The 106,728-nt window shown below is 39.4% G+C and overlaps 2 protein-coding genes across 2 annotated transcripts; both read left to right on the top strand.

Moving 5' to 3' along the window:
• Positions 1-5,979: 5,979 nt before the first annotated feature.
• On the top strand, positions 5,980-83,521 carry LOC137098535 (collagen alpha-1(XI) chain-like). The gene is made up of 68 exons (XM_067474846.1): positions 5,980-6,614; positions 12,567-12,731; positions 15,686-15,899; positions 17,145-17,307; positions 26,394-26,522; positions 29,601-29,690; positions 29,879-29,977; positions 32,477-32,782; positions 33,901-33,966; positions 34,938-34,979; positions 35,373-35,435; positions 37,611-37,685; positions 37,846-37,929; positions 38,790-38,846; positions 39,263-39,316; positions 39,423-39,476; positions 39,732-39,785; positions 39,904-39,957; positions 40,654-40,707; positions 40,804-40,848; positions 41,597-41,650; positions 41,754-41,798; positions 42,889-42,942; positions 44,235-44,279; positions 44,512-44,565; positions 44,662-44,706; positions 45,240-45,293; positions 45,381-45,425; positions 46,345-46,398; positions 46,491-46,598; positions 47,549-47,602; positions 50,107-50,160; positions 51,429-51,473; positions 51,744-51,797; positions 52,348-52,392; positions 52,762-52,815; positions 52,957-53,010; positions 53,669-53,722; positions 53,917-54,024; positions 54,913-55,002; positions 58,442-58,495; positions 61,291-61,398; positions 61,511-61,618; positions 62,523-62,576; positions 62,934-62,987; positions 65,894-66,001; positions 69,201-69,254; positions 69,885-69,938; positions 70,087-70,140; positions 71,234-71,287; positions 72,449-72,556; positions 72,750-72,803; positions 73,145-73,198; positions 73,374-73,427; positions 76,096-76,149; positions 77,361-77,468; positions 77,663-77,716; positions 77,874-77,927; positions 78,518-78,625; positions 79,051-79,104; positions 79,190-79,225; positions 79,313-79,366; positions 79,540-79,801; positions 80,303-80,415; positions 80,629-80,697; positions 81,064-81,297; positions 81,874-82,058; positions 82,151-83,521. The coding sequence occupies exons 1-67, from the start codon at positions 6,500-6,502 to the stop codon at positions 82,018-82,020; spliced, it is 5,472 nt and encodes a 1,823-aa protein (XP_067330947.1). The 5' UTR covers positions 5,980-6,499; the 3' UTR covers positions 82,021-82,058; positions 82,151-83,521.
• Positions 83,522-90,092: 6,571 nt separating this feature from the next.
• Positions 90,093-100,858, top strand: LOC137098836 (noelin-3-like). The gene is made up of 6 exons (XM_067475491.1): positions 90,093-90,726; positions 93,657-93,800; positions 94,877-95,032; positions 95,295-95,514; positions 96,338-96,444; positions 97,987-100,858. Exons 1-6 carry the CDS (start codon positions 90,658-90,660, stop codon positions 98,662-98,664), a joined length of 1,374 nt encoding a protein of 457 aa, XP_067331592.1. The 5' UTR covers positions 90,093-90,657; the 3' UTR covers positions 98,665-100,858.
• The last annotated feature ends 5,870 nt before the right edge of the window (positions 100,859-106,728 follow it).

Genomic DNA, 106,728 nt, shown 5'->3' on the forward strand with positions numbered 1-106,728 from the left:
CCTGATAAAACACACCTCCTGGACAAAGAATTACCTACTGTATGGCCAATATTTAAGTTACAACCCACCCAAACAGCCTCATAATCCAACTGGAGTCATTTCTTTGGCTGTAGAAGTCACACAGTCTCATGATTGTTTCAATGACTATTAGCTCTCAGATTCAGAAAGGACCCTTCCACATTTGAAGTGGGAACTTTTTTGATCCATTTTTCAATCTTTTTCCAGTGAGAGACTTTTGTGTTTTAAATTCTGTGTTTCTATTGAAATACGTAAACTAAACACACCTGTTGGAGCGGGCTCAGTGCCAGGAGCAGGAATGCTGAGCCAGAGGAAGCCAAACCCCACAGAGCTGCAGCAGACACAGACCACACATTAAGATGGCAGGGCACCCGAACCAGCTCCAGACCAGGCGGCAAGAGTTCAGCATAGGTGCAAGAGACAAGTCAGCTGGAAATTGGAGGTAAGCTCATGGCCTTGGCCTACTTTTAAGATTGACAATACATGCAGCATCCTTTGGATAAACAATCACCCTTTGGGTTATAGTGGTGACAGTGAAAAGACAAATATTCACTCTGCTTTTAGTTCTCGTCAAGTCTCGTGTAGGCCTTTTACCTTTTGATTGGTTCCCGCCAACGCCTGAGATTAGAACCTAGGTCTTTAACTTGCTAGATGTTCAACCAACTTCCCCAGTTCATTACTAAATATAGCTGCTGTGCTGTCTGTGTTTGAGTGTTAGTCTACAGTGGATTTACTGGAGCTGTTTGACTGAACATGGCTTACGAAGTTGAAGAGAACTATAATTTTGCAAGTCAGGAAAAAGCAAAGCAATGTCCCTAAAAGGACAAAGCACGATTTTTGTTTTTTTAATATTGAATTCAAATGGATTTAATTAATTAATGAAACAGAGAGGAACACTTAAAGTGTCTGAGCTGCATTCACACTTAGTGATTTAACAGATTGTGTGATTTACTGTTCATCTATTCAAACTCCTCAGTCTCATTCCAAGATCCCGTCCCTCTTCAAAGGTTTGATCCTCGTCTACACATATGAGAATGTTCTCATTCAAAACAATTGCTATTGTGTAAATGTCAGAGGGAAACTGAATTCTCCAAATAAAAGTTTTGTTTTTTTTATGCAGAGCCTCAAAGATGATGCAGAGATTGATGCTTGACCACTACAAACAAAAATAATGAATAACATTCATGGCTTGTGAAAACAGCAACTCCCATAGTGCTTAAAATCCAATAAAGTTCATGAGTTCAAATATATTCAGTGCACACACCACGTGTCTTCATTTGCCAAGATCTCAGCTTTGTCTTGACCGGAATTTCTCTCTTGTCTCTTATGCCCTTCTGCTGAGATCATACAAAGAAAAAGCAGTGTGTGCATTAAAACCTCTTCCTTTATAAGTGATACCAAATAGATACCATCCATTCAACTTTGTTTTGGTTGCTTTCAAATCCAAAATTCATTCACTATGATAATGTTTGGTTTGATATATGCTTGTGCAACTACTACCATTAATTATTGTAGATTTTGGGGGGCAGCCATATTCTTATTATGCCCTCTTATTATGTTTCATTAATTTGCTCTCAGAGCTTAAGACCCATTAAGAGAATGTAAACTGGGCTTTTTTCACATCCTCACATTTTTTGATAATGACACCAGGATATGACTAAGTGTTTCCCAGTGTAGCACAGTTTGTCATCAACCACAACCAGTGTCAGCCAGTCCCCCTCCACTATCACTTTTTACCGCTGATGGCTGGAGACAGGGCTCAGGGAGACTTCTGCTCATGAAATATGAGATGCTCGGGGCATGTTTAGAATATCACAGACCTCTCCACTTAAGTCACCATAACACACTCTGCTCACTGCTTGGAGGTTAGACATTCATCACACAAATGTGACAAGAAAGATGAACATAGGATGACCTGTCATCATCTGTGTCACTCCGCTGTTACACCTGGAGCACTGTGTTATCCGATATCTCCAAATTTGTAACTATACAGACCTATAACTCCACTGATGTGCACGTTTTTCATGCAGCTTTGTTCTCATCATTCACGCCCCATTTCCAGAGTCAAGTTGGGATGTTTTTTAAAAAGAAAAAAAGAGAATGCAATGATTTGCAAATCATTGCAAACATATTCCTGATTGTAGACAGTACAAAAACAACATATTAAATGTTGAAAATGGAGAAAATTGATTGTCCTTTAAAAATATTTGCTAATTTTTGATTTTGATGCCAGCAGCACATGTCCAGCAATATGGTGCAGGTGCAACAGAAGAAAATCCTGGAAGAGTTGTTATGCTAAAAAACACATGGTGGAACATATCAGAACATTAATTAGTTGCATGAAATTTAGAGATTTCATCAACAAGGATATGTAATAACATTAAAATATTCAGACAATCTGGAGAAATCTGTGTATGCAAGAGACCAGGCCAAAAGCCAGTGCTGAATTGTCATAATCATTGAGCCCTCAGGGGCCACTGCATTAAAAACAGACACAGTTCTGTGCTGAAAACTGCACAGGCTCAGGAACATTTCTGAAGACCAGTGTCAGCAAACATAGTTTGTCCCTGCATCCACAACTGTCAGTTAAAACTTGGTTAAAGTTAAAACCGTATTTAAAGAAGATCCAGAAACACCAACACCTTCTCTGAGCCTGAGCTCATTTTAAATGGACCGAAGGAAAGAGGAATACTGTCCTGTGGTGTGACGAGTCAAAATGTGGAATTCTCTTTGGAGGACTGTGTCTTCCCTGGTAAAGGGTAGAGGCACCACCTGACTTTTAGTCAGTGCACAGTCCAAAAGGCAGCATCTGGGGGGGTGTGGGGTTGCATTAATGCACCTGGCATGTGTAACTTGTACATCTGTGAAAGCACCAATTACACCATGCTGCAATTCAGACCATGTATTTCTTCTGAAAGGTTCTGCTTATTACATCCTGCACGTTCATCAACAACATGACTCCATAACAAAAGAGTCTGGAAACTAAACTTGCCTCCCTGCAGTCCACACCTCTCACCCATTAAACACATTTGGTGCCCAATCAGGTGAAAAATACTACAAAGGAGGTCTACAAAGGAGCAGATCAGCCATGGATTTATTAAGAAAGCTGGACATGGAGCTGCATCTCAAACCTGGAAGCCAGAAATATTTCTCCTCAATACATCTGTGATGCTGACATGCTAAACTAATGCAGACGTTGAAAATATAACACCTGCTAAAAACTAACATCTCCATGTTAGAATTCTAATCAATAGTCAATCAAGAGTCAATATAGCGTTGAGTAGTTGACTTATGCAGTAGACATACATGTCGAGATCTGTCTGTGACTGTAAGCACATACATTAACACAAGAGGTGGATGTGTAGAAAAAAATACCTCTATAGTTAATTTTACTAATGTATGTCTTCTCATTGAATTCATTTGTTTAATTGGTGGTATAATTGACACAGTGGTACGTACCATTATTGCTGTCCCCTTCAGTGCTGTGTCAGCTGGTGACTCCTCGGAGCACTATGTGGCTTTGCAATGTAAAACACATTGACAATTTAAAAGTGAAAGCACACCTTCCCAAGTCCTAAGGTTGTCCCACTAAACGAGACTGTCTGGGTACGACATGCACCTATAATAAGCATGCCCAGACAAATATACATTCCACTCACTGTGTAGTGTCTAACATGCAGCCCTAACCACCCCCAGAAACCACACACCGTCTTTTAGCTGGATAATTCATTGTAATGAGGAACTTTTGACTTTGGGTTTCAATTATGATCTAACAGAGGCCATCTGAGTTCAGATAAGAGATATTTGTTCTTATTACAGGTATCATTGAATGAAATATCATTTAAACAGGACCTGGCTTCAAGGCCCTCAGGTCCTCCAGATGAGGTAACTTCCACCACACACTCACTCAGAATTTCATGTTAAGAAACCAAAAAGAGGTCCACAAAAATTAAAAGGTATCATATTGTGTGTCAAATTTAGATGTTTTACCTTGTCACTTTAGTGTCTCGTTTTAAGCGTCACAAGTTGAAGTAAATGTAAAAGCACGTATACAAATGCTCCGAGAGAGCTTGCAGTAAAGCTCCTGACCTCAAGCATGTCTGATTTCGCAGAGAAGTGTGTCAGTCTACTGTTCTTGGAAAGCTGTAAGAAGAACATTTAGTCAGAAACCTAAAAGCTCTCAGATTAAAGACTGACTCCAGTAGAAAAATAAAGCCGATTCAAGCCAATTCAAGACATTTTTGTTTTTATAGCTGCTCTGGGCTGAACTGTGCATGAAGTAGCAACTTATTATAGAATAATTATATAATGTAATCTGGGTACAGTACACATTGGCAGTAAATGCATCAGTTGTAATCATATGCTTCCAAATACTAAGGGGGCAGGTCAAGCCTTCTATAAGGAGCTGAACATCTGCTGTTGCATCTTAGTCGGCTGAGTCCTTTTTGAAAAAGAAACTGAAGACTTTAGTTTTGCTTGTTGAAATTTCCTCTCTGCCAGCGCAGGAGGGCCTGTCAAATGAAACCAAACATTTCAGCCACAGTCCTGTGAAGCAACATGAACAAGCGGTTCTGACATTTTCTGCCAAACAACTTGAAACAAAAAGCAAAAAAAACAAAAACAAAACCCTACCAACTGCCAGGGAGCCAATATCCACACCCAGGCAGTTTTTATGAAAGTTCTTCTACTACTGAGCGAGGATAAAGGTCATCAAATCGAATCATAGATAAATGATGGGACAATACAAAGTTGCAACTATGGTCATTTGCAAGTGACCTTTCTGCAGCACCAAAACCATGCCAAAAACTGTCATTACATTACTAAAATAACCTGACATCTGACAGATGGGTTGCCACAAAATCTCATCCAGATATTCAAGGTTTCTATCTGCTGGATTTTTACCTGCCTTGAGCCTTTGTGACACGACTTTTAGTTTGATCTCCACTTTACCTAATCACAGCCTCCCAGAGTCACCGTCAAGACCGTGTAGTTAGGTAATCGTGGCTTTGAAAAAGAAATAACACCCTTCCCTTATCTCACAAGCAGCCAGCAAAGTGCCAATGAGCAAGAGCTGCACAGTGGCCGACAGTAAAACAGTGGTCTTAAAAAAAAGCTGTAATCAGATGCAAATGTGTTTAAATACACAAATGCTCTGCTCGTTTTTCTGAGTAAATGTTTCAAAATTGCATGGTCCTAATAAATCAGACCACTAATCATGCACACCCTGGAGTCCGAAAGAGCTAATCAAAGCCATACGTGCACACAGACACGAAATTTCGCCTTATTAAAAAAAAAAAAAAGTTGAGGCACAAAGCCATTAATCTGTAATTTGCCTGCATAATTACAATCAAAGTGTACACTATCCATATTGTTTAATCAGCCGTATTTGCACAATAATGTGCTAAATCTTTACCTCAGCACAGTGAATACTAGCTAAGCCTTTGGTTCTCATTTCTACCTTCTGACAGAACACGTAAACCCAAACAGATAAATGTCCGAAATGTGGTTTAGATTTGTGTAACAATGATGGCTGCCATTGCACTAAATCCCTCTTAAATCCCTCTTTCACTGGTACACAAGGAAAACCAAATCAAGGGGAGGACTCTATCGCTTCCACCTGTGCTCCTATTCTTTGTTCCAGTCATCTTTAACCATTAGTTATTTTCAGGCTTCGGGAATCCTTTCCAAACAAAATCTAAAGGCTCCTTGAGGGAACTCCTGCAGTCTGGAAAACATTTTATTTAAGCCACAGAGGCTTTCCATTGGCCCATCTAGGGGCTATTCAGGCTCTTTTTTCACATTCTTGAGCTTTCAGAAAATGTCTCAAGCTCCAACCCACCACCTAATTTACATCAAATGTGTTGCACTCCTTAGGAGCCTTTCCTCCTGGATCTCCACTCCATGCCCTGTATCTGATTGGGAGTGTTGAGAAGCTATTTTAACCTATTATTTTATTTCCATCCAAGCCTGTGTCCTTAAAGGACAGTCTTGAGGGATGCTTCTAGGATTGTCGGTTTCTAGTGTCTGTCTGGGATACTGCACTGTGTCCTGTAATTAGGTTGCACTGGGATGTAGTGATGCTCCGCTTGATGCTGTTCAGACCTTCCGAAGGAAAAGGGGGCGGGCCCGAGACAACTTTCCCGACTGGTGATTTGATGAACGGAGGATTTTCCAGTGTCAGTATCTGCCTTCGGTTCAGGTTCAGTGTTGCGGCGTTTGTCCAGCCTCCTGACGGTGCTTAACTCTCAGGGAACGGAGCGGTTTGCGCTTTTTTTTTTCATGGAAGCGCTTCACCAACAGTCTGAGAGCCGGGCTTAAGGGGGAGCAGATCAGAAGGGCCCAGTCTGGCTATGAGAGGCATCTTTATACTTTGACACATGGCGCTGTAGTATAAGCACTTCTTTTTGTGGATTGTGGAAGGGACCGAATATTTACATTTTTTTTTAAGCGCCCGTTCTCTGCACAGCTGAGGGCGCTCACCATGGAGACGCAAAGGTGGACCACCAGGTGTAAAACGAAAAGGTGGCTATGGGATTCAACGCTAACTGCACTGGTCACGTTTATTTTAATTCTCCAAGCTGCCAATGTCAGAGCAGGTAAGAAGCTGCATGTTGCTGTACACCTATAAGTCACCGTGTCGCGCGGACAGCACCCAGGTGGCACCCACCCTCCTGCTGTCAGCTTTTATTCCAATTAATGCCAATCAAGGGGACTTTACCTCAGTTTGTGCACATTTCAGTAGGTAATTAGATGTTATCCGATACAACAGTTCTTTTTTAATATATGCGAGACAATTATGTTTGAAAATTGTCCTTTTTAAAAGTTTATTAACTGACACCAAGTCGAGCCGACGTCGTATGAAAATACCATCCAAGTTTGGTAAATGATTCATGTGTCAACACTGTTTGTCCGAACCGTGGGTCATGCTGCTGTCTCTTGGTGTTCACTGAGTATCCAAATAGGCAAAGTCTGCTTTTTCAGGTGTGGTCAGAAAGGAGGGCAAAGATGGGGCTGACTGCTGATCCTTACACAGAAATACGCAAAAGTAAAAGCTTATGATGAATTACTTGAGCAGTGATGTGAGCAATGATGGGCATCCATTTGCAGTCAAAGTACTGGTGAATTTTACGCTCTAAGATAATCACCGAGTAAAAATCCACTTGTCGCTTTCCCTTGGCACTACTATTGGAAACCGTTAAGGTTTTACGCACAGCTTGTACGCACGACGTTTGGTAATAGTTCACTGAGAATACATCAAGAGTTCCAAAACATAAGTGGAGTAATTGTGAAAGCATTCAGAATTTTTTTAAATTTATTATATTTTTTGAAGCTGTGGAGTTTACAGTAGCAAAAAAGATTTTGGTATGAATTTTCCAACTTTATATAATACACATGGGCACAAGAATGGAATTTCAGGAGTGAAATTCATATTTTGGCCCCAAAGATCACCATCTTTCCACATTATCCAGTCTCCTGCAAAGTCCAAAAAGGGGCGTTGATGGAAAAAAGGGAGAAAAAAATCTGGATTATTTTCTCTGCTTTAAAAACTCGTGTGTCACAAGAATAATTTCTTTTACATTCTGTTTCTTTGTGAAGTGTTGGACATCTGTGCTGCAGTGTGGTATTAACCAGGATAAATCTGTGACTGTTAAAGCAATGTGTTTATTGGATGACATTTTCTAATTTGTGTTTTTTACATCAGTTATTATGTAACATTTTGTACATGTGCCCTCTTGTAACAGAGCCAAATAATTGCCAGAATAGTAGTAATTCATACTTTATATGGCTTTATGACAATGTTAATCAGATACTAATACTTGATGTACTGTACTCCATTCTGTCTAGACTTCATTGTTTAATGTATAGTGGATTACTAAAAGAAACAATTTAGGAGTAATTGAAAAGTGGTCCCCCAGAATGAAAAGATCATGAAAGCAAATACCAGTGGCATGGCTTGCCCGTTTGCCATCTTTTTTCACTCTGGCTGATATTTAAAGTAACCATAATTGCATGATGTGCTAGCAAACATTTACAGGCTTTCCAGTGTATTTTAATTGCTGCCTGTGCTGCCAGTCCCAGAGAGATGGCAGTGACACAGAAATGACTGACAAGACATCCCAAGATGCTGCTGCACAACCACAGAGCCACAGAGACATTAAGTTCAAATCTTGCAGATTTAAAAGTTAATCCCAAGTCTAAACTTAAACTTAAGACTGTGTGGCTCTGATGAGATGGGAGGTGCTGGAAATTGTGCCTATACAGCTGAAAATGGTATTTTACTGTCTCAGCGTCTGCTGGTAAAATTGCTTTAACAGTTTTAACAGAGGTTTCTCCTGTCACTGCACGTCAATGCCTCAGGGGAACTCGCACTTCGTTTTTACCATAGTGACTTTTTTAACATGGCAGATAGTATTTCATGAGTCCTAGACAGCATTTGAGGAGATGTGCCATTAAAAATCAGAGACTGACAAATTACACCTTAGACAAGACTGGAGAGTCTGAAACTGTCTCTGAACCTTTAGCAGGGCGGTCTTCTCTCTTGTGGTTTTCATCCTTATGATTAGAATATGGTTTATTTCTTGTCAAGAATGGTTGGATGGGAGGATTTTTTTAGCATGTATTGAGGGTATACTGTAACATGTTGGCTCGTTGGCTCAAACCCCTGTGAGACTGAAAGGCTTTTATAAAGCAATGCCTACTCATTTGGGGTCTTTAATGGTTTTGGGATAATGCCTGTTTTTCAGGGCTTCTGTGAAATGATGGCTGTGGAAGGAGAGGGGGTGATGAGTTGGTGTGTGTGTGTGTGTGTGTGTGTGTGTGTGTGTTGGGGGGGGGGTTGTTCCTGGCCAATCCACCACATCTGGAATACATGAGGCCTTGAGGTATGCAGTAATGCAGAGAGGCATTCTGAAACTCACAAAGAGACCCTTAGTCCAAACTTTCTCTTTTTTTTTAAGAATCAGTAGCTCTGTACTTGGGACAATATTCAGAAGTGCCAGAGTATTTTCTTTTTTATGAGGCATTTGATCTAAAGTTTAAAACTGTGTTGGTGTTTGGTGCCACACATTTTATTTTATTCTTTCTGTTTTCTAGTCTGTAGTCAGTCTGCTGCTCTTGTCCCTGTGTCAAAGTGTGTTTTACTCCTTTCCCTCAGTTGATACAAGTTTCAGTGTGGAAATCAAAGGGAAAGAGTTTATGCTTTGTGTGATTTCCCAGCAGTGCTGCTTGCTTGGTGCTTGTACTCTAAACAACTTAAATTCATGAACTGTGGTATCAAACAATCTGGACCCATATCGGCATAAATGACTCAAGTTCTTTCCACCACCTAAAGTGCAGATCTTTACGACAGATCAGATGAGCTACAACTCAATATGATCCACGAACGTCTGCATAAATCAAGGCAGTTTGATTCATCACTCAAGCCGTTATTTTTCCAGTCACAGGAGAAGTAACTACAAGGATGGGGTCTTTTCAGTTTAGTCTCATCTATGTTTTAGTTAGGGGGGGGGCATAAGGAGTGGTGCCAGTGCCATAATGGGTTCAGCATGTGGGCTTGTAGCCCAGCCCCTTAGACCCCCTCCTAGTTACTAAAAGTGATCAGGAACCACACAACCAGCACTTCCTGCCTTCATGTGCCACATAATTTACAAAACTGGAATATTTAGATAGGTGTATATTTTTATTTTAATAGAGAGGAGAGGAGGCATTGCAGAAACGTAAGAAAGAAAAGTACAGACAAGTGTCATGACTCAACTTGCTTCCCAGTTCATACAGGTTTAATGGAGTATTAAAAGGCTGATGAGATTTCCCACGGTGCGGTATTAAAGAAAAGCTTCTGTCTGATCCATTTTAAACAATGTTCCCACAGTGTTTTCTTGTCAGTATCAAACGCATGAATCGAGACCCTTTTTTTTTTTAAGGGAAGTAAGATTTCGCATTAAGCCCGTTATCTGCCATTCCTTTATGTCCTCATTGTCCCTGTGGGATTTAAAGCTGACCATTTAGACATTGTTTATCATTGGTGGTTCTTTGAAGAGGACACATCCTGCCTCTAGACTCATTGAAAAGACAAATGAGTAATGTGATGTCAGGGCACTGTTTTCTTCTTTGTTGCTGTGGCCTTGTAACAAGTAGCTTTTACTACTCTTGGTTGCAGTAAATTGGATCTCTGTTAGCTTAAATTTTTTTGCCTTTGAGTCGGGGAGAATAATTTTCTCGCCAGTTTGACTAAACTTCTCACCGGGCCACTACATGTTGCTGCACTGATGTGCAGAGATGCTACTCTATTTGGTAAAAGTCACCAAATTACATAGCAACATATGTTACAATAGCTACAGTCTGAAAGGGTGGGAAGCATTGGATTTGAGTAAATAGCAGCATATTATTTGCAATCAAAACACCAAGTAAATTTGGAGATATGAAGTAATTAATCACAGTCTTGATTGTTTATGTAAATCAATACAAGCTTACATGTGTTTTGAAACAGAACATGATACATTTTCCCCTCTCACTTCACTACAGTAATGGGTTTTGTTGCAACACCCTCACTTAGTCTAAGTAGCCGCAATCTGTGTATTCTGACACTGCCTGATCTCGGCCAGTAATAAAAATTTCCCATGCATGCTGACCTCTGTTGACCACAACATTCAAACCTCCAAGTGGTATTAATGTTTAGGCTTATCTGTGTCTACTGGGTGATTTTAGCTTAGTGCAGCTACTGTATATATCAGCCTGTTTGTTGACTGATAAGTAACAAGAAAATTTTGTACAGAACATCCTTTTATATATTTTGTATATAAAGAAATAGCTGATGTATTGGCAGAAAATAAGATAAAGGGTAGTATGGTTGCGCGTGTGCATTTTATAATGAATCGATTCATTCAGCAAATCCAGAAGCAAATTGTTCAAATATTAACTTCTTTCTTTTCCCCCTTGTTCTGTTCTGTCCACCACAACAGCGTAATGACCTTGGATTAATGGCCTGCTCCTGCTGCAAATGTAGCCTCAGGCACATTTTCAGAAAATCATAAGTGTTCTTGTAGTGAAAGTCAACACTCCTGCTTATACACCAGTCTTAAAACATACCCTGTTAGGCCTCTTATATTTCCCATAATCGCTGTAAGTGATGATGAGTGTTAGGAATTAGTCGAGGGTTTATGAGCAAAACTGTTGCAATACAGAACTGGCGATATATGCTGAGAGTAAAGACTAAAAGTCTCAGGAATAAAGGCAAATTCAGACAATTGCAGGAGAAAGAAAAAAATGCTAAAACTGTGTTTATGACCGCTGTGAGCAGTTGCTTCGACCTTGAGTTCCAGGTCCATTGATAAAAAAGATTTCTGCAGTGCTAAGACGCTGGTAAAGCTGCCCCCCTCTGTGTTCTTGTTAATCCAAATACCCACAGCAGGAATTTTTTTCATCCCATATATGCTTTGGCTTTCAACTCTTGGGGTAATGGTAGAGGTGAGGAGGGGGCCTATTAGTTTGCTGAATGGGTCCTAACATTTTAACTGTATCTCTGCCAAGGCAGCTTATATAGGAATAACTTGTTGAACAGGCAGATTTGGCCAACAGTCCCCGAACAGGCAAAGGGTCTAATGGGTGTAAATGTTGACTTATCATCAAAATGCCAGGTGCTATTAGATTTTCTGTTAACTGCTGAAATATGACCAAGTTTTTTTGAGTATGTGCACCCACGATACACTGTAATAAAAACTTTTAATTCTGTAATGTTTATTTTGCCTTAATTTACAGTGTGTTCTTAATTTGAATGTTGGTATTTAACTTAAATTGGATTTTGTAACATAATATTCAGCGGTGATGACCACTCAGCTTGTGTTTACTTAGTGGCTGGGATTTATAAGCTGATGTCTGATGTCTAATTTTTGATTGCAACCTCATAAACTTAAGTCATTAATCATTAAATGTACAAAAACAAAACCTCTAAAATGTGCTATTTCAAAGGACATTCTTTTTAAGGGTTCACATTATTTCAAGTACAGTATGTTTCGAAACAACGATCAGGTCCCCATATATGAACATTGGTTCTTTCAGTAAGTACCTAGTACTAAAAGGTAACTTAAGTATATTATATCGAGGGGATATCTAAGTCTTTTTAGTATAAAATGAACTGACTTTCCATCAACACTGTTTTCCTGTGGAGTAAGAGGGAATTTGAAATTCAAACCTGGGCATGTTAGGAAATATCCCTTTAATGTGACTAATTTAAAATGTTGATGCCTTTTGTTTTTGTTCAGATTAACATTCCAGTACATTTTTGCACAAATGGCGCTCTGTGGAATTTGGCCCCCATCACTCAGAAGCATCTTTTTGAGGGACCTCCTAAAGGCCTGTACTGAGAGGAGGAATGTTTTAAGACACACACACTTGAAAAATGTGAACCCATACCTTAGGAGTCTTTTAGTGCACCATCTAAATACACTGTGCATTTTGGGAAATGCTTGTTTCAACTTCGTGAGTAGTAAACGTATTGTAATTTTACTGCTCAATAGTACCTAAGGGTAACTTTATCGATTCTCTCTCCTTAGCTGAACCAGTGGATGTACTGAAGGTACTAGACTTCAAGAGCTCTCCTGAGGGGGTAAAGAAAACAGCAGGCTTCTGCACAGTTCGGAGAGGATCCAAACCCGATGTAGCTTACCGAGTAGGAAAACGAGCTCAGATCAGTGCTCCAACCAAACAACTGTTCCCAGGTAACTGCACTCCTCACTTCCCACAGATTAACATCACTGAAGCTGAATAGTGTCGTTCATGTAAGTAATCGCCAGCTCATTAGGGTTTTACTTCAAAACTATGGAAACGATTTTTAAATAATACATCAAAAATAGTTTTGACTTGGGCAAACAAATTAAATTGGTCTGAAGATAATGCCGAGAATCCATGGTCATGCAGCAAGAAGAGCAAAACAAATATATTTATCTTCACAATTCAGTTCTGGAAATAAGCCATGTATATTACTAAGACAAGACAATTGACATTTAACTGAGTTAAATCAAAAGGCATCAGGACAAAACGGTCGAACTCCTACTTTACTCAACACAAGTAAATCTAGGTGTTAAGTCGAAGTTGCAAAGCTGTGTGCAACACTTTCTTGAGAATTACTTTCCCTCTACCTCAGTTACCACACTCCATTAAAGAATAGCATGAGTGTCTGTAGTTTACATTGATTCATGGCAAGTCAAGTAGGGGTGGAAATAGATGAGATAGACCAAAGTGGTGGGAACCTAAATTACATCTCTTTTTTTTTTTTTTGCTCTAATGAACCATTTCATGGCAAAAAGAAAGACCCCTTTAAGAAATTCTGACTAGTCAGTGAAATAGAAAAATAATATGTAATGAATAACTTTAATAACACCCATCAGTACAAACACCTGCTGTTTGATATGTAGTGCAGACTTTCAGTAATGACATATGAAGTGAAGTTTCAGTGGACATGAAGTGTCATGTAAACGTATGACCTAAGTAGGAAAAGTAGACCCAGAATTTTGTTTGTTTTTGAATTGATATATAGCCACGAATCAATAAGAGGAAGGTTTCTTTTGCTGTTTTGTGTGACTGGTGTTGTCAGTGAAGTGTCTTTCCACGACTTTGATTGCTGGCAGCTTTGAGTATGATGTAGCCGGCTGATGTAGGGAAACCTAGCAGGGTTTCCATATTGAATGCACGTTGATTGAGTCTGACGCTGATGTCCGGCAATTGGTGAGAAATGAAGCCATAATTACGTTATTGAGAATGATTTCACTTTTGGAAAAGCAATGGGAATGTGACTGTCAAACCATTTGGTTTGCTATTTCGTTAAAGTCATTGGTGCTCATCCACAAATCCAAAGATTAGATAATAAACTGCCAAGGACAGGACCAGGACGTGGGTGTGGAAATTAGCTTTTTTATCAATTTTCAGTTTTGCCAGTGACTCATGCCCAGCTACAACGGGAAACATGCTGCATAAATAAAATGCATAGTAATATATAATAATTCACGTCAATTGAAAGTGTTTTAATCATTTATTAATGTGGCAAAGTATAGAAAATGCCCCCAGTTGCCTACACAATCAAAACTGACTGTATTGGGACGTGTTGTAAAATAGGTTGTCGTGGGCTGTGAAGTATGTGTTTGGAGTTCAGAGAACAAGAGTTTTGAGTATTAGAAAGTGAGTCTCTGTGATTTTTGGCTTGAAATGCCAGCACACCTTATCCTTTCAGTAATGGAAATATGGAATGTCTGCTTCAGGAGTGGAGGCACCAAGAATAGCTGCACTTTTATTTAGTCAGAATTAGTTATTCTTTTCACCAACACCAAGCTATTATGGTGTTAAAAATATGACCTTTTGTTTGAGTTGTTGTATTTACAGCCCTTATAAAATTAATGAGGCTACATCACCACTGTTGACTCTTTTCAGGGCGTGCCAAGCTCCAGCTCAGCTTCCTTAAAAAACACACTGCTCCAAGTCCAGTTGTCTAGACATTTGGGTTTAATGTGAAGAGAGAAGGTTAAAGAGCCTATAAACTTGCCGTTATTCAATTTAGTTGTTACAGTACAATTGCCCTTGTAATGACATCAATTGGAGATTGATGCGTAAACGACGGGGCATGAAAACCGAGTGCTTTGCATTAGATTTGGCTGCTATAAATTTCAAAAATCACAGATTTTCAACTTGCACTTTTATGATTATACATAGTTTGCAGAGTACATGCTGGCCTATATGAATGTTATTATCCCCTGTATTAAAACATTTCTACTACTAACTGAAAGCTCCACTGGATGACATCATCTGGAGGAGTTTTTCAGTTCAGTTCAGTTCAAGTTCAGTAGGAGTAGATCAACAAAGCCTACAACCTCTGTACTATACACAGTGACATGACATTATTAAAACAAAGCAGCTAAAAGCAGAGAGATATTTTAATAGATGAAAGACCAATGGAAGTTTATGATTTACCTGTACTAGAAGGACCTGAGAATCAAATTGAAAATTTCAGTTTAATTTAAGTCCCCTACGTCCACATTAGAATGTGCCTTCATATCAGTGTAGTACATAATGTATGTAAGAAAGCAAAAGGGATGTTTTACTTAGGAAATACATTTGGCAGAAACGAGTGATAGCACTGCCATGTCCGTACGCCGAATACATCACTATCACCAGTGGCCAATTAGCTAAGGACAAACAGTTAAGTTGGTTCTTTCCAGCTGTAACCAAACCTGTTTTCTGCTCTAAAATACTAAGTATGGATGTTCTATTTTAAAATATATTCAAAACTGTAGCGTGCAAACTACAAATGAGGTTGTGTCTTGCACAAAGATAACTGGCCGTTGGCGTTAGCTTTATCTTTATTGAGCAGTATTGAATAGATCTTTATCATCTAACTTTCGGAAAAAAAAACATTTAGATTTGTTTTTTCAAAAGGTCAAACCATTTAATTACGTTAAAAGGGGAAAGTGGGCAAAAAACCTTATTGTAAAAATCTTTGGAAAAAAATCTTGTGACTTTACATCACCACAGGACAAATTAAATTTAATTACAAAACACTGTGGGTATATTTGTTATTGTGTGAAATTAAAGTGGAACAATAAAGCGAAATCTTTTGTTTTAAAAAGGTTTTTTTTTTTACTAAAATACCAACTTGCGTGTCTGGGGCTTGTTCCACCTTCAGGGGGAGTTTTCCCAGAAGATTTCTCCATCATGTTTACCATCAAGCCCAAGGCTGGCCTCCAGTCCTTTCTGCTGTCCCTGTACAACCAACAAGGCATCCAGCAGCTTGGTGTGGAGGTGGGCCGTGCCCCCGTCTTCCTGTATGAGGACCAACATGGCAAGCCTACCCCTGAGAGATACCCCTTGTTCCGCTCCATCAACCTGGCTGATGGCAAGTAAGTGACTTACTGGTTCACCAGAGGACTTGAACACATTGGAGCTCAGATGTGGGTGGTAGATTTTTTTTGTGTGTGTGTCTGTGTGTGTGTGTTTGCTTTTCGGTTTCCCATTGTTCAATGGCATTAACTCAAGGATTTTTGATGATGAAATTCTAAACTTTGTTGTGAAGCTTGTTTTATAGCTGCACACTTTGAGGCTCATCTTGCACACTTTATCAAGATTTATTAGTTATAGTTTATGCTAAACAAAACCAATACTGCTTAGCGTATTTTCTCAAGCACTCATAACATTCTTTTGGCATGGAAAACTGACACACAACTCTGAGGATTTATTATCATCATATGTTTGTTCAGTCATTAGTACCATATGGAACAAGTCAGACAGGAATGGCAAATAAATTGCTTGCAGCAAATTGATGACAGTCTTCTCTTTTTTAGATTATTTACAGGCTGGTCTATACTGATATGCTGTAATGGGCAGGGTCTTCATAAATTGCATAGCTGGCCAGTGGGGCTCGTACAAATGATTGTCAAAAGTTGCCATCGATCATTTGCACAAATGCTAACAGAGATGCCTTGAAATTATTCCATGTGTGGCTGTTTTTCTGTAACTAATCATATCAGGGGAAAAAAACCTGTGTAAATATACAGTACAATCATTACAGGTCAACACATGTAGCTTGCAGGATGGTAAAGAGCTGTCTCCTTATGGAAATCTAAATAAATCTCACTACATAGTCAAAGGTGTGGAAGCTGTAGACATTTAAGGAACAGTTCGGCAGTTTGAAAACTTTTATTAACTTCCTTTCTTAACAATAGTTGGATAGACAGAACAATATCAGTGTACAAATCTAAATGTATGTTTGCTAAAGTTAGAGCTACAGTCATCCACGGGTTATTTTAGCAAAGCACCCAAAATATCACATATTAACATGTGTTATTCAAACAAATAGAATAATATGAAAATTATGGTTTTGTGGTTTTAACATTTGCAAAGAACAACCACCTGTCCGTCCAGCAAGACAGATGATTGTCTTGTTCGATTGTCTATTCTATAATTTTTGTGCAGAGATTGAGTTATTCTTTTTCTCCACTTCAAATATTTAACATTACAGTTAGCTACTGGAGGTCAATTAAATGCTGTTTGTAGAGTCTGGCAATTTTTTGGGGAAATTCAGAAAGTACGAGAGCGTTCAGACTGAATATTTACCCCCTACTGTATTTTGTCATTGCGTTGCACAGATGGCATCGTGTGGCCATTAGTGTGGAGAAGAAGAGCGTCACCATGATAGTGGACTGTAAGAAGAAGGTGACAAGGCCACTCGGCAGAAGTGACCAGGCCGTCATCAACACAGAGGGAATTACTGTCTTTGGCACTAGAATCCTGGATGAGGAAGTGTTTGAGGTCAGTTGAACGCTGTTCTATACTGTACATGATAAGAATTTGAAATAATGATGTTTGCTTTAATTTTTATGTTATAATTATTAGCTACATTATCACACAAACATGCAGACATTATCAACATATAGGATAATGATCGTTATCTTAAGTAGTTTTTAACTATGATAATTGTGGTATACAGTGCTTTTTATCGATGACACTGAAATCTGTCATACGTACAGCAAACTCTTCTTGTCTCCTTCATTTACACACCAACATTAATCATAAACATTATGCAGAGATTCACCCTTAGAATGAAGCCATGGAGATTTGAAATCCCACCTACTGTATGTGCCCAGAAATGTTTTCATTAATGTGAAGTACAAAAAGCATATTGTCACTAGGTCTTTCAGTGAATCTTATTCACCCGTGTGAAACGGGATAATTTTGTTGCCTAATACTTTTAATTCTTTAAGTCCTGATGGTACCTTGAGCATAGAGGAAATGGTGACAGGTCTGCACTAACAGTAAATAGTGCTTTTCTACTGAGCCACAGTCGCCCCTATTATTGGCTACATCAACAATACTGGCTTTGTGTACCTGGCAAGAGCCATGGGCAAGGTCTGTGGAAAGGCTACATGCACAGTGCGATGTTCAAAGTGCTGTTTCTCTCAACACTGGTTGGATTCATCTCTGGTCTAATGGGCTGCAGTTGTTCATATTGGATACAGTGACTTTTTTTTTAATGCATGAATTTTGCAATTTTTTTATTTTTTTTTTGTCATATAATTCCTTTCAGGACTCGAAATCAGAATCAGCGTATTATCACTGAGGTGGTGATTTTGAGATAAAAGTCGAAACTATCATGTTTAGCACAGGTCCTGTAGCTTTGAGTGGAAAATGTGAGCTGAATGCTCAGAAGACAATAGACCCTCTTTGATGTCTCCACGTGGAATTCTTGCTAAGTAAAACAGCCTCCACTGTGTTTGCCTTCAGGTCAGCTATGACTCTCTCCTCTCAACAGGAGCCACTTAAAAATGAGTTTCGCTCATTTTAATGATAGGTGTTTGGCAAGCAAATGGCATAGCCCGGTAAGGAGGTCAACGTATAGACAAGTAGAGGCCCTGACAGAACAGAACAGTCTCTGTGATTTACAGCAGTATTTTTGGTACATTTGACATTTACTTTTGGTAAAGTACAATGAACACACCATTACCAGCAGTAAAGAATCTAAAAGTGCAACCACAGTTATTTTAATTAAGTGGAAAGCATAAAAGTAGCCTACCTGTTTGAAAAAGACTCCTCTATCTTCAGTACTTTTGTTAGTGCTCTTTGTTTGAACACACATTAGGCTAAATGGTGTACAATTACAGAGCAATTTGTGTGGTTCTCAAACATGGAGAAGAGCATGTGATTCCTTTACTCCTAAGGGTTTGAGCTTTCTGCACGTTGCAAGGTGGTTTTAATCGCTGTATCATGCAAAGGGATTTCTGTGGTGGCCCGGTCAGAAATGCAGCCTTAGTTAAAGCTTCACTTATTTCCACTTCAGGATTATTAACCTTTGGCGAGTGCAAAGTGGCTACTTGTGGGCAAACTGCACTGCTATAGTAAAGAAAAATCTCACTGGCCACAAGGGTGTTAATTATTGAATATTTCATTTCAAATAAAAGCAGATTTGCAAAGATGCTATAAGCCATGTGTTTAGTTTTGGGTTTGTATGTGGAATTATACAAGACACTGGCATCCACCTTACGGCTGTTTTTATGTACAATCAGTATACCTCTGCATCTATGGAAAATCTTTGGGATAGGTTTTGGCTGTATTGTGCTGATAAACATAATAGACTCTATTGTACAAATTTTAAACATATGTGCATCAGTTTATGAAATTAGCTCTTCCAAGGACTTGTTTATGTGTATTAGAAAGAAAAGGTTAATTAATATATTTACCAAAATCTTTAAATCTCATTCATTGTTATCTCATTTCCTTTAGTATGCAAATCTAGGCCTAAAAAATCCCCCCTTTACTAATGCCTGCTGTACATAATAGTCTTTCCTAGATTTATACCTTCTCCTTTATCACAATCATCAATAACATAAAATGTTTTCCAAGTAAAATTACCCTCCTTGGAGCTGAAACATAAACCTAACATTCTAAATTAAAATACCAGAAACAAAACTACAGACATTTCCTGTAGTTAATTTTCTACTGAGTTGTCTGCAGATTTGTGAATTTAATGAAAACAAAAATCTGCCTGGGGTTTTAACAAATAAGGAAGTTGTGGCTGTTTAGTATTGCTAACAGCTTCACAGCTTTGTAGCATTTTTCTGGTTTAATTACTTAGGTTGGTTGTGAGCTTTCCCTCGAAAATAAAATAGCTTTGAGCTGTGAGCACATGGCTACCTTACTGCAGTAGATTGCATAAGCAGGTGTCAAAGCTGGAAAGCATACAGAAGAGTGAAGGCTTGGGGAAAATATGATCAATGTGTGCTTAGGCTTGGCTCGGATTGCACAGCTGTTTAAGAGATATGCTCACTGACCGGGTCTCCAAATGCCTTTTTCCTCCCCTTTTCCTCCTTTTTTCTTCTTTTAAATAAAAGTCAGAAGATATTCGAAGTGAAATCATTTCCCTGTCTCATTTTTATGTAAATGCAGTCTTTAGACTTCAAAGAATTGGGTGGGATACTTTGTTTGTGCCATATGTCAGTGTGTGTGTGTTTACATGTTCATTGTTATGTATGTGCATGCATGCAAAGAAAGTGTGCGTGCATTTGTGTGTGTGTGGGTGTGTGTGTGTGTGTGTGCTTGTGTGAGGAGGAGACAGAGAAAGAGGCGAAGAAAGTTTGTTTATGTGTCTGTCATTACTGCAGAGTACATCATTCCAAAATGCTGTCCCTCAAGCAGGACTGTCTTTGGCAGTAGACTGACTAGGTTCTGATGGTTCTCTAAAGTGAATCATTGTTTATGGTTGAGTTGGCAGGAATAGAAACTGACTGTTTCTCATCTGCCTCGGTCACTTTTCACCCTCCAGTACCCGTCACACAATGTTTTGGTTAAGGTTGTGTAATAGGAATATAGTCATTAATTCATATTTGTGTGAGTGTGGCTGTTGCTGAGAAGGCTGTCCGCCACAGCAATTGATATTTCAACTTGAATTTACATGGACTGGCCGATGACGATGTTACTTCTTAGTATGATGGTACAATATTAAATTCAAGCTGTACCTGACCTGCTTGTCTGTTGTGCTGCAACCCGTACTAACTAGTCCCAGCAGAGCCAACAAGTAATGGACCCAAGGTGCTCCTTGAAAGCTTTTGCTGATGGAAAAGAGCAGTGTGGGGAAAAATTAGATGGAAAGAGAGCGAAGTGATGAAAGGGCGGACAGACAAGCAAGCAGATGGTCCAAGGAGTTTAACACTTTTGTGAGCTACTGGCAGGCCAAATGTTTTAATATTTAAAGGGTGCAAGACACTTGTATGCCCCTAGTGCTTGAAAAGAAACTGTATCCCTGCGCTGACCACAAAGGCTGTGTTTGATAGAATGCTGGGAGAAATCTGGAGAGTGTTATACATTTTTCCTCTTCTCTGCTCCTTAGTTAATTGTTGTCCTTGTACAGTTTTGAAATTCCATCTGTCTATTTGTTCTTTCAACATGTGCTTCCCCTACCAGACTTTGGAAAAGCAGGCTCTGTAGATGACAATTGGGTCAAGTTTGTGCAGAGTTGAATGGAAGAGTTAAAGAAAATACAGTAACTGGCTACAAAAGATATTACACGTTGCACAGGATATATTTTACAATAATTAAAAGAAAATCTGCAAGAGTAAATATTATTTTGAGCAGCCCCAGTCTGAATGACCTCTCAGCTGGAGACATCTGGCTGATGGTGACCTGGGAGGTTCAGCATCACTGGCAGGTCATAATGGCATTATTAAAGGTGTTATTTGATCTTTTTCTTCAGTAGTTGTAGGTGCAATTAAGGTCTGTAAATGGCCCTAAGTGACATTGTTTCCAGAAAGGAAAGGTGCAAATCTACACGTGAGTACAACAAATGACTAAAATGCTCCTTTCAGTCCCTGTTAATTTAATCATTAAGCCAAAAAAAACATTTGTATGGATCCTTTCCTTTCCTCTTGAATAGCACAATCCCTAACTGATCACAGAAACTTAGAATATTTGATTGTGTGCATGTGTGCATTTGTTTTCACTGTGTCAACCTACAGATGTTTTAGGCGAATTTCCAAATGTGCATTCCAGGTGAAACAATATCCTCCAGTTGTTCCTGGAAGCAAAGTGACCACCTGGCCACAGACAATAACCATTCTGTCATCAAACTACATACTTACATTCATGTTGTTCCATAGGCATCAGTAAAAGCTTTATATCGTTTGTACGATAAGTACAAACATTCATTGATTTATCTGCCAGTTAATTGTTTTATTAATGGTTTTGACTAAAACAAAATTCAAAATAAAACCCGAAGGTGAGGTCTTCTAGTATTTTGTTTTGTCTAATAAACAATAAAAGATAGATATTGGTTTCTAACAATAAAAAACAAAGAAAACAGCAAATCCTTAATTTTCAGTAGCTACAACTTAAGAGTGGCTCTGGAGGGATACCAACCTTCAACACTTTTTGATGATTTTGATGAAGTTTCTAAATCAAGCATGGTCTTAATTTGGTAGACGCAAACATAGACTACATCTTTGTTTATGTCTATAAATTATTCCAACAAATACAGAACGGGAAAACCCCTATGCCTCTTGTCATCTCTGATCTGCCTCCAGCAGGAGTTATCTGCATCTAATCAAAGTTGTGTCTTAAATGTTTTGTGTGTTTGCGGTGCTGTTTGTGGCTTAGTTAATGTGCGTTCAGAATCCGATGTCAGCCGCTTGTTCCATCACTATTCCCCCCCATACCTGTGATATTTTGACATTCTGATGACATCCAAATGCCAAGGATGGATTTCATGTTTTAGGTGATCATCCATCTGCTGGTTATTTTCCTTAAGTGACTTCTGTTCCCAACGGATGCGGTTGTGAGTTGGAAAGAAAACTCTTGACAACAGACATCAAGGTCACCTAGTGCAGGAAGAATCCAGTGGTGTCTGTCTGCTGTTTTCGATTTCCTAGCTTCAAATCAGATGTGAGAGGAGTATGCCTGAGGAAAAATCAGAGGTGTGTTTATTTCAAATAATCCTGTGTTTAGTCTCTGTTCTTAAGAAAAATGTCCGATGTAGCTCTTTGCCTAAACTTGAATTGGTTTGCCTACAGGTGAGGTTTAGATGGGAGGATAATTTTAGCCTACTTTGCCTTCTTTACCAAAGTCTCATCCTTTTTACTTTGTCCTGCTTTTTTCCATTGAAAGGTTTTTAAGAAGGTTAGAATGTTTAGGCGCGGCGTATTTATACGCACACGCACACTCACACACACATACACACACACACACACACGCACACATACATTGTATATAGGCTCAATAAAAAGTCGATTGCAGTGTAGCTGAGACAGCTGATTTATTCCATGGTGTCTCTGCCAGCTCCGAGCAGACCTGGAATATCGCTGTAGATCATTCCTGGAATTCTGGGGAGAAAGTTCAGCAGATGCCAGAGAAATGTGTAATACAATCCAGACAATAACATCAACAAAAGCACCAAGATGCAGTTAAGGACACTGACGGCAAATGGTGAAAGGAGTATTGGAGTTCCTGAATCACTGACTCTGTGTGTGTGTGTGTGTGTGTGTGTGTGTGTGTGTGTGTGTGTGGTCTGTTCACATGACGTCTTTGGACTCCCCTGCATATTTTCTTGTTAAAGTAAGAGCGTTGTTGCTCTGTAGGCTTTATTTTCTTACTGAATACACACACAAACATAACTAAAACATGAATGATTGAAAAAGAATGAGAATGTACTGTCTGTGTGCACAGGAAGACACAGAGAAGAGGAAGCAGACAGAGTTCTTGCCAAAGGCAGTATGCCTTTGTTTTTTTAAACTGTCCTCTTCATTTCTGGCTCTGACGCTGGATCAATTTGTTCTGAATTACAAAAAGGACGTGCAGAGTGCAGGTCTGCAACGCAGCCATTTAAAAAATCTTCTGTTTGTCATTGTAGTTTCTGTTGACATCCCCAGGGTGTTGGGTTTTTCCTGAGTGTTGGGTCAACAGACCGAACCCTGCTCAACATTTGTTTAATGATGCATTCATATCTGGAAGCTTCCCAGCACACCTGCAATCTGAACTATTTGGCCACATTTGGGCATTAATGGCCATTCAGGGGTTGAAAGCAGCCTAAATTTATGCTGCAGATTAAGGATTAAACTGGCAACTTTTTAATCATGTTTAAATTTGAGCCACTCCGTTTAACTCTTAATTTAATTAGGTGGATATATAGAGAAGGTACGTGGTTGGTGGCCAATGACCTCACAACAGAGGCGAACCTACAGTAACTACAGCTGTACCTGTATAGCTGAACGTTTACCTTCATGTCCCTCTGTAGACCCTATTGTCCACGTTGTCGTTTTCTTTTGTTCTATTACACATGTAAATTTTTAACAAGGGGCCTCAGTGGTAGAGCATTGAGTTGGGATGCCGAAGGCCGCAGGTTCGAATCCCACCCCACCCCACCAGGTGTGGCCCCGCCCATCCACCAAGGGCCTGGATAAAAGTGGGAGGCATGCGGCAGGAAGAGCATTCGGCGTACAAACTCATGCCAAATCAACGTGCCGAATATGTTCCGCTCTGGAATGTTTTGGCCCAAGAGCACGGAAGATTTTTCCACTCAGGGGGTTGTCTTTCTCCAGAACGTCCAGTCCATCTCAACCAGTCATTAGATATGCTGTCCTCTATTTACTCAGTTGTCAGGTCTTTGTCACTTCCAGACTATCAGACTAGAAATCTGTGATAGTTGGTGGAAAGAGTCTTTATGTGTTTAATGTCTGGTCTTTGCTAGTCTTCAGGTATGTCCCCAGCCTTAAGCAAAAGTCTTGTGCAAACTGTGTCAGTGAAGGTTCTCACTCACCCAGGTTTGGTTATCCAAAGATTGAATTATGAAAACTGATTGAAAACTGGAACTCTTGTTTACAGACATTTTACTATTCAACCCAGCCGCTTTTTCAGTCTGAGGGAAAATAGGCTAGTTGAACCAGTTATAGCCTGTAGAGTAGACCTTGTTTCTCACCTGACCTGAATAGGCTTATTAAGTGGATAAGGTGAGAACAGGACAGAGTCATCAAGATGTAATGAGTGTGATCTTATCCGGCCTGAAAAAGGCCTGAACTTGATTTACGGGGCGATGTAGCTACAAACTGAGCTTACCAGCTCAGTTGGTACCAGAGGTTTGATCCCAGCTATATGTCGAAGTGTCACATACACTGAACAAGACACTGAACGTCCAGAACATAACAGCCCATTTCCACCCCCAGCTGTGCAGTGCCCGTCCAAGGACAATGATCCGCTGTGGTGACCCTGAACTCAGGGGATAAGCCAAATGGACAAAAAACAAACAAAAAAAAAAAACAAATCCGGTAAAATACAGGACTTTCTTACCAGTAATAACCTCTAGAGAGACTGGGGTTCTTCTATGCATGTGTTTTCTTAATGGCACCTGTTGTAACTGCCATTAATGGCACACCAGGCAACAACAGTATGTGAACTTAAGCTTAACAACTAACCATATGTTGGTTGATATGTAAAATAGATTTATATTTTGTGGATGTTGTTTGGGTTGTAGAGATTTGCAGGTGACATCTGATGGGATTACAGCGCTGTGAATATCCCTGTGTTCCAGAAGTCTTAGCTTGTACAGATGTTGCTTCCTCTAATTGAATGCATTCTGCATGTATGTGCCATCCAGATCATGGCCTTCTTCAATTTTGACCATTTCTTAGGCCCTTTGACTACTTGCTGCAGTTGAACTCTGGAAAAGGTCGGCTGAGGTGTCATATGGTTGATGGGTATAGATAACATTCCCCACATCAGTGGCATAGCCGCTTCTAGTTTTGAATTCCTTCTGAAGCGACGATGGAAAAAGGCCTTTGGCTGATGTTCAGGGCTGAACGTGGAGATCTAATTTCCTTTTCCAAAGGCTCATGAAAAACAGACATTGGTTATTTACCCGCAGTGTAAGAGAAATTGGCATCCCTAATGGCTGCATGAGGGGACTATACAATAGCTCTTTTTTTAAAGCCTTGGTTTATTGCATTAAACTATTGTAATTGTAATTGTCAAGAGACTACTGCCTCTGGTATTCTACAACATCTGCCTTGTTGTTTTATTGTCACATCTCATTATCACCATATTGGTGCGAAGCTAGGGCAATCAGACGAGGTGGAATAGCTTAATTCTTCACGGACGGTAACATTTGGTTTCTATTTGTCATCATGAAATGGTTGGTGAGTGGTGTCTTAAGAAAGGCTTTTTGTTTGATAGGGAGGTGGAGTTATTTTAGGTGACAAGGCTCAGATCATAAAAGTCACATTGGTAGACAATTTTAGGGGATGGACAGTTGGAGCACTTTCAAGGGTTTGACCGATGGAGACGTCTGTTAGTTAAAAGTATTAAACTGTGTTTGGTTTAAAGTTCAAAAGCAAAAACCTGCATACAATTCCAACTATGGAGCAGTTCCAACCATATCTAACCAAAAAGCTCAAAATTGTATTGTACACGCTCCAACATTTGGCTTTGTACAGACCTGACAATATATCCTAAAATGAAATTAAATATAAATTTTTTAATGAATCTGGCAACTACAGCCTGGCGTTTTGTTCCCTAATGAAACTGTGAAGTGGACTGTTTCACTGTGATTCATACCTTGGACTAGCGTCTTCTCAAGAGCAACAGTGGCTGATGCTCTTGGGTATTAGACACATTTGCCAAACCAAACTGGAAAAACCTCTCAGAAACTAATTGAAATTAAACTGATGGCCATAGCATACACTTGCATTGTAAATTTTCCAGCAGACTTTTTATGTTGAGGAGCATGGAGAATAAAAGAAAACTCTGACACTGGGATTTACTCCGAAACATTTTTAGTTTCCATATGTATAGTCTGTGAAATTTGTTAACATCGCTTCTGCTGACATGCTGCTTTGGTTTTCCTTTTTCTTCTGTTGTTCCAGGGCGACGTCCAGCAGCTGCTGATAGTGGCAGACCCCAGGGCAGCCTATGACTACTGTGAACACTACAGCCCCGACTGTGAAACCCCAAACCACCACAACACCCCCCAGGCTCAGGAACCTGAGGGAGAGGTCAGTATGTGGATGGGGAATAAGGCAGGCCGGGTGGGATGGATTTAGGAGTAGACATCAGGAGGGAAGAATGGGGGGAGTAGAGTTGAGTAGAGCAAGGAAAAGAGGGGAGGAAGCAGGGTGGGAGAGTTTGTGCTATCAGAAATTTGGTCAGACCTTTCTTCAGACCTTGGTGTTGTCAGCAAAAAAAATTTTAAATGTAGTAGATCCGAATCCGAGATGAGTGACTTAAAGTTACGCTGAATTTTTAATTCTTGTCTTTTGTTGACCAAGAAAATAACTAATAACTAGGAGGTACACACGTCTACACATGCACATATATTAATAGATAATTTTATAACAGATAATATTTATTCCAGGGTTAAGCCAGTGTACTTTCATGCTACCAGAAATGCCTAAAATTGTAGACTGTATTCTGCAATTCTAATCTGTCACTTTCTCTAATCTGTGTTTTACTTTGGGAAACAAGATGACATTTAATTTATAGTGTTGAGTTTGAGCTCATCTACTGAAATTTACATTTTATTTTCATTGGCCACCACTTCAGCTACTTTAGAAAATCTCTTAATTGAAATACAGCACTTTGTGTCAGGGCATTTTTTTTTTTTTTTTTTTTGTCATCTTTATTCTTTGTTATTTTGCTAGTTCAAGCCTTTCTGTCATCTGACATTTTCCTTCAGTATTTCACTAAATTACTGATGATCTCACACTGGAAACTTTTCCTTTTTCCCTGCCATGGAGTCTAAGCCCACTTTAGAGTGGCTCTGTGATTTATATCACTAACGAGTTCTGCAGGCTCTGCCCTGACTCTCAGAGAAATTTAAGCTTTTCCTTCCCCAGCTTGACTCCTAGTACCTGGAAAAGAAGAGTTTAGAATACTGGTTCAAGAAAAAATCCAGAGCCAGTTCTTTTTGTTGGTTTTTTTTTTTTTTAATATTGGCTGTAAAGTTGGTACCATGTCCTGGAAAATGTTGCTTCATCATCAAGTAACTCTTCAGCGCCAAGACAAGGAGCTTGTCGATTCTAAATATACAACCAGGAGCAGTTTGGATTCAAGAACATTGTAAATCTATTCATTGTCAGTTTTTGTACAGTAATAGCAAGAATGTTTTTCCTACATTCCAACTCAGTATTTGAACTGAAAAATGTTTCCTCCAAGGGACTAATCACTGAATCACTGAAGTTCACATCTCGCCAGATAATTTTTTAATACAAAATAAGAATTTATGTAATTCTGAAGTCACACTTCGACAATTACTGTAATGAAAAGATGCTCCTGGACCTGAGTGGAGTGGACTGCATCTGCAGTGGTGGGCCACATGTCTGCAGCTGGGTTAAAGCAGGAAGAGGGAGTGATGCAAGAGGACAAAAGGGAGAGCTTTTTTTTTTCTTTTTTTTTTTTTTTACTACCACACTTCAGTATTTACGCCTTTCATCCAAAACTGTGGTGAAGGGCTTCAGCGTAGCCAAGCACTTCAATGCCATAAATCTTTATAAATCCTTCCTTCATGCTCTATCTTTCTCTATATTTCTCTCTGTCCTTCTCCATTTTCCCTTTCAGCCAGTGTGATTGGTCTGGCCAAGGCTTCTCTCATGAGTGACCTCTCTTTCTCTCTCTCTGGGCCACTGAGCGCAGGCCAGGCAGTCAACATTGCAGAAGGCCATGGATCTTGTATTATTTTATGAGCTTAGCAATTGTCTAGGGGCTAATATCTATCTCTGTGCTGATAGAGCATTATATATCGAGGGCTGGTCTGTTAACTCAATCGAACACAACACTGTTTTGACTGTGTTAAGAGCTTTTTAACAAAGGACTAAAATAGCGGATTGGCAAAATTACATATTATGTGGGTTATGCTCAGTGTGCCAGTAGTTTGACATTTTGGCAAATATACTTATTTGCTACATGAATTAGAAGAAGGGGTAGACTCAAGTCTGAATGGTTGGTATGAAGCTGGAAGCAGGAAATGATTTGCGCAGTTTAACATAAAACAAACTGCAAAAGGAATGACTACAGAACAAAAAACTTTCTTCTGGGCATCGCAAACTCCACAAATCGACTGTTTTGATTACCAGAATTTAATTAAGCTGGTCAAGTTTCACTATGGAAATTCTAGACGAGAAGGTAGGATTACTTTATTTTATCCTCGTTGACGTGGGTGGGAAACAGGGATCTGTGACTGGATGAGATCGCTAGTGCACATCTGGATAATTTTAAAGACTGAAATATGGAAGAATCAAGCTTTTTTCACTGTATGCACCTCTGAGCAACTTTGATAGGGGGGGGATACATTATGTTTCCATCCGGTATCAAGTTCTCATACTACATCTATGAACTGAGCCAGTTCAGTGTCTCTAATTGTTGCCATACAGAACTAATGTTTCCTCTTTGGCGGGTCTGGTCGAAAGAATGATTCAGATGCAAATAAACAGCAACATAATGCACAAACAGACCATATTAAAATTGAGTGGAATGCTTTGAAGATCCCAAAAATGTACTGTTTTAAAAATTTTAAGGCCATCCCAAGTTGTGTTTTCTGTTTTTATGACCATCTATTTTTTAACAGTGTGTTTACCTCCTGCCACTGTATTTACTATGTTCTCCATAACATAAACACGCAGTAAGTCAGGACCACTTGAGTTTTCTGGTTTAAGGTGTCTATAAATAAAATCCTAGGGGCCATTGTTGCCATAAAGAACTGAGCGGTAACAAATGGCATCACATTAACCATCTTACATAAAGCTGGAAGTTCAAAAATCTTTATTGCTGTTTGCTTGGTTACAGACATTAACCTCTCAGTTGGGTCATAAGGAGCTTGGGGGGGTTGGGCGGAAGGAAATAATGGACTGTGGATTTCAGTCATATGCTAAAAGTTCAGTTTAATATGGATGTCATCATTTAACCATGTTATTTTTAAGATAGCATGATGGGATTCAATATTTTATACAGTGTATGGATAATGATCTGCTCTTACCTCCCAAGTAAATGATGCATGGCATGTCTCTGGGACATTGCGCTGACTTATTTACGTGACTACACTGAATAATCGATTGCTCCCATTCCCTTTTTCCCTACAGTACCCTAACTATGATTATGGGGAGTTCTATGAGTATGGTGAAGGAGAGGTAACCACTGAAGCTCCCCCAACCGAACAAGCCAAGACAGAGGTAGCGCTTGTCTATGCCATGAATAACACATACTGTACAACATGCAGCTTTCCTGCTGCTATCATTTTGCTGCAGTTTTACAGTCTTAGTGTTTTTCTGTCTGTTTATCCTTCTCTTGTTTTATAGCTTCAGATATCTCAGATAAATAATGCTTTGTATCGCTGCTTTGCTGTGTGTGCGGATTTCAGACAAATGTGGGTGAAGACTACTACACAAATGAATACGACTACGCCACAGCGGATAAAACTCAGCCTGAGACCCCCACTGAGACCACAGGACAGGGCCAGGTAAGTTTAGAAACACGTATGATTTCACAAGGATTAAGAGTTATGTTTCTGTCACCAGGACACGATATGAAGTCAGTAGAGAGACATGTAAAGTCTATAAGATTTTTTTTTTTCTGGTCTCTCTTATGCCAAATATGAAATTTCCAAATGTTAGACGATGGAAACTTTTCACTGTGCTGTATTTATTTACACAACACAGTCAGCAAGAAGAGATTTGGAAAAGTTCTGATTATCCTCATAACTGTTTGGAAAAATCTGAAAATCGATGGCGCTGAAACATTCTTGACACTACATTCAATTTTCTAGGAAAAAAACTGATAACAATGAGGGTAATGAATTTTAAAAACGGTGGAGAAAAAAACTACCCATCATTTACTTGACAATTTCTGTAATTATTGGTTTACTGGCAGAAAATCAAATTCCGATAAAACTACAGGGCATCGTGAACAACAAAACATGTTTTTATGATCATCCTTAAACGCTGAATGAGGCCTCACTCAAATCAGACAGCTTACTCTACTCCTAGATTTCCGCGAGAAGCCGCCTCCATCAAATAGAATCTGGATAAAGCAGAAAAACAATGTCATTTAATGAACCATAACCAATGGAAAGTCAGTAGACGGAATCATCCCTTATGTTTCTGTCATTTCTTGAATTTGGCATATCCTGTCTTAGTTTGTGCTAAACCATCACATACAAAACAGCATAATGAGGAACATTTGAGGGTAACGTGAAACAATACAGCTGTGTGCTCTGCAGCCAAATGTCTAGCGATTGCATTGTTATATACCTTGAGGTGGATAACAGAGTTTCACTCATCGTGACCCTTAAGTTAATTCAAAATGACAGAGCAGAGAGCTAACCACAGAAACTAAATTGATTGCTGTCAGCGTTTGAACACTTGCCTGATTACTTAAGGCCGCAATGCTCTGAACAGCGAGTGTACCAGGGTCATGCCTCTCAATGACCTAACGCACTATACAAAATGCTGTTGGCACTGTTATTAGAGGTGCGGGTCCTTCAGTTGTATAGCAGATAAGCTCATGATATTATGATAAACATAAGATCCCAACACTCACAAGTAGGTAGCGGTAACTCCATGGGTTCAGATTAAGCAAAGGGCAAACACATTTCTGCAGCAAAGCAGACTTCAGTTCCCACAGCGTCTACTCCTGGGCTTCAGTATCTTACACAAAGCATAAATGGCAATGCAAGCAGAGAAGTAAAACTGACACAGCCTACAACAAACACAGCAAGTAGCCCAATAAAACCTGTTCTACTACTGTTGCTAGTTAAATAATATAATAAGATAAATCTCTGCACTGGAGTTTACCAACAATCACATGGAAGTCTCACTTAGGCTGTGATATTAGCCTAATTCACACCATTTCAGTCTGTTTGCCATCATCCATAGATTATTCTAATCCAAATTCAAATGTAATAAATGTTACAGCCTAAGACATTGTACAGATGTGCTTCATGATTTTATTTTATTTAATTTTTTTGTTGTTGTTGTATTGTTTTAAGGTTACACACTATTACAAAAGAAAATGCAGACTTTCTACCCCGAATTATTTTGAACATGTAGTTATTTAGGACAGATTCTCATTCATGATACTTTATATTTGAAAATGGACTTCACGTGGTTCTTTCAGGGATTCTTTAAACATTTTGTTGTTTAAAGTATTGGCAACAAGTCTCACCTGGAGTCAGCTATAAACACTCTCAGAGGTGCAATACACCAACAAAGCATTAGTAAAAACCCTATTTTGGAGGTGATTGGCCATTATGCCGAAATACACCAGTATTTTGTAAGAAGAATAAGTGTTATTGACCAGAACATTTATTTTGGTGTGAGTTGTATCGGTCTCAAATATAAGTTCAATAGACATTAGACAAGCTGAAGAGGCAATTTTCCTCATTTCTCCCTCAAGACACAATCAGTATTTGATGTCTAATGATACATTTGCGTTTAACCCTGAGTGACACATTTCAAACGAGTTGAGCGCAGTCTGATTTACAAGGCAGTGCTTCTAATTCAAAGCACAGTTGTTCCTGTTTTCTTCTGTGCCTCAAATTCTGTGGGAACACAGATTCTCAGATTGTGCTCCTTTGTAGATTCTAGCTCTTAAATAGTATTTTATTATATTTTAAATGTGGAAACATTAGTTGTTTTGGACAATGTGACTTTAATGCGAATATTAAAGCCTGCTTACAAAACTTACAGTATATGTATATTAAGATAATGCATGTTAACTTTTCAACGCCATCTCAAATTAGACACATGGATGGTTCATTGGAATGACACCTAGTTGGTGTCCAATAATTTTAGTTTTTGTAAAGTGCTAAATGCTGACTGTCAACATAAGGTTAATACATGTGATACATGTAAAACACTGATGTAGTTCATATGACCTTATTGCACTAACCACACTTCCATATTCACTTCTCATCTTAATAACCCCTGTCCTCTTTTTGTGATGCTTTGATTGATGTCAGAACTATGACGAGGAAATAGTGGATGATTACATCACCGGTGTGGAAGAGGTCGGTGCGGATCCCACTATTGCTGTGGAAACTGGTACCCCAGTGGACCCCCAGGAGAAGGTGGACCATGGCACTGATGCTTATGAGTTTAAGGAGTACGACCTTAAGGAATATGACAACAAAGAGTTTGTAGAGAAGCCATATGACTATGGTGACTATGGCGATTACAGCACCACTGACTCCAAGCCTACATCTGCTACATATGAGGAAGAGTTTGGTCCCGGGGTTCCAGCAGAGACAGACATCAGAGAGAGCAGTGTAAGTGCTGGAGTGGTTAGGAGGGATGGGGGATGCGGATGTGTGGGTGGGGGTAGTGGTCAGGAATCTGGAAAGATGGAAGATGTTGGTGGCATTTCTCGTATGTTGTTTGTAATGGTATCGGGTTATAGCCTGGACCATTCTGCATACACCAGCAAACACACTGTAAACACATCTGGTCAATCTAGGTCTCTTAGAGATAAACAGATGTTGACCCAGCTGTTAGCACAGACATGCCCCCAATAACCTCTTGACCTCAGTGACCTACTATTTATCACAGCAAGCTTTTGTCTGTCACCAGTGGTCTGTTTGGATTACTTGATGACGCACTAAGTCAGCAATTTTTTATTTTTTATTTTTGGTCAGGATTATCTACATCAATATCTAAAAGAAGGCAGAAATATCTGCTGAGCAAGTGGTTGTTGTGGCTTGTTTCCAGCCCCTTTCTTTACACAGGTTCCAGATTCTCAGAGGCAGGAAGTGACACAGTCCCTGTCTGGATGCTGGCTTGAGATCTGTCTGCTTTGGGTTAATTTGAAATCCTGTATTAGTGCTCTTCACTCAGCAATCTCTAAACACTAAAGCCCTGCTTCGTGACTTCCTCAAAAAAACTTAATCTTCAGCCTGAACTGTACAATCGGTTTTTTGGATGGTCTGCTCTAGGTGGTTTTGAATTCTTCTCAAGTGAAGTCATTGTATGGATAGTGTCAGGTAACGACCTCTGCATTTGCACACAGTTGGGGTGTATTTTTTTGGCAGTCCCTGGTTTTTAGGAAGCTTAATAAATAGGAGTCAGACCAAAGTCTAAATTATAGCTTCTAGCAAAATGATTCTTGAGGTTTATTTTTCCAGCAGGCAGGAAACAGCTTCTTTTTGACTTGCAAACTGTCTCGTTCTAAGCATGCCTGACACTAGTCAGCATTTCTTTTTTTTTTTTTAGCTTTCCTTCAGTTTTGTTGGGAGTTTCAGATAACCTCTATAAAACAGAAGACAGCCGGCTTATCAGGCAGGGTATCTGCTCTACATCCATGTCCAGTTTTTGGCTCTCGAATCACCAGGTGCTCTGCCTTTATCTGCCGGTTATCGTGAAGCTCACCTGATTTGTCTTTTGCGTGCAGGTCAGTGGAGGCCAAAGTTACCTGGGAGAAAAGGGAGAGAAGGGTGAACCCGCTGTCATTGAGCCAGTAAGTGAAGTAACATTATTAAGTTATCGCTAGTAATCATGCATTTTTCAAAAATATACCAAAATCTAATGTTACTGGTATCACTTATCCCATGTGGGACACTGTTTGTTTTCTAGCTTACTATCATTAGCTGTGCCGCTTTGCAGGTATATAAAAACAAGCTTGCAGCTAGCTGTGTAAAGTTAGTTCTCTACTTGGCCAGAAATCTATCTCTCTTTAGTCTTTTGTTTGGCTTGTTTTTTTTTTGTTTTTTTTTTATTCAGACAATATTTTGAAATGAATGATGACTGGCTTTCATACGACCTTTCAGAAGACTTTCCAACAGTTGCACACAATGATTTATAAGTCTATAAAGGTTCTGAATCAGATTTTCTGCATATTTTCTGAAAAAGATGGTTTTCTTTTTCTCTGTTGGGGAGATGTATTTTTCATTTCTCTTTTACATCATATTTGCGTATTTTTCATTGATTTCGCTGTCGCATAAATTGAACTTTTGATTAATTTTACTGAAGCTCTTACACACACACACACACACACACACACACACACACACACACACACACACACACACACAGCCTCTTTCTTCCTGGTGAGACTTTCATTTTTTGGTTTAACAGACACAGACAAAACAACAATCTACACAAAATACCAACAACAACATAGGTTATTCAGACATCCATCTTATACTATTTACCACTACAGGCTAAATATGGACTGAAATAGCAACTGCAGTTAACATCTCTCCTCCCATAACATCTGTACCATCACAGACTCCAGTCCACACACACATTATAGAACAACGCATCAGATAGTTAGAGCATTAACATATTGAGCCTGTAGCTATAAGTGAACTCCTTAACCTCAAACATAAAGTGCCCGCTAACCCTCATTTCTCCCCCCGGTTCTCCGTTGCCTGTGGATTTACAGACTGTCCTATAATGCTACTGCATCCACTTTTTTCCCTTTTTCAGGGGATGCTTATAGAAGGACCCCAAGGAGCCCCCGGCCAAGCAGTGAGTATCACGTTCTCCCACACTCCTGTCTGCTTTCCACAGATGGAGAACAGCTAAAGAGGGAAAAAATGTCTTTATGGAAAGCGCGTCAGCCCTCATCGCCAATGAAGCTTGAGTCTGGAGAGACGGTCAAAATGTGCATGAATGTGTGTACGTCTGTGTCTTTGTGTGTGAGTGAGTGCAAGACAGAGAAAAAAAAAAGGGGGGGGGGGGGGGGGGGCTGGGGGATATTTTATTTTGAGGCTTATTCTTTTTTTAATTTGTGTGTTTTTCTCTGTCTTTGTTGGCTCGTGCATGTGAAGTACTGGATTGACTGACTGTGGTGGGATTGCTGGTTAGCAACAGCCTGGGATATAATATGCTAAGTGCATGTGTGCCTGTGTGTGGTTTCAGGGTCTTCCTGGTACCCCAGGATTGCAAGGTCCCCCTGGTACCCCAGGAGATCCTGGTGAGAGGGTAAGTGATGGCTGGCCTCATTTGAGAGCTGATTACAGATGTTTCTGAGAGGCTCTGTCAATTCTCTGCTTAGCATAAAAAAAACAAATCTTCACCAATTAAGATTCCAGATGAGTTGTTTACCCAAAGTTTAAGGTCTTAATTAATACAAAATATTTTGGAATACTAACTTTAATCCTAGCCATTAATCTTAATTATGGCCTTGAGTATATACAGTATACTGACTCAATCCTGCTTGTGTTATCCTGCTGTCTTCATCTTTATTGGGAGACTGTGAAGTCTCAATGCCATGGAATGAATAATAGAATTGGATGCAGCTTGCTACTGCTGCAGTAGGGGGGATTAGTGAGAAGTGGTGCAGGGAAATGACATTCTCATAAACTGTCAATATACCAACAAAGAAGTGCTGAGAAACAGCTGGGTTGGTTAGCTGGAGGACGGAGTTTGCTGTAAAATTTCTAGAAGCCTAAACGTTCTCTGTCTTTTTCCCAGCACTGTGGAGCTCTGCTCATTTATTTGATTGATGGGTAGACACACTATAATGCTTGTCCCCTCCCCAAAACTGAATCTCCACTTTTCTCTCCAGATGTGACAAATGCCCCCCGCCCCCCTCTTGTCTTCACCCTTTTTAGACCATCTATTCATCTGGAGTTTAACCATTTATTTGCCATCAAACACTCATACCCAAACACGCCTCTTCCATAATGACCAGCGGTCCTCACCAGTACAAAAGGCTTATTGTTCCACAGGACCAGTGTGATCAAGAAATATTTTGTTGGTGCAGAACTCTCTCTCCCTCCCTCCATTTCCTCCCTTGAGAAATAGACTTGCTGTGGAATGACAGGGGGATTAAAAGCGACTTGTTTCTGTAGTCTTGTGGCTTTCCGGTACGCAGTGTCCGCCTAGACTACCCCGTTTGATCACCTCATTTCCCTCATGATCACCATCTCCCTCCTTTCCACTCAAACATCACTTTCCCAGCCATGCAGGATAGTCAGTAACACTAGATGTCGCTATGCTTACTTTAACAGCAAAGGATAAAGTATTTACCACGTCTGGGAAAAGACAGATGGGAACGCATGGCATCAATTTGAGCCAGTGGTCTGCGATTGTGGCACACGACAAGACTGATAAATAGATCCTAGTTTTTTTTTTTTTTTGGGAAACACAGGGCACTAGTTCTATTTAAATGCTTTTTTATTTATTCAATCCGTATGTGTTTATCTTGTTGTACTGTCATTATGTATCCACTCTATCTATAGCTCTAAGAAAACCAGTAGGTAAATACATTTACCTTGGATAGACCATGGTAACCAATGCTAATGACTAAACCCCATTAGCCATAGCTACCAGGTTTGCTGTCATTATAAAGTTATGAAAGTTTAGCTGAGCTGAGATTTGACTTTTAGGATTTACCTAACTACACACAGCAAAAGGAATCGTTTAAATATATGTAAGAGTTGAATCGCTACATTATGTTACCCATTTGTGGTTAGAATCTAAGAATAGCCAAACATCCTTTTCATTAAACTGTTGTGTTTTGTGGGATCTGTTGAGCATCATAGCCTTACAGCACCACAGCTGCATAGTAGATTTTTACTGCTGCTGCAAAGTCTGTAGGCAATATCCCCATGCCAGCCTAATGAAAACCCCTGCATATATCTTTGGTCATGTTTGAATTCACTGTCCTATTCTTTTTCAGTAGGATTAGCCAGATATCTGTCTGGAGTAGGCAACAACAGTGAGTGCTGTGGCAAAACACATCAAAATCAGGTTTATAGACTAAGAAGGGCTTTGTTGTGTATAGATTATCTTTCAGTCTCTGTGCTACTACTCTGGTTGGTGTTTTTTTATGTTAGGTCTCATCATTTTTATCTTGTTGTCAATTTACAGAGCTTTCCAGGGGATTATATGGTTGCTTAATAAACACATCCAAATAAGTGTTAATACTGTAGCAACTGGTTGAACACAACAACGGTATAACTAATGATTGGAACTCAATATTTGAAGGATGTGTTTGTTACAAAAAAAATGTACAACTCCTTTGGATTAGCATCATTGAAGTTACTAGGGATTTTATACACTTCATTTTTTCCAGCTGCATTACACTTCCACATTGAAATATGTTTGTTCTTAGAGAAGTTTCAACTCTTTCTCTCCCCTCTTAATGTCAAGGGTCCCCCAGGGCGTCCTGGAATTCCTGGTTCAGACGGTGTTCCTGGGCCTCCAGGTACCATTCTGATGCTCCCAGTAAGTTTGCCGCTTCACACATTCCCAGTGGGCTGTCACACCCTTCTTTTCAGGCACTAGCCTGTGAACTCTCTTCATAATTGTACCTCATGGGTACAGCTTTACAGGTCTAAGAGAGCCAAGTCATTTTGTTCCTGCTCTTGTGATTTGCTGTTGACAGTTCCGTGCTGGTGGTGAGGCACACAAGGGACCCGTTGTTACAGCCCAGGAAGCACAGGCTCAGGCCATCCTATCTCAAGCTAGGGTGAGTATCAGTGGTAAATATGACCCCAAGGCACCTTAGTCAATTTAGAGGACAATTTGGAGGACTATCTTCAGCTGTTATTTGTCTTTACCTGAATACACCTAAGGTGGAATACTGTGGTCAAAAATTTAATATGTACAGATTTCTATGTGAAAATAAATAAAATAAATGCACTAAAGTAATAAATGAATAGTTCAAATTCCAGAATATGGACCTATGTTTGGACCTGTGTTGTTTCGGAGATATTTGCAGTTTTTAGGTGTTCTTTTATAAATGTCACCAAAAGGCACGCACATTAACTGATATGTGTGATTTGTGAAATGTTCTGAAATTTGTCTCTGAATTGGCAAATTTTAGTCTTTCAGTAATCAGTCTGCAAGTAAATTCCGGACAACGTTTTTGGCAGCACCACTTCTGTGGTCAGCCATAAACAGGAATAAAGCCCAGAGTGGTAAACTGTGAACAAAGTAAAGTTTGCACGCTGTCAGGTTCCATTCTATGCAGTGGCTAAACTGCAGGCTTTTTACGGGTGTTTTCTTGAATATTTGCTGCCTTATGTTTGGTGCAAAGTCCAGTAAGATTAATGATTATGGAGTCAATTTTACAAATTCCAGCAAGGGGACCAGGCAATTACAATTGATGGTCAAGATCAAAACCTAACAATAAAGCCATCTAATTGTGTAATTTTAAGATTGTATTGTGCAAACAGACCCATAAATATGTAATATACAATAGGCTAATTCCATGACATACAGGATGACCTATTGTTTCTGAAGCATCACTGGAGTAGACAGGTACTCATACAGGAGTGTCAACACTGCTGACCTGTGAGTAATGGGTTGTTTCTATCTGGCCCTCAGCTGGCTATGAGAGGTTCTCCAGGACCAGTAGGCCTGGCAGGAAGAGCTGGTCCTGTGGTGAGTAGGCTTTTACACCCATCTTTACACAAGCACTAACGCATCCTTGATTAGCTCTCCACTCATTTAATTTAAAGTTAATGAAAAACGCCTTAGATCAGATCTATCTCCAGAAGGATTCCTCTCCAAGCATTTGTGTTTCTTTTCCTAATGCACACATCTATAGATATACACTATAAAGTACTGTACACGCATACGCCATGTTTTAATAATATCTGAATTCTTGGCGTTATTCTCCATGATGTTAAAACCATGGCGTTATGCATGTTTGGATCAGCAATAAGCTCTACTTCAGCCTAAATTCAGATTTTCAAACCAAAATAGGTGGTTTCAATAGAAACATATTCATTCACTAAATGTGTGTGGCTGTGTTGTATTAGGTTATATATTGAGTTGGACTTCTTTTTTTTGGACAGGGAAGTCCTGGAGCACCTGGACTTAAAGGTGACACTGGTGATTCTGGACCACAGGTTGGAGGAGTATCTTTATTTTTTCTTTAAACATAAAGAATCTGAATCATCACAAGTACTTGTAGATCTTTTTTGCAATTGCTGTTTCTTTTTTCATTCTCTTTAGGGACCCAGAGGTCTTCAGGGTGCGACTGGGCCTCCAGGAAAAGCAGGAAAGAGGGTAAAAATCCATTTTATAACTTGTTACATTTATTGATTTATCTCCAAAGCAAGAGAAATAACTTTGAACTCCCAAATTTCTAATATTTGAGGCTAACAGAGTCTAAGGATGCAGCTACAATGCCCTAAGGAAAACTACCGTCTAGCTTGAAACGTTGCCTTCTTTCCCATGTCTATTCTTCACAACCTTTCAAGGAATTTGTTTTTTCTAATGCGATTTTCATGTAGCCTCACATGATATTTGCATGTCCGTCAGGGTCGTAACGGAGCTGATGGTGCTCGAGGAATGCCAGGAGAAGCAGGAGCTAAGGTAAAACAAAAACAAGAGAGAGTCAGCTGCACTTGAAAAGTTGCTTTACGGTGTTTAAACAAGTGACACCTTCTACACTGTCTAATGGAGCTAACCGCTTGTTACCATCTCATTTTAGGGAGACCGAGGGTTTGATGGCCTTCCTGGTCTTCCTGGAGAGAAGGGACATAGAGTAAGTATAACGAGAGAGTTGTGGAAGGTCAAAAGGCAAACATCATCTCTAAAAATATTTAAAAAAAACTCTCTTATTTCAAGTAGCAAATCCTTATCGATCCCAATCTTTACAGTAGCATCAGAGGCAATTAGTAATTCAAAGGCCACTCAACCCAACTCCTGTACATGCCAGTGTCGCAAAATATTAATTCTTTATCAGTGGATGTCATAATTGTGTTGACCCAGTTATGAGAGGTGGGGCAGACGCTGGAACCACTTTAACCAGGGCTGGAGGCAAGTAAGGAGGGCTGAGTTGGGTGTTTGTGGAAATCGGGCCTGCATGGACAGCTGAAAGACAGAGGACAGAAATCACAGAGGGGTATTTCTAGACATGCTTTCCTGCTTTATCCTATACTGAGTAATTACAGGGCCACCAGAGGTAGACCAGTGCTTATAGAGCACTTAAAATAGTGGAAAGCCTATAGGTCTGTGCCAGCTGTGGTCACCATGCCCCTGTAGATTAAAGGCATTTTTGTTGCCCATATTTGTTGATGTTTTTTTTTTGGCATAGGGCACTTTTTAAACTAAAAATTAGGAGCTTCTTTTTCACTGTAGCTTGAAGGTAGCAACCTTGTGTTCTTAAGTGCGCCGTCGTTTGACCCTGCCACTCCCACTCTTTGTTAATGCTCCTTTTTCCGTGAACTTTTCTCTCCAGGGAGAACAAGGTCCCACGGGTCCCCCAGGTCCTCCAGGAGAGGATGGGCCAAGAGTAAGTAGTCCCTCAGCCACCAGAGAAAACATACCATGTTCTCAGCACTCTTTGCACTTCCTCCACATTCCTTAATCAACTGCTATTTTGTCAAAGGGTGAAGATGGCCAGGTTGGACAGAGAGGTGTAGCTGGAGAGAGTGTAAGTACATTTATTGCCATCTGAAGTCAGATTGTTTAAACTACAGTTTTAGTGCATGATATAAAGATAAGAAAATGATGAAAATAACATTTTAGTCATTTCCTTTGCTACCACAAGCCCCATCCCTTCATTCCTTCCCCCCACATTCATTTGGGCAATTATTTAAACACAGAGCCTCGCCCTCCACTCTTCTTGCAACTTTAACAGCAGTCCTGTCTGCATGGACCATTGCGTTTGTAATCTCGACCGTGCCAAGTCAGAATGGCTCTGAATAATACATCAGAAAATAGTACTGGCAAATATGTTGTTCTATCATTACCCGTGAGAAACTGCCACATTCTGGCTAGCTCAGTTCAAATGGACCATAGATTTGCATGCATTCGCTCGATGTCATACCCCAAACAGCAGTGTAAAAGTAATAGTTGCGCAGCATTTCATCACACGTTGTCTTAAGATAAAGGGATGCAGGAAGTGCCATGGATTTTAACTACACTACTTTGGATTTTGAGATAATAAACTACTTTCTTCTATATTGGATAAGATGAATTTGTAGTTTCCACATGTGACCACATGAGGTCAGAATTTCACATAGTTTTAAATCTAACATTTGTATTGCCACCATATTTCTGAATACAGCAGACTGTGTCAGTCAAATGAACAGAAATTACTTTATGTATAGGTACAATATTATTAAATGATTTTGTATTGAATTGAATTTTGAATTTTGAACTGTCTCATCTCTATACAGGGTCCTAGAGGTTTGCTTGGTCCCAGAGGGTCTTCAGGTCCTCCAGGACAGCCTGTAAGTACATCTCCTACAATATGCCAGTTAATTCTTATCCATTGTCCTATTTGTGTTAAAGCTAAGTGAAATGACATTCACTTGGCAATTTTGATCACTGTAGGGTCTTTCTGGACTTGATGGACAAGCTGGTCCCAAAGGAAATATGGTGAGAATTTATATTTTTATTTTCTTAATCCAAGCCAGGTACAGTATATCTGCTGAACTGAATAGGTCATTATGAAGAGGTATTTAGTGGAGGGTGAAACAGAAAAGCCTGTAAGTTCAAAGCGCCATCATGCATTCAGCTTAGTGTAGGGTCTCGGTGGGACATTTGACTGAGGGTAACAGATAATTGGTTAAGACGGTTAGACAAGCCCACGCGTTGTCTGTGGCCACTGAGTCAGTGAGCCGATGAAAACAGAGAGCTGTTGAAAGGACACATGACAATAGAAATTTGCTGTTGTTCTTAGTAATTTCTCCAAAGCCTGTATTGATTCCAGCATATTCTTAAAAATCAAAGCAAAAGACTTGAAAGAATGAACTCTGGAGCTTAAAAAAGGCTTTGGAGTCTCTTATTCTACTCACACATCCTTTAACACATGAATGTTTTTCTGCTTTCCTATATAAGTGAGAACCTCAAATGTTTTACAGACTTTATTCATATCCTTAATTTAAGTTCAGTTTGGAATTTAGTGCTCATACCCTGTTGACAATCACAATAAGGCAACTAGCCTTTACAAAATCCTGCATTTGTATAAAAGTTGAAGCAGATCGTTTAGAAAGGACCCTTTCTGTTTTTGCATACAGTGTGTTTGGCTTGTGGCAAACACCAAGTCTCAGCAGGGTTTCTGAATGCTCTACAATTTCCATTTAGTCTAACTGGCCCTATTCCATGACCAGGTGGCAATGTAACCCCGTAGCATTAGCTGTATTTCATCGCCAACTTCGATTCTCACCAACTAAAACATTTTATGTCTGCCTTTTAACAAAACCTAACTCAGGCCAGAAAACACACCACTGCCCTATGAGCCAGTACATTATATTTCTCCCCACCACTTAAAAACACATGAAACTCACAAAACAAGTTGCACCAGGACTTTGTAGGTTTTCCCAAAACTAAATTTGTTCATTTGGATTTACATGTTTTTTTTTTGGAAGCATTGTTTGTTATAGGTCATCATGACATATAGACTGTTAAAAGGGAATTAGATAGGGAATAATAATTGCATCCTCTGCTTTCTCTTTTTTCGATGCAGGGTCCACAAGGAGAGCCAGGGCCTCCTGGGCAACAGGGTATGCCTGGTCCACATGTAAGTTTTTTTTCTTTCCTCTCCTTTTTTTCTGTCTCCATGTATATTTTTTAAAATCTGTCCGATCGCTATGTCTGTTTCACTGGGTCTCCCACTGTCTCTAGTGTCTCTCCGTTTTTCATCGCTCTTCCTCTTTTACCTCCCTGCCTCAAATCTGTCCTTTTCATTCTGTAAATTATTGTCATATCCATTGTGCAGTGCAGAGTACTATGAACTCAGATGATCACTCACTCTCCTGTTTTTTTTTTTTAATCAAATGTTTGCAGACATTTTTCTTTTGCTCTCTGTTCTCTCAGTCTTTCATTCTTTAAATCTCTGCCACTCTGCAAGTGGACCAATTTTAACAAAAGTCACATCCAAATAGAGCAAATACTTTACAGGTTTTCACTAACATTGTTTCTCTACTGCAACGAAGAACAATCTCGCTGAGACGAAACCTTGTACTGTTATGATAGCTTTTAACTTAATTGCATTGTCCGTTTGGCGGCACAATAAAATATTCCATTTGAAGTCCTCTTTAATACAAAACAGTCCTCCCAGTGTCTTGGCCATGGGTAATAAAGCATTGCCAGGTAGGATGTTCAGCCCTGCCGATGCTCACAGCCTCGACATGATGGTGTCATTGCCCTGGAAAGTATTAACAGAAACCTGTCCTGATGGTGTACAGGTTGAATAAATAACTTGTTCATTTTAGCTGCACCTGGCTGCGGACTGACTGATGCCTTCCAATAAGGACAGTGGCCCATAGGAAAAATAACACAACTAGCATATTTTAAGTGTTAATAACCGTTTTTATTCTTGATGAGGTGAATTCTCAATATAATATACTGTGCAGGATGTGAGTGTAAAATATAACAGCTCTAACTTTGTACAGTTGAATGTAGAGACCTGAACACATCTCAGTTGGAAACATGACTTAGCCAACCATCAATGAGCGTTGTTGGACTTGTTAGTGAAAAGATCAAACCACCAGTAACACTTACAGATGATAAATAACAACTTTATCTTTAGGGTTTTATGACTAGCACCTTCCAGCCTGTAGCCTTCATCAGGGTCTGTTGTTGAAGTTGTAGAAGGAAGAAGGTGAATACATTTCAAAATAATAAAGCATACCCTGGAAATTAAATATAGACTTTCTCAAACTGACAAATGAGAGAGGTACTCTGACCAAATAGTTGCTGTTCTCCTCCAAATGTAGCACTTTTTCAGCACATTTTCAATATTATGCAAATCGTAAGTGACGAAATATGAATTACTGTTCTAATAGCACATCTACTTCCACTGTCTTTCAGGGTCTAATTGGTCCTCAAGGTCCAATCGGGCCTCCTGGTGAAAAAGTAAGTAAAGTGGGAAGCCAGGTCGCCACACCCATTAAGTCCTTCCACTGTCACTATGCTACCTTGAAAAGTGAATGTTTCAGTCAGAGGTGATTCCGCAGAGTCCGCTGTCTGCACAGCACGGACAGCTAAAAACACCTGCACAATATGCATTATACTACATGAGTGCTAAGCACTGACTTCCTAAAGCAGGCAGGTTTTAAGTTGTTTTGTGGAACTGTCTATCTTGTAGGGACCTGCAGGTAAACAAGGCTTGGCTGGCCTTTCTGGTGCCGATGGCCCTCCTGTAAGTAACCCACCTGACTACTCTATCTCTTTATATGATTCAGATAAAATACCAACAACATGACAAGATGCTCACCTGTCTCTTTAACTGCTGCAGGGTCACCCAGGGAAAGAAGGACCTCCCGGCGAAAAAGGGGGAGCTGTAAGTATCACTGTAATATCTGTTTAGCTGTCCATTTTCATTTAACAGGAACTGTTCCTATTCTGAAAAGTTTATTAAATGTGTCACAGATCGTGTTGAGTCAGGCAATTACATTTTCCATTTGCAGTGTGTCAAAGTCTAATAAAACCATAATCTAGGTAATGTCAGAGGTGTGTGTGTGTGTGTTTGTGTTTGGTTCAGAATTGTAGCGAAATCCTTTTTTTTGTCTTAGCTGTTATATCAATTGTGTAAAATGTATTAGATGATTAGACCATTGTGCTGTGAAAGGAAGCACTGGAACTAGTATTTGATATTTACTACTGGTACAGTTTTCAAAGTTCACAGAGTTTGACTTTTTCTCATATCTTTTTAAAGTTGTCACTTAAGTAAATTCACTGGAAATATATTACAAATTAATTAAAAACTCTTCAGTTAATATTTTCTGAAGCTACAAATGCACATTTTAGTAAAAGGCTGATGCAAATAAGAGAGGTACTCAGTGCTTGACGTGACCTTTCCCCTCAATCTTTCAGGGTCCTCCTGGTCCTATGGGATCCATCGGCTACCCTGGGCCGCGTGGTGTCAAAGTAAACACACTCTCAGTCATACAGCACAACAATAGTATGATAAATTATTATGTACCCTGAATTTTCATCTTGACGCTATCTTTGCAGGGTGCCGAGGGCATCAGAGGCCTTAAAGGTGGCAAAGGAGAAAAGGTAAACACCTCCCCAGTTTCTATTTATTTTTTTTTAATTCTTCTGTATGGTTGACAGATGTCATTCCTCTAAAAATGGCCCCATCTGTGTTGTAATTTCTTCTCAAATGAGGCTTCATTTGAATCCAGCAAGTGGAAAAACTCTTAAAGGCCCATCAGTCTGGCAGTTAAGTCCTCATGCCACTGAGCCGTAATGGAGTGTGGAATATTAAACTGGAATGAGACTGTTTGTAGGGCAGTTTCAGTAGAGACTGATCTGTTGCCATTGTTTTCTTGGATTACTTTGGTTGAGTGTAGCCCGTGGCTACATCAATGCCACTGTGTCATTTTTCCGGTCTATTGTCCAGAAATCAAAGCTCTTCAAAGATAAATTTACCATAAACATGTTGCCAAAACTATTACTTTAATACCTTTATATTCCATAAAATCTTTGAAACAGGAATGTTTCAAAGGGCACATTTATCACGTTTTACTGTATTGTGATGTATTAACTTAGTGTATTTATGCATAGAAACATGTCAGAAAATTTTAATGTTGCAAATATATGTAGCAACACAGCTCTTTCATGGAACAATATGTTAACCTGTATTCTGAATGCAAACCACCAGATGTCAGTAGAACAATGCTGAGATAACTTCAGTACAGCGCGTGTGAATGATTCAATCGAGTGGCCACTAGGTGTCAGTATTATTCTGTCCTAAGGAACCTGATTATTTCTGCCAACGTTACCGTCAACACTACTGCCATGATGAACTTTTTAAACTGTCTCTGCTTTATTTATTTATTTTTTTCACTTTAAAAGCCAAACAGGTTTGTATTCAGTATGTTTTAACATACTGAAATATACTAGTTTTGTCACTGATTTTCTAGATGTAACACTGAGCTCTAAACAATAATACTTTAATCTCTTTCATCTTCAGGGAGAAGATGGATTTCCCGGCTTCAAAGGAGACATGGGTCTCAAGGGTGACAAGGTGAATCGGCATCTCTAAAACCTGCCAAAAATGCAAAAAATTCAGCAAAGGCTAGAAAATGAAACTACTTTGGACCATTTTCTTACATCCAGGGTGAGGTCGGGGTACAAGGAGCCAGAGGAGAAGATGGTCCAGAGGGCCCCAAGGGCAAGTCGGGACCCACTGGCGAAGCCGGTCCCATTGGATCAGCTGGAGAAAAGGTCAATAGTTAATACTTGTAATAGATTTGGAAAATTCCTTATTTCTTTAATTGTCTATTGCATATTATTTGCCTGCTGGAAAAGTCTATGTTAAAACGTACATATAGAAATAAACACTATTAGATGAATAGTGGAAAATATGAGGGCTGCTTTAGTGCTGTGTGGTGAGACTGAAAACAGAACAGAGTTAAGTTTGTTTCTTACCGTCAAAGCAATTTAAGAGCAGATTTATTAAATGAGGTGAAGTGGAAAGACAGAAGTCGGGTGACAACTGTTGACTATACTTATCATTGTGGCTGATCATTGTGAAGCTTAGACATTTTTCCACCTCCCTTTAGTTCTGCAACAGTCCTACTTTAATTGGCTTACATTACCAGCATATCTCCATGGAGCTAGTGCTGCAGTTATTAAACTCTAGCCATTTGTAGGGTAAAAAAAGAACATCTATACAGTTCACATTGAAAAAATAAGGAGAAACGTGGTGTCTCACACGGTAATAGAGTTGTTTGGGGCTAAACTTACATCATAAAATCACAGTAATGACCCAAACTGATTGAAATGAATGCAACATTACAGTAGAGGTAGTGCTGGAATCAGAAGTACTGGGTTTTTACTCAAATCAGTGTAAAAATATATGACTTAACTGCAGTTTAAAAGCGCACAGGGTAGTTGCATAAGATTCCTTGTCATTCTTAATGACCGTGCATCATTTATAATGGACCAATGTGAATTCCTATTTGGGTAAAAAAACAGCAAAGCTTCTGCATGGATGATGTCATGTTCAGGAACATGGTATTTAAAAAATAAAATAAAATAAAATCTCACTCAAAGTTTATGGCTCTGAGTTTATTGCTTCTGTAACCTTTACTGCAGACTCCAGCAGTGTCTCTGGTGACAACAATGGAAATTCAACATACAGCTTTGTTTTGTTTCTCTTTGCCTCTTTGTAGGGAAAACTTGGAGTTCCTGGTTTGCCTGGGTATCCAGGAAGACAAGGCCCCAAGGTATGTGATGAGAGTAATAATGTACTCAACTAAGAAATGTGGAGAAAGTCTTGTCATGAGTGCCCCAAATCTAGTGGGAGGTCAGAGATCGGGCCCAGCCTGTACGCAGGGGTCCAGCCTCTCAAGGGCAGTTCAGCAGAGATATTTGCCAACATAGTTATGTGAAGTTGAAGGACAATTGCCTACACTACATTGCCATTTTGTGTTAAGCTATTATGATATGTTTGTACTTGTGCTTTCTGTGTACCTGACCTGTACTGTACCTTTATGACATTTGGTTACTGTATATCCATATTATTTTATTCCTTATAGAATTTAACTGATTAACAAACGTAAATCCAAATTTGCTTTCGCATGCCTTTCTAAAACCTGATGATTTGCTGACTAACCCTTCCTCACACAAACACAAACTCAAGCAGACACTTACTGTACTCCCGCCATGACTCTTATACGAAGCATAAGTGGCATGGTCACCTGCCGGGGTCATCAACTGTCCTCCCTCCTTAAACTCTTCCAGGAATTATCTAAGAGTCTGTCATTCCTTGCACTGTAACGCTGACCATCTTGCCACATTGCCATTATCAAGATGTGCTGCTGCAGCTGGTTCCTCAATGCTGCTGTCAGCACTGAAAGCTTGGCACTGATATGATGGGTCAGATACACAGACTCTCACTACATCCAGATAGGCAAGTGTCCTGCTCTGTCTGTTAATGTCGGCAAGCTCTCAGCGGAGCAGGGCACACAATGAAGAACAGACCTAGACAAATACCACATAGAGGGTGAGAGATATTGTTTCACTTCGGTTAATTACTTTATAGTTCAAATTATTTCGCAGGTGTAATAAATATGTAGATATAATATGTAAGCTTGCAAAAAAAGGTAGATCTATCAAAAACACAGAGGATACAGTATATCTTTGTTTGTATCCATAAATAATTTTAAACAAAAGCTGCCTATGAAGGTTCCCATGAGGAACAGACTATATTCTTCAGAACCGATGCTTTTGGAGAGACAATAAAGACCTTCCGATGACCTTTGGAATGATAAAAACAGTGCTACAGTTTCTTCTACTGTATATAACTGGCATTTGAAGAGTTCTCTTCTGAGATAAAAGGGTTTCCAGCATTAATAAAATAATTCACTCTGTGTTAAAACAAACTGTGAAGTTGTCCGTGGCAACTTTTTAAACATATGTTAGGACCAATTTGGGGCTGTTTTTTTTTTTAAGATGTGAAGTGTTGTTTGCTCTGTTATATACAAGCAAACGGAAGCCAGTGTTTCCAAAGTTTCATCAGCATTAGAAAATGTCACATTGTCCTCATGAGTAAGTTCAGGGTCAGAGTCCTGGCTCGTTGGCAGCCTTTATCCCCCCCCCCCTCATCAGCCTGTGCTTGAAACCCTCCACTGGCTCTGTTTTTGGCTGCTGCACGCCATCACTCTCTATTAACAGCTTTCCCACAACATTAATTCTGGATGCCATTTGCTGTAGCTTCAGTGGCCTGTCTTATCTCTGTGGTGCAAATCAGGCTTGTCCAGTATAAGCTCTTATTTCAGTTTACCATGACTATACCTCTGTGAAAAAAACAAAAACAAATTAAGTAGCATATATCTCCATTCCTGCTGTTTACCATGCAATATCTTGAAATTCTGCCCATGCCACCATGTTGAGGTGCCCTTGTTTATACCGCACAGTATTGTGCCTTGTATACATATGCATGTGAGCCTAGAATGATTTAGCTCAAAACACCTATATGTGCACATATCCTTGCTGTGCCCCTGAGACAAACTAAGATTCAAGTAGACTGCAGGTTGATTACAGTTGGGTGCAAAAGTTTGCATGCCTGTATTTTGAAATAGCAAAAAAGCCATTTGCACCCAACTGTATATAGAGTAGTTTTATTCTACCTGTTATTTTATATAGCGAGAATGTTTTTGTGGGCTACTTAGTGCGCCTCTATTCATCCGGCAACTATTGCCTTCCTGGTATTTGTTTGACTGGCACCATCACCACTATCAGAGGGCACAGCCTGCAAAAGCCCAATAGCTAAATTGCTGATGGGTATCAAAGGGAATCTGCCGTTTCCCCTTCCTTTGTCTTTATTTGCTCCCTCTGCCTTTTTTATCTTCCTAGTTTGCATCCTAACTGTGCTAACAACCTAACAGCACCTGTGTCTTTTGTGCGTGACAGTGCGTGTCTCTAGATGGCAAAGAGGAGACTTTCTCTTGGGGTTCAAGTGAACCAAGTCAGCAATGTTGTCATTTACCTATGGAGGCATATAAGTAGCAAATTATGTAATGATAACGATCTGTCAGCTAGTATTGTGATACTAATTTTAGCGCTTTAGAGCTTATTTGTTAATTTGCCTTTTTCTGTAAAGTGGCAAGGAATTCTGCTACCTTTGTGAAATTGTTACTGGACAGACACTGTGGTAGATATGTTATTTTAGACACTCCCCGACTCCCTGATGTATTTTGCCTGTCAAACACTCTTTTCTCTCTTACAGGGCTCCAGTGGCTTCCCTGGATTCCCCGGGGCAAATGGCGAGAAGGGAGCTAGGGTGAGCTACAAAATTCATTACTCTCTCTCCTATTATGTGCACATTACATGTGCACTCACTAAGTGAGAACTTTCCTTCTTAGTAAAACACGGCATTTTAAGATGCACAAAATGTGAGACATCTTACAAAATCTAAAATATTGCTGCTTAAATTCCAGTTGAGGACTCAAAGACAAAATACAAGTTCAATACAATGCAGTATCTAAAATGTGCTTTAAAACATTTTTTCTTCAGCACAAAGTAAAATGTGCACAGTGTGATTTCAGGAATCAGAAATTGGCTTTTATCAATACTTAAAATGTCAGGTTGGATATAGAATGTGTATGTACCTGCTTGTTATCTGTATAGAAACTGCACCACAGTAACTGTACTGGCAGTAATTTGTGATTATTAAACACTTTTGGAAGGTCGTTCTTCTGTACATAGTTTTGAAGCCTGGCTGCAGGGATTTGTTCCCACTCTGCCACAATAGCATCAGGGAGGTCAGGTACTTATATAAAGCAAAAGGGCCCATTGTTCCAGTTACTCCCAAATGCTTTGGGTGGAGCTGAGGTCAGGTACCTGCAGTCACGTTCTGCCACAATAAAAGTGGGAAAACACATTTTCTGCCTCACTTTGTCATTTTGAAGGGGCCTTCCCCAAACTGCCACAACGTTGATACAGTATTGTGCAAAATAAATATTGTATGTTGTAGCATTAGGAGTTCTAATAATGGGAACAAAGGTGCCAAGTCCAAACCAAGGCAAGAAAACCCAGGACGAGTAACACAAAATAGTGAGCGAACAGGGGTGTACGCATAGTTTTTGGCCTTCTAGTCCAGTCAAAATTTAGCACTTGAGGTAGGACTGACGACAACAGTGTGAAGGTGACGGTAGATTGTGTCAAGTTGAAAGGGGTTATGGGTGAAGCGATAAGAGAGAGGGGCTATTATTGACAAGACAGACTCATCTCTGCTCCCCGGCAGACATTGTGAGGCAGATGCCCCTGGCCCCAGCATGCTAGAACTGACAGGTAGTTCAAGCTGTCAAGTGCCTGTGGGTAACCACTTACCTCGGCAGTTTGATTATTTATTTTCGTCCAGTGATGCTTTGATGATTCTATTTTGTACTTGACTCAAAGCCCCTTAGACTTTGTCCAATGTTTGTGTCTATTAGTTATATAAAAGAATAGCTTTGACTCAAACTTCTGAAAAGACATAAAAAATACTTAGATTGGCTGATGGTGCAAGGAATTATTTGTTATATTAAAACTTTTGTTTTTCTGTCTCAGGGAATTGCAGGCAAAGCTGGCCCTAGAGGGCAACGTGGACCAACGGTAGGCAATTCAAGTATCTGCCGACATAGCCCGTGCAATTCACGTACATTTTTTATTGTGTTTAAATGAAAATTTCATCTCTTGTATAGTTGTTTATGGGCTTTATTATCTAGTCTTTTGAAAACACTTTACCCTGAGTGGGGAATTGTAGAGAGACCTGCCCCATCTCAGTTACTTTCTGTTTTGGTTTTTTGTTGCTTTGTATATTTCCTAATAGAAAACATTGAGAATAGTTTCCCTACAGTTACTGTATTTCTGCTGTGTACTTAGGGACCTCGTGGCGGGCGTGGAGCAAGAGGACCAACGGGGAAACCAGGTGCAAAGGTAAAAATAAAGACTATATTTGACTTGTAGCACACAGTATTTACCGTGGGGCCAATGATAATGAACATGTCTACAACATCATATAGACAGTAAAATAAATATTTAATTGGATGTCACAAGTTCTTATTGAATGAGTGAATTTGGTTATCGCTTTGCAGTCGCATGGATCAGAAATTATTTCACTAGCAGGAAACATAGAGGATATTTTTATGGTAGTTATTGAAAATTAAGAGTAATAAAGTGCGGTGCGGCTCACGGAACTGATTTTTTAGTTTTTTGGGTTTTGGGTAATATACATATGGAATATAGGGTATGCAAGTAAAATAAAGCCAATAATCTGTCATCCAGGAATAACAAATGTCCAATCATGTTATTAAATTTCCCTGTTGAAGACGATTGCTGACTGCCAAATGTTGCAGAAAATGTTGTGCTCACACACTTCCTGTATAACCTCAGTGTGAGTGTTTTGCATAAATTGTATTGACAACTCAAACTTAGAAAGTTTTGACGAATCTGACTACATTTCTCTGTGCCTTTTCTTTCTCTTCAGGGCACCTCGGGCAATGATGGACCTCCTGGCCCACCAGGAGAGAGGGTTAGCAAAAAATTTTTCATTAGTGCCTGCTGAAATCTTTTTTTTGTTTTTTTTTGCAGAATAAGAGCAAAAGTACATCACCATATTCAAATCTTAACTCAAACTCATTACAGCTATTTGTCACAACAAAGAAGGAATGTGGATAAATCCTCTGTTATGTTCATCAGCTAAATAATTCCAAGATAATTAATCTGTGTAGCTGAAATGCTAGATGCCTAAAAGGAGTGAGTGGTAACAATTATTTCTCAGTTGCATTAGTAGGAAAGCTAGAGTTGCCAAATGAAATCTAAATTTGATCCATTTAGAAGTTAAAGTCGGGTTGTGTTTGTCATCCATTTTTCTCTCCCTTCGATTTAATTTTCATTAAAGGGACCACAAGGACCACAGGGACCTGTCGGTTTCCCGGGACCCAAAGGACCCAATGTAAGTAGCTGCTGTCAAACTGTCACTAAGTTTGCACCGTCCACAACAAGTCCTTGTTAACACATTTCTTATAAGCTTTTCAAATATTAATGTTCGCTACAATCTGGTGTGTTGATTTTTATGAACTTCTCCCACCCCCAGGGTCCACCAGGAAAAGATGGGCTGCCCGGTCATCCGGGACAGAGGGGAGAGACGGTGAGTGGGTGGTTTCATCCATAATTACATTGTCTTGTGCCATTTGACCCTGAATGTCACGCATCAGCTTCCTCTCAGTCTTTTGCCCCCTTGGATAGGTTATACAGAAAAGAAAGCATGGCAGAGGAGAACTGAAACCGCATACAAAATGTGTTTTTTATGTGAAAGTCAAGCAAAAGCAGCAGAAACTGGAATATCAGCACAACACTACAACGGAGCTAATAAAATGCAGCGACACAACATGGTTACAGATTTAAACTATTACAGACTATAATGAGACCACTGGTCTTAGATGGGGTCATGGCTGTAAACACAGACACATTAGTGTTAATTTTTTTAAATGTCCAACACAATTATCACATATACTTGTTTTAGTGACATCAGAATGAATATGGTGGAGCTTAGCTGTACAGACCAGTTTGTTGCAGAAACCCACCCAAACAATACCTTATTTTGTCTATTTATATCTAAACAAGATATTAGGCTTATTGAAGGGTGAGAATGCAATGCTGTACAAATAGGTTGAAAAAGAATACGTAGTTCGTACTGTTTTCTTTACGGCCCAAACCCATTACAAACTGTAAAGTACTAAGATGATAGCACAAACCTACACAACTCTACCTCAATGCAGTTATAAATATCTGTTTTCCTCTTTCAGGGCTTCCAAGGAAAGACAGGACCTCCGGGACCGGGAGGGGTGGTTGGACCACAGGTAGATGTAAAACACACTTCAATTCTTTGGTTAGGTTATGCCATTTTTATGTTGTTTTGTGTTATAATGTACTGAAATATAAGTATGTGGCTGTAACAACAGGTGTGTTTTGCAAAACAATACAATAATATGTGTCAGAAATGAGGAATCCTGAACATCTTATGCACTTAAGATGTTTCTGATGTCCTTGAAAGGGACCAACTGGAGAGACGGGACCAAGCGGGGAACGAGGACATCCAGGCTCTCCTGGTCCCCCTGGTGAGCAAGGTCTACCTGGAGCTGCTGGAAAAGAGGGTGGGAAGGTAAATGAGTTTGTTTTTTGAATGCCACATTAAAATTTTCCCAGTTACACAAATATTGACATATAATATGTAAGTGTATTTGTGTATCACGTTTCCCCCATGCCTGTATGTTGGAGGATCTCGGAGGAATGTGTATGTACTGCCTTTGTTTTCCATTTCTGGCTTCTTTCCTACAATATTAAAATAATTATTTAAGGTTTTCTCTTTATCCCTGCACTTGAACTACCCATTGCATTTTAATTCAAAAGATTTATTGTAATATTATTCATGGGGAAAACAAAATACAATAAAGAAAAATAATAACTACTTAGAGCTGCACACACTTGTATTGTAAGCTTCAACAGCATATTATCATCTGACGTTCTATAAGATTCTTGAAAGATGTAGAACAGTGTGCTTGTGCTTATTAAATTATGACCTTTCTCTATTATTTAAATACAAACTAACATCCAAATAAGAACTTGTTTTTAAAACCACTTTTTGAGCTCTTTGATATATATTTTTTTTTTTAATGAATTGACCAGGATGTCTTAGTTTTAGAAATGGATCATAACAGTGCTGGGCATTTGTTAAGTACAGTGGTACAACATCTAAAAACATTAATGTGTCCTGTTTTTATTAACTGCTATATTCTTGCATTCTTGTATTTAAAATTGCTTTCATGATTGATTGTTAAAACTTGAAATTAAATTGAGTTCTTAATCACTTGCTCTTATTGCAACATAATTGGATATAATTTATTATTTTATCTAGAGGAACATGCACTTACTTTCTCTCACATATTCAGCTTACATCATTGCTTTCACCTAACGCAAATGTGTGTGTAATAATCACCTGCCAGTATATCAAATGTCAATTAAGCAGATATTATTCCATCTCCTTCTGTAGGGTGATCCAGGCCCACATGGTCCCAGTGGCAAGCCAGGGCCTCAGGGTTTGAGGGGCTTCCAGGGAGCAAGAGGTCTTCCAGGAGCCATGGTAATACACAGGCCACCCAGACATTAATAAGCTAATGCGAGCACACTCACATGCGCACATAGAAGTGTTTGATACCACATCCTGAGCACACACCCGGTTGAATTTAGCTCCAAGCCCCAATTACCACGCAAGCAACCTGCTGTTAAACCAAATGTCAGGCTTGGCAGTAGACCTAGCTAAAAGGCACAGACCTGGCTTCCATACTTTAGATGTAATGAGGAATGAGCAAGATCCAGTATCGACATGTTTTATCATCATGTACCTCAGGATTGTTGAGTCGTGTTTTAAATGTGGCTTTGGCAAAGCCTTTTACAAGGTAAATGTCTCCGTGATCAGCTGCATGTAACTTAGCATTAAAGCTGCACTAGTTTCACATCCTTTTTGGTAGAGAAATTCCTGTCCCTCTGATTCTAATTTACATTCACAACTTCGTGAGTACATCACATGCACCCGAGCCTGCTGAGTAACCCGACCTGAATCTCAAAAGGAGTGGGTGTGGGTGAGAAAAAGTACAAGGTGGCTGTCTGAGGCTGACTGAGGTTCGGCTTGAGGAACTGAGGGTAAAGCTCATTTCAAGGCTGACCGTTAAGAGAGCACAAGACAGCACTGGCCAGACTTATTACCACCATTATGTTTGTCCAATGTGTGCAGAGGAATAGCTTTCTCTTCATAACAGCAGCACACCAAAATACACACACACACACACACACACACTGCACAAGCAGCAAGCCTCCCACTCTCTCTTAAAGTGCTCCCATCCAGTCGCACAGAGACACAAACTTACACGAGCCTGTACACTTGGCGCATGAGCAAAAACTTCAAAGTTCATCTGGTTGTGTTCAATAATAAAGTGCAGGTAATCACATGCACTATGCAAGAAGTCGCCCACAAGTAGTTTGTTTGTTTTCTGTTCTAGATAGGAGAAGATTTGCGTGCGCACATACACACACACACACACACACACACACACACACACAGACACACTTGTCAGTCCACTCTCTCAATCTTGAGGAAAGGCACTGTAGCTATACTGTGTATGAGCCAATAAATAACGTTTTGTGTGTCCAACAAAGAAAGATCTTTCCAGCTTTCTAATGCACCATGGTAAATGTGGAACTTAGGGTGGGGAGGTGGAGAGGCTGCTTGGCAGCTCCTTCACCCCCTGGCTCCTTCAGAGCCCCTAAATTAGTTATTATAATGAAAGTCTTTACTGCCACTGGTGGACTTTGTTTTCCATATGCAGCCACAGCCTTCTGGTGATATGATTCAGCAACCCCAGCATTGCTAGTCGGGGGCCTGGATCTTGAGGAGGTGAAGGGTCTGGAAACAAATGGAATATACCTGAACATGTGCCCCACACTGTTAATTTTGTCATCCTTTCTCATTTTCATTTTCTCTGATGCTCATTTAATGGCTCCTTAATAATATAAATATGCCTACGGATAAAGCTACATAATAATTTATTAAGTAATAGCCACTTTTTCTCAGTTAAACTTCAGCCAAGTAAATATTTTGGAATCATGCCTTTTGATTATTTATGTGCAGTGCCATTAAATTATTATTATTATTTGTGCATCCCTTTACCAAATGTGGTGATTTTAGGAAGATGATTATCGGCATCTTAATCGATAATGAAAAACAGTCATTAGTTGCAGCCTACCTCAGTTATCTAATGATGTAGAAACATCAAGGTAGATCAGGTTTTGAATGGAATTTCATTTGTTTGGTCCAGAGTGCTCACAGCACTAAAAGATTACACATAATTCACAGACTGTAAATCATTTTCAAAACATTTTTGGTTTTAAATGTGTGCATTGTGTGCACCCCGATCAAAAAACACGGTGTGGGAGAAAAAGTGTCCCAGACTTGCAGTTGTACTGTGTTATTCAACCCCCCATTGTAAATTAGATGTACTGGTAAAATGTACAAACCTTCAGCTGTTTGCAATGAACAAAAAAAACAAAAAACAAGAGCAATTAAATAGCTTCACACAACATATGTTAAGTGTTTCTCTCAGAAGTCAACACTAAATGCAACTTTTAATGACGACTGCAGTCTTAAAATTATTCAACCCCTTTAATAAACAAGCACAGATTTGCAAATATGATTTTATTTTTTTCTCAACAACACCTGATGCAACCTATCAGGGGCGCTAGGTGTGCTCGAGATAGAACACATCAAATACCTGAACTCACTAGGGGTTTGTTTGGTTTCATGTTTGATTGCATGTTGGGAATAACTCAAACAAATTATTTTTAAAAGTTACAAACACGAAAAATATCCCTAGAGACACTGTTAGAAGCATAGTTTGTATATTGAAAGTTAAAAGAACCGTAGCTACACTACCTGGACGTAATTCATGGTATTGTAGCTCATTCTTAAGTTAAAGTTGGAGGTTAGTTTGACTAACTCACCTGTTACATCAGGTGGACTAATACTAGAAATTCTATATTTGTTTAGGAGATATACATAACACATGGGATACTATTAAACTAAGTTAAGTCACCTGACTTGAATCTTATACAATATTTCTGGTGAGATTTGAACAAAGCTGTTGCAGCAAGAATATTAGTGAACTCGAGGCTATTGCCCCTGAGGAATGGGCGAAGATGTCTTGGGAGAACTGCCATAGCTGGTGTCTGGCTATGCATCATGTTTGCAGCAGGTCATAACAGCCAAAGTGTGCTCTACAAAGTGCTGAAGACACTTGTCATGAAGTCTATGAATAATTTTGAATAATTTTGAGACTGCAGGAGTCATTAAAAGTTGCATTTTGTGTTGAATTTGAATGGACCACTTGCAACATTAGTTGTTCTGAGCAATTTAAATTGCTCTTGTTTGATTTTTTTTTTCATTGGAGACAACTGAAAGTTGACAGCTGAAAATGGGCGTTAAATTTTTTTGGAGTACAGTTATATATTGCAAACCCTAGGCAGTAAATTGAAAAAGCTTTATGTTAGTCTGTGTATCACTAGAAGAAAGAAAATATGTTTTGGGGATTTTGTATGAACTGACGCTTTAGTGATCTGCTGCCTTATTAGGTATATAATCAAAGAACGCTTTCATGTGCACAAACTACGAAAAGTTATGCTGTTATGCTGTATGCTGTACGTTTTCGAAAAACTAATTTAAATGAGTAGAAATAACTTTGATAAATGTTATTTAACGAAAACAGCATCATTAATATAAAAGAGAACTTCCTTAAACCACTAACATATTTTCCCCCTTTTAGGACAACACATAGCTAATTATATATCTCTTTCTTGATGCAAACCCTCCATGTACACATGCTCAAATACAAGTATACATATACCACAAACACACACCCACAGTAACATTTAACAGCCGATTTAACAACTGTGATTACAGTTCTTTGAATGGCATTGAGAACTGGCTTGCAGTGAGCGAGATCTAACTCTCTCCTGTCCTCTGCTTTCAGGGTCCAGCTGGCTTAAAGGGAGGAGAAGGGCCTCAGGGTCCCCCTGGCCCCGTCGTAAGTAGCCCGTTACTATGGTTACCTCACCTCTCCTACCACAGCGATTGCACAGAAAAGTGACTTGCGCTTTGGGAGAATAGGGTTGTACACGCTGTGCACAGTTCCAATCTCCAGTGATTCAGCAGCACATGCTACGTACACTGCAGTGTAGAAGGTGGTAGAGTAGGGCAGAGCAGTGTGATTGAAATCAGTACCACCGTGGTTAAGAACTATGTTTGATAAAAAGATGCATTCCAAGGTTACATGTTATTTTTGATGTAGTTTTCCCTAGTTGGTCACTTTACTATATATTGATTTAAAAACATTTAAGTCCATTTTTATCCGATGAACAGCAATCAGTTTGGGTCTTATGTCATAATGTCTACAGCCTTGTGGGACACACAGTATTCACATCAGTGATCATACAATCAGTCTTTTTTTTCTTTTTTTCTTTTTAACTTAATCACCTCTCATGCAGATGTTTTTTATTTCACTCATATATTGCTCAGCACAGAAGATACACATTTCTATTGTACAAAGATTAATTAAAGTTTATAATAAGAGGCTTATGAATCTGTGTTCCACTGTTTGATTACAAGTAATATGCTGCTTGATTTATGGTGTTTTTAAAACTGCTAATAGATATTCTTAGATATAAAATTAAAGGGCACCCAACAAAACACTTTGAAGCATGGCCTAATCATTGCTTAATTGCCTATTTCAAAAACTAGTTTCATCCCTGTAACTTGATTGGTCTATGATGTTTTCCATTCACATTTAGTTACTATAGCAACTAGCACAGATTGTTAAAGTTTGTATCTCGATTTTTATATGACCACTGCTTGTAAAGAGGCTTTTCATTGCTTTGATAATCACATGTTAGGATGTTTTTCTCATAATTATAGCTGCTTGTGTCAAGTTTTCTGCATCACTGATTTACCTGTATCACACTAACCGATATCCTTTTTTCTAAACTACATCTGCATTCACATACGGCTACTACTGTGTTGAGTCTTAGTTGTCCTCACATATTTTAGCACCCTGAAAGGGACAGGAGTGGCAGGGTAATCCATAAATAAGTGGCTCCCTTTATTTCCTGCCTTTGTCTCTGAGACCCTCACTTAGTGATATATGCATTCAAAAGCCTTGGGAGCTCTGGCGGTGAATCTGCACAGAAAGACTGACAGGCAGCTTTGAACCATCTGACATTTTGTTCAAGCGTTAAACGCGGGCTCCCGATAATTGCCCCTGCTCACCAGCGACAGAGCAACACCAGATTAGATGACAGCGGATATGCCGAGCACGGATGAAAAGATGATGAAAGCGAGAAGAGGGGCGTTCTCTGAATGAGTGAAACCATTTCCACTGCGAAATGAGATAGTTTTCTTAAATTGGCTTGAAAGGGAGCCATTGGCTGAAAACATGTGATAGACTGTTTTGGTAGTGTTTGAAAAACTCCTTGAAAAAGAGGCCGGTGTGCAGTGCCCACGCACACAAGAGATCTGATATTTTCCCCCATCGATTTCCTGCCAGAGGTTGAGCTGGTGTTGTGCTGTGGGAAAGTCTGTAAGTGCCGCGTGTGTTACTATTCCATAGTCTTTTTACAGGATTCTCTGTAGAGACAAATCAAGGAAGAACAGCACAGAAACCAAAAAATAATTGAAAAGATGCATGTGACAAGTCAAGTCACACTCTTTGGATGTTATTCAGCATGTTTCGGTTTGCGGTTTTGATTTCAAGCCAGAGAATCACACGTGTGTGTGAGAAAGACATGTAAAATGAGAGAAAGAGAAAAAGGAAGAAAGAATCCGAAGTTCCATGCATTAAAAAGATGGGTGTGTGGGTGTGGGTGTGTGTTCTGGCGGCCAGATTGGCAGGCTGGGAATGACAGTTTGGAGGTGTGTGTGTGTGTGTGTGTGTGTGTGTGTGTGTGTGTGTGTGTGTGTGTGTCTGAGATCGTCAGTGTCTGTCATGAAATGGGCAAGGCGTATGAGTGCCAGGTGGCAGCTCACATCGGCAGCTGTGTGTGTGTGTCTCTGTGTTTGTGTGCGTGTGTTATTGTGAATCAGGGTGAAGCTTTGACTTGGTACACATGCACATGTTTTCTTTGAAAGCAGCCAGAGACCTTCCCTAGGTAGGAAGATGCCACACTGACCTTCTAATCAAAGATACAGTCAGCTCATGTGACGTGGACCACCTCCACTGTGATAAGGACCCCATGAGCATAGTGAAAAGCAGGGTAATAAGATACGCTGATGTGGGAAAGAATGTTGGGACCTTGCATAAGGCCTTGGCAGCTGAATCCTCTTAGTTAGATAAGATGTTGCTCATCAGCACAACTCTCATCCTAGTGAAGCTTTGATGCTGACAGCAGGGTCAATGTAATTATTATTTTTAGTTTATTGTATTGTTTATTGTTACAGTTTTTTATAGTTCTCAACTAAAGGAAATTAATCGTTTAAAAGATTTTTGTGTTTTGTAAAAGAAAGGTGTTATTTCTGACCCTCCTGTGAGTAATGCCATTAAGTTAAGGGAAACATTTTGGGTTGAAATTTTTATTTATTTTTTTTTATCTGGGTTTTGTTCTGTCAGAACTCAAAAACAAAACAAAAGCTGCCATAGTCAGCAGAAAGGGTGTTCATCGAAGGTTTTTTTAATTAAAGCTGTCTTTCTAATAAAGTCCGACTTCATTGTGAAGTTAGACCAAGTGCACTTTCCGTTTCTTTCATCTTCTCCATAACTCTCCCCCAGGAAATTGACTTACCTTATTACCTAACCCAATGACTGATGGGGCCTTTGTTCTTTGGTGACAGGGTTCTCCAGGAGAGAGAGGTGCCGCTGGCCCTGGAGGCCCCATTGGTCTGACAGGACGCAATGGCCCCCAAGGACCACCTGGCCCTGCTGGAGAAAAGGGAGCTCCTGTGAGTATTTCTGTCTCACTTTCTCTCAGTGAAAAACTTCAACTTCAACTTGAGGGAACTGATGCCTTCCTGCCATGGTATTGCAAAACCTCCTAATGATTGTTGTTTTTAGGGAGAGAAAGGTCCCATGGGCCCTGCTGGTCGTGATGGCATTCAAGGTCCTGTTGGTCTTCCTGGTCCGGCTGGTCCTCAGGGTCCCCCTGGAGAAGATGGTGACAAGGTGGGGTAAATTCCTGCATACCTACATACATACTAAAACACTAGGAATCTTTAATTACAGATTTACTGGGGAGAATAGACATTTTTTAAAATAAAGGTACATACTATTTTTTGGTTATGGGTAAAAAACAGATGTTTTCCCTCAACATCTGTAACCATCATCTTCTTTCTAATAACATAGACACATAACTAAAAGGCGTTCTGTGGTACAAAAAGTACACATTTTATAATCAAAGCTTGTCTGTATCTGGCAGTGTCTTCAAAGTGAGCTTTGCTGTTACTTTGTTTCTCTGGTATTTTTCTACTTCTTTTATAATTATAATTCCACTAGGATTTGTTAGTTAGAATATTAAACTATCTATCATATCTTGTTATAATATACATAGAAATATAGAAAAGTCAAATGTCTTTTTTGATTACTCAATAAATCCTCAAGCTTGCTATAACAACATTATAACTGTTGCAGTACATGTTCCTTTAAACACACCCTGGAAACATTGGAACATGTCTGAACACAAACAGACACATGGTAACCTTACATAGCTGTTTATCTTTTAGAAAAAAAAAATACAAATCGCAAACTTGCAGTTGATACACTAAACTAAAGATCTCCATCTTTACATTTGTACCATCACACCTTTCCGAATCCCAGTCACGTCTTCTATCACACTGCTTTGTCAATCATAGTGCCAATGGGGTTAGACAGGGAGCCAATCAATTAATTGCAAACACTCGCCCAGGATCTTTGTGGGCCAATCAAATTAGAATCTCTTGAGAAATATTTACTGCTTACTTGTGGTAAAGGTGACACTTTAAGATATTGGACTTTGAATAAACATGTGAGGCAAGAGCCTTTTAAGATGGAGAGGAGAGATGTAATCTCTGCTGTCTATATTGCACCACAGGGAGAAGTTGGTGGACCTGGACAGAAGGGAAGCAAAGGAGACAAGGGTGAACTTGTGAGTCTTTGTTTTCTCTCTTTATTACTTTTTTTTTTTATGTAGGGCAATGAGTTTTGAAGGTTGGGCCATGCTAGGTGAGCAGAGAACACTAGTCACAGCAGCTACTGTGAATTCTCACTATGCATCATAGGTTGTCTTGCCCTTTTATAATTAATTAACTCAAGTCCTGCTGTTTTCTAAATGTTTATTTCATTTCAAAAAAGTTTTTTTTCATTTATTTATTTTATTGACTGCTGTTATCATTAAATGCAACACTTAAAAAAAAAACTCAGAGAAATGACATCACTTGAAGTAACTTGTGAACTCGTATGAATAGAAGCAGCGAGTTGATCTCATTGTTTGTTGTGTTTTCAGGGTCCACCAGGCCCAAGTGGCCTTCAGGGTGTTGTTGGAGCTCCAGGTCCAGCTGTGAGTATCACTTCCTCTATCCATCTAATGCTAACTTTCGCCCCTGAAATTCAATCATGGAGTCTTAGTTCACATGCATTAAAGGATGTCATATTCAGCCATGAAAAATATAATACATAAGAGTAACACAAACCATTTGGTAGCCCATGCACACAAATATTGACTCCAAATGTCATGGTCTCTTTCTGAAACTTCCTGTCCTTCTGCGAGAAAAGAAACTACCCCTATTAGCACCTGGTTACTACGAGGAGGTCTGGGTCCGAACAATTTGATGCCGAATGAAGTCTGAAATATTTACTTCATTTTAAGGCCTCATTAAGGCAGTGGAGGGTATGATTTAAAACAGGAACTGGAACTTTGGACTGAAATTGAAAAAGTGGATTTTGAATATTCCATAATATAATGAAGCAAAAGAATCACATCTGGCTAAGCAGAACTAGACCTGGTTAACCATCACTTACTAGTTATGTTGTATTAAGAACAATGGAGTCAGTTTTTGGCTCTTCTCCTTCTGGCTGATAGTGTTGTAATCAGTTGAATAAGCTGTTCAAATTTTTAGATTCAAAAGCTGGAAACTTGGCTTTTATTGGTGCATAGTTGGAGAGCCCCATCATGAATAAATAATATTTAATTCAAATGAAATTTAGCTTTGATCTTGCCAGATCAGACATATGCAGCGCAAGCGGGGATATTGCTTTTTACTGTCACCTCTAGTGTCCAAAAAGCTTTGGCTGCAGGCCCCATTAGTGTAAAAATCTCAATCCTTTTATCATTCTAATGTTACACAAATGTTATTTTAATCACAACTTATCCTTGAGGCAATGTATTGATGTCAGGGCATCATACTTTTTACCAACTTGTTCTTCGCTAGAGTGTTTTAGCACATGCCACCTTTGTATTTGCTTTCTGATGCCAACACAGCACCAGCAATGCCAACATAAATTGCTTTCTGATGCCAAAATAACATTAAACTTGTGACCTTCCATTTACAAAGCATTCTGAAAACTACAATTGTGCCCCAACTTAAACCCCAACCATCATTTCCATTTATTACCCCATATGCAACCAGAGCTAACTGAAAATACGTACCTTGTAGGCTACAGAGCATCTTCCTTTTATCCATCTCATTAACAGGAATAGTCATATTTCTTACAATGGCTGCTGGCCTGAGGGCAAGTAACGGCTCATTGTTGTAAATTATCAGGCCCTAACAACCATTCTAGCAAAAAATCCAGCATCTGCAGGGCTCTGTGGGGGATTGAATAGACCTGGTGAGACTGATTGCCTTGGGCAGGTAGGGCACCCAAGCTGAATAACAAATTATTAAACAGTTGTTTGTCCTGGTGAGTCAGTCTGCTCATGTGTATTCATATCTTTATACCTGAATCCGGACTCGTGCTGTAGTAGCTGCTGTAGACTCAGCATCACTTGCTCTCGCAAATTTACTCCAGCTCCTAATGTTGTCAGTGTTGACTTCAATATCACTCAGTTCGTGAAAGTTTTGGCGTTTGTGGGGAAAATGATTGGCGCCATGTTGTTTGCAGTTAATACGTCTTGGAACAGCTCACAGTTAGCGAGTTTAATGTCTATAGTAGATTTATTAACAGTAATTATTTTAGCATTTAGCTCGTCTTCTTCTGGCAAGCATGTAGAACGTCACATATTGTCTGTTTAATGAAAACCCGATTATTTTTAGGTTGAATCCCACACAGTAAGGGTCAAATGCTCCATAGTAGTCGTTAGATCTACTTGCTACTAGATCAGCAATAAGCTGTATTTTACCAAACTTTGTGCTGAAACAGGACATTGTGAAATTATTTGGACAAAAAAAACGTTCATATTTTTGTCAATCCTTTCTTTAAAAAAAAAAACAGCTGTGCACAGGGTGCTGCAATGAATGACTGATTGAATAAATGAGTTACGATGCCATATCAGTTTAAAGGCTCTACAGGCTGACACGGTTCAGATTTGATTCCCCCTGAGGGGCTGTTGTGGCAGTCAGATTTGTGACATTTTTGTGGTTAAAGTCTCTCTAAACTTTACTGCACCTTGTCTCTGACACATTAGTTCAAAGCTGTACTCACACTACCTGTAATCACCTTACATTTCCTTTTTAACTGCTCTGCATTCAGTACCAGCGCCTCCGGCTGCCTACATGTCCCAGGGCTCAGCAAGAGCTCCTCAAGCACTTTCAAGTGCTGACATGCGTTTGAACTGAAAACTCCTAGTTTGTCAGCACTTCACTCTTTCCCCATAGTCTCCCCTTTCTATCCTCTGTAGCCCTGTGCACCTCTGACTTCACAGATGAAGTCAGCATCTTTCACATACACTGTTTACCATAATCCCATGGCTATACTGTACTATCCCACATTCCCTGATGGAAAGATTTAGCAGAATGGTTGCAGGCAGTCTAGCAGCACGCTCAATCAGTGGTTGGAACTGTTGCCTCACCTCTGCCCTTTCTGTTTTGAGTTTATTTGTCTTTCATACATTGCCAGACAAACAAAACTTTAAATGGCCTGAAACCTAAATAAGATCACATGTCTGCTTAAGGATTAACCACGATATATACTGTTGTCCTTCCCAGAGCGCATGGCAAAAGGCCTCCAGCCCCCTCATTACCCTGGACAGGAGGATGTCTGTGTAGAGAATTGATGGATGAATTAAACTTCCATAAAATGACCTTCAGAAAAGACATTTAAGTAACTGTCCGCGTGTGTTTCCGTGTGTTTAAATATGGGCATCGAATATGGGCATCGACCCATGGTCTACCGTGTGAGCTTGGATATGCAGTACTCGATAACCTTTAAAAGGATTAGGAGGGAAAAAGAAATAATTGTTGCAGTTCCAGCTAATAGGGAACAGAATAAAGATGTTTTTGTTGTGCTAACTGTGACAACCCACAGGGCAGTGATGGTGAAGCTGGACCAAGAGGACAGCAAGGGATGTTTGGCCAGAAAGGAGACGAAGGACCTAGAGGATTCCCAGGCCTACCAGGACCCATTGGTTTGCAGGTAAATCTATTGCTTATTTTAGACTCACATGTACACACACATGCACACACACACACACACACACACACACACACTGTATGTTGATTCTCTCTGTGGCCTTCTCTGAACACATGACACGATCATGTTGAATGCAGCCTAGTAGATATGCACATTGCGTTCCCTTTCTCGAAGGCAGAAAGAGCAGAATGACTTCCTGCACACCCCTGAAACCGACAGCATTTCAGCTCTCTTTACATCATTTACATCACATCAAAACAGAGCATAATTTATTAATGCGGCCTTGACTCCTAATAACACTTTGTACTCCTGGGCAAATAATGCTTATTCTCCCCTGAAGTACTTCCTTAAGCATTGACAGTGCTAAAAATCCATCACCATTGCTAACATTTTGCATTTGGCATTTTGCCACAGCGTTAACCGTGGAACCGTTGGATTACCATTTGTTTTTTCACTCAAACTGCATCATTATCATGCAGTAAACTGCTACCATGCAATTTTCCCAGACCCAAATAAGAGACCAGCTGCTTTAGCATTTGATCAGTAAAGTGTGTAGCATAAATATATCATATGTATCTTGTTTTAATAAGGAACATATTAAAACAGAGAAAGGACGCAGTTACACTGAGTAAGAGATTAGACATATATGCTTTGCTGAGAGTCAAACCTGTGACCCAGGAAACACTCAGCCATCAGACACATGGACCACACATAATGAAGGACAGTGGAGAAGATTGATCTTTGAGAGCTTTTATTAAATATTGACTTTTAGTTCTGAGTTCCACACGAACACACAGGAATCTATGTGATCATATTTTAATGGTTAATGATTTATTAAATCACAAATGTGTTTCCTCAAACAATGCACAAGTATAGACCGGCCTAGATAGTTGAATCCAGACTATGTATTTTAACTTTTTAAACCTTTAACCATAACAAATAAACATAAGATGGTATGCAGCTGGCCAAAACTCCCCGGGAGCAACTAAGCAGTGTCTTAGTGTCTTGCTCAAGGACACTTCGACATGTTGCCGGAGGAGCCGGTAATGGAGGCCAACGATTGGTGGACTAAGATTCCTAAATTTGTGGCAGCTTTTCTAAAACACTGCAATATAAGTCATGATGTTTTTGGCATTTGTAGAGATAAAATTGCAGGCGCAAGTGAAAATTGCAAATAGGTGCTTTTTTGTATAATTCATTAAAAATCCAAGGCAACCTGTCCCAGTCAGAACAACCTCACAGTGTTCAAAGTAACATAGAAACACACACAGTTTGTATTCCCCTATACATGTCGTGGAAGTTCCAGCAGTCTCCTCCATATTAACCGCAACTTCCTGACACCAGCATATTATCAACAATATGCTGGAAACTTCCTTTCTTCATGTCCTAAGTCGACCTATAATTGTCCTGCCCTTGTGTGCAGTTGTAACTTTAGGAACAAAACACCATGGAGTGTTACAAACTCTCAACAGCTGCTCTGGCATGATGTATTCAGGGACAGTTCAGTGTGCAAGTGCAAATTTGTGGAAAGGTTGCAGTGATTGAGCAAAATTCCAAGGTTGCAAGATCACCAGGATTGTCTACATTTACCATATATTCAATATGAAAACAATTGTCTGATAATAATTTAACACTAATAGTTTCCCTCTAATTGCTCTGTTCAGCTCCCTTTCAACTTAAAACTGCATCAGAGTGAAACAGGAGCGCAAGGGCAGGGTATTGGCTGATTTAAACTATTCAGCTGACTTTCAGGAAACTTGCTTTGGTGGCAATGAAAAAAGAAATGGCATACTTTAGAATATCTCAAAGTCAATTATCCAAGGACTCACTGAGGATGAAATTAGAGCGAAGACCCACTGGTCAATAGGGCCAGTTTACGTTGTTATTAAGTGCAATTGGCTTTTAATTGGGCATAATGCACTCCATCTCCACTCTTTTAATTATGTTTGGCTAAGCTGCCCTTCAATAGATGGCAGCAGCCACAGCAAGCTCAGCTCTTCAATGCAATTATCTGTAGCCATAATGATTTTTCACTATGGGGAATGAATGGTTGCTGTTTGAAATCCTTCCATCATTCGCGGCTGTGTTTGCTGGGGAATATTGGGAATCCTCGCTGAGCAGATGAATTCTAAGAAGTTAAGATGTGAATGGAAAGGAGAGTAAATATCATATTTGATTACACCAGTGTCCCAGGCATGGATGATGAGCAGAGGAAAATGCCAAGTCATAAGTCAACATTTATAGATTTGCTCCAATATATATGTGCCAAAGGCTCGTAGTGTGTGCATTTGAATACACGGGGTTATGGTTTATGTTCATTTTACTCACAATACATCTCTTTCCTGGCCTCCTAATCCATTAGCTCATACATTTTACAAACAAGCCTAACAAGTCCAGCACTGATCAAAAGCCTGTCACATCAAAATATTATACATGGAATAAGTTGATGATTTATTTCTTTTTCCATTCTTACTACCATCATGCTTTATTACAGTGACTTAAACCCCAGTCACAATCTGTTATTAATTAGCCTTCTCTGCCATCACAGGTACAGTAAATCAACAAAATGGGCTGAAACTACACACATGTGATCTCAATGATCGATATCCATGCCATTTTAGTTTTACAGTAACTTATCATTACCGCTGCTTTCCACCCACCTATTGATTATGCATGCTCCATCATCTGAGTTAAACAAACACAACAAATAAAAACTGCAATCATGCAGGTAGACCATAAGCCACAATAGCACATGAGAGCTCTTACATTTGTGTTGCTGATGCACCTTCCCGAGTTGTATTCAAACTGTTTTAGTCGAGCATGATTGAATCGAAAAACTGGATAATATGCACCGCCTGTGCTGTCCCCTTTGTTTCCACTTTTCTGTGGACATAGATGGATGGAGCGCCCACCCTGTAATTTACAGAGGCTGATTATAAGCAAGCCTCCCATACCCTTTAATTACAATAGGTGTCCTTTTTGACTAATTGTGTGTTTACGCTCAGGGGTTCTGCTTGTATTAATGTATTCTCCATCACATTGCAGCCTAAAGCTTACTATTCAATACACATCTGAAAATACCTGTAAATGAACAGTGAAAATGTATTTGTGGCTTTTCTAATGTGCAGGTTTGTCCCAGGTGCTGCCTCACATGCCCTTATTTCTTGTCTTTTTTTTTGAAGAATATTTGTCTTCTTTGCAGGGTTTGCCCGGCCCTCCCGGTGAGAAGGGAGAAAATGGAGACGTTGGACCAATGGTGAGTGTAGCTCTTTGTGTGACTATTCTCTCTGTTATAGCAATTCTTATTGTTTTCACGTACAACCCAGCGAGGGGGGAAATTGTGCGGATTGGCCTGAAGCGTTGGCTCGTGGCTAAATTTGGCAACTCCACTTGCCACTTGGCAGATGTTTTCGAAGTCTGTGGAAGATGTCTTGCCTAACACATTTCAACTGGTAAACATTGCATCTCATGTTCCAAAGTAGAGTGTTTTCTGCTACCATTCAATCATGTTTAGGTAGAGTTAGGCTACAAGTTCCAATGTAGCACGGAGTCAGTGGAGTAGTTGTAACAGACATGCATTATGTACAGAATACTGCATGGGGGTTTGATTTTCTAACATGACCTCCGTACTAACACTCAAGCAATGCGAACAGAGACACATAGCGACCTGTATTTGTTTAGTTTTGTTTTTTTCTCACTGTTTCCATCCTACTATTTTCATATAGTCACATTTCGGCTCTTTCGGGCCTTTGCTATGTTGAATCCAATATAATTTGGCCCAGGCCTTAAAAAGTCATTTTACGTTCAGGTTACCGATCACATTCCCAATGTTCTAAAAAACAGCGTGTATCATAAAAGTCCGACACAGTTCTGTTTTTGCTGACAGGGTCCACCTGGTCCTCCCGGTCCAAGAGGTCCTCAAGGTCCTGGAGGAGCCAGTGTAAGTTTAAATCTGTTTTGTTCTTGACGAAGCTTCTGTCATTGTCGTTATTTCAATACTCACGTTTTATCAAAAAAAACAAAAGAATTTTGTAATGCACAATTTCTTTGCATAATATCTAACTGAGGTCACTGTGATGGATTGACAGGGTGCACAAGGTCCTCCCGGTGGTATTGGTTCCGCCGGTGCTGTTGGTGAGAAGGTAAGAACCTACAGTAACATGAGTATACACTTGTAAGAACTTTTCGGCTCCCCAAAACAGAGTCCTGCAAAGATCCAATTTTGGAAATCTTGGTACCGGACCTGACCAACTCCCTGCACTTATCTGGAAATGAAATCCGCACCCAGCCCAACCTCCTAACGCCCAGGCTTTTCACATGGCATTAGCAAGCTTTAGTTAAACACATACACCAATCTGCCATAATATGGACAAGGATCAATTAGCATTGAGTGGTCTGCAGCTATACGGCCACATAGGAAGTTGTGATGCACCATGTTCTTCTGACACAGTCATAGCCAGCATTAAATATTTTTTGATAATGAGCCCTCTCCACCACAGTATTAAAAGCACCAGGTGGTGTTACTGTTGTGCCTGATCAGCATAGTCACTAATTTTAGATGATCCAAAGTTGTAGTGTGTTCATAAGCAAGACCTGGAGAATGACTTGTCGGCAGAAACTATCCATCTCACATTTGCAAAAAACACTTTCATATTTCACATTCAGCTTTGGCTGCTTGTGCACCGTGATACAAACATAACAGAATTTCTGCTAATTTGTCCACATATCCAGTAGCTGTCAGTCAGCTCCATTCTAATTTGAGAAATGATAAATGTGATAAATTTGCACTAGTTAAAGAATAACTGCTTTTATTTTTACCTCCATTTACATTCTCATCTTTATTTCACCCACTGCCTGACTGCATTTAGTAAATTTTTACCCATTTCCATACTCACGATGTAATGTGTATAATTTTCCATTTGTTACAGATGTTTTTTTCAAGGTCACCCATAGTGACCCTTCCCGATAGTGGCCCTGTCTGGTGCAGGACTCTGCCACAAAATACATTTTATGACTCTTTGCTATGTTTTGTCTGAAAATAAGTGGATTATGTGCAATTTATATTTCTACTTCTAAAGCTCATTGCCACTTTTAACACCATGTAACACACAAAAACGTGTTGTGCTTTCTTGAAAGATGATACAGAACACAAGTATTGAGCTGGCAACATTTGCACAAGTTAGTCAGCTGATGTGTATGTTATGTGATTATTCACATTTTACTGTGCTATAACAGGGAGAAACTGGTGAGGCTGGCAACCCAGGAACACCTGGAGAGCCTGGCATTGGAGTAAGTATAGTATCATTCTAAAAAGACCTGCTCATTTTATGTCTGAATATATGTCTAATTGTCAAATACAGTATATACATGTAGAAACAGTAGATGCCAGGAGTATAATTACACACAGTGCAGAAGTATGTGCGAATGTGTACAATTAACTCTATATGGAATTGCAAATGTTTCAAGAATATCCTTACGAATATGTGGAAGTGAAGTTAATTAAGTTATGTTTATTATTCTGCTCTTTAGCTATGAGAGCTGTTCTGCCTCTGAGTATTACTTTAGGCTGGTGCGCAGAAATGCTAGCAACCTGAGGGCTTTTCGGCAGATAATTAGCTCAGCCACATTTGGATACCTCTACTGTTGGTGGTGTCATTAATCTAACCTCCTGTACCAGACTCTTATTAGAGGCAAAAGTCAGAATATCCCAGGGGCTGTGTTGTGTGACAGAAGCACCATGATAGCACAAAATGTGTTTGCTGTGGCATTTTATTGTTTGATGTCTCCAAAATTGCAGTCAAATCAGATCAGGTTTGCTTTGTTTATAACTAATAACTAATATAATTAACATCAGTGCTGTATCAATACACGTAACATACACACAACGTTCACATCGGTTTCATGGTTCAGCATTCTGTGTGTGCCTGTAACAGTGCCTTTGCTTTTTACTTTCCACTGATATAAGTTGGTACTCACAGTAGGCATCTTAATGGTGAATTTCTCCAATCGGAACCTTGCCGTCGATCCAGGCTGAGCAGTAGACAGCCATGTAGAGCTGCGAATCCTATGGGTGAATCCGGGGCCATCGGGTTGCACAGATGTATTTGTCTTCTGCTCTGTATCTGTGACAGACGGAGCCAAAGGTTCACATCACACTGAGGTTGATTTCAAAGGTGCCATAATGGTCATCAACTGGAGAACCTCTGATGGGCCAGGAAACGATTCTGGGCTTGAATATATTCTATAACTAATTATTTTCAAACTTTTTTTTCTTTTAAGCAGTGCTTCGAGTTCCTAGAATAGTTTTGTGCATATCTTGGTGCCAGGTGGAGTGAAGGATTTGGGAACATATTTGCCTTCTGCCATATATAGCATGCTATTTGTCAAAGTGGTGTATAGGGCCCTTGAATGGTTCTCATAGTGACAAGAGTGTGACGTATTTTTCCTCAGGGCCCCAGAGGAGAAACTGGTGAGAAGGGAGAAACTGGCCCACCGGGTGCTGCTGGACCCCCCGGTGGTCGTGGACCCCCTGGAGATGATGGTCCCAAGGGTAACCCTGTATGTCAGCTCTACTCACACCCACACACACAAAAACACACGCAGCCATGACTGATGCATTATTAGAGCTGTCAACGAGAGCATCACTTTGGCGTATTTCTCAGTTGAGCTGTCGGTTGCCAGAGCTGTTGTTGACATGATGTCAAAAATTTGAGTCATGCTTAGTCTTCTCAGTGTCACAATCTGTCTGCAGGGTCCTGTCGGCTTCCCAGGAGACCCTGGTCCCCCTGGTGAGCCCGGTGCTGCAGTAAGTGCTACATTTATCCCTTGGTCAATTTAATATTATCACATTCAGGATATTATATAGTACCTTTTTAGTGGCTAAGCAATTAATTACACATGCTTGTATATTGTTAACTATGAGTAAGTACTGGTAATCAAAGAAGTTTAAATATATATATATATATATATATGTATATGTATGTATCTATTACATAGAAATGCCAATCGGTATTTTTTTATTTATATATATATATATATATATATATATATATATATATATATATATATATATATATATGTTTTGTTTTGTTTTAATAATCTAAGATGAGTTGTATGATATTTGGTTCATTTCTGTATTTTTTTTAGGGTCTTGATGGTTCGCCAGGTGACAAAGGAGATGATGGCGAGGCCGGTCAACCTGTAAGTCTTGCATGATCTGACAGTCAGTCACGTTCTGATTGGCAGCAAAGTAAAGTTTAGTTTTTACACAGTATGTGTAAACTCATGATTTTCTTCAGTGGAGATGTCTCATTATGTAACCAAATGCTTTAGTATTTGTGAAGTGGAGTTAAGTGTTCTACCTACTTTGCTTTAGGGTCCTCCAGGTCCATCAGGTGAGGCTGGAGTACCCGGACCTCCTGGCAAAAGGGTGAGTACATTTCCAAAGTGATGCATGAAATGATACTTCTGTTCACCTGTCGAGATCTTCTAATTTTAGACTGAAAGTGCTCTTACAGGCTCCAAGCTGTTACACACTCTAAGGCGATACACATTTATGATGATAGGGGTGTATCCTGAATAATGTGTTTGAAAGGAAATGATGTCCATTAGTTAAACTGAGTGTCTAGAGTGACCAGTAATTGCAGATTGAGATCATACTGTAAGAGAATTTTGACATGTTATTAGTTTGACTGACAGTTATGTGAAAGCAGTAAGACTGTTACTGCTGCTAATGTCGGGAAATTAACTTGTCACTTTATTTCCTGGCACTTGATGCCCTTTCTGTCACTTCAGCCATAAGTTGAGATTACTTCGTTTTACCAGTGTGGCATATTTACGATGGATTCCATTACTGTAATAATGTTTTACAGTTAGCATTAAGCAATGAGCAAGCCATTATTTTACTGTATGAAAGAATATGGCAGGACATGACATCCTATTTGTTTACATCAGCAGAGTTGTTGCTCAGTTAAATCCAGCACAATACTGCAGAGCAGCGGTAGTGTATACAATGCATGTCAGAAACATATAGGACTAACCAGTAGTGGAAAGTAACTACTGTACTGAAAATATTTGAGGTACAGTATTTATATCTGTTTTCTATTTTTTCATACTTACCACACTACACATCTCATAAGGGAAACATTATACCTTTTATATACATATTTAGCTGTTTTGAAAAGCTGCAGTTTCTTCTTTCTTTCTGAGTAGGACTGTACAAAAAGAAACATTATAAACTTTAAAAGGAAATACATTGCTTAATGAAGATCCTTAATGAAGCAGGACCCTTGTTACATATGTTATTTTCCCTCTCTCACTGACTGTTTAATTAAAATAAAGGTTAAAACCCAGATAGGATAGATTATTTGATTTTTTTACAGAACAGTAAAGTAAAAAAAAAAAACTAATATGTGCAGCATTTAGTTTTTTACCTCTCTCCTACTTCATCAGTTGTCACTCAAGCTCACCTGTTTATGTTGTGGCGAAGGGGCCTGACCCTTTCGTTGGAAACCATCAAACAAAGTGCATCAGAGGAGTAGAGGAATTAAATGCTACTTTTGTATCAGTGTATCACCGACAGTCTAATAATTTTATGTAGATTACATTTACATTTTGGACATTTAATAGTTTAGGGATAAACTGTGTATGTGTGTTTTGAAGTGGTTGCTGAGAAGAAATATGTTCGAAAAACATATCTGTAATCCAGAGTCATTGAACAATACAGCCAGCAGTGAGAGCTACTTTTGCTCTAAGCAGAATGTTGGGGCGTGTAGCAGAGTATAGCAGAGCACGGAGAGGGAGTGCAGATTGACTTTGACTATACACTATAGCTGAAGTTGCATATTTTGGCTACAAATATGCTTTTCGTGTTATTGCTCTGAGCTTTAGCTCAAGTAGGATTTTGCAGGAATTATTAGATACAATTGACCAAATGTCCATTGTTGTGTTAGTACGTGTAAGTGATCAACCAGTACAGCTATGTGCAAATGTGCAAATCTTCGTTGCCATCTTCCTCAGCATAAGGATTTCAGAGCATGAAATCCTTATAGTCTCCTATGACTGTCTGAAACAAGTTGTTGTCACCTGCCTATCTTTACCAGACTGCTTGTGTGACACTATAAGCCTTGAAGATGTTCATGGGTTGATACTGTGCCATTATTTGAGATCAAATTAGAAAATACCTGCCTTTGATAGATTTCGGATTCACTGACAAAACATTCCTAGTAAACCCAACCACTCTTATGTGCAAATAGTTTTCTGTGCTCTTCTGTGGCTTGAATTAACATGCAGCCACTGACAGTTGTTCATACATTTTAAAAACGGTGGGATGGTAAGCACTTTTCCGCCTCAGGATTTGCATTCTATGAGGTGGTTTCCAGGTGACACAGGCTACAGAACAAATTAGAGCCCGGTTCCATGTCCATATTAATTGACTTATATGATTTCCCTCCCTTCAGCAAGGTAATTTTGGGTTAGTCTTTCCCCCAATATCACTTCGAAATTGATTCAGTTTTGGTGCTCATTGATGCATGTGGCTTCACACTGCATTAGCGCACATGCACACACAGTCACGCACACGCATGACTGCGTACACACATATTCAACACACAGTCACTAATGCACTCACACAGTTGCCAGGACTCATAACCTACATTGAAGGCTGGTGGCTTTTGTTTGGTCTATTTGATTATGGTTTCTAATAGCAAATGACAGCCCACTTACAAGGTTTTGACCAGAGGCTGTTTAGCAAAAATCTTGATGTGCTTTTAGCTCAGTGTGTTTGGAATGTAGGACAATTTGCTTGCACTGATGTTGCCTGGCCCTGCATAACCCTCTTACTAAAAAGATTCAAGGTCAGACCATGTTCAGCTGAACAATTAGTATGTACATGATACCGCTGCTTGCCAGCAAATGTTGTATAATTTCCCTTTTAGAGCATAATTCCTTACTTTTTCTTCTTTTAGATACATTTCTCTAAGAGCTATTTGGGGAGAGAGAATAGTTAATTAGTTTAATTACAGTCAAGTACTTTGTGTATTTTAAGTTTTCTTGTACAAAATTATAATTCTAGCACTGTTTATTATGGTTCGTTTCAGGGACCTCTTGGACCAGCCGGACAAGAGGGCAGGCAAGGGGAAAAGGGATCAAAGGTAAGTCCTAAACAAACTAACTTCAAGGCAGGTCAGCTGAACACAATATCAAGCTGGAAACACATAATATAGATACTTTATTGACCCCAATGGGGAAGTTGTTGTTAGACAGCTACGTATAGATGATGGCTGCTATGGGGTTTCAGTGTTGTGGCCAAGGACACTTCAACTTGTGGTCAAAAGGACCATACAATAGATCTGTGATGACAGATCTAGTAGATGATAAAGCTAGATTTTGTCCATTTCCCCTAATTTTCTGCCCAAATGTGCAGCGACACGTCCTTGCACATTTGTAAAACCTGGTGATTTGTCTCAACGAAGAAGCCATGGGGTTTCTTGAACCTATTATAGGGTTTGATAGCTTTTTAAAAATGCATTACATGCTAGTAAATGCAAGGGCGAAGAGCTTCATTATAAGCCTTGAAGAAATTGTTTGTCTCCAGCTGAGATGATTCAAAGAAATGCACGCAAATGGCAGAACACCTGACAAATCTCCGACTTACCTTTACTCTTTTGTTCTTCATCATCCTCTGTCTCTTGTTTGTCTTTTCTTGCACACACACGTTGTACATCCTGTCCACATTGAGGTAAAGGATTACAGTTGATTTGATGGAGACAAGAAAAAGCCCGTGCTGTGATTCTACAGTGTCAAATCCAGGCCTAATTGGTTGTCAGAAAAATGTAATCCCCTCTTACTATCATCTCAGCCAATATGACATCCCTGGAACTTCAATACATTAAAACTTGTTCCTGCTCAGAGACAGTTGAAGAGCTCTTGTAGCATTTGAAGTGTCTAATCCTTCCAATCCGACGTTTTGTGTAAGAAAAACTTCACAAAATATTAAATAAAATGAATATCAGATGCAGTATTAGTATAGCATAGATTCATTTCTCAAGTTAAATGAAATGGGACCACAGGAACTTGCCTGTATTGATTTATTAACAGTACTAAAGGCAAGGTGTGAAGTTTTTGCCCATGAAAAAGCACTGTTCAGCAATATTCTTTTGTTTGTATCTCATGCAAGAGGAAAAACTGTGTTTTTCGAGAAAGATAAAATCAACATTTGTTAGGCCTCAAGGATACAAATAGTGTGTGTGTGTGTGTGTGTGTGTGTAAGAGAGAGTGAATCTAGGAAAAAAACATTGAATGTATTGTCTAGACCGGGGAAAGAGAATCTTTGTGGCTTTGTTTTCATATCCTACTTTCACAGGGAGAAGCTGGAGCTGAGGGGCCTGTTGGCAAAACTGGACCTGTGGGACCTCAGGGTCCTCCTGGAAAGCCTGGCGCTGAGGGTCTGCGTGGTATCCCAGGCCCTGTTGTAAGTACAGCAGTGTTCATAAATTATTTTTTTATAATGTAAAATTATGTTGTATGTTGTATTTTACAACATTGGGAAAGGCTATTAGTGTGAAAAGCACTATTTGGCTACAATGTTTGTATTGTTACTAAAATCCCATTTTCATTTCTTTTTTTATTAACCAAATACTGCACTTACATGTTCTTTATTTTTAGGGTGAGCAAGGACTGCCTGGGGCTTCTGGTCAAGACGGCCCTCCTGGACCTATCGTATGACATTTCCTTCTACCTTCTATGTAGTTACTGTAAAAGTAAAAACCTGTAGTATTTACAGTAACTACAGAAGAGATACTGAATAACGTCTATAAAAACCCAGTTCAGTGTGAAGTCTGTTACTCCTGACTAACTGATTTTCTTCCCTCTATAGGGACCCCCTGGACTTCCTGGTATGAAAGGAGATTCTGGACACAAGGGAGAAAAGGCAAGTTATTATTACCATGGTAATCTCTAATTGCTTTATTGTATATTTCTCATATCTGTTTATGTGCCTTATTTGAAGCTTCCATAGTATGAAAGCATCTATGCCTAGTGCATCTCTTTGTTCACTCTCTCTCAGTGAGGTTCAGCTCAGTGAGGAGTTTTCACACACTGATTTATTGCAGTAAATGAATATGTATAAGTCCAGTAATATCATATTTGTAATGGTCATTGGTTTAATGCCAGCATGCAGTAGTCAGCAGCAGATGGTCATAACTCAGCCCAGCAGCAGGTGCTGAGACAGACCGCCATTGTTAAATATGATGACCACTATAAACACGCTAATTATTTATAGTAAGAAATAACGGGTCATCTGGTCAGGCATTGTACATAAACTTGCAGGTGATATGGAATTTGTTTCACTTTGAAAATGTGTCCTTGGTTTTCTGCTGATAAATAAGCAGAAATTGAACCTTGAAAGTAAAGAATTCAATATTTGCTTTAGTCAAATGTTGTTTTACATTCTAAAGTAATTTTAATGCTTTTTTTTTTGTCTCAATTTTTGTTCTTTATTTCCTTCTCCTTCTACTTCAGGGTCATCCAGGCCTAATCGGTCTGATTGGTCCCCCCGGTGAGCCCGGAGAGAAGGGAGACAGAGGTCTTCCTGGACCACAGGGTAGTGGAGGAGGCAAGGGTGATCCTGTAAGTCAATCTCTGTGCCAGGGAGACTCTGAAGTTTAAATTTGTGTGCTCCCAGATGTCTCCAAAGTGTGAAGTGTCACTTTCTTATTAGTTAGAGTTCAGATTCCCAAGAGACCACTAAAGCTAAAACCATAGAAAGCCATGGAATCTTTACATGAGGCTGAGATTATAAACATTCAGTACAACTCATGTAATTATCATGTGAAAATATTATTATTGTTTTAAAACTGCTGGTGTCCAAAATAAATTTTGAACTGACAATTGATTTTCTTTGCTAAATATACAGCATTATTGGAGTCATTTTGCATGCCTGTGTCTGGTAGTGATGCACTGTATGTAACATTTACTATTTTAGAAATATATTGAGTTCTATATATTAAATGGCACCTTCTGTATTCTGACTGTCATTTGTTATATGTAATAAGGGTCTTGGTGGTCCCCAAGGTCCCCTCGGCCCTCCCGGACCTCCTGGTCTTCCAGTAAGTTCCACTTCTCTTCAGACAAACATGTATTCATCATTGTGTTGGACTGTTGTTGATCTCTTTAATATGGCTTTGAAAACAGGGACCTCTGGGACAAAAAGGATCAAAGGGATCAACTGTAAGTCATCTTTGTATTCCTTGTTTGAGTTTGATGCCATTTGACAAAATGTGTAAATTAAGTCAACAATATCTTGTTTTTTGGCAGGGCCCAGCTGGTCAGAAGGGAGATTCAGGACTGATTGGTCCACCTGGACCCCCTGTAAGTTATTGATTCAATTGTTGTTCAATTTAGATAAATCTACCCAAACATTATGGTTCATTATACATAAAACTCTTCAACGCTGGGATTTGTTAGGGTTTGACAAACACAACCATCAATTAATAAACGCTTAATCAAAATAATCTGCTCGACCTTTTGCATCTGTTTTTCAGGGTCCACCGGGTGACATCATCCAGCCACTGCCATTTCAACAGTCTTCTGGAAAGACCAGGCGGCAGGCTGAGATGCAGAGAGATGAGGCATTGCCAGACTATGGCATTGATGGAGTGGGTATAGAGGGAATGGAGGATGTCTTTGGATCTCTCAACACCCTCAAACAAGACATTGAGCGCATGAAGTTCCCCATGGGCACTCAAGACAACCCTGCCAGGACCTGCAATGACCTGCACCTCAGCCAGCCTGACTTCCCAGATGGTAAGTTGGTCACATTGTTAATATACTTTCAACAGGGAAACAGGATTGATCAGCATAGACTGCATTTGCAGTGGGTGAGCAAACAGCAACCATACCTCAGCTCAAGAGTTCCAACATTTGTTTTAAGCTTTGCATCATTAGGAAACAAAGAATGTGATTTCAATGTGATTTACAAGAGCAAAGCTGCTTTAAAAACCCTCTGTTCAGTTACTGTCCAGCAGCCAACATCCAGAAATAAACCGAAGATAATAATGGACCAGCAGTAAAAAGCTGAAAAATGTTCAAATTAATTGGAAAAAAAAAACAAGAAACAAGAAAGAAACTAAGCGTAATAAAACCTGAAACCTATAACTGGCATTTTTGCTTGAAAAATAACTAATAAATGATTGATTCAATCAGCTAATTGGTCATAGACATTACAGCAAAACTAAAGCTGCCCCGAAAACAACAGTTTTAACCTCATTGTGGAAAGCTGGTGTCTCATGATTGGGTTTTTCACAGGTGAATACTGGATTGATCCAAACCAGGGCTGCATAGGAGATTCTATCAAAGTGTTCTGCAACTTCACAGCAGGTGGAGAAACGTGCCTCTACCCAGATAAGAAATCCACAGGAGTAAGTAACAATCAATATTTACTTGTAATTACAGTGTCAGACGTGATTCTGTTTTTATTGTAAGTTGATAATTATAATTGAAAAAGTGACCACATTTAATTTTCTGACTCATATTCCATGACGGGGAAAACACAAACAAACTGCTGCAACATTTTCAGCTGTTTTTGTAATCAGCATTAAATCATGTAAATTTTTTGATTGATTGTTTTGTAGGTCAGAATATCCAACTGGCCCAAGGAGTCTCCCGGTTCATGGTTCAGTGAATTTAAACGTGGCAAAATTGTGAGTGAACCCACACAACCCTTTCTTCAGCTTTCTATTTTCTATTACATCCCCGTAGACGTTCACGTCCTTTTTAGATACGTTTTTCAATTTCGGTGCTTTATCACTTCGTCTCATATACAGTAACTACTGTATTTCTCACCCAGTCTCTCTCTTCTCCACCCTGCCATCCACTTTCATCTATCTCTTTACTTTACCCTTATCATTCTTCGGTTTCTTAATTTCCTCTTTCCGTTCCTACAACCTTTTTTTGAAACATGGCTCCCCCTCCTCACCCTGTCCTTTATTTACTTGGTCCTTTTGCTCCCTTTTCTCCTCTTTCCCCTCTTACCCTCCCTTTTTCTCTCCCTCTCTCTGTGTCCCTAGCTGAACTATGTTGACATGGCAGAAAACACAATCAACACTGTACAGATGACCTTCCTGAAGCTGCTGAGCTCCTCTGCACGGCAGAACTTCACCTACATCTGCCATCAGTCTGTGGCCTGGTATGACGCCAAGGCCGACAACTATGACAAGGCGCTGCGCTTCCTAGGCTCCAACGATGAGGAGCTGTCTTATGACAATAATCTCTTCATCAAGCCACTATTGGATGGCTGCTCGGTAAACACTAGTTTTCTAACTTTTTCTTTGCAATTTCCCAAAAACCCATGGAATCAGATTTACCCTCACTGGACTGTAGTCGTGCAACAATGCTTATACAGGAACAGACCAGAAAAATCAAGCGATTTCTAATAGAATCTGATTTGCTTTAAAAACATTTTCACTTTGATTTCCTCTATTTAGAGGTGATGTTTATCATCTCAAACTGGTTTTCCACACTTTTAAAGGATTTAGTTTTTCACATTTACTGATTTAATCTATAAGAATGTTAGTTGGACTGTTTTTCGTTGTCTTTGTTTTTTGTAGTTTCTGATTTTGTTCTGACTAATTATATGAGAAAAGAAACTGCAAATTATTTGCTAATAAAAGCTTGCTAGCTGCAACCCTAGTGGATAATTTGTTGTAGATTTGAACTATGGAATGGCTGTATGTAAAATACTGCAATGTGAAACTAGTAAACATTTCTGAATCCCCCCGAAAAAGACAAAATCTTCACATTTGAGAATTGTAAACAGAATGTTTGACTTTGGCCCACTTTACTGCTACTGACCACTCATTCGCCCTTTGTACTTGCAGCTGAAGCAGGGCTACTCAAAGACAGTGATGGAGATCAACACTCCCCGCATCGACCAGCTGCCCATCATTGACGTCATGCTGAATGACTTTGGGGACTCCAACCAGAGGTTTGGCTTTGAGGTCGGACCCGTCTGTTTCCTCGGCTAGACACGCCCCTGCCTCCTGCTGAAAGACAGGGTCAGAGGGTACATATTAACACCCACATGCTGAGATCCGTCAACCTTTACCTTCTCTCCCCGCGAAGCAAAAACCTGTGTTTTCTTTTGTTGCCGAGAAGCTCCACGCAAGACCGGAGAAGAAGAGTGCCCCCAAGCCCTGTCATGAAAGCGCTGACCAGGGGAAACTACTCCTCGCCCTTGTAGGGCCAGAATCACATGACTTTAAGGTAGTAATGGGAGTGACATCAGGAAAAGGACATTTAATGCCGTGGAGGACAGTGGCACACATTCAGCAACAGAGAGAGGATCCACTCACCCCAAGCCCCATCCTCCCTTGTCCTTCCCCTCCGACCACGCCTCCCTCTCTGGGTGCTCCAGGTGCTGCTCTGAATACAACCACAGAGGTGCTTTTGTGCAGAATCACAAAACGCTCAAGGTGCTACAAAAAGTTCTTTTTAATAAAACTGTAATAATTATTATTATTATTATTATTTTGTAAGATATTGTTCCTTTTCGGATCCATTCTAAAAACTTGCATGTGCCCCGGGTCTTGAAGTTTAAATAAACATTTGGTAAACTGTATTAGATTTAATTCCTATAGATATAGTTTGTTAAGAAAAGGTGTGATAAGAAATGTTGTCTTTCGGAAAGAACACAATTTGACAAAGTGCCAGTTTGTAAGTATAAAATTATCCTTTTGTAAATAATATAATTTTCATTATTTGATTTTATGAGACCTTGAACACAACACTAAACTCAAAACACATTTTGTCTTTTTTATGATATACCGGTCGGTGTGCCCATTAGGAAATTAAGCCATAATAAAATGAGATAATAATATAAATATTTTAAGAAAGGGCTTGTTCTTCCAGAGAGATGCTGTTCACCCAGATATGATACCTCAGTTTCTTTTTAAGAATATTCGGCTTTTAAACCATGTTGATAACACGATCACATTTTAAGATTACTTGGGGTTAATAACTTACAAAGAAGAAGGATTTTTATGCAGTTAAATTCGTCCAGGTGTTGTTATATATTTGCCAAAAAATCTCTGTGGATTTTCTTTGTAACAATGAACCAAATGTTTTCATGTGCCTTGAATTGTTCATTCAAAAATATTAAAACTTGGATTCTGAAAAATGTTGGGTTGAATGTTTGTATCGTTGGCTATTGAATGATTAGTCCCCTTAATATGTGATTCTGCGCCGCCTTATACATATTACCTTCCTTCGCCTTAGTAATTTAAGATCAAGATGATTAGCGTTTGGGTCCATGTGATTTATTCGGCTGGGCCCAGGCAGTGTGATCTCTTCCACTTTCTTTCTTTGACTTAGATTTGACTTTGATCTAGATCTGTTTGCATCTCCACCTCCTTAGCTTACAGCCATGATAGTGAAGACTTCAGAGATGCTTTCGAACCTGTGTAATTACAGTATGTTTACAACCTATGTAAAACTGAAATAAATGTTTGGTGCTTTGCCAAATCCACATTGCAATGGTTTGCATTCACTTACAGGTTATGCTTTATCCCAGTAGTGAGGAAATTACATTAATATAAATCGAGGAATTGTGGTCATCTTACTGGCTGTTTCAGGAATCCTAATTGCTCCACTGTATTCAGTCAAGCCAGACCAAACTCCACAGCAAAACTTTTACCTAAAAAAAATGCCCCTTTTCAGTCTCTTTGTTCTACATTTTGATAATTTAGTAAGGATGTTGAGTGTCTACACAATTCTTAGAGAGTTTCGCGCAGCTAACATCCTGTTTCGTGTTTGGTTGAGTTAAATTTATCCATATAAAAAAACGCAGTAATGGATGGCTTGGCTAGATTTCATGATTCCCTTTCTTTACGATGAAATGAAATGCTTACAGGCTTCAGGTGTAATTTACTAAATGATCCGCAAAATGTTTACATAGTAATGGCTCTCGGTTTGTTTGTGCCAGTTCTGCCTGAGGAGTCCACAGCAAATGCAAATTGACAGAAATTATCTTTTCCTCCCAAGGAGTTTGTCATTGTAGCAGCGTGATTATGAGGGAACGGATGACATTTATAATATTGAAGCATGTAAGCCATCAGATTGATTTTGCTAAGCAGGTGAGACAGAAAATAAATTTGACTTTCCATCATATCCAGAACGGCAACAACAAATACTCTGTTTCTTCTGCATGCTTGCGTCTAGCAACTGCAGTGTGATGTGTGAGACGTTGTAACTTTAAAAACTACATGCACTTTTTTAGTCAAAAGTTAAGGAATAATTTAATCAATATATGTTTGTCCAGTACATCGTACATAAATATTCAATGTGATTTTTTTTTTTTCTAACTGCAGAGGATTTTTACTTTCAGCTCTCCACACAGCTGTAGTACACTGCTCGTAATGCGTTTGTCTTGCTGGTTTCCATTAAACACCCTCTTTAATCAATCTTTGGCATAACAAGAAACCTTGGTTGTAGACAACACACAGAGCCGCATTACTGTGCCCACAACAAGCTTTCTGCACAGTATTTCAAATCCGAGTGGTAAAAACAGACAAATCTCTATTTGAAATCCAATCTCTATTTTCAGTAGTAAGCACAGCACTCACATAAACAGGCCGCTGTCTCGGCCTCGTCATCTGCCATGTCTCAGCAATGCTTTCAACCTACATACAGAAAAAACAATCAGACTTCAGTGAGGTCTGTTGGTTTTGGCTGTTTGCATGAATTCCTAAACAGTTTTCATTCTGCTGTATGAATCATTGCATCTGTCGTTTGCGGCCTGCGTGTACTTCTTAAACCTTACTGCTGTCATCATATTTTGGTCAGTTGAAGCGCATATGGTGATGAGTAATCATTAAGTTTTTTTTGTTTGCTTGGGCTGATGGCCACTCATTTATCTATTTCTTTTTTTTTTAACAGAACCACCTGTTTTGCACTTTTGAAGATAGAAAAACATGTTTTGCTGTTGCTTCAGAATAGTTCTGAATCAAAACAAGCAAAGAAAATGAAGGCCACTGTCCAATGAGATGACGTTTCTGGGGTGAAAGGGCTACTTGCTTACTCTAAACATATCCTCTTCAGAATCTTGCCTAAATCCAGTCAGTCACAGCCGATCTGTTGGGACACCCACTTTTGGTCAACATGTCTAAAAGATTCTGTCAAAACTCCAGGGCCGCCGTGGGCTACAGTCACATCTGATGAGAGGCGGTTTCCAAAGAAAGGACAAAAGCAGAGAGGGGATTTTTATTTATTTTTTTTTTTGTCTATTCTGTGGAAGTGTTAAATTCTTCTTCCACCATTCTTACACATTTTCTAAACACATTTAATCCTTTCCAGGGTCATGGATGGCTGGACCCTATCAGAGTCTGAATTAAGCCAGAGGACAAGAAAGCACCCTGGAAAGTTTCCACTCCGTCTGAGGACTAACACAGAAAGACAGACAATCACATTTAAGGCAGCAGACAAGTTGTGTCCCAGAGTCTCTTTAGTTTAGTGGTTGTAAATCCGAGGAATGCAACACACACCTCGTTACATACAGTACACTGATCAGCCACAACATTTATAGGTCTCAATGTGTTGCTGATCGGTGTATATAATCCATTTTATTGGTGGACATAGTGTTTCAACTTCATATCGTTTTAAAAATGGATGTGTTAAGAGAGGTTGTATCCCTATCACACATAAAATCTAAATTAAAATAGTACTGCCATCAATAATGTTAACCATAACTAACTTAACGTGGTAATGTGCAGGCAATAGGACAGTCATAGTGGAGCAATACATTGGTAATAGCATGGTAGTAGTGGCTACTACTTCTGAAATCACGATGTAATTAATTTATATTAATAAGGAAATTACAAAGTAATATACTTATAAAAACTGGGTAATATGTTGTTATAAGATATGGATTCAGTATATCTAGGTAATAGCCCCAAATCACATGGTAATAATGTGAAAAATAACCACCAAGAGCTACAGTAATGATGTGGTGACATGAAGGGGAGGCGTTTATGACCTGTACTGCATCAGTATCTTATCACGTCACTTATCTTTACTACTGCAGATACTACAATAAATGTCAGTAAAAACAGGAAGTTGTGCATTTTACAACTCACATTCATGGTTCCACTGCACGATTACACAGAAACTACCACATGTCTCTCCTGGTAATTACTATATCTTTTGGAGGATAGTTTCCACATTATTATCCATCTATTGCTTAAACAAATATTGCTGTTGCATTGTTATTGCAGAAATATTATCTTTTATTCACTGGTTATTATGAAGAACATTATACCACTATTACCTCGTTGTTACTAAGATACTACACCACTATTACCATATTACCTAATTATTACCTTTATATTACTTTGTTAATTACAAAATATTGATATGGGTACCCTTAATGTTTATTGTCTTGGTTTGGTGGATGTTCTTTTCTTTCTACTTTCACGGGGAGAGCAACTGTAAGGAGTCAACACAATTTCCCTTAGGCATCAATAAAGTTGTTGAATGTTGAATTTTGACTGGCCCAAATCAAAAATAACAAACTGTCCTGAACAATATATATAACACAGAAAATCCTCTACCACATAAAGTATTATGTAACACTAAGTTTTACGGTGTGGACTGTTGGTTCAAATACCAGAGGCAAAACCTGGCAGCCACCCTCCAGCTGCTTCAGTAGAACCACTTGTGACCAAGGGTAGAAAACTTCTGTTGTACTGGAAAAGTACTGAGTGTAAAAGTTTGTAACTAAAGCAAGAGAAAAAAAGTGTACAGTTTTCTGGATAAAGGAAGATAAGGATGACTTGTTTAAAATAGAGAACAACGTGTAATTTTCAACTGTTTGCAGAGAAACAGTAGAAACGGCATGTATTGACTGGTCTCTCTTTTGTAGTAAGATAATTGCTTGTTCTCTCTGTTGATATTATCTGGACAAAATTCCTACAGACACAGTAAATCTGCTGCCTTACACCATTAACATGTTCCAGTATCCTACAAAATCTCTTTTTCCACAACCTGAGTAAACACAACTCTTTGTAGTAATGTTGAAAGTGAATTTAAACTGATAAAGATACCCTGGGCTCATCGCATGTCATAACAAATTTGAGCAGGATTGAGCCGCAAAGCAAGCACTCACTGTTACTGGTAGAAAGAATCTCATCGAGAATGCAGGTCATGGCTTTCAAGAACCCTTTGTTCAAATGTGCCAAGAAACTTCTGTCTGCTTTCAAAGACACTCCTCGAGTTCAAGTATTCCCAGTTCAAACAGTTTCCCTGGGAAACACTCCAGCAGCACTGTGCTTCGTTGCCCAGCCCATCACCTCACTCCAACCTGCTGCTGACTGCTGATCTGAAGAGGGCCTGGGGACACCCCAACTCCTCGGGTCTCTGGTTTATACGAGCAGATCCTGCATTACCATTGCCCGGAAAGCTGAAAAGAGTTTCTCTTCAGAACCCCCCCCTAGCGCCACCACCACCACAGCAGTGTGTTCCTCGACTTGCCAAAGCATCCTATTTTCTCTTAACCCTAAGCAAAGGAAAATTAAAAAAACTATTAATTTTTCTGGGTCCAACACTGATTTGTGTGTCAAAGTGCTCGGCTTCCCACAAGAAAAAATGTGACTCTTGCGGTCAAGGACATGCTCCACTTGCAGCTCGTGGACAGCCTGTAGGGAAAGATCTGATTGGCAGTCCAAGTACAGAAGGCATGGCTCAGGCCCAAATCAGGGGCTTAAAAGGTAAAGCATTTTCCACAGATACATATAGAAGAGATAAGCAAAATCTTACCATCTGTCAAAACCAGAGGTGTTCAAACTGTGAGGAGTGTCCTCCCAGGGGGAGCTGAGAATTGCAGGAGCCAAAGACCCTGCAGATAGCAAAGCAACAGGTTCATGCTACAGTTAGTATATGTAATTTTTTTCTAGAAAGTTTTCAGACAGTTATGCATATTCTACAGTTAGTTACTGCATTTTGTTTATTGATTTTCCGTTCTTACCAACAGCTTGACGTGCAGGTCACTGAGGTCATCGAGGATATCCTACTTAAAAACTTTAGTGTCTGATATCCGCAATTTGTGTCAAAATTTGTTCTCCTGTTTGTCAAAAGGTCACCACTTGGAAATGATGGACATATATTAGATACAGTATGTGTTCAGAATGTCCATGAGCAAATACTCTGATAGTTGTTTTTGCTTCCATGGGTAATTTGGCATACTTTTAATGGTAGGCTTGCGTTTGCCTCAAATGTTAACCCACATTTACCAAAAGAAGGACTCGGGTTGAAGCCCAGAGGTAACAGACCAACTTCAGAGCGACATAGTAACATTATACTTCCTGATTGCATCTGCTAAAGGAGTAGAACAGCTTGAACAAGAAAAACTTAACAAGTGTGTTTGTTACTCCTGCAAAGGCTGTGAACTGTATTTGTATGCACGATGAGCACCCCCACAATATTTAATATCTTGTCTCGATTATTCTACGCACTGAAAACATTGTGTCATAATGGCTTTTGCCAGAGAAAAACTTTAGTACTGCACCACAGAAAGCTTTGTCTCGTTAGTTTTTCGTAATATAGAAAAAAAAAGCCCAGTCAGGAAATCTGGAGTATTAAAGGATCAGTTTATTCAAAATGCACAATAACTTGTTTTGCTCTCTGCTCATATGGAAATATAGCAAGTAAATGCTGACATTGTTTGCAGTGTTAGGATTAAAAATTGTAACCTAGAAATTTGTAAATCCTCTTTTAAGACACAGACTTTCCATCACTTAATCCCCAGACCTCGGTGTGATTAGTTAGTATATTTATTACAATAGTTGCTGTAGTTGCCATGGAGACATTTTCTATCAATTGTAGTTCAACAAAACTGATTTGTGCTCGGAAAAGAAAACAATGTTGAAATTAAATGTCAGGAACAATAAAAACAAAAGTACTAAGAGAGTAGCTGGTGAAATCTATGGAAGCTCTGGCAGCTAAAGAGCCAGAAATTTCCCACAGGAGCTCACTGGGACCAAATGCAGAGCTAAAATGAGGTGAATTTGGGTCTTCTGGTCAAGGGGGGGCTCGAGTCCACAGGAACGATACCGTCACTATGTAGCTACTGTGTCTGTATTATTCTCAGCTGTTTACTAGTTTAGCATGCCAAAAGGTGATGATGTCTTTTTACTTAATTCTTTCTGCTGCCCCTAAGTGGCCCCAAAATCACTTATTGCATTTTTAGGTTAAAATTATGCCATAATAAGTTTCAATTTATGGAGCCAGAAAAGTGCCATCAAAATTTACACTTTTTTTTTTCAGTACAATTTTAGTAGCAATACGCTTCATAACTCATCTTATTTTGCAGAGGTTCTTTTAAAACCTCCTGTAACACAGACTCGCAGAACAGCCTTGCAGGAGAATTTTATATGTGAAGGTTTTTGAGCGAGGCTCGCCCTTACGACCAATCAGAGGTCAAACCCCGCGCATCACTTCCTGACACAAAAGTGCCACTGGCTTTGAGACAGTGTCACTGTCTGACACTTGGTGTATCTCAAGTCTCATGCCACAGCTAACTGATTCCCAAAAGTTTCATATTTGAGCTTTAAGAAACCAATGTTGAGCTCATTTATTAAAAGAATGTGTTGAAATAAAAAAAAAAAAAATTTACCAATGATACTTTTATTGTTAAATCATATTTGTTATTTTGTCTTTTAAATTATGAATTAAACATTTTATTTTAACATTAAATCATAACATTTATTTTAAAAGGTCTTTAAGATGTAATGTATTATATTTACTTCCCTTTGGGTCATATTCAATTAAAAATTAATAATTTGACTGTCAACATGTTACAAATATAAAACAGCTGTAGGATTTCAATTGATTTTGAGCAAGCAGGTCGGTAAATCATTTTTACTTTTTATCTCTATTTCAAAGTTTTCTTTTGGTTTCATAATTAAAATGAATATTGTTATTTTAATCTCATCTCTTTTTTTTGTCATGGCATAAATGGACTTCCATACAAAGCAATGGAGGCACTCTGGAAAAATGTGACATTGGTGTGTTTTGACCTTCTAATGTTGTAATAAAATGTTACAGTAGCTGCTGGAATTTAAACAATCCCTCCCTATAGTGCGCGCGCTACTCTCGCGCCCTTTCTGCGCGTGCACACGGGAACAGAAACCTAGCAGTGGCAGCAGCTCTGATCTCAGGCCTCCACCTTCTTATTCCTAGTCAATACTCCCAGCTGCAACTTTTGTCACCGCACAGCTGCCGGTGGTTCTTCCTCACCCACATTCCAAGCTGGACTCATTAAAACTCAAGAGGGGCAACTGGATGATGTCATATCCGCGAAGAAGCGTGCCTGTCACCTAAACAGAGCTCGTTTTTCTTTTTCTTTTTTTTTTTCTGCGTGCAAATCCGACAAACTTTTTTTTTTTACCCCCTCCTCGCAGTGACGAGGTTTCTCCCCCGCAGCCCACATGGCATGCGTGCGTAACGGGGGCGAGTGCATGGATGTGGCCCCCTCCTCTCCAGGAAGCAGCGCTGTCTACCAACGCCTAGTGGACGTGGCGGCGCGAGCCCACGGGCGAAAAGTTGCGTGAAATTGTTTTTGTTGCCGTCGCGGCGGAGGGGCGGAGGAGGGACAGATCGCAGCAGCCGCCAGAATGTGGTCGCTGTCCGTGGTGCTGAACCCGCTGCTGTTCCTGCTGTTGTTCGGATACTGCCCTTCAGTGGTGAGTTTCCCTTTGCGTTGCCTTTCCATTTCTTAGCAAAAACATAGACTTAACTTCCGCGAGAGCTCGGTCCGCCATGTAATGTTAGAGCTGTAAAGTTCAGCTTTTTTTCTTTTGGGGGGTGAGGGGGGGATGGCTTCCACCTGGGTGGAGCAGTGCACAATGGTTGGTGATGGACCAACAACACAGATATGACTCATTTCAGGTTTGTGCCATTATGTGGCTCATTCATTTCTCTTGCCACTGTAACCAGTGTGCACTCCAGTGCTAGTTGCAACTAACACTAATATGCAAAAATAAATCAATTCAAAACACAGAATTTGAAGTAGTGGTGAAAGAAGAGACACCCTCACAGCACTGGTGTTTATTGCCTACATCTACCATATTGATCGTGGAGTATTGCCAGGCATATAATTCACTTTTAAGAGAGAGTTCAATCATTGTTTAAAAGAAAATGCTGTGAATTACATCCAAATTCCCTCCCAGGCTGAAGAAGCAGCACTAAACATCTTGATATAGGCAAATTCTCTCTCTAAAAAAAAAAAAAAAAAAGACTTGACCTGAAAGGACTCTTTCACTTTTGGTGCAGTTTTCCTTTCTGTGCTACTTTGAAGTTGTGTTAAGAAAATGTGTTTTAGAACTTAAGCTTATGAAGTGGGAACGATTTCGAGAGCATTGTCACAAATTAGGTGGAGCAGCCAGCAGATCACCGAGCCATTTGGACAAGAACAATGGTCGATTAGGTTCATCCCACCCATGCAGAATACAGTCCCAGTGCCAGTGCCTTGATTGAAAATCGGTGTCCTCACACAGTAACACCTTGCCATGGTAGAAGGTGCAGAATCGATGTCATTTGTTTGTTCACAGTAACAGGAAATGTTTACAGTCAATACTCATAATTATATTCAAATCTGTCTGACAGTCAGAAATTAATGTCCCCAAAACAAAAGAGTAACCAGCTGTCTGAATAATTTAAATGCTAGGAAAAGTCTTTGTGCAGACTAACTGTCAAACAAAAAGCCTCGTTGGAGAGTGCATCCGGCTTGGCTGAGCTACAGATGCCTTTTTAATGTGAGGAAATGTGCAAGTGACAAGAGGGGAAAGGATGTGCGTCACTCAAGAGACAGAGGAGAAAGACCGTTCTCACAGATTAGTGAAACTGGCTCCTTTTTAGGAATTTTTCAAAGCAAAGTAAGGGAAAGAAGAGCCGAGGATGTTTCCCTCCCTCTTTCATCTCATTCAGCTGTGATGCGAAGAGAGAGATGCAGATTCCAGTTACAGTCATGGTGCACCAAGCCATCGAGTCTCTCTAATAATTTCTTCGAATTGTACAATGTAACACGCATGACCTCATTTCAGTGCAGTATCACTTTTACCTCCATTACTTTTCACTGTCATTTAATTTCTCATGGAATGTGTGACCTAGCAGAACCATTGAGAGGTAGAACATTCTTCTAAAGAAGACTTTAAAGGTGAGATTATTATGTTCTGCAATCAACTTTTTTTTTTAAATCTAATAATTGTATCAGGACATCCCAAGAATAATCTTCAATTCTTATATCACAAACTTTACAAGCAGCCAATAGGAAAGTGCACAAATGTCACTACTGCAGAGATTTGATAAAAACCTGAAACAATTTTCTAACAATCTGATAATGGATACATGCGGGGGAAAAAATGAATGCTCTGGAGATTCGTAGTGTATTTTTTTTAAATACATGCAGATAAGAAAATCTGAGTGAGAAAAAGACGTTTTAGTCAAAATGCAAGTGGATAAAATTCTGCATTGCAAAATTAATTTTCTGGGATCAAACTTGTTTGTAAAAGTGCGATATAAACTTATATTTATACAGTTTACCTGCAGAGACTCAGGCTCTCTATAGGTAAACATGAAGAGAAAAAGCTTTCTCTTTCCCCTTAGCTTGATAAGAGGGGAAATGATCTTTCGTGAGTGATTCAGAATTGATCTTTAATACAGCTCGAGTTGATAGGCCAGGGTGAATGGGAGAGGGCAAAGGAGGGCTGCACTGTAAGCAGGGCACTCCACTTTTCAATCCCCCAACTTCAAAGGCCGGTGGCAGCCAAAGCTCGCTTGTATCGCATGTTATTCCTCCAATAGACTGAGTTTTCCCATGTAAAACAAAATCCAAATAACAGTTGGGCGTCTGCCAAAGAGGCTCGCAGTGTAGATACATTTACCATCTGCAGTCGACGTTTGCCAGTAGTTGGCTGGAGGCTTGTGTTCATTTCCCAGGCTGACGATAAACAGCAGTATTGTTCAAATACTGATGTTCATGTCTCTGATAGATATCAACTTTTTTTTCCAGCACTTCTGGACAGTTTCATCAATATTTGGAGCGAAAACAAGTTTTTACTGTGTTTTTTGCAGACAGTATTTGACAGTTTTGCATTCAAATAGTCTGCATTGGCTTATGATGCATACCTGTATGTTCTTTAGGCTTTATTCTCTAGTGCTGTAGAGCATATTGGGTGTAATAAAGAACGGGAATAGCTCCCACAAATCGGGTTTATCTGCGTCTCCCAGCAGGACTTTCACTTAAGGTATTGGAAGGCCTAGTGAGGAGAAATCGAGGAATTTCAACGCTCGGGTTATTCATCAAGGCCAGGAAACACTATTTATTGTTAAAGTGGAAATTCACTGGAGACTGTATAGTGTGAGTGGAGGAATATCTTACAGCAGAGGCACTTTGTTCTTTCAAAGCCCGGACTTTTTTATAAGTCAGTGAAATTGCTTGGTGTCAAAGCTTTTGGGGCATAAGCCACAGAAATGGATGAATCATGGGGGGGAAACAATAAGAAAACAAAACAACCATGATAGTGATATGATCAGTGTTAAATTAATTTCGTGTGTCTGCCTGTAGATGTGTGTTCTGTGTATTTACTTAGCGTGCCTGTGTTTCTGCATGCAGACCATCAGGCCAAAGGAGGGGTGGCAGGTGTACAGCTCAGCTCAGGATGCAGATGGGCGTTGTATCTGCACAGTGGTGGCACCTGAACAAAATCTGTGTTCCAGAGATGCCAAAGGCAGACAGCTCCGCCAGCTCCTGGAGAAGGTGTGTGAACACAGCCACACGCATTTCTGTCTATGTGAAACGACACACACAACACTCACTTTTAATAAGCAAACAACAAACTTCTATTCCTATAGACACATCACGTTGATTTCTATCGTTATTCAGGCGTCTTTGTTGCCCTAATCCTCAGAGATATTGCACCAGCCAGGTCCATAACCCTATTTTCCACTTCCACATATATTTCATGGATGGCATCAGCTGAATGGACGGCTTGTGAAGATGAGAACACTCTCTATCTCACCTTAACAGAACTGGAGTACCCCTCTTTTTTTCTTTTTTTTTTCTTTTGCAACAAACCATTTAAAGCTATTGCTAAGGTTTGAAGTATTATCAGGCATTGTGCATATGATTTGGAGCATTATTTGTGCCAGAAAGTCAAATACACTCAGAATATTTTTATTCATCTACCACAATGGATTTAAAAACATGGCAGTAGGGACTTAATGCATTATCTACAAACAAACAGCATGGCGCTGGAGTCACTTTTCCCAATTAGCAAGTCATGTAATGAGACGTTGCTGTAGCCTACATTTTAGCGTCGCATGTCAAAGGGAGCTCCCTGTCATTCACTGAGCCTTTGACACTAATGTAGTAAGTAGCTTCAGGGCTTTATTAAGGCCATTCCAGGATGCCTCTGCCAGAGCCAGAAAAGTATGCAGAGCACAATATGTGAGCGTTGTGCCACTTTGCTAGTCATGTGCTCCAATAATGTTGTTTGGTCGCAATTAGAGTCAAAGAAAGAGGAAAGAAAAGAGCTCATGTTGAGCTTCTGGTTGAGATGGCCTATAAACCTAGTGAGCTTTTGCTAAACGTTAGGGAGTCACTGTGTCAAATATCTACAGTGAAATCTGCCCTGCGCCCATGAAAAATTCCTTCAAGGCTCTATTAAACTTATGCGCGGATGGTTAAAAGACACGCTGGAGGTCAAAATGTTGATTTGTTCCTTGGGAAGTTAGAGTGTTGCAGGCTAACAGCAAACGGCTGAACACAGAAGACATTTCAATCCCGTGCTGGACAGAAAAATCAATGCTGTACTGTTTCATTCTTCTCAAAAGGTGCAGAACATGTCGCAGTCAATCGAGGTGCTGAACCTGCGGACGCAGAGGGACTTTCAGTACATCATGAGAATGGAGAGCCAGATCAAAGGCCTGCGGTCAAAGTTCCGACAGATTGAATTGGACAGGAAGACGCTCATAAACAAAAACTTTCAGGTGTGTTTTTGTTTGATGTTCAAGGCTGAAAGAAACATCACAGCAGTGCCAGGGAAAGAACACTTCTAAAGATACCTGAGAAGAATCTGAGCTGATAATTCCTGATAAGATTTATACAGGCCTACCACTGGTCAGCCAAGGACAAGGTTGTCTTAAAGGGTTTGAAAAGAACTAAGTGTTCATCTATTTTCAGAGAACAGAGCTTTCACAGAATTGTTCCACCAGACTGAGAGATGTGATTTTATTTTATTTTTTCTTCTAGGAGCTAAAAGGGAAGATGGAGTCCCTGCAGCCACTGATCCCTGTCCTGGAGCAGTACAAGACAGATGCCAAGCTCATCTCCCAGTTCAAAGAGGAGATCAGAAACCTGTCTGGTGTGTTGATGGGCATCCAGGAGGAAATGGGAGCCTATGACTACGAGGAGCTGCAGCTGAGGGTGCTGAACCTGGAAAATCGGCTGCGTAACTGTATGAGCAAACTCAGTAAGTGCATAGCAGGACAATCACAGCCAAGCATGGCAGCCCCAGTGATGGGCACACTTCTTTCAGCTACCACAAGACTGATAATATACTGTGGATACAGAACAAATCTACTACGAGAGGCAGAAAGAATGTTAATTGTTTTAATAGATTGAGAAAAACAAGCTAAAAACCATTATCTAAGCTAAAGGTCCATAAATTGATTTCACATTTTTTTGGATTTTGCTGGAGGTTCCTTCTTTTCCATTCACAGTTTTTTAACCCATGTAATGAGATCGATTTGGCCTCCAGAGCAGCTTTATCTCTGCTAAAGGTTTGCACAACTAAAGCTCCATTTTGCCAACTGCCAGGTTATGAACATTTATGGGGGTTGTCGAAGTATCATCATGAACAGCTAACATGGGAATGGGATGTGGCTAGAAATCTGTCTGAGCTTGAGATGGCTGCTCAAACAAGGATGCATTGTGCTTGAGCTCTGCTTGATTAAGTAAGATAGCAGTTAAATACTTAACAGTGAACGTGCAAGCTCGCGTACAGGTGATATCCTACTGTCATTTGGCACAATTACAGTGTCTGGAACGATGAAGTAAGGCCAGTGCAAGTACTTCAAATATTAAACTATGTGGTTTTCACACATGAGAATTTCTATAGCTGCTGCACACAAAGCATTCTGAACCCAAACATGTCCACTACCAGATACCAGAGGAATTCTAGTGTTATTATATTCATTCCAGTTTTAACATCATAACATTTGGCTGTGGTTGTATCATGTCGGGCGAAAGCCATTTGTGCGGATTCCGACCAGAGCTGTGTGATGTGTTCACAGCATGCGGCAAGCTAATGAAGATCACTGGGCCGCTGACCGTGAAAACCTCAGGAACCAGATTTGGAGCCTGGATGACGGACCCACAGGCGTCTCCCAAAAACAACAGGGTGAGCCCAGTTAATGTGCTTTTCTTAAAGATGCCTTTGAAGTAACGCTAAGCAGTTTAATAATTTACATACAGCTGCTTCCCTCCTGTTGTTCAGGGGGAAGAGATGTTGCTGAGGTACCACATCGTGCTAACTAAAACCTTTTGTTTTGCTAAATTTAAACTGTATTCAAACCTAGAACTTGTCACTTGCTGGACTTTTTATGTTTGTTGGAAATAACGAAACTAACTGACTTAATGGAGAGAAAGCACTTGTTGTTTTACTTGGCACGGTGTCTTCATCATAGCGATGAAGCCACTGTGGGTAAAAGCCAATATATATAAACACCATATGAGGTCTGAGACTTTGTCAATTATCCAGTGTGCAGCAGACACATTAATCGTCAGCCTGTGAAGGATGCTGCCGCCTTAAAATGAAATGCAATGCAATTTCAAAATAAAGGTCCAAAAAACTCTGGATGGATGACATTCGTACCTGATGAGGAGCCAGCCTCAGGCTTGAAATGTTTGTGATGAATTTTGTGATAAGAGCAGGCTACAGAGGTGCTATTCTTTTTTGAATGTTTTTAGTAGTTTGGATTTTGTAGATAAATGCAGCATTTGGACACTTATAAAAAGTGAAAAATACCACAAAAACAGTTAACAACTTTTGCAGAATTAAACTAAATTTCATGTCATGTGATGTCATGCTGTGCTATGCTATGCTATGCTATGGCATCGTATGTTATGTTATGTTAGGTCATGCCAGATTAGGTAATGTCACGTCATGTCACGTCACACTGTGCTATGCTATGCTATGGTATGGTATGTTTTATTATTTTATGTCATGCCAGATTAGGTTATGTCATGTCACATCTCATCACGTCACGTCACGTCAGGTCAGGTTATGTTACTAGCAGTCTCCTGTATCTTCTCTGTCTTTGTCTTGACATGTTACCACAACTCATTCAGTGTAGTTGCACAAAGCAAAAATTTTACTGTTCTGTGCCACGTCAACATAACATCACAACATGATGTTATGTGCCCACAGAGTTACAAACAGGCACAAGTAAAACAGAAACTTGGCCTACTTATCAAAAAAACTGTTTCACAGTACCACTAGTCTGCAAAAAAAGTAGGAAAAAAAAAAGTACTTATTATTTACTTAGTAAATAAAAAAAAAATTAAAATAAAAAATAAATAAATAAATAAATAACAGCTCCCTATTTATCTCACTAGGATACACCATTCTGTGTTTATAAAGGCAAAAGGTCTCTTTCTGCTGTAGTTTCCAGCTCTAAATCCCAGTTTGACTTTATCAGTACCAATAAAAGTCCATGAGTGAATATTTAGATTTCAAGAACTGTTTTGCTCACTGTTTGTTTATGTACAGTATCAGGATTCTGCCCTTTTTTTTCTTAGCGAATACGCTGTTTTCTACACAGTATATATTTTTGTTTTACATGCTGTTAATCTTGAAAGTGTAAAGATGGGTGACCTGAGCCACCCACCATAATGCTGACAATCACAGGGGTGTGGATTGTTTGTATTTCTTTATCCCCAGGTCTGGTACATGGACAGCTACACCAACAACAAGATAGTCAAAGAGTATAAATCCATCGCTGATTTTGTGGCCGGAGTTGAGTCAAGAACCTACAACCTTCCATTCAAATGGGCTGGAACCAACCACGTGGTGTACAACGGTTCTCTGTACTACAACAAGATGCAGAGCAACATCATAGTGAGGTACAGTTTCGAGACGGGCCGCGTGGTCACACAGAGAGCTCTAGAGTCAGCGGGCTTCCACAACGTGTACCCCTACACCTGGGGAGGCTTTTCAGACATCGACGTGATGGCTGATGAGCTGGGCCTGTGGGCCGTGTACGCAACCAACCAGAACGCTGGGAACATTGTCATCAGCCAACTGAACCCAGACACGCTCCAGGTCCTCAAAACATGGAACACAGAATACTCAAAGAGGAATGCCGGCGAGTCTTTCATGATCTGTGGGACGCTCTACATTACTAATTCTCACTTAACCGGCGCTAAGGTGTACTACGCCTACTCCACCAAAACCTCCACATACGAGTATACAGACATTCCCTTTCATAACCAGTACTTCCACATGTCTATGTTGGACTACAACGCCAGGGACCGTGCCCTTTACGGCTGGAACAACGGCCACCAGGTCCTGTTCAATGTTACACTTTTCCACATCATTAAAACTGAGGACGACTCTTAAAGGAAAGAGCGCTGGGAAGAAATGGATGGGTTCTCCTGAATGTTCTAATGAATTTGATGCATTTGTTAATTTATTTGAATTCTCTAGTTAATTTTGTGCATTTCTACAAATGTGTTTAAGGGCACCTAGCCACTTCCCTGATTTCAAATCAGGAGTAACTTATATTTAATTAAGATATTCTTCATGTGAAAAACCTACTCTTGCTTTAAATATAACTGAGCACAAACCCACTTGGCAGGTAAGACATTCTCACTAAGAAATGACACTTTTACCGAGCAACTTTTAAAAAAGGGGGGAAGAATGAAATAGAGATAAACTCTGCAGCTCCTTTTTTCTCTTTAAACTGAAAGCTTTTCTGAAACAAAGTCTTCATATTTATATCGGTTTTCTCATTCCAGAATTGCATTTATTCATGCCCCTTAAATTATTCATATTTTGACTGTGCCCACTAATTCATTTTGTTTCCATTCTTTTCCTTGCCATTTATTCATCATCATCTGCTAATTTATTCCTGCCTTTCACTGCCTCCACTTAGCTTTTTAAACTGTCTTTTCCTTACAAAACTCTTTCCACTTGACCTTGTACAGGACAATGGGAAATACGGTGACCCATAATGCACCTCTGTAGTTACTGTACTTGGCTTTTTTTGTGTGTGTCTATGAACATTCTCGGTCATCCAGGTCATAGGAAATCTGCAAGACCTAAGTCAAAAATACTGGAGTAAACAGCAAGTCTGGTAAGTACTTTGAGGTATTTAAGCTTTTTGTAAATTCAGCAACAGTTTGTATGCCTTCTTCAGTACAGTATAACAGCTATCATGCATGAATGTTGGCTAACATAACGGCATTTTTACTGTAACTGTATAGCTATTTGTGTATTTTGTATTTGCACAACATCCCATTCTCTGCCTCTCTAGCTGTAATAGTAATAGTTTGATTTATATAGACTGCAGTAGATATCTTTATTACACATTTGTTTGTGTAAATAAGAAGTAATACATAACCAAAATAAAAGTATTGTTTTCATTAAAGAAGGATTTATTCATTTATGTTGTCAGTGTGTACGATAATGAGAAAAAGGGGGGCCTTTGAGCACAGCCAGGGGAAGACCCTCCATTTTTGTGGTCGTTTTAAAGCTGCTTTTAGTCTCATATTGGGTGTATAAAATTTTGGGTATATTTTTCTTTTTTTTTTCTTTGTTGGTAATTTGTTAGTAATAGTTAGTTAGTTAGTTAGTTAGTTAGTTAGTTAGTTAGTTAGTTAGTTAGTTAGTTAGTTAGTTAGTTAGTTAGTTAGTTAGTTAGTTAGTTAGTTAGTTAGTTAGTTAGTTAGAGGGTTAGTTAGTTTGCACGCATTTTGGGACTTCTTGAGTATCTTGTTTTGCAATTGTATGTCAGTTTGTGGTACTTTTATGGCTGTTGTTGTCATTTTGCATCTATTTTTTGACTTTGTGGGTGTTTTTGGTCATTATATCCATTTTGAATGTTTTAGTTTATTTATTAAGTACTTAGGATCAACGGTTTAATCTTGTGTGACTCCTTTAACATTTTCTGATTGTTGTGCATCTTTTTGTTTTTTTGTTTTTTGTCTTTTTCTGTCATTTTGTTTCTATCTTGTTTCTGTTTTTGGTCATTTATTGTCTGTTTGTGGTAATTCTTGTGTCTGTATTTATCGTTTTGTTTCTATATTTGGACATTTTGTGTCTTTGTTTAAAGTTTAAAGTTTGTTTGTTTAAAGTTTTGTGGCTGTTTTCAGGTATTTTATGCATTTGGGGAGTTATTTAGCATATTCTTTTGCTTGTTGTGCATCTCTTTTTGCCACTTTAAGTCTTTTAACTGAGTTTTTTAAAATGAGAAATATGAACAGCTAAATCATATGCTGTGACTTAAAGACCCCCTGACCTTTTGGGCCCCGCGGGCCATTGACCAGTAGGTGCCTTCACTAATCCATCCATCATTTTGATGCTCTTCAAGGCACCTCTGAAATGTTTTAAAAGCAACGCAACATTTCACCGTAATTTAATCTGACAACTGTTTTTCCTGACATAAGCTGTTCTGGTAAAAGAGTGTTGATTGTTCTACAAATGGACAAAGTGGCACATGTTTTCCTGCACTACCTTTTACATCACTTTTACACAACTCTTTGTTAAAGCTTTACATTAAAGGGCGACCTCACCAATTTTCAGCTTGCTTTCTATAGCTTTAGTTTACAATGCAAATGGACATTAATGCTTTTAAACTTGCCTCTGACTTTGCTATATTAAAATTATTCTCTGCTTCTAGCTGAAAAACTCCTCCAAATCACCAAGAGGTGTTTTTCATTGTTAGGAGTTCAGATGATATAATCTGGAGGAGCTCTGAAAAAGCAAGTTGATCAAGATTACAAACTTCATAGTATTAGCAAAATCTGAACTGAAGGTTTTTCCAAGTGATGTCATCTGGAGGTTTTTTTCAGATAGTATAGAGATATTTTTACATTTGAAAGTCAGAGGGACATTTAATGGCATTTATTTTCATGTACACCTCTTACATGTACCACACTAAACCCAAAAGAAGCAAGTTCAAAATCAGTAAAAGTGTCTTTCAAGACAATGTTGAAATTGATTGGATAGAATACAGTTTTGTCAAGAGCAAACCTAACAAACCTTATTGAGATATGAATATATACAGTAACTCAGCCACTCTTAGGCACAGCAAAGAGAGAAGTTGTTGTAAATATGCATATTAGTTTAAAACACTAGCTGGCAACCTCACCGGGTCTTAAATAGATGGAAGGTTCACACGTGACACTGAATAATTACCCAGAAATTCCTTTTCTTGTAGCAAACGTAACCAAGATTCTAAATATTATAATAGTAATTATGATATACAACTCTGTTTGATGAAGCCAAAAAATATCAGTAGCTAAATTTAATAGTTTATTTAAAAAAAAACTTTAATCTACATTTTCATTTAAACCTGTATATGTTTTTTTTTAATCTTCAAGATCCCCTGGATTTTATCCTGGATTGAAAACACTTTCCCTTTTAAATTATGACTTTATTCTTTGGCAAAAAAAAAAAAGCCATTTAACGTTTTAGAGTATTGTACTTTATTTACTGAGACTACATGAAAACTACTAACACCAGGAAAGCAGGGAGGATTTGTTGAACTTATTATGAACCTAATTTTATTCAAATGGTTGCTCTGAGTAACATAATACTGAGGCGATGCTGTTTTTACTGAAAATGGCAGTACAGTTAAATAAAATGAGACAATTGAGTTCCAAATGTATTTACAGTCCTGACAGAAAAACAGATAATATTAGGGATCAGAACTGAATAAAATTAACTTTTAGCATGTGACATTATAACTCTAAAATAATGTAACATTGTCTAAATTGTATTATACTAATAATGTGGCATTTCACATAAAATCTAATATTTAAAATTTGTCACATAAATCTGATATGATAATATATGAAGAGCCAACTTGTTTTCATCCCACTTTAGTTCACAAAATACATGAAGCAAAAACATGTGAAAACACAATAATATTTTTTGTATTCATGTCAAACCAAAGACTTAAAAGAAAAAGCTGAAATGCTGTGGACACAAATCTCACCAGAATAGAATTCACAGATAAACAGTAAGATTTGTCCAGCAGCCAGATTTGACCCAAGCATTAAGTTAATGAGAGAGTTGGTATAGAAAATGTGAAAATGTCCAGTTTCCAATTTAATGTACAGTAGCAGTGAGACCTAAAATAAATCTTTGCTTCGAGGTAATTTCATTGTAAACCATAACTTGTGAAAAGGAATGTGCTTATAAATATGAGCAAACAAGTTAGATGACGTGAGATCTTTATTTTTTTTAGGACTTCAGACGGGCTTTCTTGTGGCTGTGCAGCTAACTCATTAGGTAGCTTTTCCGAGGCAAGGAGGTGCAATTACACAGTGTGAATGAGATGACCTTGAGGACTTTATTTCTAGCCACACTGTTGAACATGCCCCAATGTCCATAGACTACACGCGCATTGAGTACACACACACATGCATGAACGGACACTTACAGAACACACTGATATCCAGCGTGAGAGTGCTGACCACCTACAGCTCGATCTCTGACAGGCTCCATGTTGTCTCCAGGTCAGATTACTGCAGGTCAGTCAGCCTGTCAAAAAAGGAAGCATCTCAAAGGTCAGAAGAACAGCCACACAGACTCCAAGCCTTTAGGAAATACAGCATTGATCTCCCGAAATATTGATCCCTGAAGTGCAGCAGTGTCAAGCACCTCCTGATGTATGAGCTCGTATCCTTCCTTAAGCATTGTTGTTCATTCAGTTCATGGGTTCGTGTCTTGTACAGCAAGACAGTTGCAGAGTAGGGTGTCACTGTTCTGTTAAATCCTGAGAGGAGATTAATCCAAACCTGTACATCTAACACGCTACTGTACAACCTCTGAGCTCCTGCTGGTCAGAGCTCAACGAACCACAAAGCCTACAACCCACTAACTCTGCGGCTGGCAGTTTTTCAGTTGTTAGTGCACTTTATTCAGTGAAGCATGCACATGTTCACTCATGTTTCAGTGGTTTATTTGAGTGCTTATTTTAGTTTTATCAATCTCACTAACACAGAATATACATGGTTTGCACTTAAAGTCAGGATTGATTCGCAGACTTTACCTCCCCTCTGGCTCACATAGAAAAAAGGACAGTGTTTGTGTCATTTGTTTGTGCAACACATATGGAGCAAAAATCCCTACAAACACACTTTAGCTATAGTTATGTAGTTGGATTAGGTTTAAAATTATACTAGTCTGTTGCTGAATTTTTATTTTTATGTTGCTGGAGCCAGCGGCACATGCTTCACATGTTAGCAGGCTGAGTAGGACATTATAAAGAAAAATAATTTTGTTTAGGCACAGAAAACACACACAAATGTTTAGGCACACAAATGAGATTGTTAGGGTTCGGGAAAGATTGTGGGTTAGGTAAAAAGGCACAGCATCAACCAAAGTAACAATGCTGACTAATGAAACAAAAACAAACAGATGTGTCTGATTTCAAAGTGCTGTCCAGGACCCCCTCCCTAACAGGACTTTGTCCCTGTTGCCCTCTTACATAACATCACCTACTGCCACTTTTTTCCTGTGGTATTTACTACAGCTGATAGATGTTTCCAATTTAGTACATGACAGCACTGATGGGTAGTAGGTGACCTACTGGACCAGTAGAGGCTGATAATGACATGATATCACTCGTATTGGCTGTTTCATTACCTTATTAATGATTTAACAATAGCCACTGTAAATCCATGTAGAACAGACGGGCAAAGGAGATGCTCAGTAAATGATACAGAAATCGATTCACTATATTGGGTGCAATAACAGGCCAGTGTCTTTAGGCTTCAAATGTAATTTTACAAACAATTAACATTTTAATCAACATATATATATTTTATTTTATTTTATTTTTTTTCATAAATAATAGTATATCATGGGTTTTACAGGAACAGAACAAACGGCAAGATTACATTGAAATTGTTAACACATTAGCGGCATCACTCTGCTCTTGAGGGTCGGGCGTACAGAATAAATACGGCACAGCAGAATGGGATGCACAGCAACACAACAAACAATGTGCAGGGAGCATTTAAGACAATAAAAACCCCAGTGGGAATTGATTTGAAAATAAAGACCCTTCAGGGTGCAAATAAACAAACCTAAAAAGCGAGCGGGGACTAGGCTTAGGAAACCTCGTAGTAGCAGCTGCAAAGCACACATCGACCCACGGGCTAAGTAATTGCTTTAAAGGGACTGTGAAATCAGTGCAGTTAGATGTGATAGATAGGGTAATCTTTTTGTCAGCAAACACAACGTAGTATGTCTTGCACGTACTACCAGAATTTGTTATACTTTCCCCATTTGCTTCCAGTGGTGTCAACTCAAATAAAATTAACCGAAATTAACATTTAATGACCTTTACTTTGTTTAAGGCAAACAAATAAAAACCACTCAGCTACTGCTGAGGTTCAAATGTATTTCCTGTCAGCTACTCATATGAAAAGAGACTCAATTACACTGCTGAATGTGAACTGGTTCATAGAAGTGAAACCGAATCCATGTTTTTGTTAAGAGCAATTACCCACCATCCAAATGAGAACTCTAATCAGTCAGGACCATTTGATGTCATTTTTATGACATCAACAGGGATCCAATCATCTTTATCATCTTTACAGTATAAAAATGAACATCTGCTGACCCACAGTGTGGAGGACTCTAGCTGCCAGTCCAGAGTTACCAACATAAAAGAATTAGAAAAACATCATAGCTTTATTTCCAGGGGGGAAATAATCCTTATACCATATGTTTTTCTAAAAACACAAAGTATAAATCTGATTATAAATGATATGTGTGATGCCACAAAATCATCTTGACGGCTGTGAGTTAATCCCATGAGAGTGTGAGATGAAGATGTGTCACCTTATCTCTCTGTGTTAAAATGGTATTCACAGAGTCCTTGTTGGATCTGCACAGCCATCAAAGACAGGCATTGCATCAGGAAGCACAGGAGTGGGGAAAACAGCAGGTACATATTTCCACTTTTAGATGGATGTACATAGGTTTACAAAAAAAGATGGTGGTGTGTGTTTTATTTTTTTTGGGGGGGGGGTCATTTTTGAGAAATGGAATAAAAATGGCATAAAAAGCAGTTTTGCAGTTTGTGAGAAAATTTCTAACTTGGATGAGGAAAGAAGTCGCTTTTAGGAAACATTGATTTGGTTTCGATTGTGTCAGGTGTTCTCTTGTGCAATCAAGGCACGTTCAGGGCAGTGGAAAACAGTCTGAGTTCGAGATAGAGCCACAGACTGGTGTCTCTAAAACAAGTCAACTGTGGTGATTGAAGTCATTAAAGTTAACAGCCATTGGTGGCAGGGAACACTTAGACTTTACATTTAAATGGGGACTATAACAAGGCGAGATTTAGCCTTTATCAATGGCCTCCTTTTACACGTCACACCTCATAATTGGGCTTTGTCTCCAAAATAAGTCCAAATGGAAATTGTTCTCTGATTCCTGTGTGATACAAATTGTTGTTTTTGTTTCGACAATGAACCACATCTCTGACTTATTGCACTGTTGTTTAATAAAGTATGACTCGCATGGGACTCGGTCTTCCACAGACTGGAAAAACCTGCTGAACAATAGTTTTACTGTTTCAACAGGTCTGCATCCACATTTAAAGACTGCTCATGAGCTGAAACAGTCTAATTCTAGTGTTAACCTGCTCAGTAAAAGTGCATGAGAAACCGTTTTCTTCAGAGTATTTTCTTCAGATAAGCAGGATTCCTCAAGCCCTGTGCTATTTGTCATTTTCTCTTTAAGCGAGACGACCTTTGCTAAACCGAAGTAAATGGCAATTACAGAATAAAGGTACGCTGAATTCTCCTTAATTTCCCAGGGTCCTCTGAGGGGAAGCTGCTTTAAAAGCATCAGCATTACTAGACTAAGAGTCAGGAAGGAAAATACCAGGAGTAAAAAAAAAAATAAATAAAAAATCACCAATAGGTTAAAAGGATCCTGCAACAGATACCAAAGGAGCAGCTGTTAAAGGTTTGAAGTGGGACTTACAAAAGAAAAAAAAACCTTCCACCTCCTTAATATAAAGTCCCCTCCAAAAGTATTGGAGTGCAAAGGCCAAGCTTTTCTATTTTACTGTACACTGAAGTCATTCGGGTTGCAGATCAAAACAAGCATATCCAATGAAAGTTCTGAATTTCTGCTTTTTACTTAATAGTATTTACACATTAATGCCTTAAACAGCAGAGAGCACAGCACCTTTCATATCAGATGACCTTTTGTGACCTGGCAGGGTCGTGCGAATAAAAGCGCTCTAAATGACAGTTCTTCGTTTTTGCCTTGGGCATCACCAGTGAAGACTGCATTTGGGAAAGTGGGAAAACAATCAGAGGCAACAAACATTAGGCATAACCAATATGAACAATTACGTTGTCCGGAAAAATTACCAAGCCTGTGGTGTTCTGAGAAACAACAGCTGATGACAGGAGCATTATGGTAGCTGGGAAG

Source organism: Channa argus, chromosome 14 (assembly GCF_033026475.1).
Source record: "Channa argus isolate prfri chromosome 14, Channa argus male v1.0, whole genome shotgun sequence".
NCBI lineage: Eukaryota > Metazoa > Chordata > Actinopteri > Anabantiformes > Channidae > Channa > Channa argus.

Excerpts from the sequence above, each read along its gene's own strand:
- LOC137098535 (XM_067474846.1), top strand. The coding sequence starts at position 6,500 with ATGGAGACGCAAAGGTGGACCACCAGGTGTAAAACGAAAAGGTGGCTA. Across the intron at positions 76,150-77,360 it reads AAGGGGAAAAGGGATCAAAG|GGAGAAGCTGGAGCTGAGGG; the intron begins GTAAGTCCTAAA and ends CTACTTTCACAG. Across the intron at positions 81,298-81,873 it reads CACTATTGGATGGCTGCTCG|CTGAAGCAGGGCTACTCAAA; the intron begins GTAAACACTAGT and ends TTGTACTTGCAG.
- LOC137098836 (XM_067475491.1), top strand. The coding sequence starts at position 90,658 with ATGTGGTCGCTGTCCGTGGTGCTGAACCCGCTGCTGTTCCTGCTGTTG. Across the intron at positions 93,801-94,876 it reads TCCGCCAGCTCCTGGAGAAG|GTGCAGAACATGTCGCAGTC; the intron begins GTGTGTGAACAC and ends TCTTCTCAAAAG. Across the intron at positions 95,033-95,294 it reads TCATAAACAAAAACTTTCAG|GAGCTAAAAGGGAAGATGGA; the intron begins GTGTGTTTTTGT and ends TTTTTCTTCTAG.